This window comes from Sinohyriopsis cumingii, chromosome 7, assembly GCF_028554795.1.
Source record: "Sinohyriopsis cumingii isolate HCF-2022 chromosome 7, ASM2855479v2, whole genome shotgun sequence".
Lineage (NCBI taxonomy): Eukaryota > Metazoa > Mollusca > Bivalvia > Unionida > Unionidae > Sinohyriopsis > Sinohyriopsis cumingii.
Window position 1 is genome coordinate 136,135,700 of NC_142967.1, and position 144,179 is coordinate 136,279,878.

At 36.6% G+C, this 144,179-nt stretch overlaps 2 protein-coding genes across 2 annotated transcripts; both read right to left on the reverse strand.

Moving 5' to 3' along the window:
• Nucleotides 1-23,722: 23,722 nt before the first annotated feature.
• Nucleotides 23,723-44,089, reverse strand: LOC149796202 (uncharacterized). The gene is made up of 5 exons (XM_089966151.1): nucleotides 43,912-44,089; nucleotides 29,643-29,712; nucleotides 27,503-27,658; nucleotides 25,614-25,849; nucleotides 23,723-24,542 (listed from the first exon to the last, which is right to left on the reverse strand). The coding sequence occupies exons 1-5, from the start codon at nucleotides 44,015-44,017 to the stop codon at nucleotides 24,376-24,378; spliced, it is 735 nt and encodes a 244-aa protein (XP_089822277.1). The 5' UTR covers nucleotides 44,018-44,089; the 3' UTR covers nucleotides 23,723-24,375.
• A 17,113-nt stretch (nucleotides 44,090-61,202) lies between these two features.
• On the reverse strand, nucleotides 61,203-82,922 carry LOC149796203 (uncharacterized). Its single transcript, XM_089966152.1, has 5 exons — nucleotides 82,689-82,922; nucleotides 77,239-77,320; nucleotides 75,569-75,613; nucleotides 67,852-68,084; nucleotides 61,203-66,721 (listed from the first exon to the last, which is right to left on the reverse strand). Exons 1-5 carry the CDS (start codon nucleotides 82,738-82,740, stop codon nucleotides 66,555-66,557), a joined length of 579 nt encoding a protein of 192 aa, XP_089822278.1. The 5' UTR covers nucleotides 82,741-82,922; the 3' UTR covers nucleotides 61,203-66,554.
• Nucleotides 82,923-144,179: the final 61,257 nt, after the last annotated feature.

The window sequence follows — 144,179 nt, forward strand, 5'->3', positions numbered from 1 at the left end:
ACTAGATTGGATTCGGTTGTCCATTTTTCAAGTAGTTTTCTCCTTGTGTTTTGAGTTATTTCTCCCCATATTATGTTATGGGCGTTAAAATCTCCATATATGATAAGATTTTCCTCTTTGTCAGTGGTCATTTTCCTATAGTGATTGATTGCTTTTGGATTATCTCCCTCTGGATCATTTACGTTTAGCAGTTTTATAGTATGCTGGCCAGCGTTAATCATGATGGTTTGAATTTCTATTTGTTCATGTGCGTTTTGTTTGTGACCTGGGGTAACTTCTGAGGCGTTTGGAAGTGAGTCAGTAATATAAGTTGCTAGCCCCCCATTGAATTTACCGTTTGTTCTATTTTCAGTATATACAGTTGAGTTTCTGATATTTTTGGGGTGGTCTTAGTGGCCTGAGTTAGATGGGTTCCTTGTAAGCAGATAATTTCAGGTTTAAGTTTGTCGGAGTTTATTTTTTGGATTAGCTCGGGGATATTCTTAATAATCCTGCGGCAGTTCAACTGCCACAGTATCAGGGATTTACGTTGAGTGGTTTACATATTGATTATTGTTATTTACTATTGTTATGATTTTGGTATGGTTTACTATGAGTTCGAGTTTTGATTGGGAAATAATTTGTTTATTAATTTGGATAGCACTTGATGAGTCATGTCGACTGGGCCATTATCATTCTTTGTATTTGGAACATAGCTATTAGCAAATTCACTAATGAACCGGAGGACAACATTTGTAGAATACCTATCTGATTTGGTGTCTTTATTATTCCTTTCCTCTGGTGTGCTAGTGGATTTGGGTAATTGGTTTGTTTGATATCTGAGTGCCTGATTATTATCATAATGCCTACTAGAAGTTATTGTGTGGGGTGGTGGTGTTTGGTTTAGGTGGTGCTGTTTTGCTGATGTTATTTTTCCTGGTATCTTTATTCTCATTTTGGCTAGTGTGTTGTCTTGGTTTTTTTTTTTTTTTGGGGGGGGTGCTGTTTTGTTTGATTGGTGGTAATGTTCAGTTCTGAATTTGTGTTTTTTAGGGGGTTTGGGTTTTCGGATTTCGAATGATATTTAGCCTTGCTTCTTTATATGATGTGTGGTTCGAATCCATATGTTGTACTATAGCAAATTCACGAGCAGTTAGGGGGCATTCATGTGATTTAGGGTAGTGAGGTCCTGTACAGTTAGCACATTTAATTTCTTTCCTCCTGCACCACCTCTTATGCGTGCCCCCACAGTGGTCGCATTTTGAATTGTTTTTGCAAGAGCTAGGGAAGTGGCCTCACCCATTGCAGTTTCCGCAAAAGCGTGGTTTGCTTTTTGTAGTTTTCCAGTTTGTATAGCTTTCCGTAGGGACCTAAGTCTTACCATTGGTTTTGGGTGGGTATTGAATTCGATTATAGCAATTGGTGTTTCCTGTTTTTGGGAGTTCTTGAGTCTGTATACCCTGTTTATATTAAACCCGTAATATGCAAGGTCTTCTTCGAGGTGTTTGATTGTTGTTGTTCTTTGGGTTTTTGGTGTCTTTTGACGGTCCTGGGGTTTGGCTGCAATGAATGGTTTCCTTACTTTTTTGTGTTTTAAAGTTGTGTCATATTGTGCGGTTGCTGATTGAGGGATATATTCATTCGCCATGTGTTTCTAAGCACGACTGTTCTTTTAGTTAGCGTACGAAAAGATTTGCACAGTAACAAATCACTGTATTTCCGTCTAATGATGTAACAAAAGAAATAGCATATCGGTAATTGTACAGAGACCGTACATGACGATAGCAAGACCTCTCGCCTTTACTAGCTGCCTCTCTCAGTCATTATCCTGATTTGTTCGATATACATTTCATATTGTTTTGACCAAATTCGGACGTTTGAGAATGGGATATTTGTGTATTATTCTTTGGTCACAAACGCACTAAACCAGTTGATTAAAGTGTCTCTTGTTTCTGTGGCCCATCCAAAACTAATCAGGCAGTTTACGTTCCTTCTGCAATGGATGGTACAACAACATGTTGTCTTTTTTAGCGGTCGCCTAAATCACTTTAACGTATTTTGGACCTGATTGCAGGTTCACTTGAAGTACTAATAATTCATGACTTCTAATTCCAAGAGACAGACTCGTCCTAGATTTTCCAACAAACTCCAACTCCGTATGTTGATGCAATAAATGAAAATGACAAGAGAATACCCTAAGCTATTATTTTCCGCTCATACATGTATATGCTTTCGTATGTTCCCCACAAGTGATTGAGTAGTAATTAAGAACTTGATGTTCCATGCCTCCAGCACGATTATATAACCCACTATGTGTAGCCTGAGTAATCCATTTCCTGATGTTTATCATGTGAATAATAGGAGAGTCTTTGTACAGATGTCAAATACGTTAGCCTTTTGATTGTCGCTTGTGTCATAAAACAATGTTATATGTCATGTGATTGTAAAGATGTTCTGTCTCAGCGTGGTTACACTGTGAATCAGTGTCTGTCATTAATGGTCTCATTGTATAACTATATTTGTGGTTTTTTTTCAACTCAAGTAAAATTGTGCATGTTTTGGTTTTTCAAGGTAAGTGAAGCTAAGTCATAACAATTATTCGTTCTTCTCGCAAATGTCAGACCATCTGAGCCTTCTAAAACTTAATTGTTTTAAACAGAGATTTTACCATTCTATTTTGTCTGTAACCTCCCAACATTTTACAATTATGGACTATAATGTTATTCATTAGAATGAAAAAGAAACGCTGTCGAAATATTATGCCTTTTTTGTATCAAGCTTGTGTTGAGTTCATCGTAAGAATTCAGCCTCAGTTGTTATTGAAATCGGACAAATCTGTGCATTTATGTCAGTTTTAACCGTATCTGAAGTGTTAAGTCTATGTAATTTCGTTATATTGCATAATGTATTTCTAGTTTATTTCTCTGAGCAATTTAAAATCCACTACCGGCTAGCTAGACCTGTCATAACTTCACCATAGCTCCGTTAGCCAGAACATTTCGAGATGGAAACTAAAAACAAAACACTGAGAGGCTGTGGTTGGCTGTTAATGTCCAGGACTTTTCTTTTAAATAAGCTCTCTTTGAAATGATAATATACTGAGTTATGCGTCGACATAGGTTTGGCATGCCTTTCACTTTTTGCCAAATTAAAGTATTCTTTAAAGATCTACTTCTATCCATGGTGTATAAGCATTTGTAAAGTCACAAATTTGGACTTGGTTTATCCCCACGTATCAGATCTACAATACTGAAACATAATAAACAATTCAAAACGTATTTCCTTCTCAATTACAGTTACTCTTACAGGGTGGATATAATTTCTCTTCCATACCTATCGTCTCTCCCGTCCCAATATTGCACACAAATAAATAAATAAATATATATAAGTAGTGTATGGGGGCTGTATAATTACAATCGGACTTACCATTAAAATATGCCATGGGGCTATAAAGAGACAAGATTTATAGGGAAATTGGACTTACTATTACAATACCCCCCGGGGCTGTATAGGCACAATATTTATAGTTACAATGGGAATTTAACATGAGCCTATAGAAAAAGACAAAAGGTATTGGGCCTGTATGGGGATAATATGAATGGAATAGGTTAGGTGACGTCACGATACTAGACATTGGCAACAATGTGGCAAGGAGCTGACCTCAGACTGGCCAAACAGCGAACAGTGGCAAGGGGTAGCAGTTAAGTTCAGCTAGTTCAGCAGGTAGCGGGTGGCGGTTAAGTTCAGCTAGGTCAGCGAGCTACGGGTAGCAGGTAGCTGGTAAAAGTTCAGCTAGATAAGCAGGTAGCGGGTGGCGGGTAAGCTCAGCTAGTTCATAAACTATAAAATCTGGCGGGATATAGACGGAATCATAGACATATACAATAAATACAACACCTAATCTATAAACTCGACTAAACATTTTTTTTTAGGCAAGAAAGCAAATCTTTGGGAGGCAATAGAGAAGCCCTGAAAAGGCCCTTTGGATTTCTTCTAATTTCTTCTTTTCCTTGGCCAACTTTTTATTTTCCGTCCTACATTCTTCTTCTTCTGTTTCTTCTCCTCTTTTTTCCTCTCCTCGTCATCACTTTTTCTCTTCTCATTCTCCTCTTCCTTTTCTTTTTTTTTCGTTCCAGGCTCTCATCCTCTTTGGTTCCACTTCATCCTCCCTCTCCTCCTTTCCCTGTTTCAATAACCCTCGTAGTCTTTCCTTTGTCTTTCTCAAATAGTTGATTTCCATCTTCACTCGATGAGGGCTATAAGAATAGTGATCATCATTTAGTTAGACGAGCATCTCCGCCACCCTACATATATTGTCTACTGCTTCCCGGAACGTCTTCATTTTGTCGATTGTGTTACAAGCCATCTTCTTCTTTGGTTATTCCGTAAAATGGGAAGGGAAGGGTACAAAAACAATATTTTCTATCAGAAAACTCACTATCTACTACTATCCACGCACGGGAAGGAAAAAAAACACGATATCTACTATCCACAGAAACGTACGCGAACGCATACAAACTCAAATATACTATCCAAACACGGGAAGGAGAAAAATCCACAATATTACTATCCATACAAACATACGCGAAGGCACACAAAAACATATATACTATCCACACACGGGAAGGAGAATAAACCACAATATCTACTATCCACACAAACGTACCCGCACGCATACAAACCCCAAAATCTACCATCCACACAAACGTACACGGAATCATGCAAACACACTCTACTTTCCACACAAACGTACGCGAGCGCCAACAAACACACACATACACACAAACACATAATCACACTACTCCACGCTCACTCAAATCGGCAATTTGAATAGTCTCTTTTCTAGTGATTTGGTTAGCCCTGAGAAGAGCTGAGTTTTAAAACTTCAAATACACCTGGCTAATGCTGGCATGTCGGAGGCCTGGCATCACAAACGCAACGTCTACGCCATTCCTGCTCCAAATTTACATTTTCTCTTGCGATCGCAAAGGCGGGTTGTGTGACCTCATCATCACAGTCTTCACTTTGTGGGATAGTGAAGACTTCCCTCTGTCTTCTCTTCTGCAGTCGAGGATGATAATCTCTCCTAATTTCTGGCACTGGTAATGGTGGCTGTAGCTGACGTTGTTGTGGTTGTGGTGCTGGTTGTCGTGTTTGTTTCTAGTGGTGGAGACGTCTTCACATCGGGCTTGACCTCATATAGAGGTCTTTGCATGAGGTGACGCAGGACTTTTTCTTCCTACTCTTTCTTCTTTTTCTTCTCCTCCTCCTCTTCTATTCTCGCACGTTCAGCAATTGTCTCCATAGCAAGTTCGTCCAGGGGGCGCCTGGAATACTCCATGTGCATTTGGAGTTCCAATAATTTTGGGATTCTACTCATCTTGAATGTTAACGAGTGAATGCAGGGTATCCAGACTGATGAGCGCTTGCCTTTATATGTATCAAGAACAGACGTGAGGGAAAACATCCCCATGATACCAAAACTTGCACGACCCATATCATTACAAAAATAAATAAGGAAAGCACAGACCTAAAAAGAAACAATCACTCACTTTTTTTAAACACAAACACTAACTACAAACAAAAACACACAGACAATATTTTGACAAGCCACGGAAACGAAGTGATTAGAGACACACTTCTATTTTTACATAAAATAAAGAAACGAAGTGCTTATAGACACACTTATATTTTTTTAACTTACTAACATACAATTTGCAATTGAACTAGTATCTCTATTCTAGAGTATTTGGGGTTACCCTGGAAAGGGCTGCTTTTGTGGACGGTAAGTTATTGCAAGGGCTGCTTTTGTGGACGGTAAGTTATTGCTTTCTCACACGATAGGGTCTGCTTCTTCGGAAAGAGAAGGAGAACTATTCGTGTCTACATGACAGTCGACAAGTCCACTGTTTGGTTCCTGTTGCTGTTGTTCTCTCTGTTCTCTTTGTTTCTGAAGTCTGTACTTCTTTCTCCTTTTTGATTTCCTCTTTGAAGAGCTCTTCCATCAGGTCTTCGGTCACTTGCAACATTCTGACATTCTCTATCTCTTCAGGTCTGGGTATTAGGCTTTGCCTGACCTGATGTAAATTCACGTAACCTTCGTTCAGCCTGGCTAGTCTTGAAAACATCTTCATAAAAGGACGAGTCTACAATGGTTGGTCAGACTGGATACTGCCTCGCTTTATATGGTTCAAGCCCGGACGCGATATAAATCAGGGTTGGTAGATATCGTAGTCAACGACAAGGTGAAACTGACAGAGATAACGAGACACTCGAGTAGCGTGGTTTTCTAGAGTACGTACGTGTCCTGTCTTTTTTCTTGCAACCTTTCTCTTTCGTGTTAGATTTGAATCAAGGGATGTCAACTTCTAAGTCACATAAGGTAGAAAAACAGAAAAAGACAGATGCATTTTAAAGAAAGACTCACAGAAGGAGTATTGACTCTAAAAAGGAAATTACCTTGTATGAGCACAAAATATTTATTCAGTTACGTATACGAGCTCTACTCCCTGTGTTTTGGTCTAAGCATTATCCATTCAATACATTGCAATTTGGACATGTAGCAAACATATTTGCAGTTTGTGTACATATTCCTCTGTATATCCCAGTGTGAAGTACTTTACACATTTCTCACTATTCAACACGTTTAATTTTATAAATTCCCAAATCCCATTTACACCATGATCTCTCCATACTTCAGAGTCCTTATACAAATCATATGTATCATTCCTATATTCCTCACCTTTATCCGTGTAAAGTCTGTACACATTTCATTTCCATGTACTACTTTTAGCCACATGCAAAGCAATAAACTTTCGCTGTCTTTTCTCTTCCACCTCTCAATTTCAATCCCTTTTAATTCACTCAACTTCACATCACAAACAGTTACCGTTAAATTCGGAAACAATTGCTGAATTAACCTCAAATTCTAACTTCTACTTTCTCATCTTCTTCACAAAACAAATACTCAGTCTCATTCTTCTACTTCATTACGCGCACGTTAAAGCAAATCTTCAAAGAAAATTATATATATATATATATATATATATATATATATATATATATATATATATATATATATATATATATATATATATATATATATATATATATATACATATATATACATATATATATATATATATATATATATATATATATATATATATATATATATATATATATATATATATATATATATATATATATATATATATATATACACAAACCTCTCCAGTAAATTCAATAGGATACATGGAGAGAATATCATGCTGTTGTTGAGCTGTCAAATCTGTTCTTGACAAGAACAGGCTCCAAAAGAAAGTTTTAACATATATGAATCGAATATATTTGTTCACTGGATCTGCCTTTCTCTTATGCAACTCTTGGCCATGATTATCTTTGTTCACTACCTTAGACTTCTCCTCTCACCTTGATTTGCAATGAAACTTGTAGATATGATCTTGTATTTCCAATGGTAAGCTTTTGATGTCATTAGTTACAGTCCTATCACGTAATGGAACTTTTACTCCAATCCAGTCCATGTTAATTCCAAGGAAGCTAACCAGGCAATGACCAAAAAGCATAAAACCTCTCATTCAGATATAACCCATATTTTTTCAAAAACAGTTCTTGTTCCTAGAAAAATATTTAAAAAAATTACCATTCATATCTTCGGAAAATAAATCACTTTATATACAACGTTTACATTTACATTTCATAAAATAATGCAATTTTCTTGCACGCTACATAAAATTACAATGGACGTGTTCTCATTTATATGCTGGCCAATATCAGCGTTTCCATACGGCAATGTGAAGTGATCGGGAAGCCATACTCGCTTCTGTTACACAATTCGATACACTTTTTACAAAGGTCGACTGACGATTTGGTGCGTGGGTAAACGTACAATCTTTCGAGGTTCGTAGGTAGACAGCAAGGCTGTTTTTTTCAGTACGCCAAAGTTCATTACTCGACTGGGGCGATAACTGAGAGTCAGTCCTTTCACTTTATACTCCGTGTGCACATCTCCTTGTGGATCTTGGTATTCGCAGTCGTAATTTTTAGTACCGCCACTAGCAAATCTTATAATCTTGTCGTCTGGATGCTCGTCCGTCCAGGATCCTAAACGGTTACCTTTGATGTCAGGGTGGTGTTGACACAGACGATCGAGGACGCGATCTCCCTACAGATCTAAAGCTTCGTAAAATTTTAAGCGAGCATGGGATTTCACGTAAGCCACAATGATGACATTTCCAAATTGTTCCGCTTCTACAAAGTCCAGTTCTTCATTGTAATCGACTAAACTCAAGTCCGAACGAAGGACGTCCACGAGTTTTATGTATCTAGTTTCGCCGTGAATCATCTGGAAATAGCGGGAAGGTTCTGTCAAATACTCTTTCTTGGGTGAATACGGTCGTAATGCCATTTTGCCCACAAGCAATTTAACATCACTTTGGCAAACGATCTTCCTTCGTTTTTCTCCACGCGGTCTAAAGCGATGCACTCCCAGTATTTCTCTTTGAATATTTTTTGGTCTCCGAGAGTGTGGCACCAGGAAGGATGGACGCTGGCTTCTTATTTCAGTTTCATAAAGGCATCCACGTAGTCTGCGAAAATACCTTTCTGAGTCTCGTTGTCCTTGTGGTATGCTTTTGTCTTGGGAACGTGGTTAATTTCATACACTCCTAACAATTGGCATCCCTGTTCCAGAGCTTTAAATAATTCCACGCTGACCCACGTACCCGTGAAGGCGCATCTTTTCTGGGTGTGCTGACAAGGTCGGTCTTGGTTGCACATTTTGGCAAAAGTACGGCACAAGAGAAACATCAGTTTTCCTTGTCAATGGTTTGGTAACACGGGGATGGGACAAGTCCGTGGGAAGCAAGCCTTTGTATTTGATCAATCCTTTGTATTGTCGAATGTTGTCAGCAATTGCTGGTGCCCTGCGGGAAAGTGACAATATTTGCACACGTAAGGATACAGCAAACACACGTCCAAGTATTTTATTTATTCTCCTTTCTCCTCGTCAGCGTAGTACAACAATAAGTTGGTATTCATCCGTACTCCGTAAAAACTATTCCACGGGTTCAGAGGGTCCACCAGCTTATAACTTTCCACGATACGGTTAAACAACTTGGGATAGGTTTTCAAACGGTCGTCGTAGTCGTATTCACACATTTCCACCACTTGGTATCCTTGCTGTTCTAACTTCAAGTGTCACACACAAGTGTCCTCGTACAAGTCTTCCATGGTACGTTGTAAAACTTTAATTTTAGTGCCACACTGAGGGTAACATAAGGGACATTCATGAAATAAGCACCCAATAAACTCGTACGAGATTTTGGGGTTTTCTAAGTCCCAGCCATCCACCGAATACGGGCGGATTGACCTTTCGCCTACTTCGTTTCCAGCATGTTGAATCCATTTGTCTTCCTTGTCACACAAGTAATGTAGCTAGCGTAGGACTTTGTCCGAGTATCGACGTTTGGCAAAGATGGTCGTTTTGGGGCTGATGACAGCCGGATTGTTTTTAGGCATGAATATGTGGTGGTATACTAAGGAATACGCTTTGGCTATGATGCATGCTTCTTTCAAAGGATTGATTCTTCCGTGTTCCATGAATAATTCTCGAACTTTTCCACAGCAATGCCGTAAAATATCCACGTCGGAACGACAATACTTTAACATTTTTTCCTGAAAGTCGAATAGGTCCGAGGTGTGATTGTGGTACCAAGCGTAGAAAGCTTCTTGTTGTTCGGTGCGCATGTTGTCGGGGTGAGTAGTAAGCCTCGGGCAAATGGGGTAAAAAGGCATATTGATTTGCCTCAGTAAGGAAAAAGTGCGGAAAATAACCTTTGGCCATTTGTTTCATTCCAAACGTTTTATGCAATTGGCTCAAAGTCATGGCCAGGTAACATATCGTATCTTTAAACTGCACCTATCCCACTTGCATGGAAATGAGTTTGGCTCCGATCAAAGTCACTTTATGACGTTCGGTACTTTGCTCCGTATAGTATCTGAGAAGAAACTGTCCATCATATCCCGAGACATTGTGAGCGATTACAGCGATGACAGTCACCATAACGTTCAATGTCCTCTTGGCTCCAAATCTCGTCGATGGGGTCTAAAATCCATAGGGCAATATCGGCTAGCGTGCTAGGTCCCCGAAAGATTTGTTTTCACGTCCTACAGGAATCATTATGAAGTGAGAGCAATGAATAGGTTCTTTGATGCACTTCTCGCACACTCGATGAGCCACGCAGAAATTAGGAGTGTGAATACTGGTATCTTGCATGCATTCGAAATATAAAATGACGAAAATGCCTTTATTCTGGTCATTGTCTTCCTCTTGATGTTTGGTATGGTATTTTTGAATTAAGCATTCGTGTTCCAAGTCCAAGATTTGGCGACAAATAAGACATTGTTTCTTTCCTGAACATACGTGTGGTTTGGTACCGTTGGTACGTATATCTTGTCAATACGTAGGGCACAGTCTCAGCCGTTGACAAGCACGTTTCTTCTGTGAACCTTGCGTCTATAGATAGTGTTGGTAACATGCAGAGCTGACAAAAGTGCGTTGACAAGCAGGGCAATGCACCCGTTTTCGTTCTTCGTCCAGACAGGGTTGAGATGCCAAACATCCCTCACATTTCGATTTACAATGCTTGTGTTGTTCATGATTGTTATGGCTATAGTCACATTTCTCACAATAATAACTGTATCCCAGGAATGGGACGATGCTGGAAATGGCATCAAAATGTTCATCGTGATAATAGACGTGAATGTATTTTCCGTCCTTGAAATCTTTCCTTCAAAACAATAGAGGTACGCACACTTCTCGAGGGTGCACTTTCAGGTCTAGCGCAGAGCAAGGACGTCTTGCAATTTTTCCATTTCAGAATGCCACAGTGTGTGTCTTTGGATAGCCTAGGTTTCTGTAACAGTTCTTCTTCACTTCTTTGTTTGGCTTGGTCCGATTGTTGAATAATTTTCCGGGCTCTTTTCCAGTCTACCCTGTCGTGCTTGTCGGCATACGATCGTCACACCACGTTGGCATCTGGTATTGAGGATTGTTAATTTGGACGAAGGTCGTAGCAAAAAGCGTTGTCCGGTCCCTTGGGGAGGAGACACGTGGGTCATGAACAGTGTCGCTTTTTCATCGGTGATGTGAAACGTGTCGTTGGATTGTTGCACGTGTTGAATCTTGTCAATGACTTTGAAAGGTGTCAATTCTGCCGGGCTGCTGAATTGAGTAAAAACGGGCGACTTCAAACTGTCGTGATGAATGGAACGTCTCAAGCAATCGTCTTCTTTGGCTTCACATTGTCGTTTCAATGTGGTTAACAAAGAATCATAAACTTCAGTGATAGACCACTCTGCTTTTTCTAACGGTACTTCGGACAAGAAATCTTTAAACTTCACCGTGTACGTGTAAGCCGTAGTTCTAAAATTGCTAGATGAGCGCTTTTCCGTCTCTCGAATGTGTTAGTACTTTTCGGGTGATACTGGTGAGCTTTGATTAAGTGTATACTCTCTGGATCTGGATTCGGACTCACTCTTATCATCATTAAGATTGCTGGCATGAATTTGAACCAGTACTTCAGCTACTGTGCGAAGCGACAAATCACGTTTCTGTGCCTTACTTTCTCCCCCTTTCTCCACGAAATGATGCGATCGTTTCATCTTGACTGCAAAATGTCAAATGACTATATTTTAAACGCTATGGGTCCCTATATTCGTGTCAGACTAGTGTCTTTCCTATATAAACGGTCAGCGTCTTCCCTCCCAGTATTCATTCCAATCTCAAACCGACCAGAACGATGGAAGACCCGCACAGATTGAATTTCTGATCAGAGCTTTGCGAGGTGTCATAAAAAAGTGTTATTCAAACAAGCCGACGGACTACTCCCCCTCCTTTCGAGATAAAAGTTAAGATTCTTGCTATATTTATAAGAAATGTCATTGGGCTATGGAAAGTCCAGACCGTCAAAAAAGCAAGATAGTTGTCAGAAGAGACAAAAGTCAAGATACTTGTTATCATTGTCAAATGCCCTAAGAAAGAACAGGGACAAAAGAAAGAGATGGTTTCCGAACAAGAAATGAACAAGACGTACCATCCCAAAAGGAAAAATCCAGTCACGTTCAGAAAGAGAAAAAAGAGAAGAAAAGGAGACGAAGAGAAAGTGAGGAAGCAGAGGATGGAAAACTTGTGAAAGTGAAGAAATTTAAAGCAAGTGAGAGAGTGAACAAAAGTGTTGTGTTGTGAATTGGAGGGTAAAATTTGTAACAGAATAAACCAGGCAGAAAACGTAGGTGTCTCTTGGTTTTGATTGTTATAATTATAATAAGAACCTACAACCAATCACTCACTCACACATACACACACACACGTACATCATGGGGCAAATAAAGGATTTTGAGTTTTAAATGAATACTATCTCTTTTCGAGAGAAGTGGGTAGAACTAAAAGGACTGTTGGGTATTGGTTTTTTATTTATTCTGCTGCTTTCTGCTGTTGTAAACATTTCTCAAATTCTTCTTCTGTCTCTGTTTATAATCATCGCATGTGGTAAAGAAGGGGAAGGTGGCGAAGGTGCTGCTACCGGAACGAATTCTTGCGAAGAAGAGAGAAACTCCACTAATTTTCAATTAAAATCGGTCTCTTCTTTAAGTAATATTGTGTTGACTTTGATAGCAGCTGCTATGCCATCGCTTCTCGTCTCTCTTGCCAATGCACCCCAATACATCGTCTTCTAAGTTTCCGTCACGTTTGAAAACTTTGTGGTATTGATTCACTGCTCACATACGCTAGCGCATCTATATAGTGAATGTTACGTCACATGTAGCTCTCTTCGGATTGGAGGACACTCTTCACACTGTGACTGAATTTTGTAACGCATGTTAGGATTAGTGAAAAACCTCAATCCGTTTCGATCTGCTATTCCACTATAAATAACCCCGTTCACTTCATTCCCTTCACCTGTTCTCGTCATAAGAAGTGGACTAACGTTGAATCATCTACCCTCGTATCGTCAGATCATCATGGACAATCATCCGGATTACCGATACCAACGTTTGGAAAAGAAGAATATATGTGGAGAGACAAGGCTGTCTGAAGAGAGTCCTCATCTACGGTCAAAAGGTCAGAAGAAGTTTGAGGAAGAGAAGAAGACCTATGCTATGCCCCACATGTTAATGGAATGATGTTAACAATAAAACAAAAGGCTCTTTTCAGGGAAACTCAAATGACTCGAAAAGATTTGCTTTCTTGCCTAAATTTGTTTCCTTTTCCCTCGGTGTGGATGGTATATTTGGGATTGATTTTGTCTTCTTTCCGTGCGTAGATAGTATATTTGGGGTTTGTATGCGTATGCGTACGTTGTGTGAATAGTATAATTAGGTTTGTGTCCATAGTAGAGTATGTGCTTGTGTAGATATCAGAGTGTGTATTTGTGTGAATAGTAAAGTGTGTGTTTGTGTGGATAGTAGTGTGTGTGTTTGCATGCGTGCGTGTACGTTTGTGTGGAGAGTGTATTTGGGTGTTTTGCTTCTTCTTCCAATGTGTGGATAGTATATTTGGATTTGTAGGATTGCGCGTGTGTTGTGTGAATATTTTGTGGGAGTATGTGGGAATAGCGAAGTGTGTGCTTGTATGCGTTCGCGTGCGTTTGTGTGGATAGTAAATATTGGTGTATTTTTGATAGTAGATATTGGGATTTTTACCCTTCCCTTCTGTATGGATAGTAGAGTGTGTGTTTGTACGAGTACGCGTACATTTGTGTGGATAGTATATTTAGGGTTTGTATGCGTTCGCGTACGTTGTGTGGATAGTATATTTGGAGTCTGTATGCGTTCGCGTACGTATGTGTGGATAGTATATATTGTGTTTGTCTGCGTGTGCGTACGTTTGTGTCAATAGCAGATATTGGTTTTTTTATATTGAATATTGGGGTAGTTTTGATAGTAGAAATTGGGATTTTTACCCTTCCCTTCTGTGTGGATAGTAGAGTGTGTGTCTTTATGCGTGCGCGTACGTTGTGTCGATAGTATATTTGGGGTTTGTTTTCCCTCCCTTCTATGTTGATAGTATATTTGGGTTATTTTCTCCTTCACGTGTGTGGATAGTATATTTGGGGTTTGTATAGGTTCACGTACGTTTGCTTGGATAGTTGAGTGTGTGTTTGTGTGGATGTAGAGTTTATGTTTGTGTGAATAGTAGAGCGCGTGATTCGCGTACGTTTGTGTGGATAGTAGAGTGTGTATTTGTATGTGTGTGCGTACGTTTGTGCGGATAGTATATGTGGGGTTTGCTTTGTTGTTTGACTTCCCGTGTTTAGACAGTAGATTTGGGGTTTGTATGCTTGCGCGTACGTTTGTGTGGATAGTTGAGTGTGTGTTTGTGTGGATAGTAGAGTGTGTGTTTGTGTAGATAATATAGTGTGTGTTTGTATGCGTTCGCGTACGTTTGTATCAATAGTAGATATTGTATTTGTATCGTTCGCATACTTTTTGTGGATAGTAGAGTGTGTGTTTTTGTGTATAGAAGAATGTGTGTTTGTATGGATAGTATATTTGGGTTTGTTTTTCCTTCTTCCCTCTGTGTGGTGTGGTATGTGTGTGTTTGTTTATTTGTATGCGTTCGCGTACGCTGTGTGGATATTATATTTAGTTTTTCTTTCTTCTTCCAGTGTGTGGATTGGATAACATATTTGGGGTTTGTATGCCTTCGCGTACGTTTTTGTTTATAGTAGATATTGTAGCTTGTTTTCGCCTTCCCGTGCGTGGATAGAAGATATTGAGTTTTTTATAATAGATATTGAGTTGTTACCCTTCCCTTTTGTGGGGATAGTAGATAATATGTTAAGTTATTGTGATGGTTGTTTTCATTCACGTCCGTGCTTGACAAATATAAAAGGAAGCGTTCATCATTCGCACCATTCTAAGGAATAACCAAAGAAGAAGATGGCTTGTAACACAATCGACAAAATGTAAACGTTCCGGGAAGCAGTAGACGATCTGGGTATGGTGGCGGAAATGCTCGTGAAACTAACTGATGATCACTATTCGTATAGCCCCTATCGTGTGAAGATAGAAATTAACAATTTGAGAAAGACGAAGGAAAGACTACAAGAGTTTATGAAACAGGAAAAGGAGGAGAAGAAGGATGAAGGGGAAAAAAGAAGGATGAGAGCCTGGAACGAAAAAATAGAAAAGGAAGAGGACAATGAGAAGATGAGGAGGAGAAGGATAAAGAGAAGAAGAAACAGAAGAAGAGGAATGTAGGACAGAAAATAAGAAGTTGGTGGAGGAAAAGAAAAAAATTAGAAGAAACCCAAAGGCCTTTTTCAGGGCAACATCATTGATTCGAAAAGATTTGCTTTCTTGCCTAAAAATGTTTTAGTTGATTTTATAGATCAGGTGTTCTACATGTTTCATATGTCTATGTCTTTGTCTATATACCGCCCCCACCAAACGTCGTTTTATTTGTATAGTTTATGAACTATCTGAACTTACCCGCCACCGGCTACCAGCTGAACTAGCTAAACGTACGCGCCACCCGCTACCTGCCATCAGCCACTCGCTAAACTAGCTAAACTTACCCGCCACCCGCTGAACTAACTGAACTTACCCGCTACCCCTTTCCACTGTTTGTTGTATGACCCGATTGAGGTCAGGTCTTTGCCACATTGTTGCCAAATTCTAGTACCGTGACGCCACATCACCTATTCCATTCCTGTTATCCCTATACAGGCCCAATACTTTTTGTCCCTCTATAGGTCCATGTTAAATTCCCATTGTCCCTATAAATATTGTCCTTATACAGCCCCAAAGGATTTTTTTAATAGTAAGTCACACTTCCCCATTTATATCACTATATATCCTCAGCGTTACCCTAACATTACTTAAAAAATGACTGTATCTGTCAATATTGTATTTTGATAACCCATCCGAATAAACACTCAATATACTTAACACAGATTACAGAGCATGCAAGAAACACTTGCGTCTTTATATTGTAAGTTTGTACAATATATTTTTATTAAACCATTAGGCAAGCCTATGTACAAAATTGACCCATGCGGTCGATATCCATCTCCAGTGTTAAACATATAGCCATGTTAAACATGAATTTTACTCCTTCACTTTTTTCGGTGCATATTTTGCATGCAGCATGTGAAATATATGTGTTACTTTTGCATCAGAACAGAATCTGATGATTGATGGGACCATTCGACATCTAACGTTTGAAAAGCATAATGTATGTCGCTATAGCAACAGCTCTCTCTAAGAGTATTTAATAACATCACAAAGCAGTGATCTAGGCTTTTGCAACGATTCTTCATAAAGCCACCCTCCCCACAATTTTGTCATCCATCCCGTGTGATAAGGTTCATCTCTATTTGAATTTTACGTTATGAGACAAAATAATATTACAGCAAGTTACAGATCTCGCAAAGCATTATCTTTCCTTGCATCCGTTGCTTTTTCAGTAATTCTGGTGTCACATTAATGTAGACGGAGAATATTTAAACTAAAACTAGTATGAGGTTTAATGTCAGCTAGGATGAAAACACCTTTAATACCTCTCCAAGCAAACAAAAGCTTGACAATGAGTTTCAGCCTTGTCGCTGGACGTATTGATGAGTATGCATTGACCATCGATTAGTTCTGGCTTTCGTCAATGATGTGTTTAACAATATCTGTAATGAGGGTTCTACATGTATTGTTTTATACGTATCTTTATTGCCTCCTTTAACCTAACAACTCTATCTTCCTTGACAATTTTTTTTATGAAAGCTTTGCGCCCTTACTGGTAACAACCCCAATTATTGCAATTCATGGCACTGTACATCTGATCGTTTTAAATAATGTTGCTTATATACCTTTTTGCGCTTCCGCCCTTTATGTTTCTTCAGTCTCTTGGTTTTTTTTATGAACAGTTTTAGAGTCTTCCACACGCGTTTTCGGAGTCATCATGAGTCTCAAAATTATACATGTTTTTGCCTTACACGAGAACGTCTTCAATCGACACCGATTCTGATTATTTCTGGAAAGCTGACAGGGCGATCACGCCGAATCTCAAGTCATCAGTCTTCATCCTGAATGTTTCCCTAGAAAAAGTCATTCGAATATCCTCGTTGCCCACCTAATATATGTGAGCAACCAGGATATGCCAACAATACGGGTCTAAGATGATTTAACCTAGTTAGGGATTTTCATCACCCCTTCTTCTGAAACGGTTTCTATGTTACGCCTTGCATTATTCGTCTTGGTTGCAAGGCGTGAAGCGTGCCTCCGAAGTAGACAGCAGTAACATTTTTATCTGGAATTAACCAAGCTGCACTTAAATATGTTGTCAAAACGTGCGGAGCATAATACTTTAAGCATGCAGCCAAGCGCAACGCTTTCTTGATTTATTTTCAACTACTGATCATTCCCCCAATGTTCCAAATTGGTCATATAATCAAGAAATGGTACGAACCATCATTAATATCTGTCTCAATAATCTCCTTAATTCTAAATGGAGAAGAATTAACCTTCGAGTACATATATTCTTGGTAAATCGTGATCTTGGTCTTTCTGTTTTATTGTTGATTTCTTTGGAGCTCTGGGCCAAACTTACTCTTGAAACATGACATATGGCTGCAGATAATTATCAATTTTTTAATGAGGGTTTCTAGGATTTTCGTAAGAATTTCTGTCTGGTAACTAACCACCTCCATGGCACGTTGAGATATGTGCCGATCATAACTATCATACCCTTTCTCCATCATTCTTAATAATCGTAAAAGCCAGATCTTGCGGCCATGTACCGTGTGCAAGTAAATTATCGCCACAATTCTCACTCTCATGTCTAAGCAACCATACTGGTGTAAGAACAGTTGAATCACCAGAACCTCACGGATAGAGTAGATAAGTTCCAATATTGCGGTTTTCGCATATTTTGTCTTTATTTTAGTTCATCACGAGATTCCCACGTGAAGGCAGATGCCATTCTTTTGTTATTTATTTCGGAATAAGCAAATGCATTATTAACTTTTAAACAGCAGATGTCTCCTTACGCATTCAGCAAGATGTATACAAATTAGAATTTGTTTGCGTACTTTTAATGAAAGATTCCTCAATAACACCACAAGTTATTTTAAAGAGCTGACTAGCATCGTTCCTTTAGTTTGCTACTTTACTTCCGTTATAGTAGTCTCAAAGTGTGAATTGTGAAAGCTTTTTATTGAGATAGCTTAGATGACAGTAAGCTGTTTTCTGTACGTGTTGCACCTATGTATTAGTGATCATGGGGATGAGAATACACAGTGCCAGCTATCAGAGACGGATGTAGGGATGAATTTGCTGTTGTATTCAATCGAGAATTATTGAACTATTTCTCTTGGTATATGAAACATAATTAACAGCATCGATAACTGAACCATCGCAATGTCATGATTAGAAGTTATATGTTGTGTTCTGAAAGGTAGTTCTGCATATCATTGATTAATTGTTGTCATGGGTGTTCGAAATTTATGCTGTATCGGGTCAATTTTTAAACCTGTTTTATTTTTAGGCGAAGAGTTATTATGCTTTATGTTTAGTTTGATAGGAGTGACATGTTAGTTGTCTGAACGCTGGTTTTGTAAAATACTTTCATACCTTATTGTTCTATAATCACAATCTGGACTGACCTATGTAGTGTGCAATTTCTATTTACGTTTCTTTTCAAAGAATTGTTAGAATAGTGATGGCTAGTTAAAGTATAAGGAATCAATGTTAGGAAGATATTTTACAAACCGAATAAGTGGCCAGTTATGATTTACAGGCGACGTTGTTTTCCCGGCACTATGTAGTACCGTGAATAAATTTCGTAAAATTGGACACACACACACCCCTAAATATCTTAATGTAATGAATTTTGGAGATATTTGTGCATATAAAGTATTTAGTAAATTGAGATAGGAATAAATATGTGGTGTTCTGGTAATGGAGTACAGCGCGTTGCAGGAAATACTGATTTACGTCTAACAAGTGTGTGCTGACCATACTATTGTGAAGCATGAACAAATTAGAAAAGTGTAATTAGAACATCATGAATGTCAGGCCGGTAATTTGATAAGCGAAAAAATATTTGTGGCATTAGCATGTTTTGAAACCATTTACGTCACAACGAATGTTGTCGTAAGATACTTGAAAAAGGGACAATATCGACCTCATTTAGAATGTTTGACATTCTTTGTTAGCTGCTTTTAGACGTATGTATGTATGTATGTATGTATGTATGTATGTATGCATATATGTATGTATGTATGTATGTATGTATCGACCTCATTTAGAATGTTTGACATTCTTTGTTAGCTGCTTTTAGACGTATGTATGTATGTATGTATGTATGTATGTATGCATATATGTATGTATGTATGTATGTATGTATGCATGTATGCATGTATGTATGTATGTATGTATGTATTTATGTATGCACATACGTAAGTACGTATATATGTATGTGTGTATGTGTGTGTGTGTGCGTCCGTGGGTGTGCGTGAGTGCGTGCGTGATTTGGATTTTTAACGTAGCTTTAACAATGTTTCAGTCATATCGCTACGATGTCTGTAGTGTGGCAGTTTAAAGTGATGTCTAGCACTGGGGCATCATGCCGCAGACATGCAGCATGATGTCCCACCCAGTCACATTATCCTGACACCAGGCCGACCAGTCCTAACACTGACCTCTTAGTGCTCAACGCCAAGCGAGGCAGCTGTTAGTACAATTTTTGTAAGTCTTTGGTATGACTCGGCCGGGGATCAAACCCACGACCTCCCGCATCCGAGGCGGACGCTCTAACCACTAGACCACCGGAGCGGTGATGCATGTATGCATGTATGTATGTATGTATGCATGTATGTATATATGTATGTATGTATGTATGTATGTATGTATGTATGTATGTATGTATGTATGTATGCAAAACTGTTGTAACATAAATCAAACTAAATATACTGTTGAAACTGTCATCTTTAAATTGTACCAAAGTCGGTATCACTCGAATATGCTCATGTGTATTGACAGTGAAAACAGTAATAATAATTTTGTTAAAAATGTCGGTTGAATATATGATCGAGAATCAAGCATATTTCGATAGGCATAATTAATACCAAATACAGCAAAACATTATTTTGTAGATGACATAATCATCATATTTCAGATAAATCTTTTGCCTAAAAACTGTTACAGTTTACAATTATGTCGGCGATAGGACAGACGGCAGAGCTGGAGTGCAAGATAGCCAGATTTGTGTGGCGGAAGTGTAGCAATGTAATGAATAGGGTCACGGGTCGCTAGTTCAGGGCGGAAGTATGACAGACCTTGCTGCAATTCTGAACAAAGTTCGGATGAGCTTTCTGATTTTAAACAAACGTCTATCTTAGCAGGACGGATTAACCCGTATGCTAATAAGTCTATAGTCTTACAGCCTAATATTGTGTAGGCCCTCCTTAAAGACCCCCATTCCATACAGAAGTAACAGTAATCCTAATTGTGTAGGCCCTCCTTAAAGACCCCCATTTCATACAGAAGTAACATTAACCCTTATGCCTATGCACCTCAGAAATTTAGTCCGATTATGCATATCAGGAAATTAAAAGAAAACGAAAATTAATAAGGCATATGCGCGTGTGCGTGTTCATATTTGGTAAAAATTAAATTAATAATGCATTCATACTGTATTCCTTTACGCATTTTCGCTTCATCGTTTGTTTCAGTTTGTATGGACATCTTTATACACTTCATCAATAGGTTGATTAATGTATCCATGCATAAATGCATCCAATACTTCATGTCAGAAAGTTGTGAGATGACGATGTGTGATTTCCCCTCTCCTTAAGGTTTTGGTTATCGTTATCAAGGAGATTATCGACCACGGTGTTTTTGTCCGGATCGAGTAACAGTAAAAGAAAATATAAAATTAATGGATGGAATAACAGAGATCTGAGCAGAGATATACAACAACACCAGCGCCCGTATGTAAAATATAAGAATTTAATCAATTACATAAACAAAATGAAATTGAACATGACATGTGAATGATTCGCTTTCTCTCAGAAACAGAGTTACAAAATTTATACGAAATTCAATTAGCCTCTCTGGTATACTGATAGAACAAATTTTATCACATAACCGAGTGACTGATCGAATTCAGATTGCCGTCATGTCATCTTCAGCTTAATTTGGTTTCATTTTGCTTAATCTGGTTAGTTCGTTCGCACTGGCATACACAAACCCAGGAAAAGCAAATCGACGGTAGTTGACATTGCGATAATTTTAAATTTTAAGTGGATCATTTTGTTTTTTTTATTAATTGTACATCGAAATGAAAGTTCAAATTTAAAATTTACAAGTGCACTCGCATTGTTAGTTAGACTTTGCCTTTCAGGACCGTTAATCGGTGCTTAATGCATTCCCTTAATACAGCCATCCATCATTAATAATTGATCGATATCATAGTCTGCTCTCGCCTATTAACAAACATGCCCTTGTAGAGTGAACTATCAATCATTATCTTGACGAATGTCGATTACATGTACACATACTATCGACAATAAATAGCTGTATAGTCCCTATTATTGCTCCAAGATTATTTCAACAGATTCGTAGGTTAAGAGAATACACATCTAAGTTATACAAATAATTAAACAAATTCACTTTCTGTATAAACTATCTTAATTGCTAACTGACAAGTCATCCGAATTAGAATCCTACAAACATAATAATAATAATGAATTCTTAGCTTAAATGATTCATGTCATTTAAGACAAATAAATCTGAGCCGTTATGTTCAGACTCATATCAAAGACAAAATGGTATGAAATTAAGACACCGTACATTTCGCTTTCTATGGTCGCTTGATTCTCTTTCGTCCTGCCGTCTCTTTAGGCTTTTAATCTGCGTCTCTCATAAATTCTTACCACCTGTCCCTGGGATCATTTTATGAGGAAGTAATTTTTATACCCTTGGAACAAAGATCCGTTTGACTCTTGCAAAACCTAGACTGACTAGGTTTGCTGTGTAGAACATGTATAAGGGACTCCGCCTGAGAAACCCACCATCGATTTAACTTATCTAAACAGGATTAAGCGTTATCTAACCGCCATTACCAGAAAATGGCCATTCAATTTTTGGAAAATTTTACATTCTTCCCACTTTCCTAAATAAACCCATCTCTGTAAAGTTTAAATTTCTAAAAAATGTTCCAGCAAGTACAACCGCTATTTCTGCAAAATTTCAAATCTAGGTATTTTTTGATAAATAAAACCAATTCACCTCTTCTTGAGAAATTCCCTGACAGTTATCAAACGTTCTTCCCTTGTTAAAAATCAATCATGCCAACACCAGACAGATTAAAGTACATTATCCTTACACATGCTATGGTTTTAATTCCGTGCCAAATCACATGCAATAATTTAATATTGCTGTGTGTCACATTGACAAATGAACATTCACAAACATCTGCAAAATTCATACTGTTACAAAGATAAGACTCAGAAAGTTGTGTTGCAAGGAAGGATACTAGTTATCTTCACTTTAGTTCTACCTTATAAATAAGCTCAGATACCACATACACTCATTCATATATATATATATATATATATATATATATATATATATATATATATATATATATATATATATATATATATATATATCACTTTTCTCCAATGCAAAATACAAATCACCATTCCGAAAATTACATCATAAGATAAATTGATTACGACTGATATTCTTTTTTTCCAGGTAACATCATGCAAGGCGCTGTTAACTGCATCAACATGTCATTACCTGTATTCATGAAAGGTTCACACTTCAGACTTTTGCAGCATAAAAGATATTCTCCTGGTATCTATGGACTAAACTCAGTCATTCTCAATCGAATACACGATTAGTACAAATAGTTAGGCGTTATTTGAAAAGTATACTTTCCAGATATAGCTGATTTTTATCTAGTCTATCTTTCAAACTCAGGGATTATTCACTTATATATCTTAACGTTGTGGTTTCTTAGCAACGTTCGTTGATGTTGCCCAGATTTCTCTTGAAGCAGCAAGAAAAGATAACATTACCTGATCGTCTTAAAATCCGAATAAGTGGATTGATATATTAATATCATTCTGGGACTTATGAAAATTCGTAAACATGAAATGTTCACATGTGTTTTACATTGTCTTGAACACTAACACACAACCTGAATTTAAGTGATTGAAGGGAAAAAATCAATGTTTCTGAAATGTGAAAAGTAGCATCGTTAAAAACATCATTGTGAGATTAATTGTTTCGTTAAAGTCTTCTTGGGGTTCTTTTTTATTTACAAGTGATATGAAACATTTAAAATCGAGATGTCGTACCCCAGATAAAGAACTTCAGATGAGCAATATTGTCATTCAAATTCTCAAAGAAAGAGAATTATAAAACATTACCAGATACATAATACCTTCTGCTTGAGCCCTTGTCTGAAAATTATGGGTTCCATATGTCGTTATGATGATTTTCTAATTTTAAATGACATGTTAACTTGAAAACATAATTTATGAAAAAGAAATGACAGTGCTATGTAGGATAGAGCAACAGCGTAATAAAGTGACCGCTAGCCACTAATAAAAGAATGCCTGGTATTGAACCCTTAGCCTCAGAGGTGGGTATACGCAGGTATTATCTCAATATCAGAAATATATATTAATAATAAACTAAACATGTATCCATGCATGGTGTAATGTTTTATTGCATATATTTTCTATCTCTTGCTCTATATACAACAAACAAATAGAAGATATTTCATTCAACATCACTGATATAATCTCACCAGAAATTATTTAAAAATATTTGCCAAAATCTGATTTTGCCTGCCGTTATTATGAACGTGTACACACCTACAATATTCTGTTTTTACAAAACTCTAATAAAATCTCACTTGATGAGTCAAGAACTATTTACCTGCATAAAAATTGTCGCAGAGGTACAGTATGTAACACATTGCCGCAAAGTTCTATTGGTAGATAATAGATAAATATTTCATAGAAATGTGTTACCTTGTTACGACTGTAAATGTCACAAATCCTGTTAGTAAGACTTTGTAAGCAATACGTATAAACCGTATGCACTGCATAAAGACAGTCCTCTCAAAGTCCTTTGGCAATGTCTTCCAAATGAACTGAATACAATATTTGCAAATGAAAGGTATTGGATCAAGAAAAATCGCTGCAAAAAATACAAAAGATAACACGAGCTTAGGAAATGATGGTTGAAAAGGAAATAATACCATGTGCAAAATCATTTAAGCAAGCAGAAATATACAAAAACAAAGGCTCGTGTATTATATGATATCAATATTGGATGGAAATTCGGCAAAGTCTCTACTTATATGTACTCAGAATACGGGGGTGGGGATACAGATGATGAGCCGCGAGAGTAGGGTGGAGGTGCTACCGGTGTAATCGGTCCCCGATTGTACGCGTAAGCTGTGGTCTGGGGAATGCCGGAATTCACTTGTGGATCCGAAATGAGATTTTCCGTATCAGCCAAAACTGAAATGATAACAAAAATTTGAACATATAAAGTATTTTTAACAACGGTCGTATTCTTAACATTGTGTAGTACCTGTAGTAGTGCATAGTACACTTTGCTCATGCGATAATATCAGAGGACTGACTTTCTCATCATTAATGATAGAAGTTGAAAGATAGTCAGGCTTATGTTTTTACTTTATCATTTTGATTATTTCGATCAATCCAGGCGTAGTGTGATTATAATTTGCCACATTTCGTGACGAAAATGAAAGATCCGCCACTGTGAGAAAGATGTCTCCTGGTATATAAGCACTGTACTAAACGGGTAGTAGAAGTAGATGTTTTCTGAATTGATGTTGTCCCTGTAGTTGCATTGCTGACGGTATTAGTAATATCAGTGCGATGATAAAAATGATCGCGTCCATTACTGATTCCTGCAAAACAATTACTTGGAAGATAAGGTATCTTTTATTCCGTCTTCAAATAGCAATAGAGCCATTGTTTTGGTCACCAAAATGTTCTTTTACGACTGAATATATTAATAATATTAACAGAGCTACGCATGACAGATTACCGTATCTTAGAACAATCTAATACCTGTTTAAGGGCAGATACAAATGCACGGCATGAGAAGTATACAAATTCGAGCTAGCAAGCGTCTATGTGCTGATCGTCGTCTGTGAAAGTATGAACTTTCCTCCACAACCAGATCTCTCTCTCTCTCTCTCTCTCTCTCTCTCTCTCTCTCTCTCTATATATATATATATATATATATATATATATATATATATATATATATATATATATATATACATAACACGGCCAGTTGACATAGACGTCATGTTCAAGCATCCTACACGCTTTTATAATAACTTCTCTTCAATATATCTTATTTATTTGTAATAAGATCTTAACGGAGTTATATGGAATAAAATCATTATCTGTCGTCATGTGATTAAAAGACCCTTAACACTTCTCCCAAAAGGAAGAAATTAGTTAGCTTGTATAATAGATTTTATTGTTTAATGAAAAGTCACGCAAAATATGATATTAACAATTTTATTCAGAGGTCATGCAGACCACATATACCTCGGCAACGCCGAACTAATATTCTCCTGATGACGATGAAAAGAATCCCTGTGTTTCTTGGGTGGCAATGTGGCTGAGGCTGAGCCTGGTGTTCCTGGAATCGTCTTCGTTGGGACCTTTTGACTCTCGCGCAAGCAGCAATAAAGCAGCACAGAAATGCAAGACCAGTCACACCACCAACAGTGGCACCGATGATTGTGGCAAAGTTTTCTGTATAAGAACTCGTCGTTGTCGACCTGACAAAATATTTGTTGTGGGATATAATGAACCATATAGATGCACATTCATTTCAGAAAGGGGAAATTTAAATATCAGTGCAGTGTTAAAGTCTATTGTCAACCAGCCCTATTAAACATTATTTATGTAATAAGTGACTTTATTGTGCATGCTCTAGTGATGGTAGGCTAAGACATTTTGGAGTGGATAGGAAAATAAGGCCTCTCAAGCGCTTATCACAGGTCCGATAATGCACAGAAAGTTCGTATTTCCATTACATCTTCTCTCTTGTTTCTGTTATTGTCTAAGTGGTACTATATTGAATTAAAACTTACTTTAAGCTTGAATTTTTTTCATTAAGCTTAAAGGTCAGTATTAGTATACACTAGTTGATCCTTTAGTCAGTGTATGAAAAAAATACCTCATTATCTCTAGCTGTAACTCTCTGACTGGTAACATGCCAAAAGGATAGCGACACCAATCCTTGTCCTAAATCATTACGACATTTATTCCCAAAGCTATGTGTCAAATGGATATATTTTCCATCTAAATACGCAAAATATTAGACATGCATCTGATCAAATTCTCAATGTAGCTGAAAGTATGAAATTAAAATTTAATGAAACCGCAGATTACTACCACATCCACTGATATATTAGGTCGTATCGGTTTAATACATCGTGTCATTTTTTATGTGTGTTCTTTGCATAAAATTAGTGTCATCACGCTGGAAAAAAAATTACCTTACGTCACAAATTGGTGAACTTTTTTGTCAAGGTTTTAATAAAAATAACAAAAATACTATTTTACACATATAGATTATTTTGGTCTAAACAAGAACCACCTCTAACTGCAAGCCTAAATGAATCGCTACGTAATTCTTAGTAATTTGAATGTAGGTTTATGAAATATGCATAACTTAATTCGTTAACTAATTCGAATATAATCGACTAGAAGCTTGCTGTAGGATCACGTGATTCTCAATGACCGTGACTGATTTGGGTGTCATCACTAATTAGAATACTATCGCCGATCATGAAGGTATCTTTCTTGTTATTGGTGGACCTGTTAAGACTAATCATACTTTTAAGAAAGACGTTTGAATTTAACGAGCAACTAAGTGTTATAGTTTACGTGGCTCCAAAACGTTTCCAAAAGAAGAAATGGTAAAGATTATGTTTAATGCATTATAAATAATCAAGTACCTAACTATTTAAGCGATCTTCTTCCACAAAGGAGACACGATGATTGCGAGCTTAGATATGGGAACTAGCTTTTAGATAACGACTTGATTATGTTTAATGTGCTTTATAACAAATACATAATAAGTACTGAACCCAAAATAAAGCTGGTTGCTTTCGAAAAATAATATTTCTTATTTATTTTGCTCATTTGACTCCATTATGTGGGAAGGGAGGTAATTCATTGTAAAAGGTTTAGTTAACATGTTATCAATATTTGGAACATTTAGCTGGTGCTTGTGGTGATGGAATGAGGTAAATCGTTCAACTTATGACTTTGAAAATTGGTTAGTTTATTTTAAAATAAAAGCTAGAAACATCTTCCCACTTGGATTTCTTGACTTTATTCAGTGCATCTCCATCGAAAACAATGGATAAAGACATCACAATAACACTGTCTGATTGTGTGCACGAGTGTGCGTATGCACATACCAAAAATGGGGATAGGGAGAAGATGTTGCTGGTCTGGTCATTAGTTTCCTTGTAGTCCATAGATCCCAAAAATATCTCCTTGTCGTTGATCGTTTCCAGACTGGCCACATATCCCATACTGGTTTCTGTGTCGTCGTAACTTCCCATATCGCTTCCCTAATTGCATATAATTGGATGCTGTTAATAACTGTGTCTACGAGTTTAAGAATGAAGACATAAATTGCGATGTATATATTTCAAATCAATTATTTACAATACTTTTAAGCTTTTTAATATTAATGGAATCGTAATAGATCAAAACATTATCTACAAACCTGATTATCGTGTAACGCCTGCAAACACGAGACTTGTAACGTATACTCTTTCTTGATCGCATGTTGAAATTTCAGTGACACAATTTTCATGCGAAAAGTGAAAGAACCTAAGCAATATTTATAGCATTGTAACAAGAATACAAAGTAAAAGATTTAATGAGAAGCCTGTAATTTCTTGCCCTTGAAATGCCTGTATTTATGTTACAAAAATCCGATGAAAATAACGTCATAAACAAAACAAATCCTCACATCGTACAAACGATACAATAAATTACCAAGGACAATATTTATTTAAAAAAATCTTTCTCAGCTTAAAATGTTAAGAAAAACGTTCAATTGGTAAATTTTTAATTATGTTTAGGTAACTCTACTAGCTTTCCCTAAAAGTACCATTGCATTCTTGTGATAACCATACTGCCAGGGTCATAAAACTGACAGTACATTTTGACGTTTCAAATCGTTTACGTGCCTTGTTCTTACTTTAAGCAAATCTTTACGATCTCGACGAATTTTGTTACTACAAGTGACTATCATGTTAGTTTTTTTATTCTCTTATTTTAATATTTAGTTTCTTTTGCAAATAGTCACATTTATATTTAAAATTTAAAAAAAAAAAACATTTGTGGCATGTAACTATGAAGACACATTACGTCAGCTACGCACGAAATAAAGACGATACTCTCTCAAACATTTCCAACTGTTTACTAACACTCCCCAATTTCTTTTTTTAATAATATATGTATAGAGTAGATTTGAAATGTTGTGTTTTGTCCTTGGTTTTCATGTTGCATCGCCAGCTAAACAAATTCTTGTTGAAACCAGTCAAGTGTATCTGATATAAAAACAGTATGCAGTACGAACGAAATTAGACACAGGATGCGCATCGTGTTATCTCGGTACCACGATCGTAAGGACCAGTAAACCATTTCGAGTTTTCAAAACTTTTTTCTTCTTTGAACAGATAATAATATTAACATGGCACGTGTTATTATGTTATGTCTAATTAAGATGCTTCATCTGCGTAAGATTAATATCATTAACATACTGGTAATTTAAAGCGATATTTTTAACTTGCTTGAAGAATCTCGGGACCCGTGACATGGTCTGCACAATAATGGGACAACGTTGGTGTTCAAAGATATATATATATATATATATATATATATATATATATATATATATATATATATATATATATACATTCAGGGTAAATCGAATAAGGTGTGGACATCTAAAGTTTTGAGACATTTTCATTAGACATACAGCAATGTAAAGTTCTATAAATTAAGCGTTTTCATTTTTCTTTATTGTATGTCTTGTTCATGTATGTTCTGTAGCTGCGTTCGATAAAGACTCAGTGAAGGTCAAAAACAACTTGCCTAGTTATAAATTAGTTTTACACTATTCACTATCACTTTTTAAATTTATCTTAACCAACCCCTGATACACGCAATCTTTTGCTGGATCAAATGCCTTACACATGAATTGTATTCACCATATGATTGATATTCTTGATGGAATATAGTAATTGTACTTGAAAAAAATACAAATTTGTTCCCATGAAATCAGATTAATTTTTGTCGTATCTTCATGAAGTGAAAAACGATGCACCTACACAGACTAATCATCCAAATAATTTCAAAATCAACAACATAACTGGTGTGCTGACTATTCATTTTCTATGGTAACATGTCAAACGGTATATCTTTACCCTTTTTAAAAGAAGTGAATGAGACAGCAAAATAAAAAATGCGTGAATGAAGCTGCGAAGCTGATTTTAGCATTGTATTGACCCATGCATTTACACGCCATTGTTTAAGACGTACCTGCAGCAATCTGTGGAGTAACGGTATGGGTATCCAGAACACAAACAAAGACCAGTGCTGTAACTTATGTCTAAAATAGAAAGAAACCATCCTCTATGAGCACCAATTGCATAAGGAATTTCTGAAATAGGCCGAATAGTGTTATTGAACTTTTCTTCATATAGTACCAGTGTATCTACTTTGATTCATTTAACTAGTTCTTTTGAGTAAATGTATTTCATTTGCAGGTGGAATAATGATCACACTAGGTATGCTTTGTTTCCTTTCGTTAAAATTTCGGCTCGAAAATCAAGAGTGTTTCTAACAGCTCTTGAACTCAGCCCACGTGCATGTAGTTAACCCAGGGGCAGTTGCCAAGTATTCTAATCGATATTGTCGACACTTTGACATATTAAATCTTTATGTCGGGCAGTTTTTATTTTGTCGGGGAGGGGGGAGGCACCCAATAACAAGTACATCTTAAAGGTTTGTGTGAACGTCCTAGTTTGGCAGACCGCATGAATGATTAAGCTACTTGAAATAGTAATTGAGCGGTAAATAGTACAATACAGTTCTAATTTGTACACATAAATCTGCAACGATCTCCGACTTAATGTAGCTCTACCATGAAACACGTGGAACATATGTTCTTCTTCTAATGTCGGCATCTCGATCTATTACTTACTTTGTTCATCTTTAATAGTGCATTATATGAGCAGCACAAATATGCTAGTCTTGCCCATAAGTCAGGAGAATTGGGCAGAGAATTTAAATTCAGATTCAATGCTCTCAAATTCAAAATAAAAATACTCAAAATCTCTATTTGTCTTTTGGATGCGGGATCGTATTCTGTAGCGTCCCTTGAATTCGATATGTGACGTAACGAAACAAAGTGGTCCAAAATAACTTCCGGTTTAGTTTATGTTTCACGAACAAACATGGCAATGGTAGAATTGTCATCTTTCTTAAATATTTATCAATCTTCCTTAAATATTTTTTAATATATCTCAATCTTCCGAATATTTTATTTCTCAATCAAAGGAATCATTGACGTTATCTTAGCTCAGAGAGGAGTTAGAAAGACAAACAAAACAAAAATAAAAACAAACGAGGAAATAAGTTATATGAGTAAAGTGAGTTAATCGATCGGTAAGCAAATATTAAGGATAATTATTGTCGAAAATGCATAATCACATATACTCATATCTGCATAAAAACTGAATACGCATACTAATATTATTTTAAAATGTTTGACATAAGAATGAGTGGTTTCATCAGGACCTTAAGTAAAAAGAAAGATACATAATTAGTTAGTTCAAAGGCGTGAAAGTGATATCATTCGATTACAAGTCACTACTTATATACGGGTGTTCTGGTGACTATGGTCATTATGAAGAAAACGAATTTATCTTTGAATGTCTGCTGTAACTTGGTTAAAGGAAGATCAGAGTGTGGTTTTCTTTGTCCTACTAATATTATGGTTTCAAGCGCCAGAGCACACATGAGAACAGTGGCTTTGTTTTTTCAGTGTCGTCTGTGAAACAATCCGTACCACACCATTAGCCGACAGACTGATCAAAATTTATTTATAAGGCTATCTCTAAAAGTATCACTCTAACGTAGGAAAAGTAAATCGTACTTTTTATTGTTTGCAATAAGGCTATATACCCACAATAAACTCGTTTTTTGTCTTGTTGGGGTTTTCATTCATTTTTTATATTATTTACAACTGATCAATTTTGTTCAGCATGGTTTCTATTATCTAAACTTTTTCATTTTAGACATATTACAACATAAATAACATGTTCTATTTGTATATAATTGATGACGAAAATAAATGACAAATAACCTCGATATTCTGAAATGTTAATATTTGATTATGCTTTGCAAATGTGTATGCATGTTGCCACTTCAAAATTTTCAAAAGTAACTTTCATTTGAAGCCTAAATTTTAAAGTAATATTAATTAAGAGTAAACGGACTCCATAATTGCATTAGCGTGAATGCTACCTTTTATTTTCCTGAACAATTTAACAAATCGGGAATCCGAAAATGGAATATGAATGGTTTGGCCACTAGATGATCCAGAGGCAGAAAATTTTCAAACATTAAATATTTAATCCCGGGAGAAGACGTGTACTCATCACAGCAAAGAAGGGGTGATTTTGATTCGTCCATGCCTTAAATATTTTGCCACGTAATCGTATATGGCTTTAATACTTTCCTGTGAATTTCAAAACTTGATACATTGTACCATTACCATAGTCCATACTGTAATCTAATATTCACTTTTGTGGCGCCACCTTGTGGTCCATATTGTAATTTAATATTCACTTTTGTGACGTCACCGTGTAGTCCATATTGTAATCTAATATTCACTATTTTGACATAACGATATGATCCATATTTGTAACATAACGTCCTCTTTGGTCGAAGTTTCCTAATAGTTCTGCATGTTCGCTTCCAACTAAAGATATAATACAGTCTGGAGTGAGAATGACACGTTTCGTTAGAGGCGCTCTATCTGCCAATAAGGAGCATCTCATATAGACGATATCACTCTTTCTATGATGTTGTAAAATAAACTCTTTTCAAGGTTATAAGTGAGGTACTAATATAAGCGTAAGGTACTGTTTTAAACTGTCCAGTTACGATGGTAATTATAGGAGATATGCATCAATGGTCAGCATTGAGGTCGCTACATGTACTTTACGGGTACATCTCTTCTCTGTCGATACGGAACGCGTGAAGTCATTTAGAGTTACGACTCTTCACGTAACAATTGATTAAACTGTCAAAAGGTCAAAAGACTATTGTTAGGAACAATACGCATATCAGGACCTGGATGTGACATTTCAAAATGAATTGCACCTACAACGGAATAATGTTAATACATATATACCATTAGATGAGTAGTACCATGCAGGTGGTAGTTACGTTTGCTTTTTGTTACTGAGTCAGACACACAGTGTTTAGGGCATATATTAAAGACAGCAAGGTTACTTTAACTAGCGTTAACTGTTTCTGGCAAGCATTTGCAGAATACAAGTTTCGGGTGAATGGAGTGACTTCTTATCTCTTTGTTTGCCTGAAAATTCTTATCAAGATGAAGTTGTAATTTTTCAACTAGTTTTGATTGCTAATTCTCTAAGTCGTAAAATATGTAACAGAAAGAAAACGAAACCAACACATTTAGTAAAACAAACAAATATTATTTTTTTATCCATGTTAGAAAGAGAAAATTTAAGAGACACTTACAATATTGTGAATAAAATAAAAAAGTCCTTAATGTCCTTTATAAAGTTCTGATTGAATTCTAATAATCTTAAGTGTCCTGAGGTACCAATAATATTAAATGTCCTGATGTACAACAATAATACAATCCATAATATCGTCCACCGATAACTTCATAACCAAATCTCTCCATCTTTCCATGTTCTCCACTGCCCTTTGGGAATATCCAAACATAATGCCTGTCCACTTTTTAATGTTGTCTTCCAACCTCTTTTTCTGTCTGCATCTTCTTCTGCACCCTCGCACTGTGCCTTGCAAGGTTGTTTTTTCCAGTCCAAATGATCTTGAGACATGACCGTGCCACTTCAGTTTGTGTTTTCTCGCAATGGTCAAGTGGTCTTCATACGGTCCAATAGCTCGTTGGATCGTGTTGTGGACCTCTTTGTTGGTTACAAGGTCAATGTATGAGATGCCCAAAATCTTGCCGTAGCATCTCATTTCGAAGGTTTGTTTCCTTTTTGTCTTGATCTGATGTGAGCATCCATGTTTCACGAGCATACCAAAAAATGCATATGACAATCGAGCGCATCAGCTTTATTTTGGAACCAAGAGCAATGTTGGTATCCTTCCATATTGGTCAAAGTTAGTTATTTCTGCTGTTGTTGAGCAATCCTGCAAAGTAGTTCTGGTTTGAAGTTTTCATCTGTGATAATTGATCCCACGTTGTGACTGTTGCCAGCTTCAATTCACTGATCTTGATTTCTGCACTAATGCTATTGTTGTTTTTTCTCATCAGTTTGGTTTTTTGGGCTCTAATCTCCATACCGCATGATGTGGAGGTAGTGTCGAGGCGATCAAATAAGTCAGCCAGACCCTTTTATCTCCTGCTAAGCCACTAATATCTGCACTGATGCCATTGGTGTTGCTTCTCATCAGTTTGGTTTCTTTGACGCTAATCTCCATACCGTAAACTGTGGAGGCTATCAGCCAAGTCAGCCAGTTCTTGATCATTTTCTGCTAAGCCATCAATATCATTTGCGAAGAGAAAGTTGGTGATTGTTCTTCCTCCGATGCTGACAGTGCCCTTGTGGTCTTGCATGGCATCCTCCGTGATTCTTTCCGGGAAAATGTTGGAGTGTAAGTAACATTATACATCCCAGTCTGACTCCAACTGTATTTCGGAACTAATCTACTTTGCTGCTGTTGATGAGGACAGCACTCTTGGCTTTGTCATGGAGGTGCTAAACAACCCGCACCAGGTTTGAGTTGATGTTCTACTTCCTCATACTTGTCCATAATGCCGCATGCCATACCCTATCAAATGCCGTCTTGAAATCTATAAAGCCATGGTTTAGTTTTTGCTGATGCTCTAGGTATTTCTTGCAAAGGATTCTGGGATTGAACATTTGTTCTGTGGTGCTCCTTCCTGCTCGGAAGCCTGCTTGCTCTTCAGCAATAATTTTTCTCTGCTTGAGGCTTTAGTCTGTTGAGAATTATCTTCAGCATGACTTTGCTTGGGTGGCTGTTCAGAGTGATGGTTCTGTGGTTTGGTATAACTGTAGTGTAGTTACATTTATTAGGATTGTAGAAACAAAATTCAAATATTCTATTAAAAGTTGCCCGTGAGTTTTCTTACTTCTTTGTATTTATACCTTTAAGAGTGGCTGTCACAAACACGGTGCTTTTCTCTTTTCTCCTGCTTCACTTAGTGAAAGAACATGAGTTATTTTTCTTAGTAATTATTTCAGCGGAAAATGGCTCATACAGTTTGTTACCAAAGTCCAATCACATTTCACTATTTTCATTTTAAATGTTGCAATATTAATATTTATTTACAGAAACCAATTTCACCACTTGTTAACCATCCTATGTTATGGCCTACAATCTGTGAAAAAAATGTGATAATGATATTACAACCATCCCTTGGTTAGCAGAGTTGTCCTAATGCAGGTCTAATCAATGCCCTGGTACTCCATAATCCACACTCTTACAGCGTGGCAGTACAATTGTTACTGCAATGGGAATAATCGATCAAATGACAGTTTTGTCAGGATGTGAAACATGTATGCCTGAAGTATGACAAGGATGTGTTATAGATATATATTGAGGCATCAAAATGCATCTAATTATCAGGCACTTAAGTTGTGTTTAAATACTAAGAATGTACATACCAAACTCACAGCGTTGACAGAAAATAATATCATCACTTCATTGTGATAGTACCCCTACTATTCCTCAAACGTATAATCCAGTCAACTGCATATACAATCAAGTCAGTTGCATAATACACAAGCAAATCAGTTGGTGTTGGTTACTTTTTCCTCATTAACTTTTTTGCTTTAGTGTTCAATTTCAATATTTTCCATCTCTCTTCCAAAACAAATTAATTTGGATCAAAGTCCCCTGGCGGGCATATCTGCAAACAGAAATACCATAAGCCCTTCTAGGTTGTTTGACTGAACTTTAGTGCACCTGACAGTATGAAAATTGTGGACTGAAACTGGACGCTGTTATAATACAATGGGTCAACCATATCGTACAAAAGGAACCGTATTATCACGAAGGGCTCTTCAGAAGGAGGTGCCATGATTTAAAAAATATACGTCGCGATTAGTTTTTCTTTATTCAGATAAGTATCTCGTCACATAATATCAATACGGAATGAAATAACAAAAGCACAAACTTTCATGACGTCCACTTTCTTTATATTATATCATAGTTGACGAATACCGTTTAGTAAGAAGTTTCAGCTTGAATCACAAATTGACAACTACCATTCTTTTGCCCATTCAGATACTCTTTTCTTTAACCGAGTTCCAGAACTTACAGGTTATATGTATTCCTTTTTAAAAAAAGATAAATTAGACATCGGCTGTTATATTACTATTACGATGAGAGGTGGGTACATCATAAAGTTAATCGTGTATCATATGTGTGTAGGATGAATGCTACTAATATTCGGTAGCTCATGCTTCGCATGTTATTAAATACATGAAGTTATATGATAACACGAAGCGTGAATCAGATGTGATGAAACTTTTAGATGATTCTGGAAATGTTGGGTAACTTTTAATAAAGGTGTATATTCATCAGTGGGGACCAGATGACAAGAGAAAGATTCTCTGGTACCAATGTAGTGCGTGAATTGGCGGATCCTTCACTTAGCAAATGAGATTGGACCATATGTGCCATTCTCATTAAAAATATAATATACTTGACTAAACACTGCTCACAAAGCATAGCTCAAGGACAGGAATAACTAATGCGGGAAAGACTCGGTACAGCATGTGTGTGTGTGTGTGTGTGTGTGTGTGTGTGTGTGTGTGTGTGATTTAGATTTTTAACGTAGCTTTAAAGACTTTAAGTCATATTGCTGGGATGACTGCCGTGTGTTAGTTTATAGTGATATCTAGCACTGGGGCATCATGACGTAGACGTTTAACATGATGTCCTACCCAATCACATTATCCTGGCACCAGACCGTCCAGTCCTAACACTAACCTCTTATGATGAGCGCCAAGCAAGGCAACTGTTAGTACCATGTTTATAAGTCGATCAAAGTTAATGACGATGTAAAATATAACTATGACGCAGATAAAGGCTGTTGCTATTTATTTCACAAAAGTCTACATAAAAATAAAAATGATAGACATATAGAGATAAGGAACGGAAGCCCAAAATTTTGGACACAAAGGTGGAGGCAACCGAAACTTTTGTTCCAATCTTGGTCAATTCACAGATCTAGGTCTGTGTGAAAAATTGTTCTATAACCTATTTCTAAGGATGAGGAAAAATAATTGCTTACACTGAACACAATATGTTCTCTTTTTCCATTGTTCTTTTTAAGTGTTGAACGAATTTATGCACGTAATTTAATTAACTAGACACATACCTGAAACATCGAAATTAGATCCGGTTAGCTTCATAATCCGGACCCAAACGATATTTAAGATAAAGCCAGAAAAGGAAAAAAATATTGAGTTATTAACAGTGAAAACTGGGTCAATTTAGCCTACTTTTCAATAATGGCATAATCTAAGGGAATGTGAGATTCTATCCACATTAACAAAATGTTGTAAATATGCAATTATCACTGACCCAGAGTGAAATATCAAACTGTTCCTTAGTTTACAAAACTTAGATTTTACTACAAGCAGCTTGTTTCAGTTTCTACATGCATCCCGGAACTTTTTTGCTCATAGTACTGGATGAATATAGCATATGCTAAATCGTGGGTAAAAAAAACACAAACACACACTCCATTATAAAATAATATCTAACCTACTGACAACTGATACGGCGAATCACATGCATTTATTACATTGCTTTGAATTCTCTTCATTGTAGCGTAGCAAATATAAGAGTACATATCAACATACAATAATACTTACAACTAGAAATCTCAGACATACATATAGGTTTACGTTATCAAATGTGTGATTACAGTGTAATTGGACCTATATGTTCTTTCAACGTGTCGTTCGTCCTTGGAGTTCGAAGATGACTAACTGGTTTGGTTTTGGTGAGTACGTGAAAGGGTTGATCAAACCAATTTGCATTATAAACTGCTTGTGACAAACTTGGCTGGAGATACCGATTGGGTTTGCTTGAACAATAAAAGATGTGCTTCAATTCTACGATTTCCGCTGCTCACACTTTTGCACTGATTCTTCAATTTGTTTGCATTCAAAGTATGTAGGTCCCGCCATGTTGAGCGATCCTGTGTGAGATCTTCCCAAGAATCAAAGTCAGCGTTGAAGTGTTTCACGGACAACTTTAGGCGATTTTTGAAGCGTTGTTTCTGACCACCCTGAGATCGCTTTCCCTCCTTTCGCTCTTCTGATATCCTGGTGACGTGGCCTGCCCATTTTAAATGTGATTTCATCAGCATAGTATAGATGCTTGGAATGCCTGTTCGTGTTAGATCTTCACTCTTTGGGAACCTGTCCGGCCGTCTTATCCTCATTCATTTCCTCCCACGGTCCATGAGAAGACGGTTTATCGTCTTGGCACGACGTCTGTGCACCATCCAACTTTCGCAATCATATAAGATGGGTCGGAAACACCATGGGTTTTTTATCTTAAGTTTTGTTGGTAGACTGATTCCTCTGAAGTCCCACACACTTGTACCTAGTCTGTCAAAGGTCACACCTATTAATGTACTTGTGGCGTTGGTTTCATCATCAATATGGACTGTACGTGACGTGTGCTCCTGACATTTGTGAACTTGTCCACTGCCACAATATATAGTCCTTTTACTCTGATAGTGGACTCTATAAAAGGCTTTCCTGGTGCAAGTTGGTAGATCATCTCTGTCGTGATATTTATTGTGAGACGGAAATTGTCTCACGCTGAAGACAAAAGGTCCATGCTGTGTTGCATGTCGGTCTCAAATTTGGCCTTCTGGGAATATTCGTACGCAAATAGGAGGTAAATAGGAGATTGCGATCAGTTACTTCCTGTAACTTTATCTCTAGTCTCCTTAAAGTTAAAGCTTGCTGTCATTCTGGTATCTAATGTCAACCCCAGTGCATTATTCATGGAAGGCATCGGTAGTGGTGAATGGAGGCATTCTAGCAACAATGATACTTCCTTGTTGAAAAGTGTCGCTGCACTCTGGCGACAAGAGAAAATTTAATGTGGGTGGGTCTGTCTAGCGACATTGGAAATTTAACATAGGAGAATTTATAGCAACAATGTATTCGGCCTGTCTAGCGACAAAGGGAATTGGAGAGGGGTGACGTCACAATACTGGACATTGGGAAACAATGGTAACAATGTTGCAAGCGGCTGACCTCAATCGGACGGAACATTGTTGCAGTGGGCTCACCTGAATACGTGCTACTCTAGGGACAAACACAACAGAGGCATATACATAAGGACGTGGTTAGAGACATATACATAGACGTACATTGATTTATCTACAGAAATCTATCAGACAAATAACTATACATCCGACTAAAACAGATTAGGCAAGAGAGAGGCCCAAGACATTGTTGCTACACATTCCCCTGTGTTAAATTTCCTCTTGTCGCTTGAGTGCCGTGGTATTGTTTAACACAGAAGTCCCATTGTCACTATGATGCCCCCATTCACTACTATCGGTCGGCATGGTAGTGAACATAATATTGAACATGGTTTGGGGCGAAAGCACATACTTGCTTGACTCCATTGGTGACTGGGAATGGTTCAGAAGACTCACTGTCGTCCACGACACAAACACGCATGCTAGCATGCAGTTACCGTAATGATGAATTTCTCTTGGCAACCAACTTTTGTCACGATCTTCCAAAGCCCTCTGCAGCTGATTGTGTCAAAGGCTTTCATCGATTTAGTGAATAGCGTGTACATGTTGAAGCTTTGTTCGTGTCATATCTCCTGGAATCGACGAGCTGTATGATTGTCTGTTGCCTTTCCACTTGCATAAGAGGACGATGTGTGCATCCTTTTACTCCTGGGCTATAGTTCTCCGAGTCCACATTGACTGGAAATGTTCAGTTAGTTTATGTGTTATATGCGAACCTTCAGCATTATATACTTCTGCTGGTACAGCATTTGTCCCAGGTGCTTTGCTTTTTGACAGCAAGTCATTTGCTTTCACAGTTTCACTCAGTGCTGGGGAATCAGCAAGTGTAATGTTGATTTCCGCATTGGGCGGTCAATCATTTGCCTCTTTGCTGATAGATGACAGTTTATTGAAGATGATTTTGAGGTTATCTGTCCAGCTTTGAAGTATCTTTTTTAGTCAGTGAACAGCGTGGCTGTGTCAGTATTCAGCATTGTATTTGTTCCTGATGAATGTGGCCCGTAGATTGGCTTCTAAACATCATATAATTTATTCATGTCATTTCTGTCTGCGTAGGACAGAACCTCATCTTCCTTATTACTCAGCCATGATACATAATTCTTTTGATGTTGTTGAAGGCTGCCGTCTTAGATGATGAAGTACTGTCTTCTAAGCAGGCCTTGTGTGGCCTCTGTTTCCATTCAAAACTCTTTGTATGGCATCATCGATCTATCAGACCAATATAGATGCTTATGTGTGGTGGGACCAAGCAGTTTTGATGCAGTTGCGCGCACAGGATGTCCAATTCTCCTCGACATTCTCTGATTTTATATAAAGTGTATCCAATTGGCTGCGCAGTTCTTCGACAAATGCCTGTTTGATATTCTCTTGTTTCAATTTGACAACATTACGATTTCTGAGCACGTCTGCCTTATGGTCGCCTGCTAGACTAAACTTGTATCTTGAGGTTGAGGAATATAAGTCTGTAGTCAATCCTGCATTCGACTCTTTACATGACCCTGGTCACACTAACATCCTGCATGTATCTTCATCTGACTATGACGTATTCAGTAAGATGCCAGTGCTTGGAGCTTGCGTGCATCCAAGACCTATTATTGAGGTGTGTGTGTGTGTGTGTGTGTGTGTGTGTGTGATTTGGATTTTTAACGTAGCTTTAACAATGTTTCAGTCATATCGCTACGATGTCTGCAGTGTGGCAGTTTATAGTGATTTCTAGCATTGGGACACGATGCCGCAGACATGGAGCGTGATGTCCCACCCAGTCGCATTATCCTGTCACCAGGCCGACCAGTCCTAACACTAAACTCTTAATGCTGAGCGCCAAGCGAGGCAGCTGTCAGCACCATCTTTAAAACCCGCGACCTTCCGCATCCCACGCGGACACTCTAACCAATTGGCCACCGGTGCGGTATATTGTTGAGGTCTCGCAAGCAAAGACTGTGTTGGTGATTAGGAGGTCGTGTTCAGGGCATTCTCGCAGTAGGATTAGTCCGTTGTTCCTTTCATTTGCCAGCGCCACTGTTGCCAATGACACCTGGCCATGTATAATGATCTGTGCCAACCATAGCACTGAGGTCACCAAATACGATGAGTTTGTCTGCTTGTGATGCTTCTTCAAAACGAGACTATAAGTCTTGATATCAAATGTGTCCTTGATATCATTAGGCTTGGTCGTGGTGAGTGATTAGGTGCTGTTGACAGCAGAATGCTTGTTTCTAGACAGTGGAAGTCTCATTTGCATTAGTCTGTCATTCACGTCCTTTGGGAGATTTGTGCGTTTACTAACATCGATTGCTTGATTGCATACCTAACACCAGCTATACGTCGCTCTTTTTTATTTGGGCTACTCAAATAGAATGTGTACATTTACTGAGTACAATATTACTTTAAATTTTGAAAGATTGAAATATGTATTAATTTTCCTCTTAAAAGTTCAGAAATGCTAAACTTAAAAAGTTCAAAATCGAACATGTATCTTCTTAGCAGGACGATTTCCTGATTATTTTGAGTTAAAATATGTTCTTTTTCTGCTGTACATATCCTTCATTCAACTTCATTGAAAAGACTGAAGTATGGCCGAATTTGTATGTGAACATTTCCGAATACTTCTACCAAGATGTATTCTTTATCACTCCGATTTTATGAACAATCTTATTCAGAGATAACTGCATCGTGTTTGATAACATATTTTCCATTTGCTGGATAAAAGCTCACGAAGACTATTAGAGTTTACTCGTGTCGATTCGTTCATAAAGTTTCAAGGTTATGTTGCATTATTGTTCAAGTAAATATTCCGTGATCCAAAAATACATTGGTTCTGAAAGGCCTCGCTGATATACTATCTGATTAACTATTGATAAGCAGCTGACCTTGTTTATCAGTTCGATCTGCAATGTAAATGAGGCATAGAACCGTCTTTATGTTTCAGTCATTTCGTATCAGCTTGGTATATACGAGAATTGTTACGTAGAATTATGCATTTGTAGTAGCATTACCAATCTTGCCAGCTACTCAGTTATATTGAGTAGAAATCATTCATTTAATTTAATCATTCGTTGGAATTGCAGTGCTCGAAATATGATTATTCAGATTAATGGGAATAATAGCTGTCAAAGAATTACTGTGATTTCAGTTAAAGGCTATTTTAATCTAGACTAGAATTACTATGAATTCATTTAAAGACATTTTGGGACTATATAATAGTGATTTTTCTATGCTGTTAGTACATCTGCACATGAGAGAACATCATTCGGAATACCACTGGAACTCATTTGGATTACTCTATACTTGTTAGAATATTTAGGATTTGATATAACTGTTTAGTATTCATTTCCCCATACGGTAAGTTATTTCTACTTTTTTACTTTGTTTTTTAGGAAAATAAATTAAATTTTCAATTTTACAAAACTTGTTTGGTTTCTTTCTCCTAGTTGCGTATTTTAAGACCGTAGAGTCGCAATATTGTAAAGTATCAAACAATTAAATGTCATTTCAGCCCTGTTTTTCTTGGGTTGCTTGTCTTAAGTTAATCTGTTCACCTTATTAGTAAACAAAACTATCAGGTGAATCCTCGGTAAGACTTCCATCATTTCATACACTCAGGTGATGTAGTGTGTGCGGAATGTACCATTTTCATAACAAAGAAAGAAAATAAGTGTAGGCTGAGGCCAGAATCATAGCGGTATCAACTGCCTGGCCTCAGTGGAACAAGGTACAAGTGAAATCAAATTCAGTGTACCTGTACCAAATTTCTGGAGTCGGGTTGAATTCAATACAGTGGGTAAAACAAGTATCACGATACTTCCTGGTACAGAGGATCTAAACGGGGGAGATGAAAATATAATATTTAAACCTCCAATGTCGCCGTTGCGTTCAAAAGGTCGTATATGACAACTCACCTGAATAATAATAACATATTGGTCCTAAACATAGCCGGGCGCGTTTAAAACTAGAAAATATCGACGATTCATCAAATTATGGGATATATAATTTCTCCCTCGAACTGAGAAACACAACCGTTTTCACATGCATACGAAATAATCCGATGTTGATCGGCGACATCCGTGGGTCAACCAACTTCAGTCGAAAGTTGGAACACGAGATTTGAGAACGTCGCCGTTATAAACAGAAGAAGCTAATACCATGCTATGTCGGACACGATAGGTGATCCTTGTGTGATATTATTCTTTGTTGCAAATATAAATATTTTGTATACGAAATAAAGGAAAATGGTCAAACACTTTGTTTGTTGTTTATGATATGTGTGCAATGTGTGATTTAATTTCAAACTTCTCAGATACGGTTTAAAAAGCAGTCATACCGCTCTTCCTTCTATCTCTAATTAATTTATTCGCAATGTGCGAGTGTTGTCGTTATTAGATTATTCGCTAGCAAACTTTGTGGAGTGTATGACGGAGCACCATTAAAGTACGATCGACTAAATTCTAAAGTGAATGTCTGAACGTCGTTCAAACCTAACATCGTGATTATTTCAAAGAACTGTAATGTCAGACAGTTTTTTTTAAAACAAATCAATTCCTTCCTTTCAAACTTTAATTAGACTGGTCGAACGGTGAAATTTATAAAACACGGTGACATTGGTGCTTTAACGACTCTCTCTCTCTCTCTCCCTTTGCTATACATGGCCGAATAGCTGATATATTACATAACTTTGTAAGGCACGGGAATGAATACAGGTGTTTTCAGTCAGTGCGTTAAAAAATTTAAAATCGCAGCTTTGATAGTGTATTCTTTTCTTATGTTTGCACTTAACCTTTGAATGGAGCAAGTAAAGTTTGATAGATAAACACGAAGACATAAAGGCAAGTTATGTATGTACATGTGCTGATGTATGTATGTATGTATGTATGTATGTATGTATGTATGTATGTGTATATGTATGTAGGTATATAAATAGGTAGATATGCGCCTCTATGTTGGTTGGAAGGAATGAAATTTAAAACGAATAGCTTCAACACAAAAGTAGTAACCTGAGAGAATATTTAAAAGAAAAGTTTACGTCTTTCATTTACATTAGGTTGCACAACGAAAATGCTAGAAAACGTCCTGTACATCAGATAATCTTTTTCCCGTCTAATCTCATTGGTTCTCATTCGAAAAGGTTGAATAAAATCCGTATATTCAGCAAAACCCTTGTATCTGAACACGGAATGATGCGTAGCTTTAACATAAAAGGGGTGAATATAATTAACACTAATAATATATTTATCTTGCATTATCGGTACTCACCTGAAGTCAACATTAAAATAACCGCTCCAAGAAAGTAGTTTGCCACCATGTTGGCAGTTTGAAAGTTATGGGAACAACAAGGAAGTTCGTATTTGTGAAACCACATGTGATACGCCTGTTCTGAATAGGGGAGTTTCGGAAAAAAAGAAAAGGACTATTGTGAAATCTGAACCAGTCGAGCGCAACGATACTTTTGCCTTAACCCATTGACAATGCTACACTTGCAGTGCACACATCCGGTCGCTTGTTGTATTTTGAGGTACACAGAAGTTGATCCGGCATAAATCCAAGGTGCGTATATCAGATTTCATTTTTATTTTTAGATGAGCATTTAATACGTGTCAGTTAGATGGTTATGTAAAGGCTATGTCTATTCATGTGTTTCTTAATTACGTTTTCCTTTATTTTTCTACATATTTTACGTACATTTTTCTCAAAACTTTCTGTTTAGTTTCGTTGATGATTATACATTTTTGGAGTGTACATGAAGTAAGATTCATGTATACTATATATTCTCCTGGCTAGCTTCATTATTTCAGTTCACGAACTTTACATAAATTATTAATGGCACGAAATTTTTATTATTTAGAATTGAGATGGAGTATAAAGAAAATCCTAGGCTCGCCAGAATACGATGAAAAGAGGAAGACTCAGATTCCAAGTCTTTTTAGAGAGCTCAGGAATTCACTGCGCACAGTTCACTTGTGTCATTTAATGTCATTCCTATACGATCATTGTTAAATAAATAAATTATATACCAAATACCTACGAAAGGGAGATTTTAAGCATTAAAATTCATGTAAACCTGAAAAATCCTGTACTTTAACAGCAAGTGAAATTCCGATGTTTAAGCACAGCAAGCGTAACGAAAGTGCATGACATCAAATCAGTTGGAACCAGCCCAATCATGTAAGAATGCAGAATTAAAATATTTAGACCAGTCTCTTGAGCTGGAGATTGGATGCTACTAGTTCGATGGTCTCTTATTTGATCATCTAAAACGCAATTTCTCCTACGCATTATCCATCTCACCCCAGTATTGTCCAACATGTCATATTTACTATCTAAGATGCCTTGTGTTCGCCTAGAGTGTAAGAGAAGATGAAATTTCACAACATATCTATTCCTTACACCACAACATCTAGTGGTGTGATGGATAATATTTTTGTGGTGTACGTGATAGTCTTTTCTGTGAGATTTCATCTCCTTCTCTTACATTTCAAGCTAACACAGGGCGTTTGGATAGTGAGCATGATATGTTGGGCAGCATTGTGGGTGTAATGGATAGTATTTTTGTAGTGTAATGGATAGTATTTTTGTAGTGTAATGGATTGTGTTTTTGTAGTGTAAGGGATAGATATTTTGTGATATTTCATCTCCTTGTTTTTACAATTTTAAGTGAACACAAGGTATTTTTTTTTCCTTAACAAAAGATTTATCCCTAAACACACAAAATAGTGATTGTGTGTGTGTGTTTGTTTGTGTGTGTATGTGTGCGCACGTACGTTTGTGTGTATGTGTTTTATCCTTTTACAAAATGCTTATCCCTTAAGAAAAAAGTGTATGTGTTTTTGTGTTGACACGTTTGTTTGTATGTGTGTGTGTTTATTTTGTTTGTGTGTGTGTTTTGTTTGTTTGCGCGCGTACGAATGGATCTTTTCGTGTGTTTATTTTTTCTCTTGACAAAAAAAAACCTTGTCCCTGCTCCATGTGTTCGTTTTATATGAATGTGGAGTAGTGTGACTATATCCACTAACTCTTTTGCTGAGGTGATTTTAGGTAGTGGTGTGTTTTGTAGATAAAAAAAAATTCCTTCTCCACAATGTATTGATCGTAAATAACGTGGATTTTGTTGGTATGAGTGTGTTTCTTTGTATAAAAGTTTATTTTAGGTTAGCACTCTCATCACTATGGATTGTTTGGTACGTGATTCTATGTCTATAAATTTGTATGTCCAGCCCCCGCGAATCTTTATAGATTTTTATCCCGCTGTCCCTCTTTTGCCCGATTGAGGTCAGCCACTTGCAACATTGTTGCCAATGTCCAGTACCATGACGTCACCCCACCTGTTCCATTTCCCTTGTCGCTATGCAGACCCAATATGCTATATATAAAAGTTATAACGCTCGGCTGGGCAGGACATAGAACTTGATAGAATGTTTGGCGGAGCGGGACATATAATTTTATATAACGCCCGGCGGCCATTGTTGCCAATGTAAAGTATCATGATGTCATCATTCTTAATGTCCCTATACATATTCAACCTGTTAATTTCCACTTGTCGATAAACAACCAGAATATTCCCCCATGTTAAATTGCCCTTGTCGCTAAACATCACCAGCAATATTCCCATGTTAAATTCCCCTTGTCGTTAAACGGTCCATAGGTTTTTTCTATGTTGAATTCACAATGTCCGTAAACAGCCCCAGATGTTTTGTCCATGTTAAATTCCCATTGTGGCTAAACAGCCCCAGCAATATTCCTCATGTTAAATTTCCCTTGAGGCTAAACAGCCGCAGCAATATTCCCCATTTTAAATTCCCCTTGTCCGTCTATAGTTCCACTCATGTTAAATTTCCTCGTCTTAAATTCCCATAGAACCCAGGGTACAAGACCCCCCCCCCCCCCCGTTTTAACATAGAAGTCCCATAGACCCTAGGGTTTCCCAATACACTACCATCAATCCATCCTACCATTCATCCATCCATCCATCCTAAACAGTCGCAGCAATACATACATACATACATACATACATACATACATACATACATACAAACATACATACATACATACATACATACATACATACAACATACATACACACATACATGCATACATACATTCATACATACATACATACATACAACATACATACATACATACATACATACATACATACATACATACATACATACAACATACATACATACATACATACATACGTACATACATACAACATACATACATCATGTAATCTAGAAAGACGCAGGATACACTATAAGCGTATCGAATGTCAGAATCGGTGTCAGAATTGATAAGAAACTCTTCTACTTAATTACTATGTCGTCATGCGAGTGTGTCTGCTACACACGAGTGCATATAACACCGATTGAGTAACATCATTTTGATGGTGACGTGTACTTAATTGTGAGGGAATATGATGCTCATGTGTGCAGGCAAGGCGATGGCTGCAGTTTACCCGCGGACCGTATTATTTGTATTAAAATAGTATTTCTGCCTACTATTATCAAGAGTTCTTCCATAGGAATCCAGAGATAGCACCTACCGTTCTGTCTGGTGTATATTTAAATTCTCTTTATACACACACACATACACACACACAGATATATATATATATATATATATATATATATATATATATATATATATATATATATATATATATATATATATATATATATATATATATATATATATATATATATATATATATATATATATATATATATTACTAGGTCATCATGCGAGTGTATCTGCTACACACTAGTGCATATAACTGACCACAACATAATACCACTTAACGTGTCAGATGCTAAAGAACGACTGATAGAACTTTTATAAGAACATCAGTTATACACATAACCGAGACGCAAAACAGATTCCCGGATAGGGGTCAAAGATTAATCCTTCTGGAAAAAATAGACGTTTGTTTACCAATTGACTCGTGCTTCATATCACGTAGTCAAGTTATGAGATTGACTCAACTTAATAACTTAATGATTCTTACTCTGAGAAAGATAATAATGAAAAAATTAAAAAGATTTTTACCAAAACTGTCACTGATTTTGAAGGTGTGCAACTAGCTACGATGTTTCAGTTCTGGACAATGTCAAATCCAGTAAACAATGTAACATTACAATATCATGTAATGGAATAAATAAATTTAAATCTAACAAACAAACAATTAAATTAAATATAAATAACACTTCCCCCATAAAAGAAAAATAAAGATTTATATAATAAAGCTTTCTTTTTACCATAGGTCAATTATACATGTGCTTTATAAAAAACAAAAGAATAAATCACCAATGAATGATGCAAAGTATACGTGAAATAATAAATTTCTATACACGGCAAAGTTGTCTTTCCCATTGATGTGCCTGATGCCAAGGTTATATTCCTATAACAACAAAGCTCCACCTTAATAATCTCTGATTTTTTATCTTCACCTTGCCGATGAAAGTATGGGGGTTGTGATCACTAAAGACAATAATCGGAGAAGGAGCTGAACTAATGTAAACTTCAAATTGTTGTAAAGCCATTATCAAAGCTGAACATTACTTTTCGATTGTATAATAATTTCTTTGCTGCTTATTAATTTCTTAGAAACATGCTACACTGGACGTTCAAGATCATTTTTATCTTCTTGAATCAATACTGCTCCAACCCCAACATCACTTGCATCGACAGTTTAAATGATTGGTTGAAATTCGGAGCTGTAAGAACGTATGCACTCTTAAGTATGATTTTTAACTTATAAAAAGCCTCCTGACATCTTTCAGTCCAATGAAAGTTGGTTTTCTTGCTCAATACATTTATAAGGGGTTTAGCAATTATGGAAAACTTGAAACAAGACCAGTACTATCCAGCCATGCCCAAAAATCGCATCAGTCGCATTTTACTGATAGGCACAGGGAATTCAAAGATAGCCTTGACATTAGCATGTATAGGTTTAACTTGTCCATGTCCCACGATATGTCCTAGAAATGTTACACAAGCACGGCAAAACTCATTTTTGGATAAATTGGTCGTCAAACTTGCATCAGTGAGTCTGTCAAAGAATTTCCGAATTGTCGCTAAATTTTCTTTTCAGGTCTCGCTGTAGATGATGACATCATCGATGTAAGCATCAAATTATTTAGACCAGACGTAATCTTGTTTAGTAAACGTTGAAAAGTACGTGGCGAACATTTCATTCCAAACGGCATCACTATATATTCATAAAGTCCATCTGGAGTCACGAATGCCGAAATTTCCTTTGCCCTTTCCGTCAGAGTAAGTTGCCAATATCCTTTCAGAAGGTCAAATTTGGTTACATACTTTGCATTTCCCATTTTATCAATGCAGTAATCGATTCTTGGTAATGTAAATGAATCTGTTTTATTCGCACTGTTCACCTTTCTATAATCAGTGCACATGCAGAAGGTTTTATCTGATTTCGGAACAATCATACATGAACTCCAGTCACCTTTACTCGGTTCTATGAAATCATTCTCCAGCAAATACTGAATTTATTTTTTCAAGTATTCATGTTTGAGAGGGTTTATCGTTTACGGGCATTGTTTCACAGGTGTGGTATATAAATTTTCAACGACATGATAAATTTTGTTTGTACCTATAGGAACATCTGCAAATAAGGCTAAGTCGAACCTGTCCGCAAAAGTGTCCACCAAATGTTCACCATTGAAATAATAACCTGAAGAAATTTTCAATGTGTAGAAGGATGGATTGCTTGCTGGTCTTGTTACCCTAAAAACCCGACTTTATTTATTTTTTCTTGCAATTGGGCATTCAGGATTTCGACCTGGAAAGTGTTTTGCTTTTCGGTGATGTTTTTGATTTGTGTTGGGTGAATGATTTCCACCAAAGCCACTTCCCAATGGGCTTCGTGATCTAATTGGATGGCCTGAGGTAATTTGGCCGTGTAACAGCACAACCTGTTGTTGGGCAACACCTCCATGGAACTGTCACTGGATGAGGTTAAGTAAAATTAGTTATGGTTGTTCATAATTTCAGAGTTCTGTTGCTATCCGAGGAGTCACTGGAAGTAGGAGTGTCTCCGCCCAAAATAGGGTTGCTGCTGTTGTTGTTGTTGTTGTTGTTGTTGTTGGAGTGGTGACTGGCACTGGAGGCAAGATTCCCGTTGTTGCAATTCGAGGAGAATTTCAGGGAAAGATTGGAAAGCAAGTAACCGATGCAACTGCTCAATAAAATGGTCCACAACTGTTTGTCTCCTTGTTGCAAACTCAAATTGGCGATGGCTCCACCGATGACACAATACACTACAAAGATTTAACAGAAAAAGACCATTTGCGTTTTAGGCACAAGATCTCTACACCACACCCACAAGGGTTGCTTTAGTAGATCTTGCAGAGAAGAACTGGGTGAAGGAATGGCCGCTGCAGTGGTAGCGACAGTTGAGGCTGTGTGGAAGGGCATGATGGTCACTTCTTTATATAGTCGATGACTTTCGAAGCGGCGATCCAAGAATCAAAACTGGGAGGATATCATTTCCAACGCACTTTGACTTTTTTGACACGCCTTTTTCTACTTTACGGGTTCTTTCCTCAAGAATGATTTCGATGTCGTACACGTCGTCTTCTTGTTTGGTGACACGTTGTAACTCGGGTAAGTAAAACATTCCTTTTAACTCTTCCCCGTACACGTCTTCCAATTTATAGACGGCAGGATGACGACCATGCACTCGTCCAGTGACACGAAACAATTCAGTGATCCAGTTGGGGAAGTAACCTTTGTCGAAAGTGTGTTTAGTTTTGTCAATGCGCACTCAATCTCCTACGGCCAACCCTTCACCTTTCTTGGGGACAGCCACTTTTTGGGACGTACCAAACAGGCGACCAGAAACGAGCACTTCCTTGTCGGGAGTCACATCTTGGGGGGCACGTCCAATGCTTCGATGGTAAGATTGGTTATACGCTTGCACAAGGTGCGGTAAGATGTCGATGTACTTGAAAGTGTGGTGATGCGTAAAATATGTCCATATACGTTCTTTCAAAGTGCGTTGAACACGTTCCACGATGCTGGTTTTGGGATTCTCCGTGGCGAAAAAATGAATGTCACGTTTCTTTAATTCTTTTTGGAAAGTTTGGTTCAGAAATTCGGTGCCTTTGACAGTTTGCCATCGAAGAGGGTGACGACCACATTGTTTCAACACCCGTTGGAGGGCTCGCACTAACTCGCTGCTCGATTTGGAAGTCAATAGCACGACCCAGGCAAATTTGGAAAAGACATCGATGACACAAAACAAATATTTGTAACCACGATTGTAGGTGGCCAAATGACAGACATCGGCTAAATCGGCTTGCCATTGATAATCGATGCCTTCCAGTTGGGTGCGACTTCTGGAAAACTTGCGTCGAATGGGTTTGTGTAAAGTGTAGGTAGCCTGTTCTTGTAACCATCGTTGCACTTGAGGAAAATGTAGACATTTCAGTCTAGTTTTGGCAGCATGATACAATTTCTGAACTCCTCCGTAACCTGCAGGATGGGATGGATCGTAATAAATGTTGGCAAACACCTTCTCCATTGTTTTGTTAATAAGTCACCCACTCTTCGCTGATGCTACTTTGGATGGGGCGAAAGGGTGGTTTAGAAACGAATTTACGTGTCCGATGTTTCATTTCTTCTCGTCGGTGTGTAGGGGAAACGGTCAACAAAGACGCTGCAATCTTACTAGAAATGAAAGATGCTGACCGTGTTTGAAAAACTTCTCGTATCTCTTCTTTCTCATGCTTTCTTGGGGTAGCGTCTCTCATGACCACTGGGGATGGTGGTGGTGGTGGTGTGGGGGATGGACTTTTCATCAAGGTCTTAAAACCTTTCAGAGTGGGTAGAGCTGTTTCTTCTAAAGCTTTCTGGTGAAAGAGTTGCATTCGTTGCAAGAGTTGACCGTACTTTTGCGACTATTCTGTTTCGGACAAATCGTGGCGATGCATCAACCACTGCATTTCGTGTTGTAACTGGGACATCTCGTTCAAATTGGGATTGGAAGGCAAATGCGGGGTCTGTTGTTCTTGCCAACGATGGTATTCCATCCATCGTTTGTAAGGCACTAAAGCTAGTTTTCGTCCTTCCATTCGACGTCAAGGGTCACGTCTGAGATCTTGCGACTTTAGAGGTCCCTTTTATCTTGATCCCACGAGTCCTCCCAACATTGTTCCAAATACTCCTTTCAGCAAGGGTCCTAACAATAGATGCAAAATTCCTCCACGTTGGACCAACATCTTATTTTGACGAATGGGCATTTTCCTTTGAACCATTTGGCGAAAAACGTGACGATGTTTGCCTAAGCATTGTTTCTGGTGTTTTGACAAAGGTATCGTGCCTTTCAAGACGTTCAAACAACATTCGCACACGGTATCGATGAGATCTTTGGAGGCCGTTTGAATGAGTTTGTTTCGCATGGGTGGAGAATCTTTGGACAGGACAGACAACATGTCCACATGTTTGAGTTAACGAGGAGGCAGTCCTTCCCTTTTCTTACCTTTGGGTTTAGAAGAGGAATGTTTTCTGGAGGGTGACATATTTGGGTCTTCAGGAGCATAAAAACACTGGTACCCATATTTTGTCTCAGGCCTTTTTTATACTGGAATGCGTCTCCACTGATTGTTTTTACGTCGTATCAACTTGATGACAGGCATCACACGTCGTGAAGGGGTTCGTAAAGGACTAAATCGATTCAGTTCTTGCTTGGACAAATCCAGTAAACTCTGTAACATGCCCAATCTCTCTTGGACTTTAATTTTGGGAGCAGGTACTTTGTGAGCAGCTGCCACTGCAGCTAAAGAGAAGGAGGTTGTCACCGCTAGAGGAGAAGTTCTTGGAGATACGGGTTTCCATGGTGTCATCAACTGAGGACGAACGGGTGTCAGATGGGGTTGGGCAGGCATCATCAGACTCGGAGAAGAGGATGAACTTGAGGCTACCGGATTTTGCATTCACCGTCATTGCAGGTCGTGGTTTGTGAATGTAAGGTTGCGTCCTGGCCGAAGTGCCTCTCTTGCGCGTAGAAGCTGTTTTCTGAGGGCTTTTCTTTTCCTGGGGACTTATCAGTTTCTTTTTCTGTGGGCATTTAATTTTCTGGGTTGAGACCTGGTCTTGACACCGTTGGTCTTTTTCTTCTCGGGGCTTCGTTTGGCTTGTTTTGGGAGTGGCTTTTTCTTAGGGAGAAATTTGGAAGCATTAGGATCCCATTTTAAGAATGAGCTAATGATAACAACCTCCTAGACTACCGCTCCCTCCAGGTTTCAAAATGATATGATTTTTGGTTTGAGTGTCGATGCGGGGATCGGCCGGTGGTGTCAAGGCTACTTTCTTCTATCAGAAAAGCGTTTGGTTTGATGAGGAATCTGAATGATGCCTTGCAGTAATTGAAGTGCTGTCACCGTGAACCATCGTAAGACTTCTTTGAGACTGGCTTTTAAGACACGAGCACGTATTTGTGGATTTTTTCGCGACTGATGCCATACAAGGCACGAATCAATTCGACGGGAAGATGAGACTGAAGGGACGTCATGTTGACGTTGTGTGAGACAGACAAAAAGTGTCGGAGGTTTTTATAGATTGTTTTGGTTAAGTCGATGACGGAGGCATATACAGGACAGGCCCTCCGTCTTGTCACCATGTCCATACGGTAGAATGAAGTGGCTGGGAAGACGCACTCGCTTCTGGTACACAATTTGATAGACTTTTTCCAAGGATCGACTGAGATTTAATGAATGGGTAAACGTACAATCTTGTTCGGCTTGTAGGTGGTCACTTTAAAGTTTCCATCCTCTCCAGATTGCAAGGTTTCTTTCAATACCCCAAAAGTTCTCCAATCGACTGCTGAGATAATTGAGAGTCAATCCTTTCACTTTGCACTCCGTGTGCACTTCTCCTTCTTTGTCCCGGTATTCGTAGCCGTAATTGTTTGGAATGCCACTAGCGAAACTTAAAATCTTCTCGTCGTAGTGCTCGCAAGTCCAGGCTCCTAAACGGTCTCCTTCGATGTCAGGGTGATGTTGACCCGGGCGATCGATGTAGATGCAACTGTCCGTGTCAAAGTACAGGACACAATCCCCTAACAGTTCTAAAGCTTCGTACAATTTTAAGCGAGGATGGGCTGTCACGTAAGCCGCAATCATGACATTTCGAAATTCTTCGGCTTGTACAAAGTCCAGATCTTCTTCATAACTGACTAAGATCAAAACCTCACGAACGACGTCCACGTGTTTCTTGTATTTGGTTTTGTCATGAATCATATGGAAGTAACGGGAAGTTTCTGTCAAATACTCCGTCTTGGGTAAACAAGCAATTTAACATCACTTTGGCAAATGATCGCCTTCCATCGTTTTTCTCGATGTGGTCTAAAGTGATGCCTTCCTGTTCCAAGTATTTATCTTTGAATTTGATTTGGTCTTCGGGAGTGTGACACCAGGAAGGATAGCTACTGGCTTCTTGTTTCAGTTTTAAAAAGGCATCCATGTAGTCTGCGACAATGCCTTTCTGAGTTTGGTCACCCTTGTGATATTTCTTTGTCTTGGGAAAGTGGTAAATTTCATACACTTCTAACAGTTGGTATCCCATGTCCAGAGCCTTGAACAATTCAACGCTAACCCACGTTCCCTTCAAGACGCGTTCTTCCTGGGTGTGCTGACAAGGCTGGTCCTGGTTGTACGTTTCGGCACAAGTAGGACACAAGGGAAACATCAGTTTTCTTTGGCAATGGTGAGGTAACACGGGACGGTACAAGTCAGTGGGAGGCAAAACTTTGCACTTGATCAAGCCTTCGTATTATCGAATGTGGTCCATGTCGATGTCTTCCGTCAGCAATTGTTGGTGTCCTGCAGGAAAGCGACAATATTTGCACACGTAAGGATATATAGAACACACGTCCAAGTAATTGATTTCTTCTCCTTTCTCTTCGTCAGCGTGGTACAGCAAACAGGTGGCATTTGTCTGTCCTCCGTACAAACTATCCCTCGGGTTAAGGGGTCCATCAACTTGTAACTTTCCACGATACGTTTAAACTTGGGATCGGTTTTCAAACGCTGATCGTACTCGTGTTCCCAATTTCCACTTGGTATTCTTGCTGTTCTAACTTCAAGCGTCGCTGACAAGTGGCCTGGTACAAGTCTTCCATGGTTCCATGTAAAAACTGACTTTTAGTGGCACGTTCAGGGTAACAGACGGGACATCCGTGAAATAAACAACCGTTAAACTCGTACACGATCTTGGGGTTTTCTAAGTCCCAGCCATCCACTGAATACGCTCCGATGGTCTTTTCGCCCCCTCTGTTACGGGTGTACTGAATCCACTTCTCTTCCTTGTCGCACAAATAATGTAACCAGCGTAGGGCTTTGACCGAGTATTGACGTTTGCCAAAGTTGGTCGTTTGAGGGCTGATGACAGCCACGGTGTTTTCAGGCATGACTCTTTGGCGGTACACTAAGGAACAGACGTTGGCAATGGTGCAGGCTTCTTTCAAAGGATCGACCCCTCCATGTTCCATGAACAGTTCTCGAAATTTTCCACAGCAACGCCGTAAAATGTCCACGTCCGAACGACAATACTTTAACATTTCTTCCTGAAAGTCGAAAAGGTCCGAAGCGTGGGCCTGGTACCAAGCGTAGAAAGCTTCTCGTTGTTCGGAACGCATGTTGTCGGGGTCGTAGTCTTTAGCCTCAGGCAAATGGGGTAGAACGGCATGTTGATTGGATTCGGTATTGAAAAAGTACGGAAAATAACCTTTAACCATTTCTGTCATTCCAAACGTTTTATGCATTCGTCTAAAAGGCATGGCCAAGTAGCTCATCGAATCTTTAAACTGTACTTGTCACACTTGCATGGAAATGATTTTGGCTCCTTTCAAAGTGACTTTAGGACGTTTGGTGCCTTGGTCCATATAGTATCTCAAAAGAAACTGTCCATCGTATCCCGAGAAATTCTGAGCCATGACTGTGGCATGGCGATGACAATCTCCGTAACGTTCGGTGTCCTCTTTTCTCCACGTCTCGTCGATGGGGTCTAAGATCCATTGAGCGAAATCGGCTAGCGTGTTCGGTCCCCGAAAGTTTTTTTCACGTCCTCCAGAAATCTTGCTGCAGTGAGGATAATGACTAAAGATAGGCTCTTAGGTGCACTTTTCGCACGCTCGATGAGCCACGCAGAAATTAGGAATGTGAATGCCGGTCTCTTGCATGGATTCGAAATCGAAAAAGATGAAATTCCCTTTCTTCCTGTTTGGATTGGCATTTTTGAATGTAGCATTGGTGTTCCAAGTCCACGATTTGGTGACAAATTTGACAACGTTTATTTCCTGAACATGCGTATGACTTGGCATTACTGGTACATATGCCTTGTCCACACGTAGGACACGATCTCAGGAGTTGACTAGCACTTTTCTGTTGTGAACCTTGCGTCTTCAAATGTTGTTGGTAACAGGTAGGGCTGACAAAAGTGCGCAAACAAGCAGGACAATGCACTCGTTCTTGTCCTTCGTCCAGACATGGTTGAGAGGACAAATATCCTGAGAATTTCGATCCACAATGTTTGTGTTGCTCTCGATTGTTATAACCATAGTAATAACTGTATCCCAGGAATGCGGTGATACTGGTAATGGTATCGAAATGTTCAGCGTGATAATAGACGTGAATGTATTTTACATCCTTAAACTCTTTGCCTCGAAACAACAGAGGTCCGCGCACTTCTTGATGGTGTACTTTCATGGTGTAGCGTGGAGCTAGGACATCTTGCAATTTTTGCATTTCAGGAATACCACAGGGTGTGTCTTTGGACAGACCGGCTTGTTATAACAGGAGTTCTGCTTCACTTCGTTGTTTGGCTCCGTCCAATTTTTGAATGTTCCCGCAAGCCCTTTCCCATTCTACCGTGTCGTTCTTGTTCGCATACGTTCGCCCCACCACGATAGCCCTGGCTGAACACATCTGGTCTTGAGGGTTGTTAATTTGGACGAGGCTATGCTTAATGCTGCGAAGGTCGTCCACCAATAACACCTTTTTGCGTACTGTCCCTTGAGGAAGAGATACGTGGGTCATAAACAGTGTCGCTTTTCCATCGGTGATGTGAAATCGGTCATTGGATTGTTGTACGTGTTGAATCCTGTCGATGACTTTGGAAGGTGTCGATTCTGCTGGGCTGTTAAACTCGATCCAAACAGGGGACTTCAAACCGTCGTGATGAATGGAAAGTCTCAAGCGATCGTCTTCTTTGGCTTGACAATGACGTTTCAGAGTGGTTAACAAAGAATCCCACACCTCGGTGATGAAGCCCTCTGCTTTCTTCATTGGTACGTTGGACTTGAAATCTTTAAACTTCACCGTGTAGGTGCAATCCGTGGTTCCAAATTTTCTAGAGCAGCGCTTTTCCGTCTCTCGAATGTGGTAGTAGTTTTCAGGGTTTACTAAGGGTGGTGAACTTTCGCTGGGTGTAGACTCTCCGGGCCTTGAGTCTGGCTCACTCATGTAATCTTCAAAATCACTGGCATGAATTTGTGCCATGACTTCAGTTATTGTACGAGGCAATAAATCGCGTTTCTGCCTCTTACTTTCTTCTCTTTTCTTCACGAATTGTCAAATTGATGCGATCGTTTCATCTTGACTGCGAAAAGTCAAATGACTACATTTTAAACGCCATGAGTCACTTTATATCCATGGCAGACTAGCGTATATATAAAGGTATGTGGCTTCTCTTCCACTATTCATTTCACTCTCAAACCTAGCAGAACGATGGAAGAACCGACACAGATCGAGCTTTTGATCAGAGTTTAGCGAGGGGTCATCAGAAAATTTTCTTCAGACAAGCCGACGAACTACTCACCCTCCTTTCGAAGTAAAAGTCAAGATACTTGCTATATCTGTAAGAAGAAAGGGCATTGGTCTTCAGAGTGTCCAGATCGTCAAAAAAGCCAAGCATGTGCTAGAAGAGACAAAAGTCAAGATACATGTTATCATTGTGAAGACAAAAGGACATTGGTCTTCCGATTGCCCTAAGAAACAACAGGAGCAAGAAGTAAATATAGATTCAGAACAGGAAGAAGAAGAGGTACTCTCCCCGAAGGAAGAACCCAGACACGTGCAGAAAGAGAAACATGAAAAAGAAGACGAGGAGAAAGTGAGGAAAAAGTGGAGGAAAAAACTGTGAAAGTGAAGAAATTTATAAAACAGAGAGCGAACAAAGAGACAGAATAAGCTTATGAACTTTTTAAAGTGTTGTCTTGTGAATTGGATTGTAAAATTTGTACCAGAATAGACCAGGCATAAAAAGTAAGTGTCTCTTGGTTTTGGATTTTTAGAATAAGAACTTACACTCATGCATTCACATATACAATATGGGTTTGAAAAGGTTTTTGAGTTTTAATTGATGTTGACAATTGAAATGATGTCTCTTTTCGAGAGAAATGGGTGGCCCTGAAAAGGGCCTTTGGGTGTTTGTTTGTTTAAACAACAAACAGGAATGGGCAGCAATCAACTTTAACTGCCATAAGCCTTTGCCACGGCCAAGGCCTACTTCTGGACTGCCTCCTGTCGATGATGATTTGGTAGAAATCACTAAGGGTGGTGTGGCAGGCGTATTCACAGGGTTGGGTTGTTTAGCTCGGGAAGGTCTTTTTCTCTTCAGTCGTAATAAAGACGTCTGATACATTTGTTTCAGACTTCTTAACTTTTGCTAAAATGTCTAAAAGTACCGTGCCGTTTCACTTTCACTACTTTGTTTCTTCGCTGCTTCTTCTTCTTGTCATTTCCTTCTTGCCTCTTATTCTTGCTGTTGTTGCCGAAGAAGAAAAGCTTGTTCTGCTTCATTTTGCTGCTGTAAAAATTTCTCCAATTCTTCTTTCTGTCCCTGTTTAAAATTCTCCACGTGTGATAAAGAAAGAGAAGGTGGCGAAGGTACTGGTTCCGGAACAAATTCTTGCGAAGAAGAAAGAAAATCGACAAAATCCCAATTAAAATTAACCTCTTCTGGAAGTAGGTCTGTGTTGACTTGCGTAATCACTTCTATTCCATCGCTTTTCGTCTCCACAACTGGTTCAACCCAATTCATCGTGTTCTTAGTTTCTTTATTGGTGTGGTCCGAAACAGAATTACATCATTTTGCGAACCCCCTAGTTTCTAAACAGCAATAGATTTTATGTCTGTTTGTTTTTTATTTTCAATAGGTGTGTTGTATGTATATTTTATTTTAGAAATTTCGTTTCGATAAAATTTAGATAGGGTTTGCAACATCGCCCTATTCTAGTGTTTCAAAAACTCCGTTCCTCTGGCTGGTTTTGGAGTTGTTTACACGAGTGATCCATCGCCAGTGGATCGGTATTGTCCGGTGTGCGCTATATGTATGGTGCTATATTGTTTAGTTGCTTTTATTCTTGTGTTTGTGTTCGGAGTGGCTTACTAAGTCAAATCTTTTCAAGTTGTACTTAGTTGTTTTTATTTAATAGTGTATGGAAGCATTTTAGTGTGGGTAAGTATTGGGTCATAAAAGAGTCGTACTTATTGATGTATTTATTGGTTTCTTTTAAATATTATTAATTTTTATTTTTGAGTATGTGTAGTTGTTGTCAGAGATAGTGTAGTCTTACAAGGACCTCTTTTTCCCAGAATAAATTCTGTCACCTTACAGTATCTATTTTAAAAAAAATTAAAAAATTGTAATTTTTATTTTAATATAAAAAAGGAGTTTTAATGTATTTAATTTAGAATTGTATTTAGAATTTAGCATTTATTATTCAAAAACTTCCCTTCTTGTTTTCATACTGGAGTTGATATACCATATTATGTCAATGTATAAACTCTTTTCCTCGATATTATTTGTAAACAGTAGTTGCATGGCATGAAAAGTTCCATATTTATTGATGATTTTGTTTTTTATAATTTGTCTCTCCGTATCTTTCTTTGTGCATCTTAATATTAAATGTTCTTTTGAATCAATATGGTTTTTACATAACCTACATGTTGGTATTGTGTTGATTATATGTCTGTTAAAAGTCACCTCACCGGTCATCCAGCTTCCATGTAGATATAAAAATAGTCTACCTTGGACAGCCGGTAATTTTATGTTTGCATAATATTTTCCATATTATTGGCCAGTTTCCGTCATGATTGAAAACTGTGTCGCATGGATTGACTTCGCACAGACGCGAGCGCCTCTATATAGGGAATGTGACGTCACAGACTGCTCTCTTCGGATAGGACGACTGACCCCGTGATGTGACTGAATTTTATAACGCGTGTCTGGATTGGTGAATGAACTCAATCCGTTTTGATCCCCCCTTCCCCTATAAATAACCGCAGTTCACCGCATTCCTTCACCTGTTCTCGTCACAAGATGTGGACAAACATAGAATCGTCTACTCCCGTATCGTTAATGCTGTTCCGTACGGACTTACCCATGTATGTCAGATCATCATGGACAATTATCAGGATCACCGATACGAGCGTTTGGAAAAGGAGAATTTATGTGGAGTGACAAGGCTGTTTGAATCGGGTTCTGATTTACGGACAAGAAGTCAGACGAAGTTTGAGGAAAAGAAGACCTATACGATGCCCTCTATATTAACGGAATAATATTAACATAAACCCAAAGGCCCTTTTCAGGGCCACTCATATGCCTCGAAAAGAATCGACTTTCTTGGCTACCAAATTCTTTTTTAAAAAGTTGTATAAGTGAATTGAATTGAATAATTTATTTCATAATTTCATGAAAATAGTGTATTCCATATTTGTTTTATAGCCATTACATTGGAGGCATACATTGAAAGGAGTGTTATTTTGTAAGGATTGGCGTCACATGAAAATTATACACTTTTTTTGAAGGCATCAAGTACTGGAAACCTCTATTGTCTTATCATTACCACGTGAAGCTGTATGTTGTATGTTACAGAAATATGTAAAGAATTGGCACTGCTCCACTCACATATACACAATTCTCCATAAACCCTGTACCAATAATGTATCACATATCTTAGCTATTTACCTACAGGGTATACATAAAAACTGAAGGAGAAAGAAAAGTTCAGAAGTCCAATTGCACAAAGTTAGAACTGATAGTAACGGTGAGAGAGAGAGAGAGAGAGAGAGAGAGAGAGAAGAATATACACTGGATAATTTGAATGTTGACTTGTTTGAATATTGCATAAGAATTAATTAGATCCTCTCTCTCTCTTGAAAAAGTCTTTTTTAAAAAGATTTTTTTTTATATTATTGTCTCATCTTATTCCCCTGATGACACTGATGAGGGCCTTCCAAATTTCTATATTCAATGTAACTTTAATTCACTTGTTGTAGATAAACATGCTTAATTGTACCTAATATTGCAATTTGTTGACCCAGTGCCAAGACTAAACATTAATGAGCATTGACACACATTTTGCATCGACTACTTAAAATAAGCACATTTGTATTTTTCATTATGTGCACTGTTGACATTAGTATTCTAGCTATCTCATCTAATTTTTATTTTAAACCTTTCGAAATCGGACTCTACTTCCATTGCAAGTTTTACTCTGGTTTCTTTGTACAGAGAAATACCAGTTCAATTAAGTAGTTTATTATCGTTAGCATTTACATTCATGTAGAACAAATATGACAAATATTGCATGGTTATCAAGTGCTATATGTGCAAATCTTTATTAAGCTGAGCACAATAACTGTCAAAAGCTGAAAAGGAGAGGATGTACAAATATAGAAAATCTATGTAATTAATTACTCTAATTACAAAAATCTATCTCTTATATTAAACGCTTCATAAACAGATTTCGCTAGTGAACAGATTATTTTCTTATTTCAAGAAGTTAACAATTCGATATTCTTCTACATGGATGGATTATTCCAGAAGTACTTTCGAATTAGTTTTATTCGCAAGCTAGTATGCACAGGGCATACTAAACTAAAATCACTTCTATCTATTATATTGTTTCGATATCTACCAGTTTCAGTTCTCAAATTATAGGACACTTGCTGTTTTGTCAAAACTGATCAATGTTTATGGTTACAAAAGTATTTGAAAAAAAATCTTCGAATCCGATGCAGGTTTTTGTATGTTCCTATTTAGACAGTTTGTTAGAATTTTGTAATTTATTTTTCCACTCTGAGAGAAAGGCATTCGCAACCATTTGTTTGAAGACCGGAATAAACTTGACGCAATTTACAGAATCAGAGAATTTCCACACTTCACCAATAACCAAATATGCTTAAAGTCTCTTTTCCGAGAGTAATCCAGATACAAGTTTTATTTGATTCATTTATATATATGCAGAATGTTTAATTCTCAGCCAATATTTAACTAACTTAACTAGCCTAAATATTTAAGTGGGATTCATCCAAGTTCACCAAGTATACAAACATCAGAAGTAGCTATTTTGACATTTTGCCGGTATTTCAAAAACCTTCGTGTACTCGTGCAATGGCGTCAACTTGGCGAAAACTCCAAATGTCTGATGCGTAATTCAATACTGGGATAACATCAATATCAAATAGTTTCAGAACATTCGTAATAATTTGAGTAACATTTGTTTCAAATTACAAGTAGACATATTCATTGCCTTTCGCACTTTATCAGTCAATGTTTGTTGAGCTTTCGAGAATTTTTCTTTGCTCGAGAAAACAAGACTAAGCTATATAAAAGTTTCCACCACCTCAGTGTTACTTCCGGCTGTATTCTATACTTCATTTTGCCTTAATGGGCCATCTTTTCTAGATAATATAACATTATTTTTCTCAAGAATAATATTTAAGATTCCATTTATTAAAATAGTTGTGTAAATTATTCGTGAGATTTTGTAAGCCCGCAGCAATGTTTTCAGAAAATGAAACTAATTGCGTCAGCAAATAATGTCAAACTCGATACTGATATCTCCCGAAGATTGTAATAATGTTTCCAGATTTTCAATAAATAATGAAAACAGTATCGGCGATAACACTTCACCTTGTATCAAAACTACAGCCTACTTAAAAAGGCATTACGAATACACCAATGGGAAACACAATATTTAAATACACTGTACATAGAACGAAAAACATTTAACATTTTACCATTTACGCTTTGTCTAAAAACCTTCAACAACAAACCATTTCTCTCACACTATCAAATGCCTATATAAAATCAATAAAAAATGCACAAACCCTTTTAACTTTACTTAAATACTTGCTAATTATTTGCAAGGTGTAACAAAAATAGCATCAGTTGTTCACACTCTTTTCTTGAAACCAAATTATACATCCGATAGTTTGTCCGTTCCCTTCGCCACTCTTTCATTTCAACAGTCTTTTGTTTATATTACGAGTAAAAAATTTAAAAGCATCTTACTAAAGAAATACGTCAATAATTTTAATTATTACAAGCGTCACAGGACACGAATATAGGTACAATTTCTCCTTACCTCCACTGCGTAGGAGAATGACCATTATCGAACATTGCATTACACAAATCACATATGCAGAGTCTACTTGTTCAAAAGATAATCATTGCCATGTTGTTTCAATGTTTTGAGATTTTGTGTTTTTGTTAATATTTCATCCTCTGTTATATTTTTATCTGGTTCTATATTGACCTTTGATCTTGTAAGTCATTTTCATATGTATCTTGTATAAAAACCATTTGTTTCCTTATTTGACAATGATTCGTTTTAATTTTACAAAGTTCGAAAATAATGGAACAATATTCAGGTGAAACACTTTTAGTGTAAGTTATTCTTTTGTTTTTCCTCAAAAAAAACTCCATAATCTCATTAGATTAGATTTTTATCACATCAGATAATTTTAGCGTGAATTATTTTGTACTGGAAGCTTCCCTCACTTGATACATTCCTTATGTCTTCTTTCTTTCAAACATGATTATCATATATCCGTTTCTATTAACTTTTTCCAATAGACTGATAATTGGTCCACATAGGGCTTATGACTTCCCTTACACTTACTACTAAACCATATTTTATTTGATTCGGCGTCATCATCGGTAAAGTAAACACTACGAACACTTTCTATGAATGACTTTATAAAATAAAATTTCACAATGCTATTTAAAATATCCGTGAACTCTCTCACACCTATATATATATATATATATATATATATATATATATATATATATATATATATATATATATATATATATATATATATATATCAGGTTCATGGACAGAATATTTGCTACACAAACTGATCCCGGTTGCTATCTAAATCATGAAGGAATGCAGCAACATGCTGCCGATCCCGTTTGTAATTAGTTTTGATACATTTTGGCGTTCACATTATGAGTAGTAAAGGAGCTACATTTTAAAGTAACCCTAATGGTGAATGATCCAAATCATATGTAATATTGTGGACCTAAATACTGAAAGTAACGAAGCAAAACTATTAAAAGGTAAAATATAATCTACAGCTCTACGTCCACGACGGCATGTGTTGATACATTTACCAATCTCACGATCCCCAAAATGCCTGCCTCTACCTGATCTCATTCTCGATGCTTTACACAAATCAAGCAACCAATTACCAAATACATTTGAACCTAGGTCGAACTCATAATATCATTTTAAATATCGAAATAATCAGGTTTTAAAGCAGTTCTGGTATTAAATCGGTAGGAAAGTATAATGTCGTACTCTTGAGATTTGTACTTATTGACAACAAAATTTATTACGTCAATTCATATGTGCATAAAAGGTTATATATTGTTAATCCCTTCAGGTTCAAATAAAGGAAATGGATAAGGATATCTTTTTTAGGATTACAAGCAACTTTATTTAATTTGCATCAAGCATAAATAGCTCTGTTGGAATGTATTTAGATAATGCTACCTTTTTAGCTTTTCTCTGTGAACCCTCCACTATTTCGTTCTGCTTTCTATGAATTAACTTCCTATAACAATGCATATTGCCGTACCCTGCTAGAATTAACTTAGAATGTTTCATCGACCATATTTCTAATAAGAAAATTATGTCATATTTTGATACAAACTCACAAATGTTCAATATATAAATGGAATGAATTGGAATACCCGTAAAACGTAAGAAAGAAAATAAAACTTAAGATAAAATAAGAGAATAAAAAGAAATACACATTTTCGAAGGCAAATATTCATAACCTAAAAGATCCAAATAGAGAAGCCATTCCAACGGCATGGCTGCACATTGTATTGGCTAACTGGGACGTATTAAACGTAAGGCTAGAAAAGTAACAATACAAAACAAAAGAACAAAACATATTTAAAAACAAGCAATGAAAAATTATCCCTTTTAACCAAACTAAAGCACAATAAATGCCAAAAGGTAAAAATATAAATAATAAGAGTTGCAAAAGACTTTAGAAAAAAAAACTTCAGGACAAATATAACCATGTGGTACTAAATGATAAAATAGAAGTGCTAATTAATAAAATAATGATCAAAGTGAAATTAATTATCATAATAATACTGCTAAATTAGTGTTCTTTTAGGAGAGTGAGGTTGAATAATCTTCCATGAAAGAAACGTGCGCTCTGTGGTGTAATAATAATAATAATAATAACAATAATAATAATAATAATAATAATAATATTAACAAAAGCAACTATTATTTTAGAATTTTGCGTAACAGTTAAAGAAGGATATAGTAATATAGTATATACTGTTATAAAAATTGTCTCAAAGAGTATATATATATATATATATATATATACTTTCACCACTAAAACTGACAGCAATTTGATTTGCCAAGCCCATTTGAATTTCATGGTTTCATACCTACTTGAATCAAACTTTTTTTTTAAACCAAGCCCACCTGGATTCCATTTCTGTACATATACACAAAGAATGAAGACTTCATTTACATTAAGGATCATTCAAACTCAGACTTTTTACATACAGTTTCATTTATGAACTAAATACTGGACCTTTTTTCAAATAAGTGAGATATCTTTGCTCATGCAAAGTACGATGCACTTTAAATGAATAAATAAACATAGTCTGCTCTAATTGTGAAGACATGACGGTATCGTACGAAATTCAACAGTCAGTATGTATTAATGTATGATATGAAATCTGAATACCGTTAAAATATGGAAATTTGAAACTTGTTCTGTAGAATAAAATAAAATTAAAGTAGAAGAAGAGAGAAATCAAAACATTGTGGTCATATCGGGGACGAACCCACAACCTTCACATTATTAGTACGACACACGAAATAACTGAACTATGCAGTCTCTTGACACATGTGTATTAGACAATGTATACAAGCCAGTCTGTGTACATAGTTTTGTTTATACACTTTCATTTAAGGTTTGTCGTTTATTATGAAACAATTAGACTTACACGTGTTAGCATCTTCCAGCTGATCAGAGGTGTGTAATGACGACAGCTGTATTTCATGAAATACAACAGAGAGTGGTATTGTACGTTATTGGAAGACGACGATTCACTGTTCTGTATTATTTGCGCATAATGAATTAAGCTCAAAATATGATTAAATAAAAGAATGTTTATAAAAACTATGGGTTTATTTAACTATTTATGCTGTTGAATTTAATTATAATGATTGACTACTTATTTTTTTAAATTCAAGAATTAAACCAAAACAAAATTCTGTGCAAACTTTTGTATGATTTATGTTCGGTTCATACCTCTCTGAATTAAAAAATCAAATAGTCAATCCATAAATAAATCATAATCTTATGTGTCGTTGTAATGGTTTTAAATGTGTGGAATGGTTTTAAATGGCTTCTTATGGTTTTTAAATAGGCAAAGTCTTCTAAGAATCACCTTGTGAATAACAAGACAATGTCTACAAGTGAGATGAATACAGTATGTACAAACGAAATATAACTGATTAAATTAAATATCTGCAATATACTTGTTCAACAAAGAATCCTTATAACATGACTTTCAGCATCAGATGGGGATTCGGCAATCTATATATACTCCGAGTACGGCGGTGGGGGTACATATGGTGAGGCCGGAGTGTAGGGTGGCGGTGCGACTGGTATAACGGGGTCCTGGTCGTACGCGTACGTTCCCGTCTGGGGAAAGTATGGATTCAGTTCTGGATTCGCGATAGGATTTTCCATATCAGGAGGAACTGAAATAATCAGAAAATGATTGTCTATATAGTGTATCTTTTACACAGTGGTGGTAGCGGTTAACAGAGGTTGCGCTAGTAGTAGCAGATAAACGGGTGTATAGACCAGAGAAGATCAGAAAATTGATTGAGAACATCAATACTGATAGGAGCATAAAATTTACCCGTCCAGTGAATATATCCATTTGATTCATCATCTTGTTTCTTTCGGTTATTCAGTATTTAGAGTGATTATAATTTGCTAGAGCAACCATTGTTAAAGTGACACTTCATGGTATTTAAACACCGTGCCATATTATCGTGATATCACTTGAAGAGTACTTGTAACTGCAGTGTACAATACCGATTCTGTCAGACATGTAGGAAACGAACGGCATGACAGGAAATATGAAATTTCTGAGCATAATGAAATGGAAGATGAATAGAATTTTGTCTTAATCTGTCCTCGATACTTATCACTAAAAAAATCTTGTATTGATTCTTATTTTTGGCAAAAACCAAGAATGTCTAAACTACCACAATTGTTTTTTTTTTAAAAAAAAGGGAGGAGGGAGAGAGACTCTAATTTCGTTACTACATTGGTTACAATCGATATCCAGTCATAACCAACCAACAATAAATGAACAAATTCATGATTCTGTTTCATAAAGTACAGACATCATGGTCATTCTTTAAAACTATCACGTGACGTAAGCAGTATTGTCCCTGTATATATAACCACTTACAATCGAAAAGAGACTGGATTGGTTAATAATAAATTTGTAATGGAAAAGAGCAGTGGATATTGATTCACTTTAAGCCTACTTGTAGCAGAGCATTTTGTGTATATCTACATCAATAGATCACATCTTAGTTTTATACTAAATTATATATTAATACCAGATGACGTCACAAATGATGAATTTATGTCTTTTAATTCAGAAGCTCTATGCAGTCTGTTATCTGTATTGCAGTTACATAGAATTTATACAAAATGAATTATTGTAATGTGATTAACTGACTCTTACCAGGTCTCCCAAATGTTACAACTTATTCAACTTGACTGATAATTTTCATTTCAAATGAGCACTCATTCAAACTCGACTCTTTTTCCTTCTCTGTAAATCAGAAAACATGTAGACCGTACATACCTGAAGATCGTCTTACAGACATTCTTCTGCAGAAGATTAGAAGAAGCCTTTCGTTTGTAGGGCGGGAAGGTGGTTGAGGCTCAGTCTGAAGCTGGCGATGGGATTCGACGACGGTCCTTTGCCGGCACCTTTTGGATCTCACCCAAACAACAATACAGAAAAAGAAAACTGCAAAACCTACCAGCCCAGTAACGGCGGCTACGATCGTTATAGCAGACCCATTCGATGCAGACCTGGGAAGACATTTGTTCATTTAATGATTACAAATATATTTGCATGTTCATATCTTAAGTCACCATAAAAATCAGCTTTAAAAACTCCAGCCTGGATAAATATATAAGTCCATAATGCTACAATCAACATTACTTTTCAAATATCATTTAAAAAAGGAACGTTAAATATCAAGATAATCCAAATTAGAGTCTCAACCAACCATATCAAGAATGCGTTAATGCAAGATCTGAATTTATTGTATATGCTGTATAGATGACAAGCTAAGAAACTTCGGAGTGAAGAGGAAGTCAGAGGAGTGGAAAGGAACTCAATGGAGTGGCAAGGAAGTCAGTGGAGTGGAAAGGAAATCAATGGAGTGGAGAGGAAGTCAATGGAGTGGAGAGGAAGTCAGTGGAGTACAGAAGAAGTCAGTGCTTCTCCATCATTATCACACAATAATGTATAATATGCTGATCTTTACATTATTTCTTTTCTCCCATATCATCAATATTAGCTGGAGAGTATTGGAACATTTATTCACTTTCATTCAAGAAAAGAATTAGCTCTTTATATCAAATTCACTTGAGTAAATTTTTATATAAATCTCTTCTCTTCTATTAAAATTAACATCAATATTAGTAAAAACTTGTCGTTCCTCTTGTTTTTATCTGAACTATATTTATCACAGGTTATTATTCTTTGACTTATATCTAGTCAAAGGACGATGACACATATCCTGGTAGAAATCGCGATTAAAATAATTACCGGTTTATTGCATGCACTCATTTATATTATCACGCAAAGACTGACCCTCAGTCACAAACTGATATATATACTTATCCCACAAAGACTGACCCTCAGTCACAAACCGATATAAACGTATCCCGCAAAGACTGACCCTCAGTCACAAACTGATGTAAATTTACCCCGCAAAGACAGGCCCTCAGTCACGAACTGATGTAAATGTATCCCGCAAAGACAGGCCCTCAGTCACAAATTGATGTAAATTTATCACGCAAAGACTGACCCACAGTCACGAACTGGTGTAAATTTATCCAGCAAAGACTGACCCTCAGTCACAAATTGATGTAAACCAACTGGGTTGAAGTTATAATTAAACCGCGAAAATATTAGTTTGGTTTGCCCCAAACATACGGTTATATTATTTTGGTCAACACATGAACGAACTCGCAGTGTAGAATTATACGAACACCACGCTATTATTGGTGGTGACTGAAATTCTGTTGGTGATAATGAACAACATTTGCAGTCATTGATGCACATGTAAGGCCAGCTGTGCCTTAAGAGGCATGATTTATACAGCAGAAAGTTTTGATAGTTTCGTTATTGGACAACTCTTGCACAACGAAGAAAAACGAAAGTAATGTTTTCGATTATGAATAATCAAGTAACTGTTTAAGCAATATATGAAGCTAGAAATGATTATCGAATAAAATAGAATCGTGCTTTCATTTTTAAAATATTTCTGATATTTGTTTTCTGTATTGATTCCTATTGTGCGAGAAATAAGGTAATTCGTTATAAAAAAAACTGTTTGGCAAATGTTTTAGAATATTTTATTTCATTCACTCAATTTTCCAACAAAACTAAACTATTTGTCTTGTGTAATTTATTATGATTTGAAACAGTATTATGTAAGATGTAGAAATGCCATGCCTTAACAAAATTATGGAGACGGTTTTAAAATGGGAAGTTAACATGCGAGTTACGCAGGTCAGTTGGCTTGTTTAAACATAATTTACTGCAAAGAAGATCACAGTTAAGGATACAAGGCAAATGGATTAGAAACATTTTTATCAACTTACAAGTTCCTCTCGATTGTACATATAATAACTAATTAACGAACATGCTGGCAATAGTTCTGTGAAACGTCAAGACACACATACATACATACATACATACATACATACATACATACATACATACATACATATAATGAAATGCGCGGTGTGAAAGAATAACGGAGAGATATTATTTAGTGCCATACCAGTATCAATATTAATATTTATTACCGATAATTTGCGATAAGCTCATTTCTTGCGTTATTAAATAGTCTGCAATCAAAAAGAAAATAATGGTGCTTTTCTACTGGAAATCAACAAAAGAGGAATTATTTTTCGCAGTAAGATAGCGCATCAGTAAGTCATAGTACATCAATGACATAATAAGGCGTAATTCTGCGCACTGCATTTGTGTCTTAATACGATTAATAACACGTAAGCTATGCTAAATAGCTTGAAGCAGAAGTTTGGCTTTCAGTAATTTATCTACATGAAGGTTAGTAGAGATAAAACATTTTTAGTGGTTTGTGGCAGACCGTTCCTTGAGTCGATAATTGGTGGTATAGACAATGTTGTTAACAAAGAAGTTACATTGATATTGAATGATTGGCTATTTGTGTGAAAAAAACTTGACCTTGTTACATATATTTGATTTAATTTATATTTGATTTAATTTAATTGTTTGTAAGTTTTAATTATTTTATTTTCTTCACATGTCAAAATAATGTAGTTTCGTTTACTAGGAACTGGATTTTTTTTTCTTCTGAAAATAGTGTGACATTGATTCTTCAGTTGTAAACACCTAAAGCTGACATAGTTCCCGACCTTGATTTCAGAAATCACTGAGACAAGTAAACAACTTTTTACTTTTATCTTATTCTTAGAGTAAAATGATTGGTTTTTGTCAAGGTCATATTGGGACTACGTGCTTTTATACGTAAATACATCTCGAAGGTTCTGGAAAGTTGACCCTCATCCGGAAATTTGTTTTGTGTTTCGAGTTACTGTATAATCAATTTTTAAAGAGTTTTTTTTTCTCAGTCGGGGCTTCTTTTTACACTGGAAAATGTCTGTTATGTCAGTGAGTTGTTTTAATGTTTATTCGAACTATTTGGATTCAAAAGAATTAATTCTTTTTTCCTGGAAAAATTTGAGCGCTCATACATAATTCTTGGACAAAGATATTTCATTAATTCAAACACCGGATAATTGTTTGTGAATAACACAGAACTGTAGACATTCCAACACCACAAAGGATACAGTATACGTCATCGCCTTACATCTTGGATTCTTCGTCGGGACTCAAACTTAAATTCATTAGAACATTTCATTTTTAGGACTTCTAAAATTTAATTCGTGGATTATTATTCTTGGATAAGTCTTATTTTTTTCATTTTTCAGGGAAATAAATTATTTGTTAAATTTTTCAAAGCTTGTTGCTTTCACTCTTTCTTGTGTTATTACTGTTTATTCGAGCCTAAGCACGTAACATAAAAACCATATCTGAACCTAACCTAGAGTAACTCGTCCTGAATAACAGTAATCTTATTTTGTTTTAAACAATTGAATGGTAAATATATTCAGAGAGTATTCTTTTTACGTAAATTGTATTTGCTCACAACAGCAAAATAAGGTATCGCATCGTTTGTTCCCCGACATGCTAGCTAAATTTCTGTGTACATTCCATACAATATCAACCATCGTCATTTAGCAATCTTGATACGCTTAATATGCTTTGCAAATCCTATCAAACAAATAAGCTACGTGTGCTGCGCGCTTTTTCTAATTCTTGTTTCGGGTAAATTTCAATACCGATCTTAGCACTCTAACGCGTACCTGTGGTTATAATGACTACGATATTGAACACGGTGCATAAACAGCGACAATAAAAACAAGAACGGAAACCGTTACGAGACAAAGAAACATTGTTACCCTTGTTGAAGCCTGCATGGTTGGAGATAGTGACACTTCCATTATCATAGATTGCAGGTGCTTTTGATGGGTGACCCTAGTACATCAAGGTCTTATTTTGCGTAAAGTGACAGATTGTGCATCAGACGGAATAATAAACCCAATATATATGAAATGATCGAGGGAGGTATTTTTTTAATCGCCAAGTAGAGTAAGTCTGACTATGATTTGAAATAACTGGAATCGTACATTCTGAGAAATATATAGATATTGAAATGTTTAGCTTAATTAACCGATGATAAACTTATATATATATATACGTGGAAAAGTATTATGTATTTCAATTCGATAAACACACATAATATGCAACCACTGTGGTTGATATATATGTATATTGCTCAAAATAAATCATTTCATGATATATTCCAAGCATAGCTCATTTTAATTCCTGGCAGTGGGAAACAATATATTTTGTTTGTAAATAACTTATATCGCGGTAATGTTAAAAGAATTTTGTTTGCATATTGAAGTGGTATAATGTGGTAGTCGTGCTGCCTTTATTCAATGCGAACTAACATCGTTATATAGTTGAGCAAAGAACGTATCAATTAAAAAATTATTATTATTATTATTAGTTTCTCAATTGCCATATGTACTCTTATTAATATGTAAATAATGTGCATTTGTTCTTGTCAAAAATTCTTCAAAAATTATTATTATTATTATTATTATTATTATTATTATTAGTTTCTCAATTGCCATATGTATTCTTATTAATATGTAAGTAATGTGCATTTGTTCTTGTCAAAAATTCTTCACATATTCTATTGCTGTCCTGAAATAAAGTTGTCTCTCGATTCTAATTCTTCAGGCAGCTGAAATGCCAAACCATTGTACAGAAGCTTGAACATGAAATGACAAATGCCATACCATAGTACAGAAGCTAGAACAAGAAATGACAAATGAATCGTATCTACAAATGTAATATATTTTAACCCGCTTTCGTACATCGATTAGTTGATAAGTTTTTTCTTTTGGAAATTAAAAATATGCGGCAGCAATAACATTGTAAATATAGTCAATTTCGACTCCTGAAGAGCTGTACTGATTCTTCAAAGTTTATCATTGTGTCGCCAAAAGTGAAAGCTGGATTTGTTCAAACGTTCTCTATCCCACTGTCAGACCCTGTATATGAATTGACCTTCATCTGATTAGGAAAAAAAACATAAACATATTAACCACGATGCTCTCTCTTACGAAGGAAGGTTGATATAAGAAGTTCTAAATTTTCACGTGAATTAGGCTTAAGTGGTATAGTTTAGCCGGCACAGTAGAATGACTTATTTTGTGTTTTCTCAAGAATGAAATAAAAAAAACTTCTTTCCCATATGTTAGGCCAAAAACGGACCCCTGCACATATACCATTTAGCGATGTTGAAGTAGCCATTTTGACATTGACTCTAAGCTTGGACATATTCATTCATGTTAGGAAATTATTAGGAAAGCCTGCGAAATCCATTAAACGGCAGAAGTTATTCTCATTCCAACGTTATGACCAAATTATTATTTCACAAATTGTGTACCCCAAAAAATTCACTTAAGACTGAATCAGATCAGAAAGATCTTAAATTTTGTCTGCACCGCGATCAAGGCTACAAGAAACGTTAAAAGCGCTCCTACAAATGCACTCAGAAAGGTAACCCTCAATTTATCGACCTTCTCTATAACAGAATGTTTTTTCCAAATATTTTTGGAATCGTTATCAGACTTATTAGGTCTACAGCAGATGTTCTTAAGCAAAATGCAGATCATGACGTAAATGGTGTAAAGGGATAGAGCATGGACCTAATCTGCCGAGAAACGCGGACAAATGCACACATTAGTTATTGAAAAACTAAAATAAAGAACATAATTTAGACGATACAACACTGCGAGAAGTATATGACGATAGCTATCTGTAAAACACAATATTAATAACCCACATATAAAATATACATTAGAATAATGTACTATAAAATTGCAGACATAAATCAAAAAAATATCGTGATCAAGTGGAACACAATTGGATTATACGTGTGCATGCCATGACATTTAAATGCATTATAGAAATGCATATATACAGGAAACGGAAAGCAGGGACACACGTGATATTAACATGATTCCATAACTTATTCCACAGAACCACTGGTTAAGCATCTATTAGGACACTGTTTTAGTAAAAGTAATAAGATTGAAATTTTCTCTAAATTGTATTAAAAGTAATTTTTCATTAAATTATATTGAAAGTAATTTTCTATTCAATTATACTGAGATTAAATTCATTTAGTCCGGTATTACAATTATATACTATTTAATACCGATTGCGTCCTTATGAGCAAAAGGCAAAACTCTCTATACATGTCCCTTGTATCATAAGTCAGCAAAAACCTACACTCGGTAATTTGTGAGATAGACGAACTAGACAAATTCCAAAAATTCCTTCTGGAAGGGTAAATGAGCTGATCTAGCAGAATTGTCTACCTAATTAAGTACATAGACCCAGAGAAGAACTAGACGTATGTCCATATTTGGACATGTCCTAAGAAACTAGTATAAAAAGCGTCAATCCTCGGTCACGCCAGTTCATTTGTCAGAGACTCAGAGAGGCTTGTGCCGTTACAGGTAAGATTATCGTCTATGTACAATCTTTTATATGGTATAAGACGTTTTAGTGTTAAGATGTTGCAACATTGGATTATTTTAATATTTCTTTACTATTCCTTAATATATTGTATTGGAAAGTTTAATTGTTTGAAGACTTATATTTACTTGTAATTATATTATCAAAAGAAAACGACTTTCGTTACCAACTTCATACTCAGCAATAGTTAATTAAAAAATAAAATACTCTTTAAATAATAGAGTTTAATATGTTGACATTTTAGATTAAATTCAGTAAAATATATTTCTACTAAATGATTGCGGTATTAGTCTGAAATACTGAAATTTAGATTCTTTAGCTATCGTGAATGTATTCGATATTTAATTATCTGTATTATATTCTAAAAGGCAGAAATTATACAAATGTAAGATGTTGGTAAGTGAAGGAATGTTGAAGTTTTATATGTATCTCTTATATCTGTAATTTAAGTTTATGTAGATTGATACTGGAAAGTAATTTTATAGTTGAGTATTTCAATAAATAGTTCATTCTTCAGAGACTCAAAGAGGCTTGAGTCGTTACAGATCCCTTACCCTCGCATCGCCATATCCCCCAGATGTAGCTATATCTTCGTTGTTAAAGTGATGCCTCTTTCAAGAGAGCCCGGAACTCTCTCTCTCTCTCTCTCTCTCTCTCTCTCTCTCTCACCATGGGCAAAGTAAGTCCTTAACTGATGATTAATTCCTTCTTATAGCAATAAATGAGAAGAAAGTTATGATACAAAATCCTTTTACATTACACATCAGTTTGTAAATGAGCTTTACTTAAGCAAAATATTTACAATTTTTAAATGATGACATTTTTTTATACATTCTATTGAACATTGCCACTTTCATGGTATATTTCATGGAAGTTGAGCAATGACAAGGCAAGAGATCAGTACTGCCTTCACGTCCTATTGTGGAAGGGGATGGTTGAAGTGGTAGGGTAATGTAACAGTCCATGACATCAGTTATAGATGAATTATTTTTTTAAAAATAACAACCCAGTCGGATTTCAAGCCTGTGTTCTGTGCAGTTGAATTCCATTTATATTTGATAAAGAGAACACAATAAAATTAAACTATGTTTACCATTAGGTGTATACATACCCACTGTCAATTTCGTGTTGTTTCGTTGTTGTCTCGGCGTTGGCGCTGTCAATAATTGTGTGTGAGAATTTGAGAATTAAAACACAAATTATCGTGTAAAACCATACAAAACTTTTAACAATATCAGTGGAATCCTAATATCTTGAAATAATCGTTATCAACCTGATTATCCTGTATAAAACCCTGAAAGCAAACGATATGTAACATTACGTTGTCCTTGTGCGCGCAGATGTTGGAATTTCATTGTAATAAATTTCTTAAAGAGCACAAAAACTAAGTGATGTATTCAGTACTCTTAAAATATTACCTAAAATTGATCTGACAAGAGACAGTTAATTATATGGCTATATTTAAAAACGTAAGGTATTCTGACTCATATAAAACTAAAACATATGATAATTCCACATAAATATAAACATGACCACATGCATTATCTAGGACAAATATTAAATCATCTTTCTCAGCTTCCATTGTGACGATGAAGATAATCTGAAGATATTGTTTCAAACATTTATTTGTGTAACGTGACTAGCGTTTTCTTCGTTTGCTTTAATCCTTACAAATACAACTAAATTAGTGTAACGGTATCACTACAAGAGTAATAAAACAGATATAAATTACTTAGTACGAAACTGACTGAATGCAATACAAATAGTCAACAGAGTAAATTGTACGTTTCACATCGTACAGGAAATTGTTCTGTTCCGTATTTAAATCACGTTTGCAGAAATTTATAATTGTTTTGAATATAGCCTTCATACTTAAGAACCGTCTGTTACATGCCGAGTAACAATTTGTCAGAGAATGTTGCCAATTTTATTACTAAACTAACCGAATCCCTTATGTGTTCATATTGGTAAAATTAACATTTTTGATTATTTAAAAATAAATTGTATTTTCTATTCCGTTCGTATGCTAATTCTTCTGTTGGTATATTGGTTGGTAAAACCAGATAATCATAATGGGCGTTAATGCACGTACGTTATTCAATACGAGTGTAGTCAAGCATAGCTTGCGCATAGTGACTCCACGTGATTTAAAACATGTGCAAACGCACTACTTCAATCTTAAAGACCAGAGAATCATTTTGAATTTTCAAATAGTCGTTTACTTTTCAAACAGACTAATATTCAGAACGTACGTGCTACTAAACTCAAACTCGTTTTTATTTTGCGTAGGCCTCTTAATATTTTCTTTATCTCTTTTCCGGTTAAGGCGTGGAGTGGGGACGCTTTATTGAAGTATTAATAAAATAGACGAAAGGTCGTAATGGTATACGGGAAGACATAACAATTAGAAACATAATAAAATATTATGCAAAGGCTCTATCCTGATGACACATTTGACAAAACACGTATCAGACGTTTTCTAAATGAAAGCCTTGTATGGTGACTAGTTATTCTAACAAGGGAGAAACAACTCAAGAACAGTGATTATTTTATGTTACAGACCAAAACAGGATGTAGGTTTTTGAGAAACTTTCGTGCCTTTTTCTTATCTGCATATAATCAAAATGACACACACACATACTGTCTAAATGATCAAAAGAACTGGTGTGCTGCCAACATTTAAAACCATGCCTATTTAATCTTTCATAACAGAGGACGCTGGAGAGTCTATGTATGCATTTTACTAAGGCAGGCATCTACATGCGATTCCATCAAACGTACCTGCAGCAATCCGTGGCAAAGCATGACAAACACTCAGCGTGTACAGCTTCAGAACACCAACAAACATCGCCAAAAGCTGAGTCTAAAATTGCCAGATAGGATCTTACGTGAATATTCAATACAAATGAAAATTGTGAAATTAGCCGAATAATTTCTACTATCTGCGAACTATACCTTTTTAAAATATCAATGCATTTAACTATAATCAATTGAAGAGTTACGTTGAATACATATATTTTATTCCAGACAAATTAATAGTCACTCTAGGGTTATGATTAGTTAACTTCCGTTGAAAAAACTGTCTGAGAATCATTAGTTTCCTGTTTAGACTGTGCGCATGCGCATGGTTAGTCTTTGTTAGTAGCATTGTCTTCTTTGCGATATTATCCCCCTTTACAACAGATAAGTTCATTGTATTTGGCAATCGAATGTTTTATTTTGTGCGTTCCATCCACCAACTATATATTGATCCCCGCCGCATTTTGTGGGTATTTACCATGTCGGAAAACCCAATGAATGATTACAATACTTGGCATAGTCACTGACCAATAAATAGCACGAAACGTGTATAATTTATACGCTGGTGAATCTGTCATGGTCCCTGTATGATGATAAGTCTAACTTGAATTAGACTGAACTTTTGCTGTATGTAGAAGATTGGGATCTCTATCTTCATTCTGATTGTTCGTTTGCTAGTTGGGTATATTTATTTTTTTAATAGTCGTGCAGATTGGGACCTGGCTGTTTGTTCATCGGATCGTATCTTACAGTGCATTGCATGAGTATCACGTGTTCATCGAGCCGTGTCTTACAGTGCATTGCATGAGTAGGATAGACAATGTGAGCCTAGCCTCGCAGTCGGGAAATGTTGATCACAAAAACTGAACTCAGCCTTAAGCATCCGATTTTTGTTTTTGAAAATATGATACTTAGTGTAATGGATGTAGAGGTACTTACAAATGAGATTACCACATAATATAACTGTGTATCAGATCTAATTATCGAAGCGAAGTTAACGAGGATCAAAATTTCAAAAGAAAGTTTTAGCATCCGTGCTCAGAATGTTTCATGACAAAATAGGCCAATAGTTTATGTGGCTTGGGTTGCTGTCGTATGATGTTGAGATGGGTCTTTCTAGTATTGTATTAAGGGCGATATATATATATATATATATATATATATATATATATATATATATATATATATATATATATATATATATATATGAAAGGCGGTGCGAGTGCACAGTCGTCCCTATTATGGATTTAGAATATCCAAGAAGGCAGCGCAACGAGTATACAACGTGGACAATATGATAGTGTGGAAACACTTCGAGTTCAAAAATACCAATAGGACAAGGTACAGATGACGCCATACGCATACCTTTGTCGCATTATTATTTGGACGTGCATTTGTAATTATGTAATTCTATCAACTTTGATATCAAATGAATAATTGTATCGTCATGGTGTGTGTGTAAATGTAGAATGACTGATTGTGTGCAAGGGAAATAAATGTGATTTATGTGACTGACAATTCGGTGGGTAATGACGATCAACAGTCTCCGCGTGCACTGTTGTGAATGTCAATATTCAATTTATTCTGTAAATGATGCATTATCTTTGGGCGACATTGTTGGAACATGCAATTAGTTTCTGGGCGATATCTGTACGACAGGAAACAATCATTTCAGATAGGGGTCGATGTACGAGTTTTCTAAATGAATCATTGTGAAATACGTTTAAACACCGTATTTGCATTTATGAGATATACTTGGAAAAATGAAACAGACACAGGCCTTTGCAAATTTTGTGACATTGTTCTCACTATCTTGAATCCACTCTGACTCTTCTGTGCTTGTGTCTTACTATTTTTTAATTTATATTTTGGGGGTGGGATACGATCTATTTAAACGATATATGAGTTGCGGACCGCATGATTAGTGTGCTGAACAATTTTATATTACACAAGATGTTAAAACAATAAATGTTTTTCAGTGAAGTGTAAAGTGGTTTTCGTTCTTATTACCCTGTTAGTTTGTTTCTTTATCAATACATATTAGAAGTCGATTGATTTTTATACATGCCTTAACAATTTGGTTTTATAATTCATCATTCTAATAGAATATATAAATATTCCTTGTAAGAAATTCAAGGTGTATTAGCTGGAAGTGAGGGACTGTGGGGCTGGTGTCACCTTGACCCACGTAATGTCTTCACCTTAATTCATGGTGTAAGATAGTCTTAAACAAACATTAAGGGTTTGATGTGGACGTTTTGAAGAGAAGAGTATGAACTCCCAAAGCATAGAACTGGGATGACATGCAATACACATTCATCGCATAGCACGTATAGCATACCCCGCATACTCCAGTTTTTGATCCATTCCTCAGAGGTTTGTAATGGCTATGTTGCCAAAAAAAGGTGTCAGCTGAGCACCAGCATTTTTCTATTATATCTTCAAAAAGTATACTTGTGTTTTAACTGAATCGTGGAATGTCATTTAATTTAGATTAATACTATTTGGAATCAAGAACAGAGCTCAGAAGCACACCTGAATCACTGTTCAGTGATTCATAGTGACCCCCAATTTAGTACAGCTCGCTACAAATGTATAAATCTAGAGGCTTTTGGAGACCTTGGTTGCCAGGACGAAAGACGAATTTCAACTTGAACATCGGCTCAACCCAAGTCATCAAAAGATCAGAGTGGTTGTTAGGGCGCAATACACATGTATGGTTACAAGTGCCAGACCACACACGAATGCATTTTACCAACGTCATCTTTTTTAGCAATTCCTCCAGGTCTTATTCGTCTAAGATTCAACAAACTTTACAAGTAAAAATGTATTTAAAAGTACCAATCCACCATGTAAAACGTAGAATGTATTAATTTTTAATAAGGATTTATGTTTCTCATAAGGTCACTATTTAGTGTCTTTTGTTTCTTTTACTTTCAGTTATTTCCAACAAGTCATCGTCTGTCCATTATCACTGTGCATCATGGAGGATACATTCTCTGCGTTAACTGTAATGATATTAAGTATTCATTCAGAAGCTGATGAAATTTGGTAGAGGCCTTCGTAAATACGAGAGGCTTCGTGCTTGTTATTATAAATTAAATATTTAGTTATTTGAAGCATTATCAATCATCTTCGAATTTTGTATGATGCAAGACATTTAGTTCTTAAACCACATCCTTTTTTGAAAACAGATTATACATCTGGAACGAATGCAAATATGTGCACAACTTTTGATAAATTAACTGACAAACAGACAGAAGAGATTCAGTATATTTTAAATCAAAAGCTTCAGCATGTACACATTAACCAGCATGTACACATCAACCAGCATGTACATATTAACCAGCATGTACACATTAACCAGCATGTACACATCAACCAGCATGTACATATTAACCAGCATGTACACATTAACCAGCATGTACACATTAACCAGCATGTACATATTAACCAGCATGTACACATTAACCAGCATGTACACATTAACCAGCATGTACATATTAACCAGCATGTACACATCAACCAGTATGTACACATTAACCAGCATGTACACATCAACCAGCATGTACATATTAACCAGCATGTACATATTAACCAGCATGTGCACATCAACCAGCATATTATATTAACCAGCATGTACATATTAACCAGCATGTACACATTAACCAGCATGTACACATTAACCAGCATGTACATATTAACCAGCATGTACACATTAACCAGCATGTACACATTAACCAGCACATGATCCTACTTGGTAAAATTAATCTGAAAAGAATAAATCAAGGTCCAGGTGTGTTTTTTAATTTTTACTTGGTGTATTCGCAGTTATTTATTTTAGTAATGCAGGCCAAACAATGTAAATGTTGCAAAAGAAGCCATTAATAAAGTTTAAATGCACTGCATGAACCTAAACTTACAATATGGCTTACGTTTTATACATATATATTAAAACTATCTACGACCGGACATACGATAATGAGATTTAAGGTAACTGGGAACAATACAGCATATAACCTAATTCACTAACGATCACTGGTGAAAATATTTTGATATATGATGCACTTTGTCAGTGTGTGTGTGTGTGTGTGTGTGTGTGTGTGTGTGTTGTTGTTGTTGTTGTTGTTGTTGCTGCTGCTGTTTACACACCAAGCATTCACACACACAATTTGGATACTTTTATCGGATAAGTATGCTAAGTTAACATACCACAGATGACTTTTATAGAAATACTTTCACATTTGATCATTTATATTTTAAATGTTTCTCCACATCATAAATATCAAATTGAGTGCTGACGTTGCCCTGGAAATCTAACCAAAATGAACACTATTCTGATTCGTATGAATGTGACGTAGTATTACCCATATGCTCATTCATAAATATGTATGTGCTTTGAAATATCAATGTGGATCTTTGTACTCATTTTATACAGTGAGAAGCTAATAAAGTATGTCTATTGACAATAAAGGTAACAATACAATTAACAAACAATGCAGTGGATGACAAAGAAAACAATCAAGTAATAGTGCTACACGACATGTGCAGGTGGAAATAACTTCTGGTTAGCCAAACAAACGAAATACTCGTAGTCACAGTGCATTCAATACATTGGGCAAGCAGAGTATCGTATTACTCTCTGTTCTATAGGAGCTGAACGGGGGTGGGGGATATGCATATACAGTATTTGAAAAAAATAATTTATACATAGTCGGTTATCTAATTTTATCACGTGACAGGCAAGATAATGAATGTATGTGTGTATATTGTGCCGATGAAACATAATTCATGTGACATCGTAATTTATGTTTCTTATATCTTGAGCTTCACGCTTGAATACATCTAAAGTTTGACAGATAGGTACATATCAAGGCACGTAAGCCACGTATATATATATATATATATATATATATATATATATATATATATATATATATATATATATATATATATATGTATGTATGTAGCTAGGTAGGTAGGTAGGTTGGTTGGTAGGTAGGTAGGTAAGTAGGTAGGTAGGTAGGGAAGTAGGTAGATAGATAGGCTGGCAGGCAGGCGGGTAGGTAAGAATGGAGGTAAGAAAGAACAGCTTCAACATAAAAGTAGACAGTTGAGAAATTATTTCATGGAATTATTTGGTGTTTCATGTGTACATTATTTCATGGAACTATTCGTTGTTTCATGTGTACATTAGAGGATACAAAAGAAACCTTCAGATCAATTCATGTGCACGTTTACATATTTTTTGCTTCAAAATTCTGCCTGGGTTCTCTTATCAAAATGATGATTAAATTCCGCATGTTCAATTTCAGCGAAATCCATTTTTCTGAAAGCGTAATCATGAGCACGTTTAGTGGTTATCCTTTAATATATTAGAGGATAAGATAACTGTCACTTATAATACTTAGTCTTGTACTGCCGGTACTCACCTGGGGTCCAGATTAAAATACACGTAACCGCTCCAAGAAAGTAGATTGCCATCACACTAATAGCTTGAAAGTTACGGGAACAACGAGGAAGTTCGTCTTGTAAAAACACGTGAAAACACCAGTTCTAAATAGTTAAGTTATACAATCCGAACCAATACAACATAAATGTATATCGGCCTTACCTATTCACAATATGACGGTTACTGCGCATATAAATGAAATAATTTTCCTGGTAAGTAGATTTTGTGGTATATACAAGTAGATTCGGTATAAGTGTTTGTTCACCTTGCGTGACTCAAGTTTCATTTTTCTTCTATAATTAGCAGATAATACGTGTCTGTACGATCATTAGGTAAAGTCGATCGATTGATTGAGAGAAAGAGGAGGGGGAGAGAGATTCCACTAGACCAAACAGACCGTGAGGGTACATTTTTCAATTAATTGAATTGATTGGCGTATAGTACGATATACAACAAGATAACAAGACATTTAGTTCACAATATACAAAGAAACATAGTAGAAAATGAAATTACATATATGGACTAAGATGCAGATTGATGCAAATAATGTAAGCAGGTTAGTTAACACAATATCTCCAAATAACGAAGCATAGTATATTACTAAAAACGGAATGAGAAGCATTATCATAATCAATTAAACTATATCCAGCATTGTCCAACAAACATATACTTCCCAATAATCGTATCATTTTCTACATTACTACACACCCACCGTAAACATGTTTGCTAGCAAAAATCAAGTAATTGAAGTCTAGCTGTACAGTATATTGCCAAGCAAGTGGGTTAATATTAATGTCATAAAAAATATACTTGTCGATTAATGCATACATGTATTAAGTATTGCCATCAACATAACCTGTGCGTTCTTACGTTTGAACACTACAGTCACCATATATGATACGTTTACAGTCTTTATTGTAATTCCATTTTATTATATGCTCATTTGTTTCCCCGTTAACTTTACATTGACAGAATCGTTCAATATTCCCTGATACTGAACGCGCGCAACAATACACATATAGCATTCACGTGAATAAAAGAACTACTTTCTTTTGTAAATAAACAATGGACTCAGACGCCAGCACTTTTGATTTGTAAACAAATCATGTACACTCGCGAAAGAGGCTCTTTACGTTGTGGTTGTTTATTTGTTTCTGAATGAACTTAAACGTGTTTCGTGGACTGCAAAATAAAAAACAGCTGTCTTGACATTTTGCGTTGATACAATGTTACGGATTTAGCTAGCTACCTTGTATAAATGACGGATTAGGTCCTTACAAATAACAAGGCATATACTGTTTTCTTTAGCTGGTGATAAGAATGGCAAAATAAAATATACTTACAGTTTTACATCCTGAATTTCCTCAAAATGTTTTTTCTTAATTCTGCAAATCCGAATTACATGAGCCATGTCATAGGTTTTCAATTTGGATTGCACATTTCGAAAGTGTGCTGTAGTTTCGATGATAAGTGCAATTGCATCCTCCTTACTGCACTCAGAATGAAATACACATTAAATTCCATAGCGTCTTTTTGAAAATTGCAATTGAAAGACTTCATATTTTCCCCACGTTATGATTTCAAACATTCAGTGACAGAAACAGAAACACACCTGCAGACATAAAAACGCTTCTCCCGGGGTCTCACTAAACACCCCAAGACACCCCAGGACACCCCAAGACACCCCAATACACCCCAGGACACCCCAAGATTCTCAAAAAGCACATCAAGACTCAATCATTTACCTACGTTAAATTTCAACAACAACGCAAACAAACAGAGAAACAAAGTGTGAATATTTAGCGATTGTTTATTTAACAGAAAAAGTAGCGAGATCAAAGATTTGACAAGGGAAATAACTCATTTCATTTCGACGAAGAGTGTTCGGGTGCAGTAACGTGAATATTTATCAACATTTATAAATAAGTAGCAATACCACATGGGAGCAAGACATTTCGACGCCAAGAAAATTCCCTAGACATTTCGACCCCAAGACACTTCAACTCCAGTCAAGGGACAATTCGTCCCCAATTCATGCATATTGAAAATAATAATTAGCATTAATATTAATTTCCACTAATCACGCGATTATTCATTGATGTCTACAATTAAAGAAGATACCAACACATCTCTAAGTCGCCGAAAAAAATGTCAACAGTTAATTAAAATTAAAGTCACATTTATTAAGTTAATGAATGCACGCTAATCTGAATGAAAAGAAATCACATTTACTGCACACTAGAAATTTGCAAAAATATCCGATTTGTTTTAGAAACAATAATTAGCACACTGCTATTGGTCATTCGCACTAATCACATGGTTATTCATTGATGTCTGCAATAAATAAAAAAAAAAGATGTAAACAGTTAACTATAATTAAAGTCACTTTTATGAAGTTATTCAATGCACGCTAATTTGAATGAAAATAAAAAGGTTTGAAAATTAAACGCACCACACGCTTTAAATTTGTAAAAAAGAGCCACACATGTGTGTAAATTGTGGATTAATTTATAGTAATTACAGTTTATATTGTGACTTTTCGATCGGATATATTTTGGTACAATATGAACTGAAATGTGTTAATTGTGACAATAGCGTTTTATCCTTGTGTACAATATCATAATCATGTCAGGCCTCGTTAGCTTATTTTGTCTTGTAATATATGCGGGAAATGTCAGCATCGCATTTAAGATACAGGTTAGTGTAATGATTCATTATCCTTTTTTATTCTGTCAGTCTTCCTCTCTTAAATATTTATTTATTTATCTATTTCTGAATTGAACTAACCAAGTAGCATAGATGATGCTTGTATATTCATACATTTTAGATATAAAAGTATATATATAATTTTTTTTTCCTTCAAGCTTACCAACATCATACAGTTATAGAATTTCTTTATTTTTAGAACATAATGAAAATAATTAAATATTGAATCAATTAGCGATTAGTAAAAAACATCTTACTAATTTCAATATTTCAGGCTGACTCCAACATTGTTTGAAGCAATTGAGAAGTACTAAATGTTTGACTTTAAATGCCAATATATCATGTTCTGTAGTTTCCAAAATGATTTCTAAATTAATTATTAATGAGCATGAAGTTAGTAGCGAAATATTCTATACAATAAATCAATACTACGATTATAGATACATGTCAATTCTTAATATCATTTAGCTTTCCAAAACACAATATATATTTAATAATTAGTAGTATATAATAATAATAGCTTTATTAATTACGGTGTATTTTCCATTTAGTGATTTCATGTACTTTGATTTCTATATACGTTTAATGTCATTAAGGACGTTTCCGAAAATCTCCGTGCTTTGTTTTTCGGATTTGCACCTCCAGACGCTGTCATGTATGTGACAAATGTGTCCCTTTTTCGTTAACTGATAATTCGCGCTGTCGTAAAGAGCGCTTCTATCAGCCATGAAATGGTGCTGTGTCACGCTGAAAAGTTTATGTATTAGATCTTGCGCGTGTTGTGGTTTCCAGTCAAACGAAAAGTTGTAGAATGTTATTGTTGGATGCATTGTCATTAGTCAAATTCACGCGTTCAGTATTTTTGCAGCTATCTTTTTGAAAAGATATTTATGTAGTCATGGTTTCAAGTTATTTATAAAGTATGGTGCAAATGTCGGATGCTGTTCATTGATGACTGTTTCCAAAAGTTCTGATCGACTTTCAAAATCTACTGTAGTATTTGCGTCTGTGATGACACCGATATCAAATATTTGGGTCTTTATTATATCATGTTCACCCTTTTATACCCATATTTTGTTTTGAAGGAAGTACCTGACATTATCCTTCAGATGTCTCGTGCAAAGATAACGTGTAACCGAGGGGAATACAGACTATATTGGCTTGGTTATACTCTTCTCATGATCACTTCCAAATTCCATCATTTCAAGCACTCTTACTTCCACGGACTAAACACCTCTATCTAGCTCTGTAGCAATATGTTCCAGAAAGCTCTTGTAAGTTCTGTAAGAAGCGTCTGTGTACAGAAGGACAGGATCAGTACATATCGGATGTTCGTTTGTACTGTTTCCGACAACTCTTTGATACGTTATACCATCGTTTTACTCGTCAATAACTCTTTATGCAATTTGTTTTGTAAATATAATGCGAAGAAAGCACGATTTGCTAGAGAACTCAGTAGTCAATAAATATGCATTGTTGTTTGATAGTGTTGATAATGGCTTGATTTACTAAAAGTTAATTTTATATTTTCTTTATGGAAACATTGAAAAGTTATTTTGGTAAAAATAAATGTAAATTCGATAGCTCATATATATTCTTTCTGATTTCAGCTAGAAACTTGCTATATTAAATAAATTTAAAACGATGAAAATCTACCCTGTATATTCTATTACTATGCTTGCGAAAGCATTAATAACTTCTAAAATAAACCAGTCATGTGTGTTTCATCGTTTTTCTTCTTTTAATCAGTCTGTAATTTGGGTAATATAGTTGGCATGTCCTCTGGATTTGCTATTGAGACAGAGTAATTCATACTGAGAATTAAACGACTTGGTGGTTTGTGAGTTATTATTGATAATTAATTGTCTATGTGATTGTACCAATCATTAAATGGCCTGTATAATCAGTCAGTTTAGATAAATTACATCTGATATATCAAGCACGACATTGATGTAAAATCGAAAGGAATTACAGAGCGACTTTCCTTCACGGCGACATAAAATCAAGGGAAATCACTCGCGTGGAGCTTGTAACACTCTTTAGTCATGTATTCTAAACGTTTCTGTCAAAAATGTTGATGCACGATTTAAAATTAAAATTTGTATATAAACAGTTTATAACAAAATAAATGAGAGAAGTATGGTGCATAGGCATTAAATAAGGAAATTGTTTAATAATATTATAAAATTAAAGAGATTTGATGCATAAGAGTTAGTTTCCGTAGATTATTGGAAATAGGGACATCAACCAATACTATTAATCATTGATGGTAACAATGTCCGTATGTGTTTTTGCTTTTTTTTTCGCTTCTTAGTACGTTTATGAGAGCTTTGGTGCCAATATATGTAATATTAGGGTGTTCTTGGAGAGTCTTGTGGTGTCTTGGGGTGTCCTGGGGTGTCTTGGGGTGTTTAGAGAGACCGCTTCTCCCGTGCCACTTCAATCCGATGTATTTCATGTATAATTTGCACAGATGAATCCAGTCCAAAATCAAAAACTTTCGTCGAATCGAAACAAAACACCAAAATATATTCACTCCAGATCAAATGGAAAAGTCGTTGCAATGCCCAGTCATTCACAATATGACTGCAAATTTCAATTTTAACTAGACACGCCATTTTCTTTCGAAAGTTATGTCGACCGCGTGACTAAGTTCAAATTTATCTGGGCGGAGCTATGTGCGCATTAATAATGATGTCATTTTGTAATGTCAAATCTGCGCTTGTGTATTTAGTTTGGAATACGGCATTCATTCATTTACGTTGTTTCTTGTAGTATATTTTGTTTATATAATTAACCACCTTAGGTTGAATAAAAAAATGAGCATATAATAAAAAGGTTACTGCATTTTATGGGAAAATAGGAACTCGTTTTGTCGGAAGGATATACTGCACTCACAAGTTCGTGCAGTATTCATTCCGAAAACTCGTTCCTATTTTCCCATACAAATGCAGTAACCTATAAATATTCTTACCTGTGCCTGAATTAGCCTGTTAACAATACAATTGTATCAACTTCAGATGACATACTAGATTCATCAGGTAAAATACAGCAACGGCAAACAAAAAATAAAACAATTTAAATTAGAGAACCATCGAATCGAACTCGTGTTATATTTTTCTCATACCCATCAACAAACATATTGTCCCTTAAAAAAGTTATCTCTGATATATTAAAGTCTTCCCCCAGAGTTTCTTTCTATATTTTCTTTAATTGTCTATGTCAAGGATATGATGTAAAATTTGATGTAAACAAAACAACATAATTCATTTGTCCAAGTTTCCACATATTAAACCACAGTTTAGGTTTTAAGGTCCCGTGCTCTATTGACCTTTAGTGACCTTTGGTTATTCTATGTAATGCTATAATGGATATGATTCTGGTTACGGTTGGCTGTATGTCCAGACCGAGATTAGGGATTAGTGCGATTGTAATTCAACAGATCGACAGTTCCTTGTTGAATGACAACGTTTTTAATAGAAGACCGGCATTCAGATATATTTGTTGGTGAGTTTATCGTTGATGACTGGCGTCCAGGAACATTTGCTGGTGCATTCGTGCGAAACATAGATTCGATTTAGATCTGGTGGCTCGCGCAGTATTTGCGTCAGATTTAGGGGAAACATCCACTTGTTTCTCGATATACATATTTGAAATGTGTCGATATTTGAACTGATTGCTTGATTTATTGCCCATGGTAAAAAAGCAACAACAACAAATTCTATTGAAATGTCTTCGTGGAGGTGCTGCGTTTCTGGTGTTGTACTCTTCGCTATTTCGTCACCAGTCACATGCTCTGCAGTCACTAACCTCGATGTAATCCTAGCTATTTCTTCACTTGTCGTATTTTCTTACTCACTGAACTCACTGTCATGGGTGGCATGGTCTCTTTTTTTGAGAACCGTGTTCCTCATTTTCATCTACATTTAATTCTAATTCTTCATTTATACTGCTATGCAGTAACAAATATGATCGATCATCTAGGCTATTGATGCTTAGGGCTATTGATGCTTAGGACTATTGATGCTTAGAATTTCAATTTTTTGCTCATTATTTGCTCTTTGTATATATGCGTTTTTTAACTGGTCAGCCTGGAAAGGCTGCATATATCATTGTATTCAGCCAGTTTGGGAACTAGTCACTGATGACAGTCCCATTGATAATCACCTTTGTAGGATAGTACATATAAACCCCCCTCCCCCAATTTCTTGGCGTAGCTTCTTAATTGTTGGCCACAAAGTCTTTCGTGCTTCGACAATTTCTCGATGATAACTTCTATCAATTAACAGGTCAATACCTTTCAAGATTTTGGCGTTCTCTCAAATATATTTGTTGCCACAATAGGATGGATGCAACTATTACTGGTCGTTTGCGCTTCACTACCTCAGGTTGTTCCCGTGATGTACTCCTAACCGGTGTGCACGTGCAATGTACATGGCATACACATCCAGCTTCACCATATCGAAACAGTTTTCTTTTAAACATCAATGAATAACCCATAAAATCAAATTATTTCGCCTACATCGAGCTTCGGTATCTTGATTTCTATTGCAGAAGCTTTAACGTAAGTTTGAAACAAAAGGCTTCTGATGAAGCTTTTTGCGTGGGAGCGAGAGGCGACACCCGAAATAGTGAGAGAAGGAAGACACGTTGAGAACACGTGTGAGGTCTATTGTGACGAAAGCAGTTTGAGTGGAGGCGTAGTACCGGAAGGAAGCGTGGATGAGAGTTCCGGAAGTGCAAGGAGAGCACGGCACTGTGTATATCAGAAGTACCAGAGGAGAAGAATAAAGGCTGACAGATGTGTAATAGAATTAACACGGAAGAAAAACACACTTTCTTAACACTGTAATTTCGTATGAGGATAGTAAATGGTGACGTAATATGTTATTGTATTCGTCTGAAAAAATTACGGTGCAGAAACTATGAAATAGCTAAATAGGTTGATGTTTATTAAATTGCTATACCTTTCACCTTGAATCTTTTATATACCTAGACCGTCGGCATTGCTGACTGAGGGCTTTGAGCTATTTAAATTTAAATTGTCCGTCAATCTCTGGTGTTAGAAATAATATAAAGGCGTATCTCCTGGAAAATATGAACTCTATGGGAGAACATGATACTAGAAATACTGTAAAACACATTTGCTGGCATTACGTAATAGTCCAGGGGATCGACCATGTCTTAAATGTTACATCAGAGTCTATTTATGTAATCGACATTGCTAGCCATATGGAGGTATTAGTGAATGTTGACAGGCGCGTAAAGATAGATTGACACCGGCACCTGTGGTTGCACAGACTCTTGTGACTGCACACACATCAATAATTTTACAGACACGTGTTACTGCACAAACAAATGCAGAAATAAACGAAATATTAGCAGGGATTTTTCAGCAATTGCAGTTCTGGTCCTGGTAAAGTACAAAACACTGTTTTGTCCTGGTAGAGTACAGAAACTAAAACAGTTATCAACGGACTTTTTAATTAGAGAAGCCCTTCTTCTTACATAAGCATGCCTTCCATGTTTCAGTTAAAACACGTGGCACAACACCGTATAATACATAGACAGTAGTCGCATAGCTAACTTAATATTGAGACCTATGGTTGCACTGAATAAACCCGCTCCACCACCAGTGTGAATATAACAAGAATGGCACAGCTCAAATCATTTGCATGTGGGCGTAAAATACAAATACCATGAAATGAAAGAAAAACTGACATACTTGCAATATTAGATGCGCTTGAACAGATTCGTTGTCATAGTGAGGACGAACTCGGTCGTCGAATAAAGGATGAACAAAAACGTATTGCATCTGCTATTGCTAACGAAGCAACTACGTGTGTGCAAAAACACAGCAATTACAAGTACATGAATTAAAATTTGCGTAGTGGTCAGTTAGAAAAACACACCCAAACACTGTAACAAGATAACTGGGTTGGGGTCGGATTATAAGAAACACTTTTGATAGTGACAAAAATACAATGTTTATTTATGGATGATTCAATGAAAAAGACTGTGTTTAATTCTGCTCCTCCTAGTCTGCCTAAAGATCCGTGAAGTCTCTTGTTCTCTGCAGACCCGTTGGTCCAGAAGCCTTGGTTCTTCACCACGCGATGACCTTTATCTTCTTCCGGGCCTGAGTTACAGTAATTCACCGAGTATAACAGAACCCAAATTAGCACGACAGTTAAACAACACTCAAAATACGGTACATATACGGAGATACAGCATAACTATCACTCCGTCCCTCCTTCACTCCTTCAGCACTACACTCGGCATTCACCAGTCACCATTCACCAGCCATCAATCAATTAATCACCAGTGAGCTGAAAATATAATATCCGAGTCCGTGTACTACAAATGACACGGTCATGTTTAACAGCACGAAATGAAGCCATTTACTGTAAACTTGAGTTGATTTTATACTAATTATGTTATCGGGATTATTATGAAAGGTGCTAATCAGGTTCAGAAGTGAACCTGTGTCTGACAAAAATATTATACAACTTAACGTAACACCTACTCTTACTTAATAAAAACAACATTATTGCTAATACAATCGTTCTGTTAAGTTACATATAGATAAACTAGAAAACAGATAAAACATTGCATTATACGACACAAGTCGGAATTGCCTAAAATATAAGATAAATTTGACATGAAAACAATTATATCCTGTAATACAAATATGAAACTAATATTTAACTCACAACCTCTACATCTGGAGATCGCGCGTCATAAAGTGGACTGCTCATTGACAAGACTCTTTGTAATGTGATGTTTTACTCATCGATGAGGTAATTTATACACAGGCAATGTAGCCATACACTGCCTTTGCGCTCTGTGTATCGGCTTTTCCATCGTAAGCACTTTGATCGTGCATGTTACTAAGGTCAAAATGAAAAATTTGAAACACTCATAGGTATTTCTAGACCAAACGCATGTTTGTGGAATTGGAAAGGTGTGTATCCATATGAGTGCATGAGTAACTGGAACAAATTTGTTGAAACTCAATTGCCACCGATTGAAGCGTTGTATTAATCGCTGTCACGTGCAGGTATCTTAGAAAAAAGATCACAAGTACGCAAACAAGGTTTGGTTCGCATTCAAATACCAAAACAATGGTGACTATCACAATTTTTATGTGGGCACCCATGTATTGCTGCTCGCTGATGAGTTTGCGAAATTTCGTGACACCGCCATGCACATGTACAAGCTGCGCATTACTTTTAATCACTACCTATGGGTTGGGATTCGCTGTTGTCCAAAACCAAACTCGAGTTGGATTTGACCAGCATCTGTTATTGAGAGATCTCTTCTTGGTGGAATTTCTATGACGAGTCACCGATATGCGCGCATAAACAACCCAAACATTGACGGGTAGATATATCACATATATATATATAGAAATAACCTCTATGGGTGTGCAATCATGCAGCGTTGTCGGTTGGTGTCTTTCAGTGGATTGATCACACGCACATTGTCGTACAAAAGCACTTGCTCGATTACAACATCAACAGTGACTACCTATACTTCTTTGAAGTTAATCTAGATACATATTACCACGAACGATGTGTACGCGGACGTGGTGGAGCCTTGTTTGGTCAATGAATTTGATACCAGAGATTATCCGAAAGAACTTCCAATGTTTCGTAACACAAGTACAAAGGTTGTTGGTAAGTTCATGAGCGAATGATCGGGTAAACCAGTTGAAGGGTATGCGGGACTACAACCTTAAATGTACTCAGCTGTAGTTGGTGGCTATATGAACATTAAAAAGGCCAAGTGTGTTCAACGGGTTATTTAAAACGCGACATGTACGTGGAATGTCTTCGAGACCAACGAGAATTCGCATCCACTGCAAATAGGATACGTTGTCAGACACCAAGGGTGTTTACATGTACACTAACATGAGTTCGTCCCCACTGACACCAAGCGACAGATTCTCCCAGACGAAACCACCATCAAAGCGTTTGGCAATCATCACCTTGGTAATCGACTTACGGCTGATGCGGATTAATTCGATTGATGTTGGTGCGATTGCGCACTGAGGATTTCCACTATTGCATCAAAACAAATAGAAATCGTCGTGGCAGTTCCGTCCTTGATGGAACAACTTGCTATTCCTCTGTCACAAATATTTGACTCAATGGACGGAGTCAACGCGGCTTTGGTCCACCAGGTGATGGTCCCAAACTGTAACGTATTGGTTGTCTTGGAGTATTGATCCCATCTAAAAACGTACGCACATCGACAGACCATGCTGGGTAAGTAGCACCACGACGTCTACCTTCTAACTAGCTAGCTGCATACAGGTACCGGACACACCTTGTTCCGAGTAATTGCAATAATGCCGCCTGTGAAATCATTTTCTGAGTAATTGTCACATTCTTTTGTCGAATCGCATTAACTGGTTTTAATCAAATCTTGAGCGTGACTTCGTTATTTAATGGTGTTGTGAGTAATGGCAATATCGACAATGGTATGCGTGAACTTGTACGCCACGATATCGACAATGGTATGCGCGAACTTGTACGCCACGATCACTCACATCATCATGTAGAAGAAATAAAAGATCAGCCTAATGAACCTCATTACGTATTTGGAAATTAAACCACCCACATGAAACCTGTCTGTTTACTGGTATGTAAATTTGCCATAGCGATTGTTTGTCCAACCATGTTCGAGCAGCACCATGAGTGACTTTTACCGCGCTCTCAAACTTTTAAACGTCGGATTCGCCTTTCCAATACCCACTCTGACTGTAGAATATTTTTGATAATGTCCGACTCTCTTTCTATATCCATTGTTGTTCATATCAATATACTTTACTTTAAATCAGTGAACCTTTGTCCAAGAGAATCAGAGCATCCTATTGCAATTTTTTCTTTCATACCTCCTTGATGATCCATATTGAAATTTATTCTCCAGAACCTGTCCGCGTAATCGTATCTAAGTCATGGATAAGATCAACATTGGCGTGTTGAGTTCATGCAATCCGCTGTCGGATCGATCATGTGATGCATTATAAACAAGATCATGTTCGTAACATACAGCATCAACACGATCCACAGTTATTTCTCCAGGCTTTGGTTGGTTTGTTAGAATCGTGTCCTATATCCAATCCCAAAGTAATTGTAGCCAGTTATGTGTTTTCACCGGGATATTTACTCTAATGTTTTCCAGGTAGCTTTGTGAATTCGGCCGCGATATCACCGCCGACATTTATTCTTAATTGGAACTTTTTATTCTAATGATAAACCAGAAAGGTCTATTTGAACATGAATTTCTTTTCTCCGCATAGAACACAAGATCCAGTAATCTTTGCTCCACCATTACGTGCTTGAACTCGAGTTGGATTTGATGTACGTGTTTGGGTGCTGCGTCATACACAATATAAATACAAGAGTGTAATATATACTTTAGTATTTAATGACATGACGAAAAACGGAATTTCCAGCTGCTTTAAAACAACAAACCAAAAGATTTGAAAAGCGACGTGTTAAGAATTGTCAGAAATTTTCCGTCATAGACTATTTCGTGCAGGAAACACCAAAGCCACCCACGCATGGTAATGTATTCCAAGACTAAGTTCGTGCACTTTTAGTTGATAATGTTGGGTTAATAAAAGCTCGACTGTTTTTGATTATTACTCTGCGATGGTTGAAGTTGGATCGATTTTACGCGATTGCAATATCGGCTGTTCACTAGTCCATGTTATGATGTTTTAAAATGTTTTCAAAAGCGTTCAGTGACAAGAGTGCCAACACCACCACGAGAACCTTGTGTAGATAGTGCCGTTGAGTTAATCGTGGTAGCGAGATTTGTCCACTGTTACGATTGTACCACAACTCATCTTAAAATGAGTTTTGTGCTTTTCTTTTTAAATTCACATATTCGTTTCTTCTTTTCTTATTAATAAATTTGTAAACATATTACTTGAAAAAAGTTCTATTTTACACACGAATAAATATTTAAAGAGTTTCTGGTGAGTTGTAAAAGTTCTTCTAGTTGTAGTTAACTTTCAGTTTTAGCCCTATGACATTCACAATGATTTTTACACTCATGAAAACAAATACATTGTGATATATTGGCATTGTCACTTAAATCCAGAGTCATAATATATTGTTCTTCAATCCAGTTGTTATCACTGCATACTGATGTGATATAACAGACGTATCATTATTCTCTTAAGCACTTCCAGTTTCTAATATTCAAAATTTAGGTAATTGAGAACAATTATCGAGTTCACATAACAAATTTTCTGTATCTTGCAGGCTTTTTTTTATTAGACGTCATCTCGTTGTTCGAATCTCTCTTGTCTGGTTTTGGCTCAATAATGACTAATGGCGTCTTGTCATTCAGTTCAGTGACCTTCTTGTTAGTATCTTCGTACGTATCATGTATCTCTGGTAATGACTCTAATGTTTGTAGCAGATGTTTTGGTTTCTCCTTTATACAGCACCATCCTGGGTTTTCACATCGTACTATCATGGACTGCTTTTTCTGACGACTACAGCTGGTTCCAAAGATCTTGTCTTTTGATTCTTATTTTGTCTCCAGAAGTCAGATATGAAAGCTCTTCAACTGTTCTGCCATACTGTTTTTGTGCTAATTTTTCTTTTCACTCAGTTTCCACTTTAGGTTTCTTTCTTTTATAACTGGCGGATGTAGCTGTCTGTTGGTAGTAGGTAAAGTTGATCGAAGTCTTCCACTCATCAGTATTTGTGCATGAGATCCCGTATCAACAATTGGTGTATTTCGAGACTCCAATACCGATGAATATGGGTCTTTTCCGTCTCTCTTTGCCTTATAGAAAATTCCTTTGACAGACTGAATGGTTCTTTCTGCTAAACCATTAGAATGTGGATGTTTGGGACTTGACGTATTGTGTTTGAATCCCCAGGTACTTGCAAACTGACATTATTCTTTTGAGGGGAACATGGTCCATTATCACTTCTTACTTCTCTAGGTATTCCATGTCTTGCATAAACTGACTGTGTGTGATTATTGTGCTTACGCGTGTATTTTCTAACTTGGCAACTTCAAAATATCTGGAACAATCATCTACTATCAAGACATAGTTGAAATTATTCCATATAAGTAAATCTGTTCCATCCATTTCCCATGGTGCAGTAGCTTGTGTAGACAACGGTGGTTCTTTTTTATTTGACTTTCTGTATTCCTGGCAAGTATAACAATCCGATACTTTGTCTGCAAGTTGTGCATTCATGCCAGGCCAATACATAATGTCTCTTGATCTTTGCTTTGTCTTCTCCATGTCCATATCACTTTTGTGCAACTCTTTAAACATTTGTTTCTTAATAACATCTAGTATTACAATCTTCTATCATTTTAGAACTAATCCGTCAATTTCTGAAAGTTCCTCTCTGCAGTTCCAGAAATTTCTGATTTCAAAAGGTATGATATGTTTATAATTTGGCCATTTTCCCTTCTGAATGATTTCTCGTAATTTGGTCACTTTATTATGACATTTAGTTCCATTCTTGATTGCTTCTAACTGTGTATCTGCAATCTGCATATTTTACATAACCATGTACACATATCACTCAAGTTCACTATTCATATTCATATAAGATGTGTTCGTCTGTCTGTCGGTATGCTCTCCACAATGTACCTGCTACAATTAACTTTTCCTGGACAATACATTAAGTCAAAACTGTACTTCTGTTGTCTTAAAAGAATCCTCCGAAGTCTAGGCGGTGCGACAGATAGAGTTTTCTAGAGGATTGATTCAAGAGATTTATGATCCGATTTAACTTTTACTTGACGACCATAGGTATAATGATTAATTCTTTCAAGACCAAATAACACAATAAGCAGTTCTTTCTCGAAATGTACATACCTTGTTTCTGCACCTATCAAAGACCTCGATGCAAATGATAACGGTTTGCGGTTTGCCTGGCTGCATCAACACTGCTCCAAGTCCTGATTTTGGTGCATCACAACTAACAACGACATGCTTCTTAACATCGAAGTATTTCAACACAGGTTATTTGCTAGGAATCTGTTTGATCTCTTCAAATGCATGTTTTTCTGCTGTTTCACAAACAAATCCATTTTCGCTTTTCAAAAGTGCTCTGATTGGCTCTGTCACTGTAGACAATTTTGGATAAAATTCGCTAGGTAGTTGACTGTACCCAGTAATTTTTAAATTCCTTTCTTATCCGTCGGAGTGGGTATTTCTGTGATTGCTATTACTTTGTCTGGATCAGGTTTAATACTTGATGATGCCAACATGTGTCCCCTGTAGCACACTTCTGTTAGTACAAATTGGCTTTTTTCCAAATTCAGGGTCATATTTATTTCCTGGCCTCTCATTTTTCAGTTTTCCATCATGATCTTCCTTTGAAGTCCTCCAAATAATTATGTCATCTATATCAGTCTCCACCCCAGGCAGGTCCTCAAAACACTGTACCAAAAGTTTCAAGAACACTTCTTGAGTACATTTAATACAGAAAGGCTTTCTCAGGCTGCAATAACTACCAAATGGGGTGTTAAATGTTGTCAATAATAGGCTTTCCTCATCCAGGGATATTTGCCAGTAAATATGATTGGCATCAAGTTTGGAGAAAACCTTAGCTCCATCCATGTGGTTAAATGTTCAACTGTAGGAAGTTGATAATGCTCTTACTTGATAGTTTGATTCAAGTTTCTCGGATCTAGACAAATTCGTAGATTTCCCGACTTGGGTTTTCAAAAAACTACTAATGGACTGAACCATTCTGTTGGTTTATCTACTTTACGTACTACATGTTTCCGTTCCATCTCTTCCAAGATTGATTTAAGTCGTTCTCGTAAAGTCGTAGGAACCTTCCGTGGTGGATTGATAACAGGTTTCACACTTTTGTCAAATACAATACGATATTTTTGTTTCAGGCATCCTAGACCTTTGAACACAGTGGGAAACTCTTTCACGATATTATTGTCCCTATTCCTGTGAACACTGCAAACTACTTGTATTAAGTACAACTCTTGAGGTGCTTTGAACACAAGATTAGGCGGTTGGTTTGTTTTTGTGATATAAAAACCAAGTTCTTGACTCATGCAATTTAATTTGCATTTGCCTATGCCAATAATTTGTCACCACAGTAGCTTGTGTGACAGGTCTTGGTTGGCTTTATTTCAACGTTATCTATGTTCATTGTTTAAAACATTGGGTTTGGAATGAAGTTTACTTGCGAGCCAGTATCAGTTTTAAATTTGACATTAGTACCATGAAGAGACAGAGTGGCGTAGTATTCTTTGTCACTGATTTCAGTGTTTGTCTTTGTCACTCTTCCTACAAAAGATGTTTCTTCCTCTTCACTTGGGTATTCTTGCATACCATGTACCCGTTTTGTCTTGCATCATTTCAGAAAAGGATGCTGTTTTCGACATCTGTAGCAAGTTTTTCCAAAGGCTGGACGCCTACCTTTTGCATGCAATTTGCCACATTTTCCATTGTTGAATAATCTGGAGTCTGATTTCATATATAACATTTCCGCTTTCTTCGGTTGTGCCATTTTCTTTTCTTTTTTCTTCATTTTCACACCATGAACTTCTGACGCAGCTGCTTCATTTTGCATACTTTTAATCTGCATGTTGGATTCTTCGTCTGCTCTGCAGATAGCAAATGCTTTTTGTAATGTCAGTTGATCTTCTCGTAAAAGTTCTTCTTTCTCTTTTTCAGAATTACTCCTACAGAAAATTCTGTCTCTAATTATATCATCCGGTAGATTTTCAAATTTGCAGTTCTTTGCAATCAATTTAAGTTCAGTTACATATAGGTCAATGGGTTCATTCTTGTATTGAATCTGTGCCTCTCAACGGTAATATTCTGCTTCGGACTGTAATAGTTCTCAAACTTCTTGATAAGTGGAGCAATGTTTTCAGCTTCACTGGCCTCAGATAAAAATGGCTAGTTTACTACTAATTCAAAACAGAAAACACACGCACACTAGTTTTTCGCGCTAATGTTATCATAAGGCATATATAGGGTTACAACTGAGTCCGAGCCTGGAGCTGACCTTACGTTAGCAATAGGGGATGATTTGTTCATAGTTATAGAATATATAAAAATAGAATGTTTTCTGCATAATTTGAGGGTGCAGATTTCAAAAATGAACCCATCTTTATGATATCATATACGCTAAATATAGACAGTTGACCTTTCAACCATGAATACATTCGGATGTAATAATGTCGGCTTTTTACATATTAAAGCGGAGAAAATACTGGGTGTAATGAGGTTGCCATTTTGAGAAAATGTTAATCTTAATCGCCAGTGCCCTCTAGCAGCGTCCCCTGTTGCTACTTACGTGACCTGTGACTGTCAGACCATTTGTAGCAACATAATGCTAATACCGTATGTTATTACCACACGAGTTTCTGAGAATTCCTAATTGGCACTTTGAGATATCCTCAAGGGTAATAAGTTTCACTACTACTTGAAATGATATCACGGCATCAATATCGTACTAATTGATCAATAAAATTAATTTGAGTTTCGACGTAGACAAGTCTCACTAAATAAATATCGCTAGTATTTGAAGAAAACAAAAGTAATCTTGTCTGTTGGTGTATCAATAGTTAGGTTGGTTCCCTATTTCGTAGATCGCGCCCGCTTAGTATACAAGTGCAACGCACTAAATTGAATACTGCCTTCTCACCGCGTAAAGGAACATTGGTTATAAATAGATGCACAACGTCATTTTCTTTTGCACTGTCATATTAAGCGGGCGCGATCATGACAATGTCGAGCAATAGCGTGGGAAAATGGTCTGGAATTCCTTAAAGATATAATAGTAAGGGAAACGTTGTATAGGCATACAAAGTCTAATGCCTGAGCTAAACATCGGTACCAAATATATTACGCTACACGAAAAGGAGCTTGAAATATCAGCAAGGATTCTTAAATAGGTCGCGCGAGAAGGAAGAGTTGTATCCTGCCTTGTATTATTATTATTATTATTATATATATATATATATATATATATATATATATATATATATATATATATATATATATATATATATATATATATATAATACAGATACTTTAGTTAAATTATAAGCTACGATACGTGCCCTTGCGCAAGCAAGATAGATGTGTAGACAATTAGAAATGGTTCTTATATGCAACACAAATGGAATTATACTAATTCTGCCCAGTGGTCATTTTCTGATAATAAATTCCCCATTTTAGCATATAGGTTCATATAGACAATTAATCATAATCCACATTTTATATTCCATTTATCAAAATGGAATGTAAGATGGTTTCTCTTGACAGAGAATGTGTTAATCATTTCATCCAACAACAGCTTTGATCAGTAAATATCTAACCCTTGTCAACCCTTTACTTGAAAACGACTGTTCTATTAAATGGATTTCAGTAATTAATTAAATGTCATAATCTACAGGAAATATCTCAATCTCCATAAATGTTTACTTAAGAATAAACTGATGTGAACTATTGGCTTATTAGAAAGTTCAGATTGTGGACAGTTTATATTTTTAGTATTAAAATATATTAAAGAAGTTTTAGTTTTCTTGTTATGTATATTGGGTTTAATTATATTTGATTTAATATATATTTATTTCAATTTAATTGTTCGTCAGTTATATTTTTTTATTATTTTTCATTACATGATATTGTAATATAAATTTATTCACTAGAGATACTTTTTTTTTAGAAAATAGTTTGACCTTGACTGTTATTTTATAAATACCAGGTGTTGATCTAAATCCTGACCTTGTTTCAGAATTTGTAGCAGCCGTCGTAACCAAGTTCTATTTTATTTTAAAATGATTGTTTGTTTCCAAGATCATGATGGGTCTTTGTCTTTAAGATGTAAACAAATTTTAATTTTTTTATTTCTTAGAGTAAAAATGATTGGTTTTCGTCAAGGTCACACTGGGTAAACGTGATCTGTAACAAGTACTTGCTTCCAGAAGATGATCACGTGACCCCTTGTTTACGTTTGAGAAAGACCATATAACCCATGTCTTGGAGAATTAATCTCAGTAGGAGCTGGACTGTTAAACTGTTAGTTGTATGTTGTGCTGTTTGGAGTTATTTAAAATTACTTGGCTTGGAGTTATTTCAAATTACTTGGATTCAAAGGATTAATTTTGTTATTTTTCCTGCGAAATAGTGTTCTCATGTAATATTGTGGAACAAGAGCAGGTTTTTATAAAACTTTATTCAGCTTTCAGAAACCGGAGTGATAATTCTTGTTTCTACAAGGAACTGTAGACTTCAACACTATGGATTGCATCATACGTCATCGTCTTCCATCTTGGATTCTCCGTCGTGACTCGAACGTGAAATAAGTCGAACATTTTGTTATTAGGACTACTAAAAATTTAATTCTTAGATTATTCTTGGATTAATTTTGGATTTGATTCTATAAAACCATACAAGGAAATAAATTATTGTATTTTTCGAAAGCTTATTGTTTCATTTGTTAACCTCAACATGACACTAAAAATCAGTTTTTACAACGTACTATGAAAGACTGGTACAAGGACACTTTACAACGGCATCTTAAGTTAGAACAGCTAGGATACCAAGTAGTGGAAATGTGGGAACACGAGTACGACCACGGTGTTAAAATCGATCCCAAGTTTAAACGCATCGTGGATGGTTACAAGCTAGTGGACCCTCTGGACCCACGGGATACTTTGTATGGAGGACGGACGAATGCCACATGTTTGATCTAGCACACGGACAAGGAGAAAGGAGAAGAAATCAAATCCCTGGACGTGTGTTCGCTGTATCCTTATGTGTGCAAATATTACCACTTCACCGCAGGTCACCCACAATAGCTGATGGAAAACAATGACGTGGAAAACTTTCGACAATACAAAGGACTGATTAAATGTAAAGTCTTGCCTCCCACGGACTTGTACCAATCCGTTTTACCTTATCATTTCCAAGCAAAACTGATGTTTCCACTGTGCCGTACTTGTGCCGAAACGTTTAACCAAGAACATCCTTGTCATCTGGCTTAGGAAGAACCATCATTGACGGGAATGCGGGTCAACGTGGAATCATTTAAAGCTCTGGATCTAAGACACCAATAGTTAGAATTTTACGAAACTTACTACCTTCTTAAGACAGAACAGTACCAAAAGGGTGACGAGACTCAGAAATAAATTTTCGCAGACTACGTGAATGTGTTCTTGAAACTGAAGCAAGAAGCAAGCGGCTATCCTTCCAGGTGTCAAACTCCCGAAAAGCAAAAGAAATTCAAAGAGAAATAATTTTGACAAGAAATGCATCACTTTAGACCACGTCAAGAAAAAAGAAGGAAGAAGTTCGTTTCGCAAAGTCATGTTGAATTGCTTGTGGGGGAAAATGGCACAACGACCGGGTTTACCCAAGGTGGAGTTTTTGACAGAATCTTCCTGTTACTTCCAGATCATTCACGACAAAAACAAAAACATGAAACTCGTGCACGTCTTTCGTGAAGATTTGATCATAGTCAATTAAAAAGAAGTGATTGAGTTTGTAGATGCTGACGAATATGGAAATGTCATAATTGCAGCCTACGTGACATGCCACGCTCGCTTAAAATTGTACGAAGCCTTACACCTCTTAGGAGATTCGTCCTGTACTTTGACATGGACAGTTGTTTCTACATCGATTGTGTTGACCACCGTCACCCTAAAATCCAAGGAGACCGTTTAGAAGCTGGACGGAAGACCACCCCGAAAACAATATTCTAAGTTTTACTAGTGGCGGTCCAAACAATTACGGCTACCGATACCGGGACAAACGAGGAGAAGTGTACACCGAGTGTAAAGTCAAAGGATTCACTCTAAATCATCGAACAAGTAAAGCGGTGAACTTTAGCTTGCTGACAGAAGCGCTGAAATCTGGAGAGGATCAGAAGTTTAAAGTGGACACCTACGTACAGCACAAGATTGTACGTTTACTCACACACCTAATCGTCAGTCGACGCTTGGAAAACTATATCAGATCGTGTACCAGAAGTGAGTGTGACTTCATAACCACTTCACTTTATCGTACGGACACGCCTATATTGGTCAGCATATAAAGGAGAAAACTTCCAAGACCGATACTTCATCGTGACTACAAAACGCAAAGCTAGAAAGATGAATCACTCCACACAGGAAGTATCGAGCGAGAGACTCAAGCCCAATCAAAACATCGAGTGCGATGCTGTCCATATGACTTTTGTGCAACTCTTTTAGCATTTGTTTCTTAATAACATCTGGTATTACAATCTTCTATCATTTTAGAACTAATCCGTCAATTTCTGAAAGTTCCTCTCTGCAGTTCCAGAAATTTCTGATTTCAAAAGGTGTGATATGTTTATAATTTGGCCATTTTCCCTTCTGAATCATTTCTCGTAATTTGGTCACTTTATTATGACATTTAGTTCCATTCTTGATTGCTTCTAACTGTGTATCTACAATCTGCATATTTGACATGGTCATGTACACATATCACTCAAGTTCACTATTCATATTCATATAAGATGTGTTCGTCTGTCTGTCGGTATGCTCTCCACAATGTACCTGCTACAATTAACTTTTCCTGGACAATACATTAAGTCAAAACTGTACTTCTGTTGTCTTAAAAGAATCCTCCGAAGTCTAGGCGGTGCGACAGATAGAGTTTTCTAGAGGATTGATTCAAGAGATTTATGATCCGATTTAACTTGTACTTGACGACCATAGGTATAATGATTAATTCTTTCAAGACCAAATAACACAATAAGCAGTTCTTTCTCGAAATGTGCATACCTTGTTTCTGCACCTGTCAAAGACCTAGATGCAAATGATAACGGTTTGCGGTTTGCCTGGCTGCATCAACACTGCTCCAAGTCCTGATTTTGGTGCATCACAACTAACAACGACATGCTTCTTAACATCGAAGTATTTCAACACAGGTTATTTGCTAGGAATCTGTTTGATCTCTTCAAATGCATGTTTTTCTGCTGTTTCACAAACAAATCCATTTTCGCTTTTCAAAAGTGCTCTGATTGGCTCTGTCACTGTAGACAATTTTGGATAAAATTCGCTAGGTAGTTGACTGTACCCAGTAATTTTTAAATTCCTTTCTTATCCGTCGGAGTGGGTATTTCTGTGATTGCTATTACTTTGTCTGGATCAGGTTTAATACTTGATGATGCCAACATGTGTCCCATGTAGCACACTTCTGTTAGTACAAATTGGCTTTTTTCCAAATTCAGGGTCATATTTATTTCCTGGCCTCTCATTTTTCAGTTTTCCATCATGATCTTCCTTTGAAGTCCTCCAAATAATTATGTCATCTATATCAGTCTCCACCCCAGGCAGGTCCTCAAAACACTGTGCCAAAAGTTTCAAGAACACTTCTTGAGTACATTTAATACAGAAAGGCTTTCTCAGGTTGCAATAACTACCAAATGGGATGTTAAATGTTGTCAATAATAGGCTTTCCTCATCCAGGGATATTTGTCATTAAATATGATTGGCATCAAGTTTGGAGAAAACCTTAGCTCCATCCATGTGGTTAAATGTTCAACTGTAGGAAGTTGATAATGCTCTTACTTGATAGTTTGATTCAAGTTTCTCGGATCTAGACAAATTCGTAGATTTCCCGACTTGGGTTTTCAAAAAACTACTAATGGACTGAACCATTCTGTTGGTTTATCTACTTTACGTACTACATGTTTCCGTTCCATCTCTTCCAAGATTGATTTAAGTCGTTCTCGTAAAGTTGTAGGAACCTTCCGTGGTGGATTGATAACAGGTTTCACACATTTGTCAAATGCAATACGATATTTTTGTTTCAGGCATCCTAGACCTTTGAACACAGTGGGAAACTCTTTCACGATGTTATTGTCCCTATTCCTGTGAACACTGCAAACTACTTGTATTAAGTACAACTCTTGAGGTGCTTTGAACACAAGATTAGGCGGTTGGTTTGTTTTTGTGATATAAAAACCAAGTTCTTGACTCATGCAATTTAATTTGCATTTGCCTATGCCAATAATTTGTCACCACAGTAGCTTGTGTGACAGGTCTTGGTTGGCTTTATTTCAACGTTATCTATGTTCATTGTTTAAAACATTGGGTTTGGAATGAAGTTTACTTGCGAGCCAGTATCAGTTTTAAATTTGACATTAGTACCATGAAGAGACAGAGTGGCGTAGTATTCTTTGTCACTGATTTCAGTGTTTGTCTTTGTCACTCTTCCTACAAAAGATGTTTCTTCCTCTTCACTTGGGTATTCTTGCATACCATGTACCCGTTTTGTCTTGCATCATTTCAGAAAAGGATGCTGTTTTCGACATCTGTAGCAAGTTTTTCCAAAGGCTGGACGCCTACCTTTTGCATGCAATTTGCCACATTTTCCATTGTTGAATAATCTGGAGTCTGATTTCATATATAACATTTCCGCTTTCTTCGGTTGTGCCATTTTCTTTTCTTTTTTCTTCATTTTCACACCATGAACTTCTGACGCAGCTGCTTCATTTTGCATACTTTTAATCTGCATGTTGGATTCTTCGTCTGCTCTGCAGATAGCAAATGCTTTTTGTAATGTCAGTTGATCTTCTCGTAAAAGTTCTTCTTTCTCTTTTTCAGAATTACTCCTACAGAAAATTCTATCTCTAATTATATCATCCGGTAGATTTTCAAATTTGCAGTTCTTTGCAATCAATTTAAGTTCAGTTACATATAGGTCAATGGGTTCATTCTTGTATTGAATCTGTGCCTCTCAACGGTAATATTCTGCTTCGGACTGTAATAGTTCTCAAACTTCTTGATAAGTGGAGCAATGTTTTCAGCTTCACTGGCCTCAGATAAAAATGGCTAGTTTACTACTAATTCAAAACAGAAAACACACGCACACTAGTTTTTCGCGCTAATGTTATCATAAGGCATATATAGGGTTACAACTGAGTCCGAGCCTGGAGCTGACCTTACGTTAGCAACAGGGGATGATTTGTTCATAATTATAGAATATATAAAAATGGAATGTTTTCTGCATAATTTGAGGGTGCAGATTTCAAAAATGAACCCATCTTTATGATATCATATACGCTAAATATAGACAGTTGACCTTTCAACCATGAATACATTCGGATGTAATAATGTCGGCTTTTTACATATTAAAGCGGAGAAAATACTGGGTGTAATGAGGTTGCCATTTTGAGAAAATGTTAATCTTAATCGCCAGTGCCCTCTAGCAGCGTCCCCTGTTGCTACTTACGTGACCTGTGACTGTCAGACCATTTGTAGCAACATAATGCTAATACCGTATGTTATTACCACACGAGTTTCTGAGAATTCCTAATTGGCACTTTGAGATATCCTCAAGGGTAATAAGTTTCACTACTACTTGAAATGATATCACGGCATCAATATCGTACTAATTGATCAATAAAATTAATTTGAGTTTCGACGTAGACAAATGTCTCACAAAATAAATATCGCTAGTTTTTGAAGAAAAAAAAATGTAATCTTGTCTGTTGGTGTATCAATAGTTAGGTTGGTTCCCTATTTCGTAGATCGCGCCCGCTTAGTATTCAAGTGCAACGCACTAAATTGAATACTGCCTTCTCACCGCGTAAAGGAACATTGGTTATAAATAGATGCACAACGTCATTTTCTTTTGCACTGTCATATTAAGCGGGCGCGATCATGACAATGTCGAGCAATAGCGTGGGAAAATGGTCTGGAATTCCTTAAAGATATAATAGTAAGGGAAACGTTGTATAGGCATACAAAGTCTAATGCCTGAGCTAAACATCGGTACCAAATTTATTACGCTACACGAAAAGTAACTTGAAATATCAGCAAGGATTCTTAAATAGGTCGCGCGAGAAGGAAGAGTTGTATCCTGCCTTGTATTATTATATATATATATATATATATATATATATATATATATATATATATATATATATATATATATAATACACATACTTTAGTTAAATTATAAGCTACGATACGAGCCGTTGCGCAAGCAAGATAGATGTGTAGACAATTAGAAATGGTTCTTATATGCAACACAAAATGAATTATACTAATTCTGCCCAGTGGTCATTTTCTGATAATAAATTCCCCATTTTAGCATATAGGTTCATATAGACAATTAATCATAATCCACACGTTATATTCCATTTATCAAAATGGAATGTAAGATGGTTTCTCTTGACAGAGAATGTGTTAATCATTTCATCCAACAACAGCTTTGATCAGTAAATATCTAACCCTTGTCAACCCTTTACTTGAAAACGACTGTTCTATTAAATGGATTTCAGTAATTAATTAAATGTTGTAATCTACAGTAAATATCTCAATCTCCATAAATGTTTACTTAAGAATAAACTGATGTGAACTATTGGCTTATTAGAAAGTTCAGATTGTAGTCAGTTTATATTTTTAGTATTAAAATATATTAAAGAAGTTTTAGTTTTCTTGTTATGTATATTGGGTTTAATTATATTTGATTTAATATATATTTATTTCAATTTAATTGTTCGTCAGTTATATTTTTTATTATTTTTCATTACATGATATTGTAATATAAATTTATTCACTAGAGATACTTTTTTTTAGAAAATAGTTTGACCTTGACTGTTATTTTATAAATACCAGGTGTTGATCTAAATCCTGACCTTGTTTCAGAATTTGTAGCAGCCGTTGTAACCATGTTCTATTTTATTTTAAAATGATTGTTTGTTTCCAAGATCATGATGGGTCTTTGTCTTTAAGATGTAAACAAATTTTAATTTTTTTTATTTCTTAGAGTAATAATGATTGGTTTTCGTCAAGGTCACACTGGGTAAACGTGATCTGTAACAAGTACTTGCTTCCAGAAGATGATCACGTGACCCCTTGTTTACGTTTGAGAAAGACCATATAACCCATGTCTTGGAGAATTAATCTCAATAGGAGCTGGACTGTTAAACTGTTAGTTGTATGTTGTGCTGTTTGGAGTTATTTAAAATTACTTGGCTTGGAGTTATTTCAAATTACTTGGATTCAAAGGATTAATTTTGTTATTTTTCCTGCGAAATAGTGTTCTCATGTAATATTGTGGAACAAGAGCAGGTTTTTATAAAACTTTATTCAGCTTTCAGAAACCGGAGTGATAATTCTTGTTTCTACAAGGAACTGTAGACTTCAACACTATGGATTGCATCATACGTCATCGTCTTCCATCTTGGATTCTCCGTCGTGACTCGAACGTGAAATAAGTCGAACATTTTGTTATTAGGACTACTAAAAATTTAATTCTTGGATTATTCTTGGATTAATTTTGGATTTGATTCTATAAAACCATACAAGGAAATAAATTATTGTATTTTTCGAAAGCTTATTGTTTCATTTGTTAACCTCAACATGACATTAAAAATCAGTTTTTACAACGTACTATGAAAGACTGGTACAAGGACACTTTACAACGGCATCTTAAGTTAGAACAGCTAGGATACCAAGTAGTGGAAATGTGGGAACACGAGTACGACCACGGTGTTAAAATCGATCCCAAGTTTAAACGCATCGTGGATGGTTACAAGCTAGTGGACCCTCTGGACCCACGGGATACTTTGTATGGAGGACGGACGAATGCCACATGTTTGATCTAGCACACGGACAAGGAGAAAGGAGAAGAAATCAAATCCCTGGACGTGTGTTCGCTGTATCCTTATGTGTGCAAATATTACCACTTCACCGCAGGTCACCCACAATAGCTGATGGAAAACAATGACGTGGAAAACTTTCGACAATACAAAGGACTGATTAAATGTAAAGTCTTGCCTCCCACGGACTTGTACCAATCCGTTTTACCTTATCATTTCCAAGCAAAACTGATGTTTCCACTGTGCCGTACTTGTGCCGAAACGTTTAACCAAGAACATCCTTGTCATCTGGCTTAGGAAGAACCATCATTGACGGGAATGCGGGTCAACGTGGAATCATTTAAAGCTCTGGATCTAAGACACCAATAGTTAGAATTTTACGAAACTTACTACCTTCTTAAGACAGAACAGTACCAAAAGGGTGACGAGACTCAGAAATAAATTTTCGCAGACTACGTGAATGTGTTCTTGAAACTGAAGCAAGAAGCAAGCGGCTATCCTTCCAGGTGTCAAACTTCCGAAAAGCAAAAGAAATTCAAAGAGAAATAATTTTGACAAGAAATGCATCACTTTAGACCACGTCAAGAAAAAAGAAGGAAGAAGTTCGTTTCGCAAAGTCATGTTGAATTGCTTGTGGGGGAAAATGGCACAACGACCGGGTTTACCCAAGGTGGAGTTTTTGACAGAATCTTCCTGTTACTTCCAGATCATTCACGACAAAAACAAAAACATGAAACTCGTGCACGTCTTTCGTGAAGATTTGATCATAGTCAATTAAAAAGAAGTGATTGAGTTTGTAGATGCTGACGAATATGGAAATGTCATAATTGCAGCCTACGTGACATGCCACGCTCGCTTAAAATTGTACGAAGCCTTACACCTCTTAGGAGATTCGTCCTGTACTTTGACATGGACAGTTGTTTCTACATCGATTGTGTTGACCACCGTCACCCTAAAATCCAAGGAGACCGTTTAGAAGCTGGACGGAAGACCACCCCGAAAACAATATTCTAAGTTTTACTAGTGGCGGTCCAAACAATTACGGCTACCGATACCGGGACAAACGAGGAGAAGTGTACACCGAGTGTAAAGTCAAAGGATTCACTCTAAATCATCGAACAAGTAAAGCGGTGAACTTTAGCTTGCTGACAGAAGCGCTGAAATCTGGAGAGGATCAGAAGTTTAAAGTGGACACCTACGTACAGCACAAGATTGTACGTTTACTCACACACCTAATCGTCAGTCGACGCTTGGAAAACTATATCAGATCGTGTACCAGAAGTGAGTGTGACTTCATAACCACTTCACTTTATCGTACGGACACGCCTATATTGGTCAGCATATAAAGGAGAAAACTTCCAAGACCGATACTTCATCGTGACTACAAAACGCAAAGCTAGAAAGATGAATCACTCCACACAGGAAGTATCGAGCGAGAGACTCAAGCCCAATCAAAACATCGAGTGCGATGCTGTCCATATGACTTTTGTGCAACTCTTTTAGCATTTGTTTCTTAATAACATCTGGTATTACAATCTTCTATCATTTTAGAACTAATCCGTCAATTTCTGAAAGTTCCTCTCTGCAGTTCCAGAAATTTCTGATTTCAAAAGGTGTGATATGTTTATAATTTGGCCATTTTCCCTTCTGAATCATTTCTCGTAATTTGGTCACTTTATTATGACATTTAGTTCCATTCTTGATTGCTTCTAACTGTGTATCTACAATCTGCATATTTGACATGGTCATGTACACATATCACTCAAGTTCACTATTCATATTCATATAAGATGTGTTCGTCTGTCTGTCGGTATGCTCTCCACAATGTACCTGCTACAATTAACTTTTCCTGGACAATACATTAAGTCAAAACTGTACTTCTGTTGTCTTAAAAGAATCCTCCGAAGTCTAGGCGGTGCGACAGATAGAGTTTTCTAGAGGATTGATTCAAGAGATTTATGATCCGATTTAACTTGTACTTGACGACCATAGGTATAATGATTAATTCTTTCAAGACCAAATAACACAATAAGCAGTTCTTTCTCGAAATGTGCATACCTTGTTTCTGCACCTGTCAAAGACCTAGATGCAAATGATAACGGTTTGCGGTTTGCCTGGCTGCATCAACACTGCTCCAAGTCCTGATTTTGGTGCATCACAACTAACAACGACATGCTTCTTAACATCGAAGTATTTCAACACAGGTTATTTGCTAGGAATCTGTTTGATCTCTTCAAATGCATGTTTTTCTGCTGTTTCACAAACAAATCCATTTTCGCTTTTCAAAAGTGCTCTGATTGGCTCTGTCACTGTAGACAATTTTGGATAAAATTCGCTAGGTAGTTGACTGTACCCAGTAATTTTTAAATTCCTTTCTTATCCGTCGGAGTGGGTATTTCTGTGATTGCTATTACTTTGTCTGGATCAGGTTTAATACTTGATGATGCCAACATGTGTCCCATGTAGCACACTTCTGTTAGTACAAATTGGCTTTTTTCCAAATTCAGGGTCATATTTATTTCCTGGCCTCTCATTTTTCAGTTTTCCATCATGATCTTCCTTTGAAGTCCTCCAAATAATTATGTCATCTATATCAGTCTCCACCCCAGGCAGGTCCTCAAAACACTGTGCCAAAAGTTTCAAGAACACTTCTTGAGTACATTTAATACAGAAAGGCTTTCTCAGGTTGCAATAACTACCAAATGGGATGTTAAATGTTGTCAATAATAGGCTTTCCTCATCCAGGGATATTTGTCATTAAATATGATTGGCATCAAGTTTGGAGAAAACCTTAGCTCCATCCATGTGGTTAAATGTTCAACTGTAGGAAGTTGATAATGCTCTTACTTGATAGTTTGATTCAAGTTTCTCGGATCTAGACAAATTCGTAGATTTCCCGACTTGGGTTTTCAAAAAACTACTAATGGACTGAACCATTCTGTTGGTTTATCTACTTTACGTACTACATGTTTCCGTTCCATCTCTTCCAAGATTGATTTAAGTCGTTCTCGTAAAGTTGTAGGAACCTTCCGTGGTGGATTGATAACAGGTTTCACACATTTGTCAAATGCAATACGATATTTTTGTTTCAGGCATCCTAGACCTTTGAACACAGTGGGAAACTCTTTCACGATGTTATTGTCCCTATTCCTGTGAACACTGCAAACTACTTGTATTAAGTACAACTCTTGAGGTGCTTTGAACACAAGATTAGGCGGTTGGTTTGTTTTTGTGATATAAAAACCAAGTTCTTGACTCATGCAATTTAATTTGCATTTGCCTATGCCAATAATTTGTCACCACAGTAGCTTGTGTGACAGGTCTTGGTTGGCTTTATTTCAACGTTATCTATGTTCATTGTTTAAAACATTGGGTTTGGAATGAAGTTTACTTGCGAGCCAGTATCAGTTTTAAATTTGACATTAGTACCATGAAGAGACAGAGTGGCGTAGTATTCTTTGTCACTGATTTCAGTGTTTGTCTTTGTCACTCTTCCTACAAAAGATGTTTCTTCCTCTTCACTTGGGTATTCTTGCATACCATGTACCCGTTTTGTCTTGCATCATTTCAGAAAAGGATGCTGTTTTCGACATCTGTAGCAAGTTTTTCCAAAGGCTGGACGCCTACCTTTTGCATGCAATTTGCCACATTTTCCATTGTTGAATAATCTGGAGTCTGATTTCATATATAACATTTCCGCTTTCTTCGGTTGTGCCATTTTCTTTTCTTTTTTCTTCATTTTCACACCATGAACTTCTGACGCAGCTGCTTCATTTTGCATACTTTTAATCTGCATGTTGGATTCTTCGTCTGCTCTGCAGATAGCAAATGCTTTTTGTAATGTCAGTTGATCTTCTCGTAAAAGTTCTTCTTTCTCTTTTTCAGAATTACTCCTACAGAAAATTCTATCTCTAATTATATCATCCGGTAGATTTTCAAATTTGCAGTTCTTTGCAATCAATTTAAGTTCAGTTACATATAGGTCAATGGGTTCATTCTTGTATTGAATCTGTGCCTCTCAACGGTAATATTCTGCTTCGGACTGTAATAGTTCTCAAACTTCTTGATAAGTGGAGCAATGTTTTCAGCTTCACTGGCCTCAGATAAAAATGGCTAGTTTACTACTAATTCAAAACAGAAAACACACGCACACTAGTTTTTCGCGCTAATGTTATCATAAGGCATATATAGGGTTACAACTGAGTCCGAGCCTGGAGCTGACCTTACGTTAGCAACAGGGGATGATTTGTTCATAATTATAGAATATATAAAAATGGAATGTTTTCTGCATAATTTGAGGGTGCAGATTTCAAAAATGAACCCATCTTTATGATATCATATACGCTAAATATAGACAGTTGACCTTTCAACCATGAATACATTCGGATGTAATAATGTCGGCTTTTTACATATTAAAGCGGAGAAAATACTGGGTGTAATGAGGTTGCCATTTTGAGAAAATGTTAATCTTAATCGCCAGTGCCCTCTAGCAGCGTCCCCTGTTGCTACTTACGTGACCTGTGACTGTCAGACCATTTGTAGCAACATAATGCTAATACCGTATGTTATTACCACACGAGTTTCTGAGAATTCCTAATTGGCACTTTGAGATATCCTCAAGGGTAATAAGTTTCACTACTACTTGAAATGATATCACGGCATCAATATCGTACTAATTGATCAATAAAATTAATTTGAGTTTCGACGTAGACAAATGTCTCACAAAATAAATATCGCTAGTTTTTGAAGAAAAAAAAATGTAATCTTGTCTGTTGGTGTATCAATAGTTAGGTTGGTTCCCTATTTCGTAGATCGCGCCCGCTTAGTATTCAAGTGCAACGCACTAAATTGAATACTGCCTTCTCACCGCGTAAAGGAACATTGGTTATAAATAGATGCACAACGTCATTTTCTTTTGCACTGTCATATTAAGCGGGCGCGATCATGACAATGTCGAGCAATAGCGTGGGAAAATGGTCTGGAATTCCTTAAAGATATAATAGTAAGGGAAACGTTGTATAGGCATACAAAGTCTAATGCCTGAGCTAAACATCGGTACCAAATTTATTACGCTACACGAAAAGTAGCTTGAAATATCAGCAAGGATTCTTAAATAGGTCGCGCGAGAAGGAAGAGTTGTATCCTGCCTTGTATTATTATATATATATATATATATATATATATATATATATATATATATATATATATATATATATATATATATATATATATATAATACACATACTTTAGTTAAATTATAAGCTACGATACGAGCCGTTGCGCAAGCAAGATAGATGTGTAGACAATTAGAAATGGTTCTTATATGCAACACAAAATGAATTATACTAATTCTGCCCAGTGGTCATTTTCTGATAATAAATTCCCCATTTTAGCATATAGGTTCATATAGACAATTAATCATAATCCACACGTTATATTCCATTTATCAAAATGGAATGTAAGATGGTTTCTCTTGACAGAGAATGTGTTAATCATTTCATCCAACAACAGCTTTGATCAGTAAATATCTAACCCTTGTCAACCCTTTACTTGAAAACGACTGTTCTATTAAATGGATTTCAGTAATTAATTAAATGTTGTAATCTACAGTAAATATCTCAATCTCCATAAATGTTTACTTAAGAATAAACTGATGTGAACTATTGGCTTATTAGAAAGTTCAGATTGTAGTCAGTTTATATTTTTAGTATTAAAATATATTAAAGAAGTTTTAGTTTTCTTGTTATGTATATTGGGTTTAATTATATTTGATTTAATATATATTTATTTCAATTTAATTGTTCGTCAGTTATATTTTTTATTATTTTTCATTACATGATATTGTAATATAAATTTATTCACTAGAGATACTTTTTTTTAGAAAATAGTTTGACCTTGACTGTTATTTTATAAATACCAGGTGTTGATCTAAATCCTGACCTTGTTTCAGAATTTGTAGCAGCCGTTGTAACCATGTTCTATTTTATTTTAAAATGATTGTTTGTTTCCAAGATCATGATGGGTCTTTGTCTTTAAGATGTAAACAAATTTTAATTTTTTTTATTTCTTAGAGTAATAATGATTGGTTTTCGTCAAGGTCACACTGGGTAAACGTGATCTGTAACAAGTACTTGCTTCCAGAAGATGATCACGTGACCCCTTGTTTACGTTTGAGAAAGACCATATAACCCATGTCTTGGAGAATTAATCTCAGTAGGAGCTGGACTGTTAAACTGTTAGTTGTATGTTGTGCTGTTTGGAGTTATTTAAAATTACTTGGCTTGGAGTTATTTCAAATTACTTGGATTCAAAGGATTAATTTTGTTATTTTTCCTGCGAAATAGTGTTCTCATGTAATATTGTGGAACAAGAGCAGGTTTTTATAAAACTTTATTCAGCTTTCAGAAACCGGAGTGATAATTCTTGTTTCTACAAGGAACTGTAGACTTCAACACTATGGATTGCATCATACGTCATCGTCTTCCATCTTGGATTCTCCGTCGTGACTCGAACGTGAAATAAGTCGAACATTTTGTTATTAGGACTACTAAAAATTTAATTCTTAGATTATTCTTGGATTAATTTTGGATTTGATTCTATAAAACCATACAAGGAAATAAATTATTGTATTTTTCGAAAGCTTATTGTTTCATTTGTTAACCTCAACATGACATTAAAAATCAGTTTTTACAACGTACTATGAAAGACTGGTACAAGGACACTTTACAACGGCATCTTAAGTTAGAACAGCTAGGATACCAAGTAGTGGAAATGTGGGAACACGAGTACGACCACGGTGTTAAAATCGATCCCAAGTTTAAACGCATCGTGGATGGTTACAAGCTAGTGGACCCTCTGGACCCACGGGATACTTTGTATGGAGGACGGACGAATGCCACATGTTTGATCTAGCACACGGACAAGGAGAAAGGAGAAGAAATCAAATCCCTGGACGTGTGTTCGCTGTATCCTTATGTGTGCAAATATTACCACTTCACCGCAGGTCACCCACAATAGCTGATGGAAAACAATGACGTGGAAAACTTTCGACAATACAAAGGACTGATTAAATGTAAAGTCTTGACTCCCACGGACTTGTACCAATCCGTTTTACCTTATCATTTCCAAGCAAAACTGATGTTTCCACTGTGCCGTACTTGTGCCGAAACGTTTAACCAAGAACATCCTTGTCATCTGGCTTAGGAAGAACCATCATTGACGGGAATGCGGGTCAACGTGGAATCATTTAAAGCTCTGGATCTAAGACACCAATAGTTAGAATTTTACGAAACTTACTACCTTCTTAAGACAGAACAGTACCAAAAGGGTGACGAGACTCAGAAATAAATTTTCGCAGACTACGTGAATGTGTTCTTGAAACTGAAGCAAGAAGCAAGCGGCTATCCTTCCAGGTGTCAAACTCCCGAAAAGCAAAAGAAATTCAAAGAGAAATAATTTTGACAAGAAATGCATCACTTTAGACCACGTCAAGAAAAAAGAAGGAAGAAGTTCGTTTCGCAAAGTCATGTTGAATTGCTTGTGGGAGAAAATGGCACAACGACCGGGTTTACCCAAGGTGGAGTTTTTGACAGAATCTTCCTGTTACTTCAGATCATTCACGACAAAAACAAAAACATGAAACTCGTGCACGTCTTTCGTGAAGATTTGATCATAGTCAATTAAAAAGAAGTGATTGAGTTTGTAGATGCTGACGAATATGGAAATGTCATAATTGCAGCCTACGTGACATGCCATGCTCGCTTAAAATTGTACGAAGCCTTACACCTCTTAGGAGATTCGTCCTGTACTTTGACATGGACAGTTGTTTCTACATCGATTGTGTTGACCACCGTCACCCTAAAATCCAAGGAGACCGTTTAGAAGCTGGACGGAAGACCACCCCGAAAACAATATTCTAAGTTTTACTAGTGGCGGTCCAAACAATTACGGCTACCGATACCGGGACAAACGAGGAGAAGTGTACACCGAGTGTAAAGTCAAAGGATTCACTCTAAATCATCGAACAAGTAAAGCGGTGAACTTTAGCTTGCTGACAGAAGCGCTGAAATCTGGAGAGGATCAGAAGTTTAAAGTGGACACCTACGTACAGCACAAGATTGTACGTTTACTCACACACCTAATCGTCAGTCGACGCTTGGAAAACTATATCAGATCGTGTACCAGAAGTGAGTGTGACTTCATAACCACTTCACTTTATCGTACGGACACGCCTATATTGGTCAGCATATAAAGGAGAAAACTTCCAAGACCGATACTTCATCGTGACTACAAAACGCAAAGCTAGAAAGATGAATCACTCCACACAGGAAGTATCGAGCGAGAGACTCAAGCCCAATCAAAACATCGAGTGCGATGCCGTGCCCAACGATCACATCACCAATGCAGTTTTACGTTTTAGCTGTTGAGTTAATAACGCCACAGAAACTATGTGCAACCATTGCGACTTCCAAACGACAATACTTTACCTTATTGACATGCTGATATCACCCAGTTTATAAAAGGGAAGAATTACGAGAACGACGCTTCATTGCGAGGACAAACACTGACAAAGATGAATCACCCTACGCAGATAAAGACAGATAAGGAACAAACATCACTGGCCTCTTTCACCACGTTACCGCTACAGCAAAGTGCATCCAAGAAGGAAATATATTCAATAAACCTAGAGCAGTATTTTAGCATGCAAACGATTCAGACATCGACTTCGAGAAATCTAGAGACATTCCACCCGATGAAGCAGCATAATTCATTATGGACTCATTTGACTCTCTTTTAGAGGAACTCAAACGTCAGTGCCATATCAAATATCGATCTCATTTGAGTGTATGTATCACGCCAGTTTGAACGAACTCACCTATGTCTCGGGTTTAGTACACCTGCATAATTAACTTCTTCCAAACTTTTGAGGGCTCTTGGATACGAGCAGACGATGAGAGAAAAATTTGACATCCCTAATGTAAAAGTGATCATTCATATGGCATACGTTGTACCTCCATGGGAAGAAAACAATGACTGCACTTGATCTAATTACCGATAAGTGTACCTAGCACGATGGATACAATAGCAGATTTACGAATGAAACGGAGTACTTGATATAACATCTACGCTTGGACACAAGTAGTAGCTGACCAGATTTTAAACAACGTGTGTGACGGATAAAAAGAGAAACATATATTTGGTCCTACTTGATTGTGTGTTTCTTGTTTTGTTTTAGCTTTTTCTTAAAAATGAACATTTAATGTAGCTTGAAAGAAAATGGCATTCTTTTATGAACAAATAAATACGCTGTATATGACATGTGTTTTCAAAGCCACGAACTTTAATTTTAAAAAGTAGTTTGCTAGAACCAAGAACTAAATAGCTTGCAAATAGGTTTGTTTCATGTCCAAACGTTTATGTATTAAATGGATAATGGATTAAACGGATAATGCTTACACCAAAGCCCAGGCCATGAAAGCCCATGTATATCTTTAATATATATGTTGTACCCATACAATAGACTTTTCTTTTTGGAGTCTCTATTCTACCTGTGAGACTTTATTTGGAACATCTCCGTCCTCTTTTCTGTGTTTTTCCAGCTTGTTTGTATGGATGTATATTTGCTTGTTTCTATATGTCTATAGATAGTTTTGACCCTATAAACCTCATGACGTCACCAATGTTCAATTCACATTGACCCCCGGGTGCCATCCCCATGGTAAATTGCCATTGTCACCAAAGTACAAATCTCATGTTTTAACATTACGATCTCATTGTTGCTCAAGCATCCCGCTATACTACCGTTGTTACTACGATATTACTGCTACAACTACTACTGCTACTGCTATTGTAAGAACACTAAGCTTGTGTGATTCCTCTTCCAATCCAATTTCTTCGACACGTTCTGAAACTCCACTATGTGTAGCAAAGTTTCAATATCGAGGTAGTTTGCCCAGTAGGTGTATGTAACTACACAGGACACTTGTTTCTTTTTCCTACGTCAACTACAGTAGTTATTCTACACCATCTTTTATTCTAATAGTCCATAAATGTTTGCTGTAGATGTGAGAAAAGACCATTTCCTGGTTTAGCCAAGTTTGACCTCATACAGGCATATACACATAGCTTTGTTTGCTGTGCTACACGTGGGATTGACTGGGCGGGGTGGGCATCGAGTGCCGCTCCCCACCCCCCGCGAAACAACAATTTTCATAGGTTTTTTTTCTACATTTGCACGGTTAAATGTTTTACCAGAAATAACTATAAATGCAGGAACTTCTAAGGGTTTTCCCCTTGGCGCTTTCACCAGCGGTTCCATCTCACCACCCACCACCAACGAGATCCTTAATCCTCCTCTAATTACGTGCATTGATGACAAGCCACCCTATTCTCCAACTGGTCATCAAGTCTTTAGTTTACCATATTTACAGAATAGACATCAGTGTGAAATCGGATGGATATGTTGCTGCTGAAGGGTTGATCTGTTACATTATTAATGTCAAGACATCATGTCAGTTATATTTTAGAGTTTGAGAGTTTGGAGGACGTGTATTACTTCGTTCGGGATTATTTTGAACCTGAAAGAGTGGAATAATTTTTATAATTTTTAATTTAAAAAACTCCAGCCCACTAATTGCTTGAAAAGAATATTTTTGCCCTGGTTTATAGAAAAAAGAACATATTGCATCCATTATGTCAGTTGAAAACCATACATTAATTTGAGTTTTAAAAAAATAAGCGTTCTTGCTGGAAAGAAAATTTCCAACCCCACCCTGCCTGAGAATTAAATGGTCGGTAATGTAAGGTAGAGGAAACAACTCGTATGACTGACTGTTCGTTCATGTTTTAATTTACGGTAAATACTGCATCAGAGAGGTGAATATCGGTTGCAGTTTTCAAATATATTATAACCTATATATATGTACTCAACAACAGAGTGGCGCAGTGATGTCGTGCTGGTCCCATAACTGCAAACATTTTTATTATTGAATTTATCAAATTAAACAATCATCTAATATCCAACAGTAAGATGTGCAGTTAATTTATATCCTGTAAATTATTGTTCTGGCTTCAAAGACAGTACTATTACATACAAATATGGGTATTCTTAACGATTCTTACAATAATAAAACATAAACGATGATGCAGCATAAGCGATGGTATACAGGCTTCTATAAATAGATCATTGTAACATTTATTTCATCCTTAAGCCATAAACATTATTGAGATTACACATGTGACTTGATTCATGCATACTGTTGGGTGTTAAGATATAAAGACAAATGTAAAGGTAAAAAGGAATATTTGTCATGGTAATTATAGGGGCGAAGGTAGAACCTTGGCAAATGTGTGTTGCAAGCAAATATCAATAACCCTTTGAAGGAAATGCGATCCGGAGGCAGAAGTACAACATCCACAACATTATTCCTCGCTCTTGAAAAAATACAATTGATACACTTTTCTTTACAGTCAATGTAAAATAAAATATGCTCTGGAAAGTTTTAAAATGCATAAGTATCTGGGTGCTTGTCTCCCTAGTCCCCCAAGCAAGGGGTTACATTCCACATATCTCTTACCTACCTCCTTCGCTCCCCCTGAATGATATTTCTGGAATACCCCCTGCGATCCCATTCAATGGTGAAACATTTTTACGTCTGACATAATCCACCATATTCAACACATAAACATTTTTCTTGCGATTCCAACAAATATTGTAGATGCATGGAGTACATATGTTTTAGATTAAAATATTTGAAAAACTAAAGGTGGAGAGACAGAGACAGACAGAGACAGACACAGAGAGAGACAGAGAGACACAGAGAGAGACTATATTTGACATTTCAGGTAATCTATTTATCCATCTGGAGAAAATATCCCTTTCAAAGCTGATGAATATGGCTTCAAGCCATTACTAAAACGGCATATACTAAGCAACAGGGAGGGTGAACAGACCAAAAGTTCAGTCCGAATTAAAGCTTCCTACAGATGATGAAAAAATACAAGTGTCAACTGAGACCTGGAAGCGGTGTGTGTGTGTGTGTGAAATATATTTACAGGGGCTGTCACCCATGTGTGTGTAAAAAAAAACACGACAAAGGTCTCTCAACCAAAACTTTTATCGACACCTATTCGATATGGCGACCGAGAATCATGAAAATTTATCGTGATAAATCCATGAGGAATCGCCTTCGCGTACGAAAAGATTTTTTTAAATTTGATCATGTCCATGTCCCCTGAACACAAAGTCTGGTGGATGTTTCTTAGTGTGTGGGCATCAATACCATTAAAGACGACTAGAAGATTGCAGTTATCTCTGATCGCTGAGTAACATATATAATATCGATGTTTTGTGTCTGCCTCGGGAAAATATCCGAGCTGGATTTGATTGTTTATCTAGCATCACATCATATTATAGTACGGGATTGTTAATACTAATATCGAGATCATCTACGCATGGTGCATACAAATCGGTAATAAAATTGATTTTCATTAAAATCTTTAAGCTCGTCGAAGCACCGCTGCTCGTCTGCAGATGGTGCCATTAAATATAACTTATCCTACCTGAGTCATCTCATTATTAGATTAAATAAAAATTGCGTCTTACCAGACCCAGACGGACCTATGATAATTGTTCGGATATAATTTGGTAGTGCTGGATGACGTTTGACTGGCTCTTGCTTTCGTGTCGCTGATAAATCAATGACATCCATGTTGTAGAAATATAATAATTATATGAATTTATATTGTGTTCGATGCAGAGCATTCGCCCCCACTCACACCCTACCCCACACCCACACATACCCCCGTCGGATTAAAAACAATAATAATGAGGAATAGCGGGCAAGTGTGTCAAATGGGTACAACAAATATAAAAGTATCTCTCTTTTAACAGGCGGAGATATCGCTGCTTCACTAGGAAAATTGTCATGGTTCCATGGGCTAAATATCCTAACGAGAAGCATCTTCCTAGATATAATTATTTTGGTCCTGAAACCCGACTTCATATTCGACTTGAATAGAAAGATCAACCAAGACCTGGAGAGTATCCAATAAATGTGATTTATAATAAAGATTTACAACAATGACATATTGTAGACGTGAAGTTGATACACACGTTAAAGTCGGTAAAAAATTAAAACCTCCGAGAATCACTTGCTGATTTTTTTATAAGATCTGCGATGAAAAGCAAACTAGTGCTTGGGGCCAGTAATTAGTCGATCGAATACTAATCATTGACTTCATTTATTATAGACCAAGAGAATATAGGAGGGGTACAGCAGCGATAAGTAAACTTGCTGATTCAACAGGCGTCACACGTTCTGTTGCTGCAAATCGGTTAGCACGACAGGCAATATGGCAAATTTACCTGCCACCACATGAAACAATTCAGTACGCACATTTTGATGTCAGCACTCCCAATGAAGTACATCAAGCAAATATTTTGTTTTTTTCACTCGATACTATTAAAAAACTGGTAGACGTCAGTCACGCACATGCTAATACGGGATGACTGTCGTTGACGTTGCAAGTAGATATACTTGTGAATGGGAAGATGTTCAACCTGCGGAGGCTTCAAGCCAAAACCAAAGTCCAAGTTCAGAACATTCGCGATCTCCTGTTTGTTCACGACTGCACCCTCAAATCCAGCACGAAGTGAGACATGCTACAGAGCATGGACATTTTCCATAGCGTGCACAAACTTCGGACTAACCATCACTACCAGCAAGACCAAGGTTCTGCAACAGCCAGCTCCTGGAGAAGATTACCTGGAACCACCCATCACTGTCAATGGCCAAAACCACAAAAATGTAGACAGGTTCACATACCTCGGGAACACCCTCTCACTAGCAGTCCACATAGACGATGAGGTCAACACTAGGATTGCCAATGTCAGCGTAGCATTTGGCAGACTCCGCTCAAATGTCTAGGATTGGAGAGGCATCAAGCTTGCCACAAAACTCAAAGTCTACGCAGCAGTTGTTCTCCCCACCCTCCTCTATGAATGATAGATCTGGACTGTGTATAGCCGCCATGTTAAAAGCTGAACCACTTCTATATGAGCTCTTTGAGAAAACTACTGCAAATCAGATGGCAAGACAAGGTGACGAACACAAAGGTTCTCACTCAGGCCAGCATGACAAGCATCCACACCATGATGTGCAAGGCACAACTCCGTTGGGTTGTCCATGTTATCCGCATTCTGATCCTGACAGTAGGAGAATGTCGCTGATAATCGATTTGCTTACCGCAGTCAAGTCAATGCCGGTGCGGCAGCCTTTGAGCTTAAAAGACTGCTGAACGAAGCTGAGTAACGTGATCTGCGCAAATCCAGGAACATCAGTTCCGCAACTCCCAGTCAGCAACATGCACATCAGTATTCCCACTGCAACAGACTCTTCCGGGCTCGGATCAGACTGATCAGAAATTTCCGGACCTACCCACTGTGAATAGATGACATTGAATGGTCTTCATCGACACCGATGGATGAACATCATCATCATCAGATATAACGAAGCAGAAACATTATCAACGAAGACAGCAATTGAACTTGCATATACGTTTGAGCGAATTTATCAACGAGGACCCTTACAATGGCCACAACTACTACATGTTGATCCTGGCAAAGATTTTATTGGTGCGGTAACATCGATAATGAAACAGCATAACGTCAAAATCAGACGAGAGCTCACTGCAATTCATTGCGATCAGGCAATCGTCCATAGAGATTTATCCATCGTTAACGCTCCTCTCAACAACACTCACAGGAACCAAAGGAAATCATTTAATACAATATTTTGTGTCTTTGGTTCTACCCTTGACTCTGTCAGGCGTCCTGGAATATCAACTTCAATATTCTGACATCGTGTATCTGCTAAGCGATAACACACTAGTACAGGTAGATCTGAAAACGTTTCTTTATGTAACAGGAATAATTGCTCTTGAAGTGTATCACAAACTATGTTTCTACCTGCAACTATCAAATCAGCAGGACTCCATAAATTACAAAAATAATTTATGTGTTTCCGGAATAATCTCACGCATTATTTCACACTGAATCTTATGCGGCTGCAGCCTGATTAATTTCATAAACTCTCTTCATTTTGTATCAAGCGCTCGGTAATTATCATTTATTTCCTCATGATAAGATTCTTTTTAGCCATTCATGCGGAGATGATCCAACAATTGGTGGTGGTTGACCATGCTCACCACACAAGATCACAGCAGTATTTCGAGTCAATAACCAATCAAGAAACGTTTTTAATATATCTCATCCCAGATAATGATCTCATGACTATTTATCACCCATTCGTTCTGGAGTCTATGCCTCTCCCTTCCACCGAAAGAAACTGTGATAAGTATGAGATTTCACTCCATGCTCGCTCATCTCTCTGGCGAATTTATGTGTAGGCGTCAAAACAACCATATCAAAATTCCGAAGTAATTCAATCGCACGAGTTGTTATATCAAAACCATCACACCCGTTAAAATAAACAGTTTCAGGTCTGGATCCTGGATCATACACCGTCGGTGATGATGACAGCACTAACATTCGATTATTTTTATAATATTTATCCTTAGATTCAACGTTGGCGGATGCAGAATAACTAAGTATTTTTTATCACTCTATTTTTCATTCACCCCATGATGCATCGGCATTAGTCTTATCAAACTCGCATGGTTTTATCTACATAAAATGAATCTGTAGCTACTCTGTCTGCTGTATTGGTTTATTGAAACATACGCTAGCATAGAAGATCTTAAATGACTAAACTGGTGATTCACCATCAGTGTAGCCCACAATTGTACCTAATTTAGTTCCGTCCGGCAAATAAACATTATTTCTACTAATACATATGCCTTTCTCTGTTGTATCAGTAATTATAAAATCCAGTTCGTCATCGCCGATGATTAATCTTGTGCCAGGCCGTTTATGATCATATAATCCTCCTTTAATTTCATGTTAAAATTCGTCTGGATTACGCTTAATGATTATATCAAGAATATTTTTCTCAAGACAGATAACCAGATATGGGCCTAACGACGATACGATATTATTGCTTCACTTACAACCAACAACTCTAACATCCTAGCATCAAGAATATATGGTAATAGCACTGTTCGAGCTCAACATTTTTCTAAAAAATGACGATCAAACCAAACATAGACAATCCAACTGAGATTTTCCGTTAACGAAAACGATTCAATACACGCAAATCCAGCTGAATCAAAATCTGCTAAATGTCCATTCAGCGCAACTCTGGTCATTTCGTGTGTTGGATGTCCAAATCTCTTAAAATAGTCAGCACACTCTCCCATTTCAGGAAAATGCCCAGGATAACATGCAACCTTGTCAAGGGAGGAAACCTCGTAGTAATCGCATTTGGTATTCCACAATCCTCCATGTCCATATTCGACACAGCATAGCTGTATATCGACAAGAAATTCCAATCTTGTCGGTATTTTTTGAATTTTTCTCCTGGGCAAAGTGAGCAGCAACTAACGTAATGGTAAAACAATTACAAAGTAATCGTTCAGCATCAGCGGTATATTTAAACGCAAGATTGTTCATTTCCGTTAAGAGGCACTCAGATAGATAGCTATCTTCATTAGGTCGTACAAACTGATCATAATTTTCACATTCGGAACTTTGAAACAACCACACGGATGCATGATTTTTGTACTAATTTTATTTATAAGTCAATTATATCACCCTTATGAAATTTAACAGTTCTATCTCGTGGATATATTGTTACGTCGGTCGACCACACGTGCTCGTAATGATCAAAGATTATTTCGAAGCTCCCTTTGATTTATATTTTGATTCGGACAAACTCTCGCCGGTTATTGTCTTCACCCTTAATTTCTTTTCCAGCGCTGCAATGTCGTTGATCGTAGCTCAATGTTCCTTGACACGCTCATCCCACTCATTTATTTTTCTGCGTCGAGGATCTGTTAGACTATTTCACGTATTGTGTTTGTGAAATGTTCTGTAACTCGCTCAGCTACACACTTCATCATCGAAATTTTCATCGATTTGAGATCATCAACGCTAGGTTTATCATTCGGTGGTCATATTGCATAAACAGGATATATTCTTTCATAAGATGGTTTGTCAAAACCAGTCAACATTCCTGGTTTGGAATTTTTACTTAACATTACAATATATCCAGTGTTATGTAATCGAACAGGATCTCTTTTGTTACTGATAATCCAGATGTTGTCTATTTCCACAATAAATTTTATTCTGAAAAAGTATCTTGTTTGTCGAGATAATCAACGGTTGTCTTTGCTCGTTGGTCATTCATTGTAGCATCAATTTGGGGTTTATCGTCTTTCCTAATTCTGTATGTTGACCACACATGAATCGCGCAATCGTTGCGAAATTCTTTCTTAGCTTCACGGAGACTATCCATTAAAGTCTTATTTGCCAAAGCTTTCCTCGGCAAGTCAGCTTTTTTTGTCTAGATCGAATCTAGCTTGAGAAGGCTTAATTGCAGATAATCTTATAAAATCCTCCTTGTTATAATTAAGGCAAATGAGTGTGCGACGAGCAAGTCAAGGACTAACGCGGTGTTTAAAAGTAACAAAGGAGTCCGGGGGAAATCGCAGTTGTGTATATAATGCGGCGGCAAAAATATAGAGCGCTGAAACTGTATTATGATTTTAAAAAATGGTAATGAATCTCCTATATAAAAAATGACGATGACTATCTCGCTGGATTTTCATGAGAGCATCCGATATATTTTTTACAGTAAGAAAATAATATTTTAGACTAATAATATGTATTATATAAATGGAGCAAGGAGAATTTGTAACACATCCTATCGTTAAAAATTTTGAGGGATCACGTGACGGTATCATCGGCAATTGTAAACTTAAAAACCTGTTCGTTCGGTTGATAATGCAGGTTATCTTAGATTTACTGCTCGGGGAAAAGGTATCTCTGTCATAATTTATTTTTTATTGTTTTCACTGACTGATCACAAAAAGTCTTGTGATTGATGATATTAACGACAGAAAACTCGCTAATTCTGTTAATAATTTGCATACTATAATACAGAGTCAGAAATGTAAACTTTGAAATACCGGTAAACATAATCAATATAATTCAAGACCAGTTATATCTGTAAATACAGAGACATGGGAAGAAATAGAATTTACATCGTTATATGCAGATGCCAAATATTTTAATATTTTCCATCTTCGGTACAACATGTCGCAGATAAAACAACCAGATCAGCATTTTCAAAGAAATACAAATAACGCATACTATTTAAGTACGCCACCACTCCTGAATCTTATTTGGCTCAGTTTTGAGTTGCATGCAAAAACACTCAAGATGAATGGAGCTAACTCTGTCAAGTAAAGATTTCTCAGGTAGATCGATTAAACGGTAGCCTCGCTTGTAACTGCGTAACATTATACGACGTAGGCGGATTATATTTTTGGTTGCGCACACTGTATTTACTAAAACGTTATTCTTGTCCCGGACTGTCCCTCTCTCTCTGGTGCGTTACACACACACACACACACACACATTGACTTGATTAAGAACTAAGTCCCTGAAATTAAGAAAAGTAAGAGAAACAGATAAGCCACGCGGTCTTGTATGTAATCCAGGTAAACTATTTATAAATATTTTTTCCAGCCTAGGGAGAAATTTAACAAACGACTAAAATGTGTACACCTCCCTACCATGTTGAACAACGTGGAAGGTACTGACCGTGCACTCCCCGGGATTGGATTTGAGGGGAGGTGTGCACAAAATTTTTTAAAAAATTGGAAACCAGGAGCCTAAAAAATAAACAGTAAGAGTGATGAGTCTTCGGCCTCATTGAAAGGTACCCATATAAGGACATTCAGAAAGAATGTCGCCAGAAAGAAAGAAGCCTCATGAAGGGTGCCCCGTAGAAGAATGTCAGAAAAAAAGAAGAAAAAAAGAATGTCGCCAGAAGAAACAAAACAGTCTTATTGAAGGATACCCCATGAAAGAGCCTCATGGAACGGCAAATAAAGGTAAATGAATGGACATCATGTAACGGGAAATTGTTCATCACTCTTACTTTTTTATAGCTTTTTAAACATTTATTTATTATATAAAGGATTCCAAAAATAGTAATGCAATTATTTCTGAGATTAAAAAATTACCTCATGATGATATACAACTTTCTGATCAGTTAGATCCAGAAAAAAACACAAATGATTTTGAAGCGCTGCAAGAACGAAAATACGACGGAAGATACACACTTGCAGCCGAATACAGGTTTATTACATTACTCCAGAAAGCAATGAAACATTGCGTTAACAAAGATTTTTCATCGCCACAATCATCAATAAGTATCTTAACACAAAACATGTATATGTCAGGGTTGTTTTGACGACACTTTCATGTACTTCTTTATTGTCTACAAAAACTCTCGTGTGTTGGTACATTATATAATACCACACAAATAATTGTTCGTAGCGTTTGTAAAACGCCGAGTTGGTAGAACTTCAGACTCAGAAATGGAATATTTTTATTTTACAAAATTCTGATTTTGTCAGGATGACGCTGACGTTCTACGAACTCATGAGCGTACATGCAAACTTATTGTGAGAGATTCTCCTCTTAAATCAAGCAAGTATCCGCGTTGGTCAGTAAGTTTAAAATGTATCCGTGACAGCAGCGAATTATGACATCGCAGATTAACCGGATTAACAGGTTCTAATGCAATCAAAAATCCAGATGGACCTTGAGGTGAATGTGGACAAAATATATCCCTGATGGCCCTGACTGTATTTCTTCAAGATCTACTTGATAATTTCCATCGGTAGCATCACATACAAGATTAACGGCGATAGTTGTTGTGATATTAATAACACCTGTTGATATATAACGAACACTACCGTATGGTTTTTAAAGTTCTTGTTTGACATGATGTTGGACACCTTCATCGGTATAACAATTAGTGATTGCATCAGTGGAATCAATAACGGCCTTTACATGTTTACGACTGGACGTTTTAAGATCATCTTCGACTTTATGTGAGTATCTGTAAAATAATTTCCACATGAAGTTCCTCAAGGGCATTCCTGGTAAATTTTTTATGTAGCTCATCCACGCTTGTGATAAAATGAGCAACAATTATATCAAATATTCTTTAACGTCGCGAGGACGATATTCTTTCCTATAAATATTTTTTATTTCATAAAACCATAATGTATCTATATCTCCCTCTTCATAAAATTGTGCTCGTATTTCAACTATCGTACTCACAGTCACATGCAACAACACGTAATGAGGGAAGTCACAATGCATAAATTCTTTTTATCCCAGTAAATTATATTTTATCGTTTGAAATATGATCATCGCGTTTCAAATCTTATGGTCCTCGATAAATCGGTTTGATCTTTGGCCTTCCTAATACTGTTCGGATCGATGACTGATATATATCAACGGCGTAATCGGTCGAATTTACTTCGATGGCGGCCGATAATGTTGGTTCGTGAACTGTGATAGCGATCTTGGATTCTTTTCATTTAATAGGTTTGTTTTTACGCTGCTCGATTTTATACTGCCCTGGGTATACTTGCAATTTACCAATCAGTGCCTATGCAGCGGGATCACCTGTGGGTTTATTTTTATACGCAAATACCAGTAAATTAGTTCCTTACAACCCACTGAATTATTTTGATTTAATAGTTGGCCAGTTATGATACACTAACAATTGTGCTAGTGTGATTTCCTTCACAGGAATCGCCGTTGAAAAAAAATAACGCTAAACTCATGTTTGGTTGAGCTTGCTGATATCATCGTCGTTTTTGGAGGAGTTGTTTTATCAACGATCTGTTTTAGTAATTCTTGCGACATTATTATTGAAATCAAGGAGATCTAATTTAGGCGATGACACAGTCAGGGCCTCATGGTAAATTTGAAACATTTCTGTGAATTCCTGATCTGATATTTTTCCATCGCTCAGACCTGCTGATATCAACGAAGATAATTCGGCGTATGCGTGTGTTACTGTTCCAGCGATGACCGTGGATGCAGAATATACAATTATTTCGGTAACAACGACATATCTGAGATATTTGTTTTGTTTTACTGTATACTCGTAGATGATATTTTTCAGTTGGGTATGCTAAAAACATAATTGCTGGTATCTGAAATGTTGCGCTGCAACATCACGTTGAACGTCAATCGATTGGTTCTTTATGTAGATTACTAACACTCAAAGTATGTGGCAAACTGGCGACGAATTCAGAAAACCAATAGTACAACACACCGAAGCATTTTTTCGGGTTCCACCACGATTGTTTCCTCGTAGTCTCGATCCAATATCACTAACATAGATCCAGAAGATACAGTTAGTAGATAACACCTTGAACTTTTGGTACATTTTGTATACGTTGTAACGCCGAAAACGTATACACGCCGGTAACCTCAGCGCGATGTTTGATGGAGTTACTAAGTGGGTACTATAATGCAGATCCATACGCTACTGTATATACAGCGTTGGTTGGGGATGTACAATGAACTACACCATCGGTAATCGTTTTGATATTAACTAGCTTAATGTCGATGACTGCTGGATTTCCGAAAAATTCATTAATGGTTTTATTTGTGTTTCTACGAAACATTTTAAACGCGGTTACATGATGAGTATATTCGGATCTAAATGTGGTCAACCCATCACTAATTGTAATTAACGAGGTCATCGTGTGGGTTTTAGCTATTGTCGACGTATTACTTCGTTGCAGCGTCATCGTTTGATTCCGATTCTCCAAAACCACTAATTTTATCATTAACCATAGTTAGAGAACCAGTCATTGTATCACCGATTTTAGCAACATATTTAATGATCTCAGTTCTGATCGTGGCGCCATTGTTACCAACATATTTTTTGTTGCCACATCATTGTCTGATTTTGGTTTTTTACACATTGGTAATTGTATATTTGCACATGTTGAGATCACCATACATGATATCTCCAATTCTTTTGATCCTCCAGTAATCTATCCCATGAATGTTAGAATTGGTTGCTCCGAGTTTTTAATTTTATCGATTTTAGCAAACACCACTAACTTTCCTTCTGTCGCACCTGGAACCCGCAAAAAATATATGTCAACGGAATATTGCTTGTCTTCAACCGTCCTTGTTTCTCCTGAAAAACATCAACTTCATTTTGGTCCTCCATTTGCGAGACCCAAAGGATTAGAAAATTCATTCTTGATCTCGTCAAGGGTTGGATATTTAGATAAGTCACCATCGGGTTTGTCTTTAGCAGATCTTCCGTAAATATCTACCATTATAAACTATTTACATGTTTAAAACGTTGGACGACGATGTCGTACTAGTTGTATATTCTTGCAAGACTTTATGCGGAAGAAGACTACCGGCGGACCTTGACACGACATCAAGTACAGCAATTACTTCCGCACCGCATATTGGGGGATCTGTTAATATCTGTGTTGGTAATGTTGAATACCAGATCTGCTATTATATCCTAAATATTCTATTGGCGGGGCTAGCCCTTACGAATAAGAATAAACAACTCTACGTGGAGCAACAGATATGCAACCCAGTGAGTGCGAGGACCAGAACTTCCATCGAGATTAATGATACCAGTTTCAACATGGTTTGTTTTTTCCGGTAATTGATCACGCATAAAAACACCTCTAAAGTTTCTGATATTTAATTTCTTAGCAGCATGGAGTAAATCAACATTGGACATACAAATCATGTTTATCGAAGTGTCCCTGGCAATCGTAGACACCGCCCTTTTTGGAAGTCTTTAGTCCGTGGCCTGCTGCTTTCTTTGATGCCATCCCAGCGGCAGTTCCAACAGCACCAAGTACAGCTGCTTTTATAACAGCTGTGGCTGCAACGGCTATCAACGCTAGTATAGTTGCAAGAAGTGGAAATATACCACCCGTCTTGGCTATGTCTTCAATGGCATCCGCAGAAAGATAAAGTATAACATCAGTTGCTGATCGTTTATAGTTATTCAAGTGTCTGAGTTGACGTTCTGTCAATGTTAGTTTATTTGGACCACCTGCGATCTGTGCTGATTTCAGCAATATTTGTATTCCATAATTATATTTTTATACTGATGGTTCTTGATGTTCATTCATCCATAATGAAACTTCAGTAACACCAAGTTTATCAAACATCATTGCACTGTGTGTTGGTGAGTTTACTCTAGCAGTATCTTGGAAAGCAATGAATATATATCGTGGTGCAGAGACACCTTGCTGTAACGCTATCTGCCATAGGAATAAACAATTAGTGGTACTTTGATTACTAGCTGTGGTCATCGTCAACCATGATAATGCTGATTTACCACCTGAGTCCATATAAGAGAGCAGCCATTGTTCTTCAGCCAGTGATGTTATCATTGTTGGTATCCACAATGAAAGTTTGGTCAGTATTGCTTCAGCCGCATCACCGACAGGGTGCCAGATTGCATCATTGTCGGTATCCTTTCTTACAAGTACGACTGTGTGCTTGACTCCTTAAATGACCTCTTTGATATTTCTGCACAATCAAAAGATATGTGACCATGGAATTGCACATGAATATCTTCTACTTCCATCTTTTAACATTGATCGAAGTGCTGCGAATCACAAATTGAATTCTGGACAAGCACCATGAACCACTGGCCACACATCGGCGTCAGCGTCGTTGACATTGTTTCTTGGTCGTTTTATATTATACTGCCTGTTGTCAGGGTGGCGAGAAGTATCCTTGACAAACATCATTAACAGACCAGCTGATATTGAATAATCATAGGAATATCTTACTCGACCCAATATTGTCGTGGCATCGTCGATGTCGTTCTGGCATATTTCAATATTTCTTTCGTCAGTCCTGTGTGTAGCACTGTTGAACAACGCCACGATGCTATTATTTTTATTTAAATAACTCTAACATCAGCTTCATATTCAGTACCATCTGTTTTTAAAACTTTCATCTTCTACTTCAATAAATGCTTCAGAGGGTATGGAATATCTACTTGTATCCTGAACTTGCAGGTCCATTTGTCCACGCTGATTTGGTTCTCGTGTATCATAAGAATAATGTTGATAATCGCGCACCGATTCATCCTTGAGAACGTGTGCATCTATGTCAAATGTTGGATCATATACACGTTTACACATTATTTATATTCGTTATCGTCTAACACGAAGACCACTTCCTGCTATTAGACTAGCAGCCATATTGTTTTCTTTTTATAACAGGGGTACTCCAGCCAACTTTGCTAGGTTTTGATTTGCAGCTTGATTTATTATTTTACTGACATATGCAGGCATAACTTTAGTATTGCCAAATTTTACTGGCTTCAGTTGTAGTGGCTCCGGTTTTCGTCGTATTAATTGTGCTAGTCTATTCTTGATTGCTGAGAATGCTTTACTGGCAACATCACCAATACCTTTTTCACGAACAACGTCAATAGCTTTCATTCCTAGTTGCTTTGCAATTGGTATTGCGTTTGGTGCTATTCTTATTTAGAAAGAAACCCTGAATAACATCACCAAGTCATCTCCGTAGGTAACTTTATATATTGCTAATCGCAAATTTATCCACCTGACCATTACAGGGCCACGTTGAGCATTATATACAATCATCTGTTTTCTTGTCGCTGATCTAATTATCCTAAATCACTGTGATAATCATCAATGATTTCATCGATGAGGAACCGATAAACATTAATGTCCAATGATACCGCCTGTAAATAATCTGACAAATAGCAGCTGCTTCATTGATGATTTCTGGGGAATTATTACCGGCTCGTCTTCCGCCAATCAGACTTTCTATTCTATCAACACCATCAAGGACGTTATTGGGACAAAGTTTATCGATCATTGGAATGGTTTGTTGTTTACGAGTAGTAAGTCTACTTCCTGTTGCCTCTTCGTATTCGTCTTCGACATCAGATTGCATGTAATATTCTTCTTCCTTACGTGTTCTTTTCTCTGATTCAATTTTTCGTTTTACTTCCTTTTCATCATCACGTCTGACTCGCCAATTATTATTAGCGATGCGATATCAATTTAAAATCCCACTGTCGCAGGTCAGAGTTGTATCATTTTCGGGTTTTACATGATCATGTCTTTCATCGTTTTCATACGCGACAATATCTTTTATTTGGTCTAGATTTCTGATACCTTCCGGAGTAAACATGTCTATAGCGATAATTCTTACTTTTGGCGGCAAGGATGGTTATGGTTGAGGAGGTTACGAGAGTGGTGGTAGACTTAATTTCTTACTTGTTCTTATGGTTGATTTCCTCTCTTGCCCAGCTTTTTCAAGTTGCATCTTCATTTCTTCTTTTTGTCTCCTTTTTTGTTTTTCTCTTTCAATATACTCGCGTAATGCCTGGTTAAAAATTTCAAACCGATTAGCATTTCTCTCAGATCTAATCTGCAGATTATTAGTAGCGATGAGACATACATCTTTAACCCAAATGACAGATTTCAGAGTATTAACATATTCGGGTTTTACATACCTGTCTCTATAACGATATCCAAACGCAGCAATATTACGTAAATTGGTCTGGATCCTTGACGACGACAATACCTTCAAGCGTAAATTTATCTTAATATTAGATTTAACTCTTGGCGGAGGTTGATCTTCAGGTTGTGGTTGAGGAGGTTGCCGGGGGTCGGGGTGGTTGAGCTGCTTGAAGACGGTCAGGCAATGTCTCAAGAGCTTTAAGTGCTGCCTCTATTGTTGCAACACTTTTCTTGGTTGGTTCGACAATTGGTTTAAATACCTGTTCTGCACCTTCTGTAAATTCCACCTGAGACTCCTGAGGCTATTGTAATTTTTGTTTGACAGAATCATGAACGGGGATATATTTTTAATTGCCTCAAGTCGCTGTCGAGCTAGATTAGGTGTGGGATATTCCATTATTGATATAATAATGATTTAATTAAGTCATCTAACCGTTACCTCTTTACCACACACGCACAAAAAATAAACCGGTTGGAGGTCTCAGTAACACTTGTATTTTTTCACCATCCATAGGAAGGCTGTATCGCGCAAATACATTTGGTCTGTTCACCCTCCCTAATTTAGCGTTATTGCCGCTTGTGCTTTTTCGCCCTCCATTGGAAGCTTTATTTCGGTACGAAAGTTTGGTCTGTTCACCCTCTCTGCTGCTTACTAGATGAAAATTAAATCGGCGAAGATGGCATTCAAACGCAGGTGGAGACCCTAATGGATTACAGTAGTAGTCCAACGCCATAACCACTCGGCCACCTGGTCCAACTTGTACTAACCAATACAATATTTATACATCTAGTTTTAAATTGTTACCTGATTTAAATCACGCGTATTAAGTGGTCATTGATGATTCGATAATCACAATGAAATTTACGGCTAAGAATTTTACACAGTGTATCTACTGAAAATTCTGGGTGGGGAAAGATAATATGTCGCTTTAAGACAACCCAGGATAACTGAATTTTACCGTAGATCTCGAATAAGGTCTGGCGTCAAAATATATGTCACGACTCAAATTTGGACCACATCTTCAACTTTTCAAAACAAGACCTATCAGTTTGCATGTACTGATAACCTGCCTCCACACACGCAATAACATATGGCTAAGAGGTATTAAAATGCATTAAAATAACTCACATATGCAGGTCAGTCGATACTTAAAATGTTGTCTGTGTGTCTGTCTAATTTGGTAAAATCTTGCGAACGAGTTTTTATCTTGAAATCTAAGTTCATTTCATTATTCCTACTATACTGACTTCTTTTGGTTGGTTAGTTGTTAAGTAAATATACTAACGAACTTGAGACGTATGTAAAGGTTGACAGGAGACAACCAATATCCTACAATGCATTTTACAGTTAGGGTAAACGAAAGAGAAAACTGTTACCAGGCACACAAAGAATGTTTTTACATGCAAAGACCAGACTAACTGAATATCTCTCTTGAATCACCTCAAATAAAAATCAGTCTATCGAATCCGTCTATCAATTATAGCTGATTCCATAGTCATTGTGATATGTGCAGTTAGCAGACGTTGACTGTCTGGAAATGCAAATTGGATTTTTATATTCGTGTACTTAAAATGTCTTTCTACTTTCTGAAACTTGTATAACATGCGAGATAGTTTTAAAAACTACTAATTAATCTTACAAACCTTCCATAAAACATTTGTTTTATACTCTCCAAAACCACCGATCTGGTGGCTTTGTGATTAGAGCGTACGCCTTGGATCTGGGAAATGGTGGGTTCGATCCCTGGCCGAGTCATACCAAACACTTATAGAAAATTGTACTAACAGGCGCCTCACTTGGCGCTCAGCATTAAGAAGTTAGTGTTAGGATTGGTCAGCCTGGTGCCAGTATCATGTGACTGGGTGGAACATCATGCTGTCCCAGTGATACACATCACTGTAAACTTCCACACTGCAGACATCGTAACGATTTGACTGAAACATTGTTCAAGCTACGTTAAAAATCCAAATCACACACACTCTCTCAAAAAACGGACGTGCTAAGTCATTGTATTTCATTATACACACTTGAGTTTAGTTCGTGCACTATTCAGCAACTTCACAAAAACTAAAAACACACAATTTCAAAAATAGATTTTATCAGCCATAGGACAATTTTTTTTGTTTCCGTAGCTATTTAACGACCTCTTTGGAAATGTGTTGCCTGTTTCAGAGGAAATGCATCAATTTCATAGGGTATAGATACCCTACGTTTGTCCAGTTTCTTCAATTATGCGATCTGCTAAAGTTCGTGAGCAGATTGAAGGTGTGGGATTATTACAAAAGGGATCAGGCTGGTTTTAGTTTAATAGTGTTTATTTTGGCTGTTATATAAAGCCGATTGTTGTGACGTTAGATATTGTACATCTGGACACCACCCACGAATTCGAAATAATGGTCAATAGAGCTTTATTACCTGTAAAGACGGCGAAGCAAATAATATTTGCTAATAACAATTCGGAAAATATAATTAAAGAAGCTTTACAAAGTACACGTGGAGTAACTAAGTTGACAGGGTAAGTGAAGTGTAAATAAGGAACCGGGAAGGGCTAGTGATATTTCGTTTGTATGTTCCTCGAAAATGTAAGTCGTAAATCTGAACAACCATTCATTGGTCTGAAGATAATCTTTCATGTGTTCATAAGTCTTTTTTTTTTCTGCTTTACCCCTTGACCAACAAGTTGTTCTCCACCTTTTTGTTCTTTTTTTGGTGGGGGGACTGGCGGCGGAAACCAACGGTGTTAAGCACTAATTGTGCTGAAGCGTCCGCATGTGTATCGGCGGATGGTCAGACCGCTCGCTTTTAATTAATAAATTGATTTAGACTAACCTTTGTTTCCAGACGGTAAGTGTAATTCCTCTTCTAATGATCCACTGCGTTAAATTCTATAGAACACTCACTTTTTTAGTATAAATCCCTGTCAGAACAGAACACCTGTGTATTCATCGGCTGTTGACCTCATATTTGAATTACCCACGCATGCGTGTAAAGCAGCATCACCACATGGTAAGAGTAAAGCGTGGAAACCGTCTAGCGAGGCATGTATCCCTGGGAACTGACTAATGCGTGGGTGAGAGCTGTGCCGTTACGGCAGAAATTTAGGAGAGAGAGAGAGAAATGGGATGCATCAACAGTATGTTGCCTAAACAAATTGCAACTGTCGGGGTTGGATATAGTTTCTTTTCCGCTTTCAGGATCGCATGTATGTATGTAGGTAGGTAGGTAGGTAGGTATGTGATGTGATGTGATGTGATGTGATGTGATTTTGAATTTTAACGTAGCTTTAACAATTTTTCAGTCATATCGCTACGATGTCTGCAATGTGGCAGTTTATAGTGATGTCTAGCACTGGGACATCATGCCGCAGACATGTAGCATGATGTCCCACCCAGTCACAATATCCTGACACCAGGCCGACCAGTCCTAACACAAACCTCTTAATGCTGAGCGCCAAGCGATGCAGCTGTTAGTACCATTTTTTAAGTCTCTGGTATGACTCAGCCGGGGATCAAACCCACGACCTCCCGCATCCGAGGCGGACGCTCTAACCACTAGGCCACCGGAGCGGTATGTATGTTTGTATGTATGTATGATGTATGTATGTATGTATGTATGTATGTATGTATGTATGTGTGTGTATGTATGTATGTATGTATGTATGTATGTAAGGCTATACATGGCGGCCAGTATTATTAGTGGAGGAAAAACCCAGGAAAACCCCAGAAAGAACCACCGACCCACGAGAAACTACTGGCAAGCTTTCTCACATACCCACATTGGCTGAATCAGAGACTCGAACCTACGCAGCCAGAGGTGAGATGGCAGTGATCCGTAATGGAGAGCATTTTAGACCACTCGATGTATGTATGTATGTGTGTGCGTGCGTATGTATGTATGTATGTATGTATGTGTGTTGTAAGGTTTTTAACGCCAATTTTCAGCACACGATAGGCTATACATGGCGGCCAGTATTAATAGTGGAGGAAGAACCTGGGAAAAGCCCAGAAAGAACCACCGACCCACGAGAAACTACTGGCAAGCTTTCTCACATACCCACATTGGCTGAATCAGAGACTCGAACCCATGCAGCCAGAGGTGAGATGGCAGTGATCCGTAATAGAGAGCGTTTTAGACCACTCGATGTATGTATGTGCGTGCGTGTGTGCGTGCGTGCGTATGTGTATATATATGTATGTATGGATGGATGGATGTATGTATGTATGTATGTATGTATGTATGTGGTACAATTTCTGTTATATTGTGTCGAATGAGTTGAGCTATAAAAATTAATACCAAAAATATAAAAGCAAACAAGAGTAAAATCCTGAAAATGCTAGCCACATATCTTTTTTTATAAACCGAAATCTTTAATTTAAAAACAAAACAATAACTTTTCAACTAGAACGTCTTTACGGTATGCATTCTGAGGCAAAGATGTTGACTACATTAGTCCCCACAACGTGCAGGATGCTTCGAACATATCCTACATCCATCACGTCCATCAATATCTTTATGGAGAACATGAAATTTGTTTATGTTATTGGCCACCAGTCTTGTCCGTGACACTTTTTAGGCCGGAACATTCGTAATACATTATATTTTAGTAACTAGCTTTTTAAAATAAATATAACATTATTTTGTATTATTACATAACTGTGCTGCTTCATTTATCTATACTTAAACCTCCCACCTCTGTCTTCGTGGGTTCGAGTCTCGGATTCGGCAAATATGGTAATGCGAGAAAGCTGGGCAGTAGCTTCTCGTTGGTCGGTGTTTTTTCCCGGTGTTTTTCCGGGTTCTTCCTCCACCATTTATACTGGCCGCCATGTATATCCTATCCTGTGCTGAAAATGACGCTAAGCCCTGCAACAAAAACAACAACAACAACTATACTTAAACCCAGGTCCCAAACACTCCATACGTACAAAAAAACGTTGTATACTGTGTTTATAGACCCTAATATTTAGTCTAGTCTTTCATTTGGTTATATTCAATTGTACAATATTATGTAATCCTAAAAGCTAGCAGCTTACACTACTCGATTATCTGCAACCCGAAACTGGAAAAAGACAGGTCGCAAAACAATGCACATGGTAAAATAACATATTTACTAAATTATGTTCACTTCTCCAGATATAATGGTACATTAAATAATATCAGAATGATGTACCTGGTACATACTCTGTAAATAGTATCGTCTTCACGACAATACTGTACTGATTTGCACTTTCGTCGAAGGCAATGTTTTGTTATAATAGCAGATTAGCGTATTCGTATAACACCAAGCACGAACTATTTGAGTAATGTTTTTATTAATGATATAATGTACCCCTTGCTATCCGCTTATGCGCATACATGCGGGTTTAATAATTTCCTTCAAATAGACTGATTCCGCTTGATTCATGAACTTCGTTCTTTGGTCAATCCCATTAAAATCAGATCTCCGCTGTGATACGTGAAGATCTGACATCTACCGCTTTGGGGTAATGTTCTGGTGATCTTTGAATTGGCCAATGGAAATGCAGCTTTTAGAAATTGGAAAGTAAATCAAATAGTTCGGCACACAGTGATGCTCTTCAGCCATATTGCACATTCTCCCAAACGCGAACGTATAGGACTTCAGCTGATTGGTTGATAAAATTAGCGATAATGGTAAAAATATCGGTAACCAGAACATGACCCCTAAGCGGACGCTGTGAGATCTTTGCATGAGTGAAGATCTGATTTTAATCAGATTGCTTCTTTGGTCAGACATGGAGTTAATATTGTCCCTTTACAGAGCTCTTTAAGACTTCACGTTGATGTGTGTATTCGGTTCCCTCCCCTTTATACTGCACTTTAAGATTTCATTTTTAAGTATGTATAACATTTTAAGAGTATACACACTTTTCGCTTTTATGTTGGTAATGAGAGCGGGGATAATGATGCTTCGAATTATGAATCAAATACGACTCATCGTAAATTTCACTGGAAAGAATTTAAGAAACAAAATTGAAAGAAAAATTTATTATTGACACTTTACTGAAATCTCGTGAAATACAAGACACAATTTTCGAAACAATTAACACTAACATTGATACTGGTGTTCAAATACTGGTTAATATGTACCAAACAGATGTAGAATGTATGGAAACAACACGCAAGACAAAGTACCAAAACGGACGCAAACTATTTGGTATGTTTCAGAAAGTGAAGCCTTAAAGAAATCACTAATATAATGCTTTACATTTGTTTAGGAATAATAGTATGATAAATGATTTCAATGTTTTTTGTTTCTTTTTTAAAACAGAATAGATTTAAAATGTTGTGTTTGAATCATTATTATGTAGAGAAAAATGGGACGTATTTCACACGAGGTTTGAACAACCTTGTGATAATGTGATATATCGTGAAATCTTCAACATAGCTTTTACATGATCAGAAAATGAACGTAGTGTGGACCATGCGGTGAATCCAGATTGAATAACTGCAGAAATAATCAAACTTTCAATATCCGTGATAAAACGCATTTCTAATAATAGCATTGAACACAATACGGGAGACTGATATCTTTGGCGGCAGGGGCTGAAATTATACTGTGTCTTCCGTTTAAGTCGCGATCAATGTTAGATCCAAATACTTACAAAGGTATTTTGGTTTCAGTGTGTACCCAAAACAAAGTTCTCAACAGGTTCGCCATGAATCAACTTGAACTTCACCTACATCTATATTACAATCCTGAAGTATACAGTGTTACACATATCTGATTTAATTCATATTTATTTTAATTTAATTATTTGTCAGTTTTAATTTTTTTAAATTCTATTATATGCTATTACAATGTAAATGTATTCACTGGAGATGACATTTTTCCAGAACATTGGTTGACCTGAATCATTCTTTTTGTAAACACCAGGTGTTGATCTAAATTCTGACCTTACTTCAGAAGTTGTAGCAACCTTCATAAACAATTCTATTTCATTATAAAATGATTGGTTTTCGTCAGGGTCATATTTGGTGTACGTGACATAAACACGATCATGTGAACAACACCACCCACCCCCTTTCGATTTCGCAATTCCGGTTTTCCATTATTGCGCATTTGTTAGTTTTAATAGAGATGCGTAGAGAAAGATTTCCGAGTTTTGGACTTTTTACACTGATGTCAAGTTATTTTGTTGTAGCCAGATTTTGAGTTAAAATTTTCTTCAGACCGGTTGGATTTCAAAAGGATTATTTCTTTTTATCTCTGGAAATATTTTGAGGAGCGCTGACATTGCTTACAAATTTAATTTGGATTTCCAACACCGGAGTGTCATTATTTATATTTCTACAAGGAACTGTAGAGAAGCACAGTACTGACTACAGCACATGTCATCGTCATCCATCTTGGATTTTCCATTAGGATTCGAACTTGAAATTATTAGAACATTTATTACTAGGACTTTTGCAATTTAATTCGTGGATTATTCTCGAATTATTTTTGGATTTGATTCTTGAAACCTAAGTTCTTCTCGTTTTTTCATTTTTACAGATTTTTTCCAGGGAAATAAATTATTTATTAAATTTTAAAAAAAGCTCATTGTTTTCACTCTTTCTGTGTTACTGTTTATTTCAGCCTAAACACGTAACAACAGAATGGGTGACACTTTAAATAGAGCATTGCTATTTTTCATAACCGTAATTACTGCAGACTATATAGGTTATATATAATCCTAAAGCAATCTCTCATATAATCCACTGAACATATTTTTTTTGGAGGGGGGGGGGAATATAAAAATGGTAATTTCAGATTCCATAGAAAAAAGTGAAATCTAAAATTCTAAAATCTATTTTGTTAACCATAAATATGTAATTTTAAGTATTGCACAAAATGAATGATATTCACACTAATAAATTCAACAAGGAGTATTGTGAAGTCTAATATACTTTAGCGAAGTAAAACGTGTATAGTTAGCAACTTAAATAAGGAAAACATAAATTAGTGAACCAAAAACTGGATTTTCCTTAACACATGAAATATTTATGTAAAATTAAAAAGCATACGGGAGGGAAGTCAAGAAAGAAGAAAATGTAATCAAGAAAGAAGAAAGTAAAAATATGTTAAATAACACAAGAATTGCTATATAAATATATAACCAATGAGAAACTACCCTTTCAATGAGTTACAAATATTTTAAGATTTGTGACAATTAATTGATACTTATATATGTAGATCTAATCTGAAAAGATGCAAATTTAGCATCGAATTTTACCATATTTCCAAGTTCTAATTTTCAATGATTATCGGCTAATGATAAAAATGACTTTTTAGTCAAGTTTTATTTTCAGTTTCCCTCTTTGTGAAAATTCACATTTAAATTATCCAATGTGTTGAATTGACTATGTTGCTTTGAAGTTGTCATTTCTACTAACTACGTTGCTTTGAAATTGTCCTATAAATTGACTATATTGCTTTGAAGTTTGTTCTGTCAACTGACTATTTTAAATTGTTCTTTCAATTGGCTATGCTGTTTTGACGTTGTTCTTTCAATTGGCTATGTTGTTTTGATGTTGTTCTTTCAATTGGCTATGCTGTTTTGATGTTGTTCTTTCAATTGGCTATGCTGTTTTGATGTTGTTCTTTCAATTGGCTATGCTGTTTTGACGTTGTTCTTTCAATTGGCTATGCTGTTTTGACGTTGTTCTTTCAATTGGCTATGCTGTTTTGATGTTGTTCTTTCAATTGGCTATGCTGTTTTGATGTTGTTCTTTCAATTTGTTATGCTGTTTTGATGTTGTTCTTTCAATTTGTTATGCGTTTTGAAGTAGTTGTTTTTTCAATTGGCTATGCTGTTGTGAAGTTCTTTTTTCAATTGGCTATGCTTTTGTAAAGTTGTTTGTTTCAATTGGCTATGCTGTTTTGACGTTGTCCCTTCAGGAACAAGAGGATTACTCTCTAAACATCATGTTTTTAAAATAAATTATAGGCTCCATATAATCATGTACATTAGTAGTTGCCTTTATTTGTATCATTATTGAAACCACAAACAGTGGAGTCTTTGTAATCAATATCGTAAACCTTTTGAACTAACAGCTGCAAACGTAATTCTTTTGGATGGTTCATTAAAAATTATCTATGGAATGTTCTATTGACTCAATACATATTTAATTTGGTATATCAGTCTTTTGACGAAGTCCACTGCCAATTTTGCGATGAGGTAAAAATGATGGTGTACATCTCGATTCTCCATCTAAATGGTGTTATGTAATTTAATCTAATTGTTTGTTTGTTAGTTTTAAATTTTTTAAATCCCATTACATGTTACTGTAATGTAATTTTATTTGCTGGATTTGACATTGTCTAGAAATTTAATTCAGTTATAATCTACTAATAATAGAAACACTGGTTCTAGCTGGTTCTAATTTCTGACCTTGATTCAGAACCATTAAGGGTTCTGGTAAACAACTTTCTTTGTTCATTCCTATGGTAAGAACCATTGATTCCAGTCAAGGTCATATCTGCATACGTGTCAAATAACATGTAGGAAATGTTACAAACTTTGGTTTATCAATAGGATTTACCCACATCCGGGCATCTGTTTTGCGTTATAGTTAGATTTATTATTAATGTTTTGAGAAATAATAGTCATTCCTGCATTAATACTTGGGAAGTTAGTGTTTTATGTTGTGA

Excerpts from the sequence above, each read along its gene's own strand:
- LOC149796202 (XM_089966151.1), bottom strand. The coding sequence starts at position 44,017 with ATGTGGTTTCACAAATACGAACTTCCTTGTTGTTCCCATAACTTTCAA. Across the intron at positions 29,713-43,911 it reads TATTTTAATGTTGACTTCAG|ACATAAGTTACAGCACTGGT; the intron begins GTGAGTACCGAT and ends TTTCTATTTTAG. Across the intron at positions 25,850-27,502 it reads TCTCCCTATCCCCATTTTTG|GTCGACAACGACGAGTTCTT; the intron begins GTATGTGCATAC and ends ATATTTTGTCAG.
- LOC149796203 (XM_089966152.1), bottom strand. The coding sequence starts at position 82,740 with ATGGCAATCTACTTTCTTGGAGCGGTTACGTGTATTTTAATCTGGACC. Across the intron at positions 77,321-82,688 it reads TATTTTAATCTGGACCCCAG|ACTCAGCTTTTGGCGATGTT; the intron begins GTGAGTACCGGC and ends TGGCAATTTTAG. Across the intron at positions 68,085-75,568 it reads CAACACGAAATTGACAGTGG|GTCTGCATCGAATGGGTCTG; the intron begins GTATGTATACAC and ends ATGTCTTCCCAG.